The sequence below is a fragment of the Scomber japonicus genome, chromosome 3 (assembly GCF_027409825.1).
Source record: "Scomber japonicus isolate fScoJap1 chromosome 3, fScoJap1.pri, whole genome shotgun sequence".
NCBI lineage: Eukaryota > Metazoa > Chordata > Actinopteri > Scombriformes > Scombridae > Scomber > Scomber japonicus.
In genome coordinates, this window is record NC_070580.1 from 13,378,538 (window position 1) to 13,511,087 (window position 132,550).

General features: G+C 40.2%; 6 protein-coding genes and 1 pseudogene across 7 annotated transcripts; 4 read left to right on the top strand and 3 right to left on the bottom strand.

The window, feature by feature from the left end:
* Positions 1-10,730: 10,730 nt before the first annotated feature.
* On the bottom strand, positions 10,731-12,790 carry LOC128355814 (transmembrane protein 233). The gene is made up of 3 exons (XM_053316176.1): positions 12,605-12,790; positions 11,395-11,529; positions 10,731-10,750 (listed from the first exon to the last, which is right to left on the bottom strand). The coding sequence occupies exons 1-3, from the start codon at positions 12,788-12,790 to the stop codon at positions 10,745-10,747; spliced, it is 327 nt and encodes a 108-aa protein (XP_053172151.1). The 3' UTR covers positions 10,731-10,744.
* A 2,162-nt stretch (positions 12,791-14,952) lies between these two features.
* Positions 14,953-38,636, bottom strand: LOC128355052 (RNA-binding protein Musashi homolog 1-like). Its single transcript, XM_053315212.1, has 14 exons — positions 38,552-38,636; positions 37,932-37,972; positions 37,101-37,182; positions 36,864-36,948; positions 28,084-28,125; positions 27,419-27,511; positions 22,368-22,416; positions 21,463-21,545; positions 21,216-21,333; positions 19,791-19,871; positions 19,084-19,140; positions 17,241-17,300; positions 16,838-16,992; positions 14,953-16,706 (listed from the first exon to the last, which is right to left on the bottom strand). The coding sequence occupies exons 1-14, from the start codon at positions 38,614-38,616 to the stop codon at positions 16,665-16,667; spliced, it is 1,053 nt and encodes a 350-aa protein (XP_053171187.1). The 5' UTR covers positions 38,617-38,636; the 3' UTR covers positions 14,953-16,664.
* An 8,582-nt stretch (positions 38,637-47,218) lies between these two features.
* Positions 47,219-50,483, bottom strand: LOC128354992 (protein unc-119 homolog B-like). The gene is made up of 5 exons (XM_053315127.1): positions 50,125-50,483; positions 49,045-49,158; positions 48,736-48,835; positions 48,328-48,500; positions 47,219-47,378 (listed from the first exon to the last, which is right to left on the bottom strand). The coding sequence occupies exons 1-5, from the start codon at positions 50,363-50,365 to the stop codon at positions 47,266-47,268; spliced, it is 741 nt and encodes a 246-aa protein (XP_053171102.1). The 5' UTR covers positions 50,366-50,483; the 3' UTR covers positions 47,219-47,265.
* Positions 50,484-52,441: 1,958 nt separating this feature from the next.
* LOC128354991 (trichohyalin-like) lies at positions 52,442-73,555 on the top strand. Of its 2 annotated transcripts, none has more exons than XM_053315125.1 (10): positions 52,442-52,597; positions 54,299-55,324; positions 56,363-58,448; positions 66,005-66,111; positions 66,807-66,903; positions 67,101-67,245; positions 67,384-67,520; positions 67,637-67,833; positions 67,939-68,019; positions 69,824-73,555. In XM_053315125.1, exons 2-9 carry the CDS (start codon positions 54,309-54,311, stop codon positions 68,012-68,014), a joined length of 3,861 nt encoding a protein of 1,286 aa, XP_053171100.1. In that variant the 5' UTR covers positions 52,442-52,597; positions 54,299-54,308; the 3' UTR covers positions 68,015-68,019; positions 69,824-73,555. The 2 variants fall into 2 exon arrangements, with proteins under 2 accessions (XP_053171100.1, XP_053171101.1); XM_053315126.1 differs by having other exon boundaries at positions 52,450-52,597; positions 54,302-55,324.
* A 277-nt stretch (positions 73,556-73,832) lies between these two features.
* On the top strand, positions 73,833-75,932 carry LOC128355237 (beta-crystallin B3-like; annotated as a pseudogene).
* A 2,553-nt stretch (positions 75,933-78,485) lies between these two features.
* On the top strand, positions 78,486-114,992 carry cita (citron rho-interacting serine/threonine kinase a). Its single transcript, XM_053315467.1, has 49 exons — positions 78,486-78,551; positions 78,797-78,916; positions 79,028-79,169; positions 79,996-80,171; positions 81,093-81,194; positions 83,681-83,823; positions 84,163-84,260; positions 84,347-84,546; positions 84,690-84,843; positions 86,175-86,364; positions 92,735-92,840; positions 93,402-93,545; positions 93,717-93,836; positions 95,367-95,537; positions 96,607-96,660; positions 96,759-96,812; positions 97,085-97,225; positions 97,396-97,521; positions 98,002-98,097; positions 98,416-98,532; positions 99,261-99,370; positions 99,871-100,045; positions 101,159-101,356; positions 101,619-101,672; positions 102,308-102,505; positions 102,673-102,866; positions 102,977-103,112; positions 103,263-103,367; positions 103,625-103,765; positions 103,975-104,082; positions 104,218-104,410; positions 104,876-105,031; positions 106,233-106,370; positions 106,968-107,148; positions 107,239-107,330; positions 107,494-107,598; positions 107,802-107,971; positions 110,040-110,120; positions 110,244-110,379; positions 110,749-110,888; positions 111,052-111,144; positions 111,267-111,375; positions 111,558-111,686; positions 111,921-112,001; positions 112,091-112,169; positions 112,282-112,464; positions 113,889-114,086; positions 114,195-114,276; positions 114,969-114,992. Exons 2-49 carry the CDS (start codon positions 78,818-78,820, stop codon positions 114,990-114,992), a joined length of 6,222 nt encoding a protein of 2,073 aa, XP_053171442.1. The 5' UTR covers positions 78,486-78,551; positions 78,797-78,817.
* A 4,655-nt stretch (positions 114,993-119,647) lies between these two features.
* myl2a (myosin, light chain 2a, regulatory, cardiac, slow) lies at positions 119,648-121,444 on the top strand. The gene is made up of 6 exons (XM_053315220.1): positions 119,648-119,718; positions 120,291-120,366; positions 120,589-120,693; positions 120,792-120,870; positions 121,056-121,104; positions 121,340-121,444. Exons 1-6 carry the CDS (start codon positions 119,683-119,685, stop codon positions 121,442-121,444), a joined length of 450 nt encoding a protein of 149 aa, XP_053171195.1. The 5' UTR covers positions 119,648-119,682.
* Positions 121,445-132,550: the final 11,106 nt, after the last annotated feature.

The window sequence follows — 132,550 nt, forward strand, 5'->3', positions numbered from 1 at the left end:
CAGAGAATTCAGATCTGCAAAAGAAAGTTCTTTTTCATCTAATCTGCCACACTTCTCATATGATGCTTTTTGACCAGTGAGTTTGACAGTTGTGTCGAGATGTCAGTTGCAGCTCTCAGCAGCTTGTCTGAGACTGCAAATGGACTTCAAATGAAAACCTGGAGAAACTCAATGTTGCAATGCATACAAATGGAGCTTTAGTGAAAGTTCAGTCAGGAAGACTATCTGTAACAGGCGGCTGGATCCAATTTCAGCACAACACCAGGGAGCAGTTTGAAATGATCTTTATTATACAGTCAAGCAAGGTAACTGAACAGGTATTTGGCAGAATGTGCAGGGGGGGCAGGCTGGACTCAGGGTCACAGAAGACACAGAACTGATACTGGTTATGCCAGTAGCACTCATGGAGATGAGGTTGACCAGGCAGGAGTTTCTGGGCTCTCCTGACAAGACTAAAGCCGGAGGATGCCATACAGCCACAGGAAGTAAACGGGCGATACTCGTGGTCAGGGACAGAAGACTGTTGCGTTTACCGGGGCAGAGACGAGGAGAGGTGGTCAGAGGTAAGCCAAGTTGAAACCAGTCTGTGAATAGGTGCTGGAAAGTCTGGCATGAAGTCGAAGAACAATCTGGCAATGTGTGAGTGAGCAGGACAGGCTTATAAGGTGGCTTGATTACAGATGAGTTGCAGGTGCCCAGGTGAACAGAGTTGGCTGATGAGGTGGGTGTGGCTGACTGGCAGAGAGAAGCAGAGGTGGAGTGAATGGAAATTACCTGCAGGTAATGAGAACTGACACTATCTTTGACATTCATGTAATTATATTTCTCATTTTATGCCATTCAAAACTCTCACACAAGTTCACTCATAATTTGCCTTGTCATTGTCTGAGGCTGTCAGCTGAGCTGTCAGCTGTTCACATCTATCCAATAGCAGTAGTGCAGAAACACACTGTTAGACTATCATCTTGCTGCTGTCTTTTTTTTTAATTTTCTCTCTGTGCCTTTAGTGCGTTCATGTTTTTATGTGCCCATCTTTCATAGTGCAAGTTGAGTATGGTGAGTTCATGTTATGGTTTGCTGTTTATTCTTAGACTATCATCTTATTTTATAACATCAGATACAGAAACAGAGCTGATGGATGCTGACTTAATTGAATCAGCTTCTACCTCATCATCGTTAACTTGGCACAGTGCATGGATCTATTCGTCAAGGAGAATTGCGTTCAGAAATTCTGGAGATGTCAAAAGCTCAGGGTATTTCTCGGCTTGGGGTCTGGAGCTACTGCAGCTTGAGTGGTTTTGGGATGTAATTTGGGATGAGCCACATGCATCTCTGGCCCTACAGCAGCGCCTGGTCACAAACACACATTGTCTAGCTCCTCAAGCCAAACATAAGAATGTCTGAGCTCTGCTCATCCTGATCAACCAAATGCTGCACTTCATCTATAAAATAATGCCCTCATATCAACTCTCCAGTCTCTGGTAAATGGCATTCATGCAGTTGATGCTCAACTCCAGTGTCTAGAGATTGCCCAAGTCTTATCATCTTCCTCTGCAACACTTATTACCTTTCAAATCTCATTGATTCATATATCGGAACCTGCATCTGTGTGCCCTAGACGTGCCACAGCATTCCCTGGCCTCTGCTATCTCTGCTCCTATGCTAAGTCAGCTTTACATTCCTTTCAGAGCCAGCATCTCTCCTTGCTTATGGTAAAACATTTGGCGGGGAGAAGACATTAACTTTGTCGATCTCTCTGACACTCTCATCACAGTAATGTGAAAACAAGGTTTCCACTGGGGAAAACTTCACAGCTGTCATTAAATCTGCTGATCCCAGATTGCCTAGAAACATTCACAGCATGTTAAAGAGACATTCACTTGGTGTATTTGTAGTTACTTTTGGTATTTATTGTGATGTGAAATGCTCTGTCTACCCAGAGTGTAGACAAGAACTAGACACATATTTGGCTCTGATAAGCAACTTAAACTTTTTTTAAACCAATACCACAAAGGTTTCTCCAGCAAAACAACACTCTACATCACTCAATCAAGAATCTGCTTGAACTGGTCATTCTTGGAAACGGTATTGTTCATACTAGTGGGTGGCTCAGAAGCAGTGTCATGCATGACTTGTGACAGTATAGGTTATTCAGAGTCTCTCTGCTCTCTGGTAAACAATTTGCAGTCCAGTGTGACAATGAAGCAGTCGTAGGCATCATTCATGAAGGAGTTTTATGATACAGTAACAGCTGCAACATTGCCATGACTATCACGTGCCAGGTCATGCTATAGTGTCATTGCTGATTCCTCATCCCATTTTAATTTCCTGGTATTGAAGAGTCTTTGCCTAGAAGCCAGCCCAACACCCATAGCAGACCCCCCTCTAGAAATGTTAGCCCTCTAGTAAACCAGTTCTCCCTGCAGTCATATTGAGAATCTGCCAGGTTTTATGTGAGAAAAGGTTTAAAAAACGTTCTCTGAATTTGCCACTAACAGACATGAAAATCACTCACCTTTCGGCGAAATTCGCCGTTTTGAAACCAAAATAGATGTCCTACGTGAATCATGTAGATCCGATGAGATTTTTTTTTTTTTGGGGGGGGGGGGGGGGGGGTGTCAAGTGGCCTCCCAGTCACTGTAGACCTCATAATACCATAGATAGACGAATAATACACGCACCTATTGTCACCCACTTTGTCGTCGGTCACATGTCCTCATTGGCTTTGGAGACATGTGCTGCGGTGCTGCCTCATCCTAAGCACTGATTGGCTGGTGTGTGTGGTGTCGTATGAAACAGTCACGTGTCCCACAGATGCACGCAGGAGTCAGGAAATGACGTAAACGGACCGTATATGGTTTGTTATTTGTGTTATTACGTTAAGTGTTGGACTAAATACATGGACATATTGAAGAAAGTATTCCGGTTTTATGGAAACGGATTTCATATTTCACAAGAATGGATACTTGGCGAGCTGTACAGAAAGTCCTGAGTCATAAGATGATCGTTGTGGATAAAGGGAAGACTTTGAAGGTATGTAGCATTATAGCTATTCTTACTTTAGCTGAGTGGCTAGCCGAGCTAACCGCTAATACTATTACGGCTGTGAGCAACCATATAAGTTGTGAGTGGTCTTGAATGAATCAGGGCAACCTATGCGTTCCAACAATGTACGGCATGAATATATATGTTTAAGGGTTTAAAAACATTCAGAAGAACTTGTGGCTACCTCCCAACTTCCGGTCCGTCCCGTAGGCGGAACAGCGTGTTTTAAGTGTCTGCAGTTCCGATCCTTCATGTTGGCTGAAACAGACAAGTCACCCTCAAACATGCTGAAAACCAGAATGAAGTTTGGCCAGTGCAGTTAGTCTTCCCTAATGTTTATGTGGCTTTGAGGATGTTCCTCACGTTGCCGCTGACAAACTGTGAGGGGGAGAGCTCATTTTCTCATTTGGGGAGAATCAAAAATGAGCCTGAAGTCCTTTTATCATTACTGGTAATGGAGTCTGAACCTGTCAGAGACCTGGACTTTAGAGATGTTGTGGAGGAGTTTGCTAGGAGAAAGGAAGGTCATTGCATAAGGGAACTACTCCAATGTGTGTGTGTGTGTGTGTGTGTTGTTAATGTGCATGACTCTGAAAACATTTGTTGTTGGGATGTTTGATATTGTGGAGATTCTAAAAACAGGTTGTTTGCTATTCTTTGAAGTGTTTCTGCATATCTGAGTGTAGACTGTTTTGATAATACACACACACACACACACACACACACACACACACACACACACACACTGCATGTGCTGAGAGTCTGGTGTTGAATTTATCAGTCAGTGTGAATCCTGTGCAAGTACAGGAGTTTCCAACAACTACTACATCCACACTTGTGCATTGGTAAACTAGTTGTCTGTTGTATTGTTGTGTGTGTGTGTATTTAACCATTTCCATATAAATGGGATAAAGATGTGGTTTTCAAGCAGAAATTTACATTGAACATGTTTCTTTTAATCTTTGCACTTTCATCAAACTGTACTGTCCTCCGTCCGTCCGTCTTCTGCCGCTTATCCGGGGTCGGGTTGTAGTTCTGCTTGAATTTCCTCTCAAAATGCAGATTGATGCTTTCAAGCCCTAACCTCCCTAGAAGGGTCGTATCCTTCTCACCTTTTTCACCCATGACCCGTTTACATGTCTGCACTAAAAATGTTACAGTTAGTGCCGCTTATGCATTTTTTTGTCATTACATGGATGTTTGTCACCTTAAGCCAAGGTATGTAAGAGGTATGGTTGCTGGTATCCAGTTTACTGTTAATGTTCCAATCTATCTTTTTTTCCCTGCCTGTTCCCAATTCTGTCATTAAATAAGCATTTCAAAAGTTTACAGACTCGCTATCACTCTTGAGACACAGTAATTTTTCACCCTATGTCAACTCTCTTTTGAATTGTTCTTTTTTTATTAACTTTTTTTGGGTTGTGGAGTGCTGAATTTATCACTTTTCTTAATTAATTTGATCCAGCTAAAGACATTACCTTTGCCGTTTTGACCCACCCAGACTTCTTTTTTTACACTGTAAAGCCGAAGGGGGCTGCACTGTACTCAGTTCTGTTCTTTAAAATGTGTAAAACTAAAAAACTAAAAACAGGTCTCTTTCTCCGACTCGTGTGCCCCCCCCTCTTTCTGAAACTAAAAACAATCCTCATGTCCAAATCTTGGTTGAGCTCATTTAGAACAGATTCTTCTGAGATGTAACATACCCCCAAAGCAAAGCATTATTCAGGGCATTAGTTTAGAATAGGTACAGCAAACCTCTGCAACAATGCTAGGTTTATCAACAGGTCAAAAACTCAACTCAGCTCATCAAATTGGCAAATCGTCACATTCTGCCCATGCTTCCTGATCCCTGATGCCACTGCTTCTGGTGAGCAGATGTATATAATTGGTGGTTTTGTCTCACCTAATTACTCATTTTCAGATCACTACTGACCCCTTTAGGCCAGGTCCAATCATTGCTGAATTTCAGGTCATCGATGTATTATTGCTGCTAAGCCTAATCATTAGTAATTAAGTCCATCCTAAACACTAGTCATTATTGGCTAAGGCTCGTACATGACAAGCAGGTCATTTCTGACCTCTAGCCATCGCTGGCTAAGCTTAAAATGATTAGCTATTCAGGTCATTGTTGGCTGTATTTTGGTTCTGTCTATTCATTTATGGTACACTTTGGATTTTATATATACAGTACCAGTCAAAAGTTTGGACACACTTTCCCATTCACATCAATGAGAAAGTGTGTCCAAACTTTTGACTGGTACTGTAAATATAATCATCCATGCTTTTTCTTTTACTCTTATCCTCTAGAGGGCCGTGGGGGAGCTGGAGCCAATCTCAGTTGACATTGGGCAAGAGATGAGATACACCCTTGACAGGTTGCTAATCACAGGGCTAACATATAGTATATAGACAGACAACCAGTCACACTATATTTACAACTGGGCAATTTAGAGTCACCAGTTCAACCAACCTGCATGTTTTTTGTCTGTGTGAGCAACCCGGAGTACCTGTTGAGATCCCACATGGGGGGAACATGCAGACAACACAAAGAAAGGCCCCCAACCAGCTGGTGAATTCAAACCCGGAAATCTCTTGCTGTGAAGTGAGAGAGCTACAGTGCACATACAATCACTTAAGCTCTAAATTTTCCATTATTACATTTCATCTCTTAGCAGATTATGCCAGATAATGTCCCTCGATTAAAAATCTCCCTGCAGAGTCTAAGCACCAGAGACTTTCCTGACTTAATTACTAACTACATCATTTGTTACAATAAACAATTATCTCTACTTCATTCACTGACTCCTGATTTAAATAAATATATTCTAGGCCCCATCAAGATTCATTGATTTTTAACTGTGACCTTCTTCTAATTGAAACATTGCAACATGGCAAATAGCTTCATAATGAAAAGATGACATAGCTTAAATGGCTGAAACACATTTTGCAACCAGATCAGTGACGCCCTCCATGAGCTTCACATTACAATGGGTTGTATCAGAGAGCTCTCAAGTAGTCAAATAAAATAGTTAAAAATCCAATATTCATTTTCCATTCATGAACTTGAGACGCGCATCAAAACACTGTCTTGGATTAATTAGTTTCTTTATTAAATATACTTAGAATAGAATAGATTAAACGTGATGAGACTATGATTAACCATCAACTACTTTGCTACTTTTTTAAATGGTGAGATTAGGTGGATTTGTGATTTGTGTCATTTTTCCAACTATTTCTCCTGTAGTGGAATACTCAGCCAACAACTTTTATTAGTGCATTATGATGCATCTTCATAACTCTCTTAACAATTAAATGTTTGTATTTGTTTCAAAAGCTACTTGTTATATCAAACAGCTGTGATTCATTTGCTTTCAACCGTAGCTTGATATGGAATTTCATTATGGCAAAATTCCTCATGCAAATCTCTGGGATTTATTCAGGGATTTTAGAATACATAAACCATGTGCCATATCATATCCAAACTTGAATGAATCAGCATCAATGTCTGTCGGAGATGTAATCCACAGCCTGACTAGATATATGCAGTGGACCTGTAATTAAACCTCCTCCCTATAGCACAGTTGTTGATTAATGTACCTGTAACAGGCATGAGTGGCTGCTGTAAAGAGAACTTGAATGAAACACAACCACACAAGTTAATAGCATAACTTGTCAAAATGGAACTAAAATACCCCAGAAATGTTTTAGAAAGGAAGACGTTTTGAATTGATAAAGTCTTAGTAGATCATGTGTGAAACAGTGTGCTTGGCTTCAGCTTGTATTGTCTTCAGTGTAAAGTGTAAATCAGTCAGTGAGCTAGATGACAGGAGTGTATTGTTGACTTGGCAGCAGGAATACATGCTTAGTCTATCTCACACACTCTCACAGCGTGTTACAGATATAGCGATGTCATTACTACATAGATTATTAACAATGACTACATACTGTACATGATTACCAGTCATCACATTATCATTAATGAGTATCTTTTGTTTACTGATGTAATTTCTGTGATGACAAAGATTGAACATCCATTCTTTTCTAATGCGCATGACCCAGATTATTGCAATGAGGTTTCTGCCACACGTGTGTTTTCAAAGGTCATTCATGTTCAGAGGACAAATTGCAGCAGACAGCCAGAAAAAGGCATTTCTTTATAGGTTACTCTCTATCATACACTGATTTCTAGAAGACTGTGACTACAATATGCTGAACAGATATAATGCATTATTTAAGGTTATAAAAATGTAAAGATAAAGAAAAAGCTATACTATGCCAGTGAAGTAGGAGACATTTTGTCTAGCAGTTAAACTAAACTAAATTGAATATATTTACATATTCATAGATTTTTTTTTTATTTATTGTTTTTAATGAGTATAGATAGTTAGATTTTTTGTGGAAAAACCATGTTAGACACACATTATTGTTCCAAGCATAGTATTTGTATATGTCTCTGTATATGATGATTGAAAAGTCAAATACAATGCTATATATATACCACAGCATTATAGCAGAAGCTAGTTAGCAATACCTGTCCCTAGATGTACTTTTAAAAACTCAACAAGTAAAAGCATTACAACACCACAAGATACAAATAATGATACAAAAACATTCCCACACAAAACTGATAGTTTCAAAATGGTTTCAGCTTGAGTTTAAAATGCTATTTGTGGGTAAAGAGGTTCAAACGAAACACAGCAGTTTATCACTGATGATCACGGTGAATACATGTCCATTTTTAATCACTATTTAGTCTTTTATTCCTCCTGATTTGAGACATAGACTTAAGAGCGAGGATCAGTTAGAGTTGCCACACAAGTGTTCAAACAGCTGACACTGGAAGACATCTACACAGGTTTTTCTTTAATTCTGCAATGTATTGGAAATACTGACAAATCAGAAAACAGTTGAAATCTAGGTTTTGACTTGAATTTCTTTATTCATTTAAACCTAGCTGACTTCTCCAACTGTTTGACTTTCATACCCCTGAGACAGAGTCTTATCCTATTTTTAAAATCCTCAAACTTATAGCAACAGCATAATGAGGCTCTGATAGTATCATATTACTGTTAGAAATAGCCTAAATGTATACAATTAAGAATATTTTATGATATAATTATTATTTTTATTATCAGTAATAATCATTAGCAGACCACTTCAACAGAACAAAAATATGGGTCGACATAAGTCAAAAAATAAGTTTGACACCAACAAGAAACTGAAAAGCATGTGACGGGCAGACAGCTACAAATAAATTATGACAGTTTTTCAAATGACTGCATCAATAAAACAACATCTAGTATCAGTACTGAATCACCTGTTGGCACCCATACATCACAATACATCCTACCGTAATGGCTGTGGTAAAGCATCTGATGGAAACCTTAATGTTAAGGTCATTCTAGCAAAATCTGTATTATAGACATTATTTCATTGTAGAAGTAAAATACATCCTTAGAGTAAAAAGTAACTTTAGGGACCTTTACTATCCTGTGTATGAGGCACCTGAATACATGTTTCCCACAGTTATCCTCTTTCATTTATTCAAACCACTGCTCCCTGGTAGGAATGTGTCATGGGATATGTTCACATGGAGGCTCTATCTGGCTCTAATGGAGGCAGCTGGTTAGAGTGGCCTATTTGCGAGCACTTCATGTGAGTCATGGAGTACTCTCCAAGCACATTAGCTGTTGTCCAACCGGCAACACAACAGAACAGCTTCAGGTGAGCCGACGCTGTGAACACGAGCTGGAGAAGAATACAATTCAATATCCTGGCTCAGAGAAATAAAAAAGCTGGAAAACTAGAATCTCTCTGTAATGTATCTTGAAAAAAAAAAAATTAAAAACTTTATTAATTTGTTTGATTTGTGTGAAATTTCCAGTACAAAGAAGCCTCATTATTCGGTACGGAAATCAGCTTCCTGTCAGAAAGTCTACCTTGATCCCTTGATAATTTTACTAAGTGCTTTCAAGTCGCCTAATCCCTGCACTCATTTCATATTTCATCTCTTGTTCTCTCGAGTTTTGCTTTGGTGTGACATCAAAGAGGTGGCACTACAAACACGCTGTATTTCTCTTTCAAGTGGGAGATAATGGTTCAAGATTACTGCCAAAACTGATTTGTCCAAGTGCATTAGAATAACAGCTGAAACCTGGCAGCAGGCCTATTACATCCAGTACTTTCAATCATACCTGCATACAGAATATATTGCTTTACTGTGAATCCAATGTGAGGATGTAAACAGTAGATTTCCTTGTGGTTTTTGTGTGTAGTGTGTGTAGCATGTATCATTTGTGTGGTTGCCATGGCTCCATGAAACACATTGTGAACCCCACAGAGAGCTACAGAAGCTTCAAAAGTGTTGTTCAATAGCAACAATGAAAAAAACTGAGATGTACTCTTATATTAAATTGAAAGTGACAAATAGGATCAAGACCCTCCTGCTTGAACTGAATCTGAATCATCACTTGATCCCCTCCCACTTTTTTTATATTTCACCTCACGACTGAGTCACTTCTGCTTGACCGTGTGACAGACGGGGGCAAACTTGCAACACAGAGGGGGGAAACCTGCTATATTTAGTTGCTGATATACTATGACATATCAAACTACAAGAAACTTCACGGCGGTGCAGATTGTGGTTCAAGGTTCAAAATAAGGTTTCTGAATATTTTAAATATTCTTATGCCGAGCCAGTTTCTGCAAATCATTCTAGCAACCGTAATGAAATGATTCAAAAAGAGCAGTGGGGGGTTTGATGAGCTATCTCACAGACACACAATATGATATTTATGTATGTGTGGAGCTGTGTCACGGCACGACAGTCACCATGGCATGAGGTAGATAACATGACAGTAGGAATCATTCTGTCATTAACAAGAAAGACATTGACTAACAAGTGTAATATTTCCTGTAGTTACCAAGATAGGTCTGAGTCAGTGTTCAGTATGTGGCTGCAAATACAATTAGAGGACAACATGAATAATAGACAAGTTTGTTTATACAGTAATTCTTCATATACAGCAGGAACATTTCAGTTGTCATTTAAGAACATTGGTGTGATGAGATGAGTCTTTTTTTAATATACAAACATTTATATTTAATGAAATACGTTGTTGTTGGGGGTTTTTTGTTGTTTTTACTAGACACAATATCATAATCACAAATAAAATCTCACAAAATATCTCAATATATCTAACAAAGCTTAAGAAAATGAAGCAATAACAGTAAATAAAAGGGATTGTTTTGTTTGTTTCTTGTGTTTTAAATCACTCCTGCAGAATTAGTTATTGTTATGGATAAAATATGTATTCTCATAAAGTTATTTTAAGTCTAGTCATATTTAATTGAGCTAAAAAACATCACTGAACATACATTTTCTGCACATCTGGGTTACATCAAAGACATAAAATAGCTTAGAACCGTGGATTTCCCTATACTTTTATAGAAGCTGCCAGTTTAACTCTGAATCACTGAAATAAATGAGTGAAGTGTATATGGATTCAACAGATCATACAGTCCACTTGACAAACAAATTGAATCATACAACTGTAAACATGAGTAAAGTCAGAGTCCTTTCAGATGGTTTAACCCAGTCGTCTTAGCCCATCCAGAGATCAGCTGTTCATCTTCTAAGAGTTTCCTGTCTCATTTGGCTTCAGTCGCTCTCTCTCTCTCTCTCTCCACTTCTACAGCACTAAAACTTCATCTAGAACACAAACAGAAACACATTAAATCAAATATAATTTGCAATTTACTGTCAATAGAAACAGAATGTTTGCGGCCATTTGTTTAACATCATTATATGTGAATTATAATCATCTCTCATAAGAATGAAATTGTGTTAACCCTCTCTTTTGCTCTCTCTTCCACCTCTGCACTGAATTTTATTTCACTGGGTTAATCCAATCAATATCAATACTGCTTTCCATACAGTGTATTGCATAAAGATTAACAATAATATGTGTAACACTGGTAAATGTATCACAAAATTGCTGCCACACTTTGTAGCATAAGGAAGAGTTGTTTAATGGTATTATACAAGAGGAACTATCCACTCTATTCTAAATAATGATTGTCAGAAAATACATAATTAAAATACCAAAGAGGCACAACCCTGTTCACAACAGCAAGAAATCAGCATTGTAGCAAATGGTCCTATATCTGAGAGACACTACCACTGGGGTGAGAGAGGAGGTCACAGAAAAGGTTGCTGGTTTGATCCCCATCTGTGAGGCATAAGTGAAACTTGCTCTCCCAGCTTGCTGCTTCAGGCCTGTACATTATACTGTGATGGTGTGAGAGAGTGTACAGCCGAGTGACAATGCAAAAGAAAGAAAGCCTTACGGTGGTAAAATGCACAATGCAGGTGGTGGCGATGATGACAAGGCCGATGATGATGGAGGCAACAGCAACATACAGGGCATTCCTGCCCAGCCTCCGAGAGTCATCGTAGTCACCACGATCATAGCTGATCCTAGACTGGAATAAGAAAAAAACTATATTTCTTTGACCAATGACTGAAATGAAAAGACCCAATTAATCTAAAATAACCACGTTTTGGAAACTTTAAAGTGTCACCTGAATCTTTCCAACAGTTGTGGCAGCAAACGCTCACCTGTTTTGTCTCATGGTTTAATGGTTAAATTGTGTGTTCTTTTGAATAATGGTTAAACAACACACAGTTTATCCACCTGGTAACAGAACACACTGTCCCTTAGGGCTGGGCCAATATGCTTTTGTGCCAATTCGATTCTCTAACAATTTTTGGGTCCTGATTCAATTTAAATTGAGATTCTGATTAAATAAGTATTGCGATTCGATTTTACCAAGTATTGCGATTTTATATTTCAATGATTGTGATTTTCTTTCCTTAAACAAGAACAGGTTGAACCAAACACTTGATAATACATCATAAGTCATATTTACAAAAAGCAATACACACATCACATCAGTTTGTGAGATTTATTCTTAAAACTGTGCACCTGCCCTCACAAAAAACATTCTCATCCGCCAACATCTTACAATAAACTCAACTGCTACATTTAGCTGGTCTTTAGGGAAAAAAAATAAATAAATTAAATTAATAAAAATAAATAAAAATCAACAGAAAAAAATTGCGATTAATATAAAATCAGCCCTATTAAATTGTGTGTTCTTTTGAATAATGGTTAAACAACACACAGTGTATCCACCTGGTAACAGAACACACTGTCCCTACACACAAATGTGCTTGTTAACGCTCTAGTTTGTGGTTTGGCCACTAACTTAATGTTGATATCATCAGTGTGAGCCATGGGAATTCTGTTTCATTTTCTAAAAAGGAAGCTCAAGTAGATGTGTTTGATGGGCAGAGCAGGTGTGTGTGACTGGGTTACATCGTTGTGTCCAGCATGTGAACTCACAGCACAACCTGTCAGAAACCCTATAACACTGACACAAGAAAGCTTTATTCTCACTGACATTTTCTACCTAATGATACATACTGTTACATCATGACATAGTGTGTATGCATGATATGCCATCACCTCGGCCGTAATACACAGTCCATGCTTACCATGATAGAGAAGACCAGGGCCAAAATGTTGACAGGCTGTGCGGGACAAAAGCAGGTGAATATGGTCAAACAAAGGTAGCTGCGGAGTGGAGGTGGAGCTTCCTGTTCTTCCACAGAACTGTGGTCTAAAAATGCACTCCCACTCAGGGAACTTTTCACTTGTGGATTTAGCACTCCCAGAGCCATTTTGAAAGACAGTCGCAGAAGAAAAAAAGATGCCCAAATTAGAGAAGATGAAAAGTCAACAAAAATGAAGAAAGAGCTAAATGTGAAGGGACAAAAAAATCCAATGGAGGAGTTAAAATCCAACTTTTAACCAGAAGAGATTTAAAGACGGTAGTTTTAAAGTCTGATGGGTGTTTGTTAGTCCTTTATAAGCTGTGAAAAAAAATGACTTTGTAGGGAGAGGGTGGGTGGAGAGGATCACTAACCCTTGCTGGCCTTCATCCAGTACTCTGCCTTGAGATGAAGTGTGAGAGATCAGACTCTGTTTACCACTGCTGGCACCTCAGAGAGGCACATAACATGCTGATACACGAAAATCATCATACTCGACAGTTCAGTGCCATGTGATGTGATGTGATATGTATGAGTGTTGTTAACACAGTACACTACAAACAGTACACAGGAACCAGAGATTCTGCTGAACCTTGCACCTCTCTTTCTTTGTTGTACATCATCCTTTAATTATCACAGTACCACACAGATGAAAACACAACTTCAACTATGAGGCTACATGTGGCAAACAGGTTCTCCCTGAACATTTACTACATAGCTTTTTGTTTGTTGCTTTTTAATTATCACCATCTCTCTTTAGACAGTATTTCATTTAATACTTTCTTTGTGTTTTTGGACCTCAGGGTCACAGACAATATCAGGGCAGAGATGAAAAACAAAGAGTCTTGAGAAGTGGACAGAGAGTCAGAGAAGCTGTGAGCAGACAGGGTTGAGTAGAGTAGAGAAGAATTAGAAGAATCATGTAGCATCTTTTAAATTCAGATATTTATGGAAAAATTTCTGCTATTTTCATGATTCATGAAGAGATGAAGAATTTAAAGGCCCTGAAAATATTCATTGCTAAATGTGCAACAATCAAAGTTGAAGTTAGGTATTATTTGAAAATAGTTTAACCCTCAGAAACTGAGCTAATCATCATCATCAGTACTACAGTGTGTAGTTTTATGAGAGCTGGTTAACAACGCTGGCAACACAAGCCAACAACCCAACAATGGCCAACATAGTTTGTTTCAGATGTTACAAATTCCTGATTGGTGCACCGAAATGTGACCTTGTGTTTTTCCAGCTGCCCACTTCCAACCAGTGAAAGGACACAAATAATAACCTAAATAGTTTGAACTTTGACAGAAAAGTTAGTCAAGTTGTACTCTTTTGACTGTAGTAAGAAGCTGATTGAGAAAGAATGTTTTCAGGGTCTTGAGGACCACGAGTCGAAACACAATGAAGTTGTTCCATATACTTTTAATGAGGCTTTGATTGTAGAAAAAGAACTAGTGCTATGTATGTAAATCAGAAATGTTCAGATCCTGTAACAGGGGGGTTTAAGTTGGTTTGAATTGGATAAAGGCTGCTTGTGTTTGCATGTTCAAAAAGGCACCTAATACAAACTCTTCCAGCCACTGCTCAGTATAATCTCTATTAAAATAAATAAAACACCACAATCAAATGCTTTAGAATAATTTATTAGGATTTTAAAATTGAAATTATCAGAAAAAAAAACAAGGAAAAAAAGAAAAGCATTTCTGTAAAGCTTGGCGGGGACATCCCAAATCTTTAACTTTAACCGAGCTCATGTAGAGCTACAAGCTCCATTCAAAGCATTGGCCCTTTTCCTTACATCAACACAAAAAAAAAGACATTATTAAAATCAATATACAAGGGGAGCAAGATCTCAAAACAGAAAAATATAGTTTCTTTTTTTTTCTGAAAATAAGCCGCAGAATTATCCACACGTCGTCTGCTATTACCAATAATAGTACTATTTTCATTTGTAAGGTAAAAAATAACTTATTGCTTTATTGTAAGTTAAAAAGTTACAGTGTTGGTGTCCAGCAGTAGTTTATGTCATGTCCCAGATGGTCTGACAGAGGAACTACTGGCTGGATCAGGAAGTCCTCTGCTTCAAGTGTCTCGCTGTGCTGAACGTCAAACAGGCTGCAGCAACAAGGCTGAACAAACAGACTCCTTGTTTTTGCACATGTTGATTTTTTTTGTTCAAGCTTTTTTTGACTTTTTTTTCTGCCAGCCAGTGTTGTCTGCACTGAGGTCCTATATCAGAACCGACTGGGAGCAGACCCTGTTCCATTTCTGGTTCCCTGCCCAAACCCCCCCCCCCCCCCTCCTCTGTTCACCACTACAGAGCAGCAACTGTATTTAAACAATAACATGTCGGATCCAGAGAAGCACAAATTCAATCAAACTAAAGAATGAAATGGGAGGGAGGCAGGGGAAGAAGAGCAGATGAGCCAAAATGGAACAGGGTGATCTTTTTCAGTACCAAAAAACAAAAAAGGCAATCGAAATGCTCCTTCGTTGCCAGAAAGTAGTTCCATTTTACACCTTGATGTATGCGCACAAACACTCACTCACACACACTCAGACGCAATCACATGCACCTTCAATAGTGATCAGAGGACAGAACATGGTCGTGATGTTTTCTACAATTGCTTCTCTGAGAATGTCCTTCATTTGTTTTTCACGGCGGAGAACACCGCATAAAAAGATTTTTTTTTTAAAGAAAACAATAAACAAACAAAAAAAAACACACATTAAGAAGTGAATTGCGCAAAAAAAAAAAATAGAATATTTTCAAAAAAGAGGAAGTCAAGTCAACCCCGGAAACCCCGTGAACCCCTGATCTCTCCTGTTTAAGGTTGTATGTCTTCCTTAGTCCACCATCTTAATCTTAAGTAATTTTCCATGTGAAGATACAAGAAATGTGGTTCATGGTGGTGTTAAAATAAAATAAAAAAGTCATAGTTGCTTTTTCAAGAAGCAAAGCGAACAAAGTGATGACTTCGCAAACAAAAAAACAAACAAACTGTTATTTAACCCAACGATTATGTCAGACAAACTCCTGGAAGTTTATTTCTCAACAGCTATCGTCGACAGCGCCGGATTGAACCGGTGCTCGAGCGGACTGGCCGACAACGTACACATGAACCGTATGCGTACTAGTGAAAAGTAGTGAGATGACCACACATAGCAGTAGATGACATCCAGTCAAATTGTTGTTAACCCTTTCCAAACCAACCAATGACATGCCAGCCGGTTCAGGAATCCCATCCCCACCCCGACGTCTATGTACAATATCTTACAGGAAGACATAAAAACATTGCTTTAAAACCAATTACAGAATAAAATACCTCACAGATTATCATTATTATGTCAATATTAATAACAATATTACAAAGGTTTGTTTTTAAAGACTACCAAAATATACATTTTTGTTGTTGTTTGTTGTTGTTTCATGTTTTCCGTGACGCTTAAAAAAAGGGACTTGCTGCTGGATTTGTTCTTCCTTTGTTAAAAATGCCTTTCAGACAAAGACGCATCTCGTTCTCTCTGTTCACATCAGTAACAGCTTTCAAGGATTTCATGATGAAACAACATATCACATTAAAATAAAATAATAATAAAAAAAAACTAAAAATAGTCCTCTGTGCCTTTGTCAAAGATGACAAATTTTTTCCTCAGAGATTTTTTTGTTTTTTTGTTTTTTGTTTTTTTGCAGTTTTCTTTTCTCAGCTTCAAAAGAAAATAACGGATATCGGAAGGAGAAGGGCAGGGGATCTAATTATTAGGCTATATGAGGACAAAAGAGGAGAGACGGGGAAGTTATGTTGAAGTGAGATTAGTACAGCAAAACAGAGTTCAGGTTTTAAAAAGATATTCAGTCGGTGGGTGAAGCCACAGGGAGCCAGGAGAGCCTGGAAGAGCCTGTGGCTCTGCCAATCAGATTGTGCCATCAGTGGGCAGTCAGCATTTTGATTGGCTCATCAGCAGAGGAGAAGCCCTCCCATCTTCTGTGACCTGAGTTTTCTCAGTGGTAGCCATTAGTGAACGCAGTAGCAATCAGAGGACCCTGAGGACACAAAGCCCAGAATGAACACTATTAGCTTTGTTAATCAATACGTGCACTCATGCATGCATTCAAGTGTGTGTGTATGTGTGAGTGTGTGTGTGGGAATATATGAAGGGATGAGAGAGACCTACCCCTAGACCGTGGCCGAACCCTGTGCTGGGGGCGGGGCTAGCGGCGCTGATGTAGCTGCTGACTCCTGAGTCCTGATTGGCTGCAGCATACAAGTCAGCCATTGGTCCGGGGCTGCTGGTGCCCAGGAAACCAGCTGTGCGTGAAGGGGTGGAGCCTATGAGACAGAGGAGACAGAGGAGACGAGTCAGGCTTCAACACTAGAGGGCTTTTTACACACATATACACACACATACACACACATCTAAAAATACTCTTTTGTTTGTCAAACCAGGCCATTGTATACACACTTTACCTCAGGCAAGCAAATAAGTACATGCATATGCACAAGTAGGCTACACACATTCTCTGTCTCAGCATGTCTTACACACACACACACTCGCACATAAACACACATCCACCTACCTCTAACTACTGCTGCTGCTGCGGCTGCTGCCATTGGTCCATACGCAGTCAGGGGAATGGCTGTGGGTAACAAACAGACTGAATTATTGCACTCGTCATTGTGGATGGCTCCTGTATCATGAGTAACAATCCACAGCTCCACATCTGTTGAACTGACATCTGCTCAAACATCTGTCCTCTGATTTACATACATATGATGGAAACCCAACTGCCCCAATTAGAAATTAGATAACATCTGATTTTTGTCTCTTTAAATGTGAAGCAAAAATAATGCTGTTCAAAAAAACAGGATGACGTCTCCATTTAAAGATGCAAGTACAACTCATAGACACTAGATGGCAGTGTGGAAACAGAGCTGCAGTCAGCTGCTTGTTGACCAGGACCCACAGCCAGAAAGCTTATTGTTAGTTAAAGGAACAGCTAATGATAAAAAACTGACTGATTGCAGAAAAAAAACGAAGATAGTAATTTTTGCCCATCTGACAGACAAGACAGAGCAGCACAGTGTAACAGCAGCACTGTGCAGCAGCCAGTTATTCAGACCATCAGGGGGGGAAGCCAGAAATATACACACATCTATTATATTGTAATGTATTCCCGTGCATGCTGCTTAAGAGTAATCTCAGTCATTGGCAATTCTGGCAGCAGCACAGCATCTCTTCCTCTCGTCAGGCACAGGAGTGCGAGTGAGTTACTATGGTTACGGGGACGCTCTGTGTCTCTGTCACACTGAAACTTTATCACAATTCCTAATAATAGATTTACAGGTTAGTTGTGAGGCCATTTCATTCATCCTCAATCGTTTGTACTTTGATGCAACTGTTCTCAGTACTGACAATATCAATCCTCAGGTTTAATGTTCAATCAAGTTTAATTATACAAATCATATTGTGATTGTGTTGTAAGGCTATTTCATTTCTGTAAAGTGATTGTCCTTGTTTGACCTTGAAGATGGCCTAATAGCCTGCAACCCACTAGTATTTTATAGAATGTGATGTTTTTTTAAAGATCATTTCAAATACGAAATAGTCATTGCTCTCCTGATCCATGCACTTATAAACAGTTCTTGATACCTGCTTGGCCCTAGACTAGTGCAGGTGGTCGTTAGGTGCAGAAAATGTTATTGTATTAGATCTTTTTATTCTGTGTTCTGAAGAAAAATATGTGTAATATCGTAATATCAGGGATGTATATCACAAATGTTGTTGGTTCATGAGGTCAGAGAGAGGTCGAGTGGGTCAGTTCAGCACAAATAACGCTCATTTTAGTATGAACAAAAAATAGAATCTGCTTTTTCTCTTTTAGTTAGGTGAGAAGTGCCAGTTATGTCCTGTAAAACCTAAATGTGCTGTTTTAGTTTAAAAAAAACTAATTAGTAAGCTAATAGAGGTGATGGTAAACCTGTTTTATTACCTTTGGACAGAGCCAGGCTAGCTGTTTAACCCTGTTTCCAGTCTTTATTCTAAGCTAAGCTAACAGGCTGCTGACAGTAGCTTCATATTAGGAGTACAGACGTGAGAGTGGTAGGAAAACAAATATTAGTATTTACCAAAATATCAAACTATTCCTTTAAAACCTAAAATTAAACTAAATATAACATTAAATGTAAAAGAGGAAGAAAGAAAACAAACATGAAAATGCAGCATTAGACCTGTGAAGCCAAACTGATCCTTTTTCAATGCAACTATTGTTCTCCAGTACATCTAAGAAGGTTCTCAGTCACCAGGTTTCCTGTTTTAAATCAAACCCTCAGCAGTTGAGCAGTTTCATTTGACTTTCTGCTGTAAAATAGCTTTTTTTCTGTTTCTCTCAGTGGCCCTTAGAGGAGTGAGGAACTACTGACCTGCCAGCTCAGGGGGGTGGGATGATGTCAGGAGGGGGGTCCTCTCTAAATGGAATTCTAGAAACAGAGAAGGTCAAGAGAGAGCGCTTTGTAAATACAGTCACCATCCACCGGGCCAGACTACAAAGCCACACAGACAGACATTTAGCCACAGCGGGGCACTGACATGGACGCAGGAGCACAGAAAGTAAAGTTTAAGGAGTAAATATCTATTGTAGGGACAGGCAGGAAGGTGGGAGCAGAGGAAAAGGAGGGGCGATACAGCTGAGTGAAAGACGGTTACATAAGAAGATCAAATAAACAGAGAAGAATATAAGAGGAAAACAAGCAAATAAGACAAACCAAAGGAAAAAACATCAATCGTTAAGATTTGAGATATGGGAAGATATTTTAAAGGAGAAAGGGGGTTTTAAAACACAGAAAGTAACAGTTTAAAAATCACATTATTACACTCTTAAATCTACAAGCAGACAGAGACTCTGCTGGAGGTACGTTGTATTAAGCATGTGGGTGTATACGTGTGTGTGTGTGTGTGTGTGTGTAGAGAGAGAGAATCCACATGGCCTTTGTAGTTGCAACACATTTCATGACCTCAGTGCTCACAGCTGAATCAACTACATGTCTCAACCTGTGTCCTTTTAGCCTTTCTTCTCCCCCCCTTGCTGCCAAAGCTGTACAAAGTTAAAATTAGGTGTTTACAGACATACCTGGGAACTGGTAGGTGTAACCAGGGGCAATACCAGAGTAACTGCGGCTGGTGTAGGTAGTAGTCTGGAAACCTGGGTAGCCTGTCAGAAAAAAAAACATAAAGAATCAATGCCATTAACTTGACTGAAAACAAAGCTAGAAGGGTAATCTATGTAACCAACTGTCAGTTACTCAACATATGAATCATGAATGAATACACAAGAAGTGTTTTGTACAGTTTTTATCCGAAGAAAATTAAACTAGCAATGAGATTTCATTGTTTTTCCTCATTAAGCTTTTATAGCCATTTATTGTGAAAATGTCTCTGATTCAGTGCAGCTGATCTAGCCAGGATTAGTTTTGGAGCTGCCTCAAAGTGCTCAGCGGTCTGATTATTGCCGAAAGCCAGCACAAAGTGGTCAGATAATAATGTATACAGTGTGGGATACTAGTAATTTAGCTGTGACGGTTTTTAAATTTTATTTAGTCGCAGAAAAGTTTGCAATCAAGCGTAGCTCTGGGGCAAATGATCATCTGGAGACATATGGACCATTTCAGTCTGATTACTTCATGCATGTGCTGACCAGTGATGTAATAGTCCAGCAATGTTTGCCTCTGGTGAGAGTCAGGGTCATCAAAAGTTGAATTATGGACTAATCAACCCTGATTAGTGTGATTCACACCCACACAGCCAGCCATCACTAAGGCTACTAGGTGAACTACAAGGCCAAGATTGTGATTGTAAATGTCCAGTAGGTGGCACCAGACTACCACAGATGACACATGCAGCTCTCAGTTTGTTTTCTCAATGACAAATTTACTCTAGTGTGCATGCCCCTCAGTCTGTGACCTCTAAATTTTAAATCCATCACACACAGCAGATGAATGTGTGAATAATATAAAACAATTTAGCATTAACATTTTAGTTTGAGATCTTCAACGTTTAATGGGTGAAGACAAGCAAATATTATTGGAGCCAGCTAAGACAATAAACATATTATGAGCTTCCTTCTACATTGCAGCATATGTTTACACACTATCAGTTTGGTGTAAATATGTTATTGTAATTATTATTTAGCTACGTTAAAAATGAACATAAAACCTTTCTAATATTGTTACATGTAAAATGTTAGGTAAGCAGGACTATATATGAATTACAATTCATATTTGGAAAACGCAAAAAAAATGCTTGTGTTTCTAGTGTAACTATATAATACATGTAATTATACTATGTATTTAACATTTTACTGGTTAATGAGACTTCAAAATTCAAAAATAACTTTAATGCTGGTGAAGCAGTCCTTTAACTGTCAGTGTCTCCACCACAACTCCTAATAACCTTCAAGAAGATTGTCAATGACAGATGTATTTGCTTTTGTTATGTATGACTGTACAACGTGGATATTGTACTGGATGGTACAGTATATGTGTTTTCTGAATCTTACCTAGCATACCAATGCCCAGCATGAAGGCGTCCATCCCGTAGGGCATCACTCTGGAACGGCCTCTAGCTGAGCCTGTTGGCATCATCACTTCCTTGGGTTGTGCTTTCTTACACTCAACCTGAAATGTAGGAAATAAGAAGTATACAACGTAATGCATAAACTGTGAATAGTATATGACATAAACTGAAGATTTAAATCTCTTCTCGCCTAAAATTAGTATGTTCTTAAATCAATATCTCCAATGTACCATTTTGTTGTTGATCTCATGGAAGTGGATCTCACACACTTTTTCCACCACGTCTTCATTCTCAAATGTAACAAAGCCAAAACCTGGAAGACACACAAACGTTATTCCAACACCTGAATGAATGGAATAGACAACAAAATACAAAACCTAGAATTTTCTTTTGTGAACGTTTTCTACGATGTGTAATACAAGCAGTATATTTTACAGACACATTACCACATTCAACATAACAGAAACTTTACAGGTCTAAATACGAGCAGAATGAATAAAACCGATCAGATCAGATTGATTCATTAGACAGGAGGGATGGGTAAGAGACTGCAGTTTCAACCTCTTCCTCAGTCTACATCACCATGAGATGAACCTTACATGACTTGTCTGTCAGTCATCTGTTGGCAATATGGAGGAGTCCAGGATGGGGTGTGGCTCATCAAAAATGAAACCCTAGATTAACCATCTTCTACCACACCCCATTTTTTCAACCCTACTCAACCACCTCCACTTCCTTTCCTTCCCTGCCACCTTCTCCCTTCTTTCCTCCCTTGTCTTGTTAAGTTACATCCTCCCCCTGTAACCAATCTGACCCGGTATCGTGATCCTCAGCGGGCGCTTCGTTTCTAACTCGCAGAGAGAGGACGGAGATAAATGAAAACGGAGGGAGGCGAGAGAGCGGAGAAAAAGACAAAAGAATGTGATTGGAGAAGAAAAATCATCCATTTTTGTCATGGAGGTTCACCTCTCTGCACGCAAATGACTCTATCACGCTGTTTCTCCTCTCTGTTATGAGGACGTGTTTCTAGATGTCCCACTTAGTGTGTCAATACAAATTAACATAATGTGTGTGTGTATGCGTGTGTGTGTGTGTGTGTGTGTATGTGTGTGTGATTGTAACTTGGTATACTTACCTCTGTGTCTGTTGGTTGTTTTGTCAAACATAAGCATGGCATCATCAACCTGTGAGAACAAAGCAAATAGATGAGCTTCAACATATTAACACACACACACACACACACACACACACAGAGACACACACACACCCACACACACATCATTACACAGCATGGGGTGCAATTGTCCCTCTTTAGCATTGGAGTAAGAGGGAAAAACAGATGGAGAGGGTGGAGGGGAGAGAGGGAGGGGTGACAGGTGACAAAGGAGAAAAGAAAAAGAATGAGGGGCAGAGAAAGGAAGAGAGAGCGATGGGGAAGTGAGGGGGCGGGAGGGTGCGGGGGATAGCTGTACAAAAATAAAATGAAATACAATCTATCAATGTGAAAAAGAGTGAATGTTCCCTGTTCGCTGGGCGCTGGAGGAAATTCTTTCCCATTCTCTGCTGTATCTCTCTCTCTGTCTTTCTCTCAGAGTTCTCACAAACTCCTGTCCTGCTCTCTCTCTCTCTCTCCCTCTCTTTTTTCTCCTCCCTTTCATTCGTTCACCCTTGCTGTCTTTCTTTCCCCTCGCCACAAAGTTTACTATTCCCATGGAGACCTTGTAAAGAATTTCAATTAGAAGAACTTACCCCCCCCCCCACAACCCCCCCCACCCCCCCACCACCACCCCTTCATCACCACATCCACCCCCGACCCAACTCATTTCAATGAATAGAATGGAGAGAAAAGGAGAAAAAGAGAGGGAGAGAAAAGTATGTGACCGAAAAAAAGAGAAACAGTGACCACTAATGGGATGATAATTTTAAAGTTGTGATGAAAAATAGAAAATGTGTCAATGAACATTTTGGAATCAGAGAGAAGAGAACAAAGTGAACTAGAGGCCTTTGTCAACACGCTCACCTTTTATTCTCCTTCTCTCTCCACTTTCCCTTTTTGCACTCACTCCACTGCCCTATTCATATTCCTCCTCCTCCTCCTCCTCCTCCCCCCTTTTCACCCTCCTTCCTCCCTCCCTCCCTCCCTCCCTCCCTCCCTCTCTCACTTGTCCTTCACTGGCAGGAAAAGTTAGCAGCTTCTGCTCAAGCTCTGGCGGCATGAAGAGACAGACAGGGAAGCCAAGGCTGGGATCGCTTGTGGAAATAACTTTGGTTGTTAAGTGACAACCGAGAAAGAAAGAAAAAAAAAAAGCATTGCGACAACATTCCCAAAAAAAAAAATCTGCAACACAGTTCCCTCTACATCACAGTCAAGTGGAGACACATGTGGAGTATGACTACATGGCTATTTTCATTAGGCAGCAGCACTGAAACTCAAACCAGTGTAACATGAGTGGCACAGGCCTCTGGATGACCAGGCCAATTTCTAACCTTTACCTCAAATGAAAAACACACCCGCCACTTCAAGTCTGATTGAGACATCTGTGTGTGTATGTGTGTGTGTGTGTGCCTACAAAAGTGCATTTTCCTTGCTAAATGTGGCTATGATGGAAATGCAGAGGATCAAGGTTGCTTCTCTCTGACCCTTTTAGCTCTCATCCCTCTCAACTTATAGCACCTACACACAGTGAGAGAGAGTGAGGGAGAGAGAGAGAGAGAGAGAGAGAGCACACCCCCTCCTCTCTCTGTCCTTCATTCAGTTTTTATTCCACCACCCCCCCCTCCCCCTCCCCCTCGTCCTCCTCTCCCCTCATGCTTTCCACCCTTCCGGTCTTCCAAACTCAATGACACAGCAGAGAGCCAGGGAACAGGACAGTAAGTAGACAGCTGCAAGCCAACATGTTATCATAAGAGTAGAGTTACATGCTTGGCTAGCCCCGCTGTTAGCATTAGCATCTATTCTGGAAGGATGACCGGATGGTAATCGCTGCCAGTCTGAGGAGATGTTGTATGCATGTAGCCTCGTGCTAATGTGATCAGTGTAATTGTCTTCCATGAGAACACAATGGTTGTGCCGACTCGCGAGGGGGATTCTGTCACGTGTGCGGGCTTATGCTGTGGTCGGACACCAGCCCCTTGCCCTTACCAAAACCAATAAGAAGACGATCTCCGATGTCCACTGCCCAGGGTGCTGTAAGACAATCTGATTGGATAGCTGTGGGGGTCTGAGATTGGCTTAGCGGTGGCTCAGTCGCTAACTACTCAACACTCATGCAGGGAGTGAAAAAAAAAAGTTAAGGTCATATTCTCATGAAGTTCTGACATTCTCAGATGTACCGACATGAGGGTCAGCTGTGATCCTGAGCTTCAGGGTGCAGAATTAAAAATATCCTTTTTCCCTCTTTTTTTTTTTTTAAATAAAGTGTGCTATTTGTCTGAAGAACAAGTGTTTGCTGACAAGTCCATTAGTCTTTCTTTCTTTTTTTTTACAAGATTATGAAAGGTGGCATTCACATTTTTTCCCTGCTGTCTCCTCACATCTCCCTCTTTCATTCTCGCGCTCTCTCTCTCTCTCCGGCCATCTCTCTAAACAGGCCAGCAGACAAAGTGTTCAGTCAAGCCTCCTAATCGCCAGCTCATATGGGTGAGTGGAGTCCCAACTTTTCCCGTCTGCCCTGTCCATGCTGCATTTTTCATCTTATCCACTCCTTCCTCTGCTTACTGCTCTGGCCTATTCTGTCATTTTATTTTAGGAGTGTTTGAAAAAAAGGGGAAAAGGGGGAGGGGGGGGGGGGGGTTTAATGGTGATTTTTTCATATTATGGTATTTTCAGGAATGCAGAGAGGCAGGATAAAAGGCATAGAAACAGGGATTTCCTTTGGGATTAAACATAATTGACTGTACAGTATGACCAAAATGCCTGAAATGCTAATTATCAAATTACCCAACTGCATGCCTGATTTCCAGTTTAAAACACATTTCTCAGATCAAACAGGCTCCACATTCAGCCTTGGCCAAAAAGAAAGGAGGGTGTTCTTAACTCTGCACCAGGTTGAGTGGGATTACAAGACCTTCACCTCAGGATTCTGACTCATTTCTCAGACAAACATGGCAGCTGTAGTCTCACAAGCATGGGGACGTTAAGCAATAGAGGTGCAGATTTGTTCAGTAAGGAAACCACACACAAACACATGTCTCAGTTTGGTCCGAGACACCTGACGTGTCCGGTCTGATGAAGTTTGCGTAGGTGTACTTTCAGAAGTGTACTTTAAAAAAAAACAAACTCCAGCGCGTATCAAAGAGTTGCAGAAAATGCATAGTGCATTCAGTGTTTTTCTTTCTGAGGCGGTGCCACAGTATGAAAATAAACAGGACACTGAGTCCTACTCCATCCCAACCTGCACCTTGTAACCAGGCTCAGATAATAAACAAGAAATACCTCCCGCTCAGCAGGAATGCACTGTGGGATTGGCGCTATCCATGATACAGCTTTGGTCTCACGTGTCCAAACAGTCCAAATATTCCCTCATCCTGCGGAGGGAGTGCTGTCTTAGATATGAGTGTCTGTAATCACCAGGGAGAACTGATTCGGCACACAGCTGCAAACAGCCATTACAAAAAAAAAAAAAAACATGACACATGCCACATGTCACAACATCCACTTTACAACGTGTCAAAGTGTTGTGATGGCCACACATGTAATCCAGATCGACTAGCATCCATGGCACGGAATTAGAAGACTTCATTGTGATTTAAAGCGGCACCTGAAATATGGTAATGCCCTCAAACATGAGTCAAAGGCCAACTGAGAGAAAACAACGCCAGACACGAGGCAGAAGGAGGTTTGTGCTGTTAATTTCTTCCAAACCATTAGGCCTACATCGTGAGTCAATGGTTCATTTTTAGATTCTGTCCTGCTCACCGGCAGCAGAAACGCACATTTACTTATTGTTTGTGACAACTGGATCACCGGCTGTGAGTCTCACTGTCTGTATCTGTACAAATGTATGCAAGCTCTCCTCTGTTTGCCATGTCACACTTTCATGTACACGCACACCCTTTTTTCCATTCATGCAAATACACACTTCTCACAATTTTTTTTTTAAAAGGAAACACACACACACACACAGACACAGACACACACACACAACAAACACACACACACACACACACACACACATACATACAAAAACACTGGATTACAGCAGGACAATGGGCAAAAGCAGGTCACCACGGCAACAAGCTGCGAGGGACTGGAGCAGGGTGTTTGTGTGGGATGGGAGGGGAGTCTGAGGTACTGATTTTGGGTAAGGTGGGGTTGGAGAAGGGTGGTGGAGGGGGGGGGGGGCTGTTACAGGAGCAGCTGTTGCATTTGATTAGTTAATACTGAAGAGCCTGAACTATCCTCATACAACACTCCCCAAAGCCACTAAAGTGGAGTTAGCTAAAAAGTAACCCGGCATTTCACACATGATGGAGATTTTGGTGCTTTTATGGCCCATCAGATTGGTGTTTTTTCCCCTTTCTATAGTCACTTTTCTTCCTCACTGTCTCAACATTCCTCCTTTTCTCTGCCCTTCAACCCTTTTCGAGTTCCCCTCCCTCTCGCTCTATGGGGGGTTGCTTCTTCTCTTTCAGTCCCCCGCCATCTCCCTCTTCTCGTCCCCTCCTCTGGCTGCTTTTTTTTTTTTTTTTCTCCCTCCCTCTCCCCGGCCACTCATCTGTCTCCACAGCATGTGTTTGCCTTTCACCAAATTTCATTCAAAGAGGAGCTGAGCAGTTCGAATGTACGAGCCCAAAAAACAAATCAGGGGAGAAAAAAAAGGGTAAAACTGCTAACAAGAGATAAACTAACAGACAACTTCATGCTGTAACTGGCAGAGCTAAACCACCACTGACCACACAGCTTTTGTCTTTCCTTTCCGTCAGTCCTCACTTTCACTTTCAACACCTGCCTTTTTTCTCACAATTGTCTCTGAAACAAGGCTCTCTTTACACTTTTTATCTTGCTATACTCAAATGAAAAGGGAGAAAGGGAAACACTCATATATACGTTTACACAGAGAAGGTTAAAGATGAATAGGGCCAACAGCATGAATATAATCTATCACAGGTGAACAGCATCTGACAGACAGGGGCTTCTCACGGCTACAAATAGATACCAGATTTGTCTCTCTGTGTGTTGTTTACCTTTCCAAACTGGTCAAAGTATTGCTTCACATCTTCGATGGTGGTATTGACTGACAGTCCGCCGACAAAGATCTTCTTTGTCCTGGTCACCAGCTAGCAACAGAGAAGAGGAAGAAAGCATCGTTTACCACTAATCACATCAGGCAGGGGGTAGATGGTGGTTATAAAGAGACTTTGTGTTTGTTTCACTTTATCTAATCGCACAGATTTCTGAAAGCTCTTCTGAGCATTCAACCTAATTCAGTTGAGTTTAAAGCCTGCAATATTTAGAGCTCGGAGGTGTGTGTGTTTGTGTGTGTGTGTGTGTGTGTGTGTGTGCGTGTGTGTGTGTGTGTGTGTGTGTGTGTGTGTAGGTAAGAACTGTCTGTGAGCATTCATTCATGTGTGTTCCAGGATACAAATGAGTGTGTATGTGTGTGTGTGTGTGTGTGTGTGTGTGTGTGTGTGTGTGTGTGTGTGTGTGTGTCTAAGAAGTTGGCTGCTAATGGTCAGGGGGTTGGTGGGGTCAGGGTACAGGGTCAGGGTGTCAGGATGGACAAGTGGATTGCCGCTCTTCTTTGGTCACGTGCCCGACTCTAATCCCAGCCAACCAGGGCTGAGTGATTAGGGGTGACACATGACATCATCACTACTCCTCAGTGTTAACCCATTCAGGGTACACTCACCTTGGGCTGGGCTCGGCGTGGAAAAGCCACCTTTGGGTCGATCTGTGGGGGAGACATGAGTAAAGACATAAGTTAGGATAAGCTTTAAATATGGTCAAACTAGAGGAAAAAACTGGCATCTCAAGAGTTTCTAATGTGGAAGTGATTGTAGTAGGTCAGTATAACAGATATATTAAAATCATTATTTTAGGAGAGTGAAACAATGTCTTTACTTCCTCCCAAAGACCCCAATTCTGTGAGTGTAAAAATAATAGTAAATGGCAAAAAACTAAAGAACTAAAAAATGTTTTAAACCAATTGTAATTCAATACATAGAAAGGTCATATTGGTAGGTAGTGCTGCATAAAGTACTAAATTGACTAGAGCTGGAACAATTAGTCAGTTAATCATAAAAAAGATATTGACGTGAAATGAATGAGAAACTATTTTGATAATCCACTAAACAATTAAGAAAAAAAAAATCAGGGTGCAAAATGAACTATTTTGTCCACCAGCCAAATGGCAAGTGAGTGTTTTACCACATTCTACCAGCCACTCAGAACCATATATTATCATTGGGTTTTTTTGTTGGCTGTTGAGTAAAGCATATCTACCAACCACTTGCATATTTTACCAGTACATGGCTGGTGCTAGTTTTGTGCCCTTGGTAAAAAAAATGCCAAACATTTGCTTCTTTTCACAGTTTTATAAAATTATAAACTGAATATCTTTGGGTTATAGATTGTTGGTCAGATAAAACAAAGCATCTGAAGACGTCGAAATGGAAAAGTGGAATATTACAACAGGCGTTTTTCACTATTATCCTACATTTTATATAGACTGAATGATTCATTGAGAAAATACTCATCAGAAATAAATATTGTTAGTTATATAGCCCTACTGTCAACCAATCACAGGTGTAGAGTATGAGAAAACCCATTGTAATTAACCATGTTTTACAGTTGGAGTCTTGGAGATCTTAACCTGTGATGAATCATTTTCTATTACAAACTTCTGAAACATGTCATCAATTCACATTTATAAGAAATTAGTAAACGTATAAAGTAAATTAGTATAAAGGCAATAAAACAACCTAAGTATGTTTTTAAGCTGCTACTATGAAGAGGGTTTAGGATATTCCAGGAACCCCAAATAAATATTGAGTTTAAAAAGAAAAGATAAAAAGTATAATGTCTCTTCTGAGGCTGTCAAATAGACATCACCAGAGCACCCACTATCCCAAAGCATCCACCCTTGCTTAAGTTCCTTTGGGGGGGGGGGAACACCAAATCTTCACCTGCTCGAGCTACGTTGTACAGTAGCTGACCCTCTGCTTGAGTTGCTCCACAGATCGATGAATTATCACACTGTTAACTAACCAGAATAAGTTCAAACACTGAGCCTCTAAGTCTGAACCCATCTGAAGGCCAAAACGTCTAGAAATAGAACATATGCTAATCAGCTAGTATGTATAGTAGACCCTTGTTTATTGCAAGCCCCCCAAAATCCAAACACACCACCCAAACAGGCACAAGTAACAAAACACACAGAAAGACATGAATACGTACATTCTCTGAATTGCGTGAATTATTTTGGACTTGTGTGTCGGGGCACTAACTAGACGCGTCATCTACCACAAACTAATACAAGGCAGTCTGGAATCTGTGTAATATTCTGAATACATTTCCGATGGATTTTTTTTATTATTATTTTTTTTAAATCTCACAAATCCAGGCAGCCTCCATTTTGGATTAGCCAGATTTGACTGTATCCATATTTCTCCCCAGTGGAATGTCTCAGCAGTGGTCAAGGTTACAGATAAAATTAGAAGCAAATGAGTTTTGAATGAGCTGGCCTTTAATAATGCTAAATATGCAAAGCCTGGCCTGGCATTTTAAATTTGTGTGGAATCTCGTGTTACTCTCACTCAAGCCAACAAGAGAGATGATTTTAGGTCACAGGACCTTGTAGTGTATTATGGTCTTAGAGTTCCATCTTTGTTCTAATAATTGGATGTGTGAAGAAAAACCCCTTGTGCCTCAAGCAGCCGCCATCAGAGGTATTGAATTGATATTGGCAACTAAAAGCAGCCTATCAAACCGCCAGAAATAAGTACTTATACTGTGAACAATACACACAATACAAGGGAGGGCTTTCATTCAATATTCAAACAATCCTTTCATCTCTTCCCTGCGATAATTCCCTGTTTCTGATGACAAATCTACAGACAAAAATATCCTTCGAGGACCTTTAAGTGCCTAAGATTTACCACTGCCTCGAGAGCACAGCGCTGTGTAACTAAGATGCAGCTGCAGCGTCCTTGGAAGGGGATTGCAGAAGGCCTTTGCACCTTGAAGAGGGACAAAAAAAATGAGAAGAGTCATGTCACCTCCAGCTGGTCTGAGCACAAAGACTAAGGTGACAAGGACACGCAAAGCCACCATCGGCTCACTGCAACGGCAGAGTAACAACAGAGCGTACTCGCAAACAATGACAACACAGCATTCCTCACAGGATCTGTGCTTAGTGGGCTAAATTTGACATTATAGATGTCATGCTGTATGATGACCAACACAGAGGCTGTATGTACTGTATGATTTAACAGAAAGGAGAAGAAAAAGACACAAATAAACAACAAATGGATATCTAATTTAATACACTACACGCCTCTGTTGTTACAGTACACCTAAAATAAAATGATTGATACCATAAATTCATTTTATGGCCAAATATACAATATTTGAACACACTATGCAACGGTTAAGCTGCAGTGACCTCTAACGCACAACGCTGAGACAGAATCACACTGGAAGGTTGGAAAACAGGCAGTAATGTACTTAGTCATCATTAAATCCTGCATTGTGCTATGCATGTTTTTTTTTCCGAATAAAACTTCCTGGTTCCCGGTCTTCTGACCTTAAAGTGCTGATAGGTAAGAGTCTCTCATGTTCAGGTCAGCCCACCTCCCTTCAAGTGTTTTGACAAGATTCAAGGGCAGGATCTGCCCCGACGCAATTATGTGGCAGAGACAGATATTAAAGACAAGAATACCACAGTGTAAACAGAAAAACCTGAGCAAATTGATATTGTTTCATTGGGTGTTTAATCATTTACTTCACGTGCTAACAAAGCACCAATATTTCATAGCTTTTGAATGATCAGGAGTTCTTAGAAACAGCCTAAGATACAGAAAGGTTACCAGCTAGACTAGGTTAGGCCTAATGCAATATATGTAGTAGTGCTACTACGGCTACAGTCATGCCATGCTGTTAAAAAATCATTCCACTTCAGCGAAATAACAGAATATATCTAACATGTAATTTCTACATCTGGCTGTACTCAAGAGGAAGGCTATAATAAATGAAAACTAAAGCATCTATCAGACTGGTGGATTAGCCTCGAGGAAGACAGATAGGCCACAAAGCAAAAGTAAAATGACTTAGCCAGGTCACTGTTTGCAACACTCAGAAATAGCTCTTGGAGAGGCTTGACATTGGAGAAGTGGCTCTACAATGTAGCGGTCTAAATCAGACTGGTGAAAATGAAGCTACTCGTGAATAATGGTTCCAAACCTTTCAAGGAAGAAAAAAAAATATAAGGTTTTCTTCCTAAACTGACAAAGAGTTATGACTGAGTGTTCACGAAACGGTCTGACTAACATCCTGCTTCATGACATCCAACCTCCGTTCAGTCTAAAGTAGCAAAGTGACGGCAGAGCGTACAATATGATTTTAGTGGTTGAGCTTTTTAAGACTAGACTAATCTACGACCAATAGTCACCTCACGTGGCCCAGCGCGTCCACCAGTGTAACAAACTGGAAAACAAAAATAAAAAATTGAACGTCAAATCAATACACAAAATGTTGTGTGCAGCAACAACAGAGAAAAAGAAAATACAGCTTCCACTCTGTACCCTAAAAGATAGGAAGATAGGGAGAGAGAGGGAGAGAGAGAGAGAGAGAGAGGGGGAGGAAGAGAGAGAGAGAGAGAGAGAGAGGGAGAGAGAGAGAGAGAGAGAGAGGGAAGGAGTGAAAAAGAAAAAGCACAGGGAGAAAGAGAAGGCATTCATTTGGAAAACAGGAGTCAGCCCATGAGAAAGTGGGCCTGTCCAGTGTAGCGGGGCCGTCCCAGCAGGCAGCCCCTCTGATTTCATTAATTAACAGGACAAAGAGTACAAAACAGATGGGCCCGTAGAGGAACTGGGGCTCCCGTGCTACCCCCACGGGCACACATACATACACACATGCACTCACAGACACCCACATAATGTAGCACAAACATTAACACCAACACATGTATACAAAGTGACACATACATGTAATTAAATAGGCAAGAATACACACACACACACATATATATATATATTTATACACCTCTTCAAAACTACTGACAACTATATTTCTATACACATACTTTACAACCATGCTCATTGTATCATAGTCACATATTAAAACATTCGAGCTCTGACACAGTGGCCAACCTGCCAAGACATTCTTGTAACAAAATAGCAAACACACACACACACACACACACACTGATAGAGGGCATCGCAGGCTGCCCCATTATAGCAATATAATCAATATAGGCTAAACAAAAAGCTATAAACACAAGAGGAGATAAAAGGAGTTGGCATGTCAATGCATGCACAGTGAGAGAGAGAGACTTGGTTTGGGCTCAGGCCAGCAGGGTCATTCTGCACAGCTGAACAATGGCACAGTAATTAGTTAACGAAGCTCACTAATGAGGACCCCCCCCCCCCCAATTCACCCAACCCTACCCCTACCCCTACCCCTGTAACCCTGCTAGAGAACCTCGCCACGCCAGGCCGGGGGTGTGTGGTAGTGGGTTAGGGGTTTTTGGTGAGGCCCAGAGAGCGTCCTGGATCCACCTTCAGAGCAGGTCCAGGCTTTATCCCTGGATCTGAGGCCGAGCATGGACTTCGGAAGCCCAATCCAGTTTGTTTCCTTCAATCCGATTAGTTGCTTTTTCAGATCTATACTAATTACAGCACAGAAGCTGGGCCTCCCATTCTCTTCACTCTCTCTCTCTCTCTCTTTCTCTCTCTCTCTCTCTCTTTTCTCCTCCACCTTCTCCATCCCCCTCTCCAGTCTTGTCCACGTCAGCATTAAAAGCTAATCTCCAGTCAGGAGCTAGCACTAGCACCTAAACTCTCCCACTAACCAGGTGTTAGACCAGTAGCAGACTGCGGTGCCAGTGGTCCACAGAGGCTGGCACTAACATATGTTGTTACAGTGGATGGCTATAGATGAAAGCAGCTATATTAGCACCATGCAGACTAGTACCTTCACAAACAGACAGTCGTGCCAAGAGCAGCAATTACCACCTACTGTACCACACTCTGAAAAGGGCATTCCTGTTTACTTGGTGTAAAAAAAAGTCTACAAAGCAAACAAAGAATCATTTGATTACTAACATCCTTATTTTATATCATTTTGTAATATTTCAGCATAGTCTTAATTTTGTGTCTTTACCAAATATTAGGGGTATTTTGGGACATTTCAAATATTAAAAAAATGCTAAATGATCACACATTAAGTGGGTAAGACAAGTGCGGTCTACTGCACTATGAAGATGGCTAAAGTGTTTATTTATCTGAACTAAAAAGCGCATAATAATCCCGTCATATATTTGGCTGAATTAGCGAAGCAAAGAAATCAGTAAATCCACATAACAAATCACACAAACGACCTTTTTCCTCTTCTGAAAACTCTCGCACACTCTACAATTAATAATAACATGCCAAAAAATCCAAAAATGATTCGGACCTAATCCAAGCGTATCAGAAGTGGCAGCGTTTCACAGAGTGTCTGATCTCGCCCCCTTTTTCTCCCTTCTTTTTTTTTTTTTTTTTTCCATAACTGGTTCCAGTGAAGTATTTCTCTGAGAAAACAAATACCAGTTGTGCCCTTCTTCTGTGTCCAGAGAAATACAACAGCACACCACTGCCCTCGGGCCATACCCTGCCCCGACAGGAAATCTAACCTCCAACCAAAACAACAACTTCCAACAGACCTCACTCTAAAAACAATACATAACCTCTCATTTGTTCTATTTTCATTGTCTAGGTACACACAGGTATTGATAATAGTTCAAAATCAGTACTTGGCCTGTGGTTTTTTTTTTTCATTTTCTTACGGGTGGATAACAGCACTACTGGATGTACCGGGACTGTAAATGTTTAATACCACATGTAACCATTTTTAACCACAGTGCTATGGACCTTGCACCAAGTTAATGTGGTTCACTTCTCACCCTGCGTGACCCTAAACAGCACCCTGTTGCTCTGTTACAGCCCTTTCATTCAAATTCCTTGTCTTTCTCCTTCCTGCTTTGTGCTTTGTAGCGTCTCACATACACACACACACACACACACACACACCAAAGGCCCGGCTTATGAATGAAAAAAAAAAAAAAAAAAAAAATCAGAGCATCGAATATTCTTCCTCATTCCAAGGAGGAAGGTCTTTCTCACATCTCATACTGATCAAACAATAGTTATGCTTCTCTTACTGTGGGGAGGAGGAGGAGACAGGGGAGATGTCCAGGAATCAGACAGACACACTATGTGCACAGAAATTATAGAAATTAATATAAAAAGGAAAATATTATATTCATAGAGCGGGTATGAGAAATGTTGGGAACATAAGGCTATGCAAGTTTTTTTTTTAAACTCAATCTTTTCTGATCCACAATTAACTTAAAGCTGCTTTGAACAACAAAATGAACTCTTTTAAGTGATAATCATAAATACTCAGAAGTAAACTATAACGTAGTACAATGGTAGAAAGCGAGAAATGAGCTGTGTTGTTGCAGCATAGTGTTATTTTGGATCAGTTATATTTTATATAGTGTTTGTCTATATACATTTAAAAACCCCAGCCTAAAGCCATTATTGCCTTTAACTATATACAGCCTTTACATATCTGAGATTTGCGAAGACATGAAAACAAAAATCTGGCCTTGCATTTCTAAAACCGAACGACAAAATGGCAACCATACCCTTGTACGAAACGCGTGGTTGGATAGACCCTACTACATACAAGCGTGCTTCCCCTGCAGACTGCTGCCACAACAACCGGAGCTCCTGAAGCTGCATTTGGGGCCGTTAACATTATTATTGTTTAGCCTTACGCCGTATTTCGGTTTATAAGAGGGCAACGCCTAACCCCACCAGTGGCCTGCCAAACAGAGCTCTTCCAAAAGCCTCTCCCTCCACAACCAAGTGTTCAAATCACACACACACACATACACACATACACACACACACTTGGTCTGGTTCTCAAGGACTCAAACAGCACCTAGTTTTAAGAGGTAATATGACTCATGAAGTAACACTTTGCAGTTTCTTAGAAGTTATTTCCAAGCTAACTGAAAAATTTGACACAGGTTAACAGCAGCAACACCTTTTCATAATAAACATTCACAACAGAGTAAAAGCTCCAAAGATCCAACTTTCCAATTCAAATTCAAACTTTCTAAATATTTCACTATCAAACCAAAAACAAACAGATAATATCTGGATTTTCACATACACAAGCTAAGTGTAAAGGTCTGACCTGACAAACATTACTGTGTGTGTTTGTCAGAGCTCTGCTACCCAACCGAGCAGAGTGTCTTAAGTTAATGCAAAATAGCCGGGGAAGTTGTTATGGAGACATAATTCCCATCAGGCTGTGCTGTTAAAGCACTGTCTCCTGTGGCTGGCGTCACCCCCAGCAACAGGCTTGCTCCAACAACTAACCAACTCTACCTTTCTCCACCCCTGGGCTCTGCTGCCTTTCTGTGCCACCGATTTTCACTCTCAAATGATCCTATTGTGTGCGTATGTATGTGTGTGTGTGTGTATGTGTGTGTGTGTGTGTGTGTGTGTGTGGTTAGGGAAGGCCACAAGCTGACGAAAGAAAGACACACCCAGTCCCCATTCCTACAACAAATCTACATGACCAAGACAGCAACATTCACACCTTCATAGATATTTAAATCTGAGTCAACAGCTCTGTCACACCACATCTACAAACCACAGGGATTTAGGCACTTTTCATGACAAGGCCTCTTGTATAGACATCCAACATTTAGCTAAACACAAGTATGTTATGTGTTCTTATCTCTATTTGGTAAACGATTTGTCCCATTCACCCACATTTGAATTTTCCTGTGTCAGTAGTGTAGGAGGGGAAATTACAGAGTAACCCCTGATCAGAGCAGACGTTCAAACACAATCTCAACAAACGTTCAGTGTCTACATCAATATTTAAATTTAGACTTATGTGGACCTCACAGAGCTTCCCCCTGACATCAGTTTGGGAACCACTGCCACAACTGAGTCCTTTCCCCCAAACTTTTTTTTTTTTTTTTTTTTTTACCTCTCTCTCTCTCTCTGAGTCCCCACTAGAAAACTGTGCTGTTATATATGAAAAAAACTTGTGAGCTCTCTGCATAAACCCTGTGAGGGTTTTGCAGGGGCTCCTACCCCATTCAGGTCCCCAGGTAACCATGGCAATGAAGACCAAGAAAGAACGCTTTCATGTTGGCGCCCTGAACCGGGATTTGGAGGGGGAAATGAGCAGAGAGAGAGAGAAAGAGAGAGAGAGAGAGAGAGAGAGAGAGAAGGAGGAGGAGGCTGCTCCAAAACGCACTCCTCAACTTTACAAGCCATACGGTGGGAGGCAAAATGCACCGAGGGGGGAAAAACATGCTACACAGAATCCTAATTGGAAAAGTTACCCAAGAAAACTTTATTGGCACCATCCGACTCTTCAAAAAAAAAAGGCAAAACTCACCGTTTTGGAATCCAACTCGTGTCTGTTTTGCGCCAAAACCTTTTCCACACCATCTTGCTCTGCGTATGTTACAAACCCGAACCCCCTGAAAAAAGATTGAAAAAAATATAGAGGCAATTCAAGTCACACAATCAGAATGCAAACTCACGGCGGCTTAACAGTGTCATGGAAAAGCTGGAAGCGCGTGGGGGGGCAATCCAGTGATAGGACGGAGGAGCGCACACGCCTCCTTCTTACCTCGACCTCTTGGTAACGGGATCCCGCATCACCATACACTCCTTCACCTCGCCAAATTTGCAGAAGTACTCCTTCAATCCCTCTGCAAAGACAGCGGAAATATTAGTAACCGGCTACATCGAAAGGATGCTATATTGACTCGCTCTACAGGCCCTGATGAGGTGATGGCTGGCAGTGGCTGGAGAGAGACAATGGGGTCGGACGGACCACGTTGTGTTTGTGTCCCTCCAGTCCTCAGAGATAGTAGCCTATGGCTATCTGGCCATTCAGCATAATAGCCCATTAGGGCCTGCAGACCACTAACAAAGCTACACTTGGTGACGATTGCTGTTTTGACACAGCAGCAGCAGCAGGATAATAACACAGGCCATCGCAACAGGAATAAACTGTATTCATGCACCAGCCTGCGCTCATGGGTCTTAAAATAAATGAATGGATTCAGCGGAGTGTAGCTGGAAGCAACAATAAGGAAAACAACCCACGAGCGTGGGCATCAATATGGTCTGAACTTCTAGTTTTGGCGATGAATAATCGACCGCTTTTACTAGAGATTCCCTTCCACTGTCATTAGTGTAATAAGTGCACAAGAAAAGACAGACAAGTCGTTGTATGTGCACGCATTTCCACTGTTAATCTCCCTACGTCTCGGCAAATCTAAATCCTAAAAGCTGATCCTTATTGAATAGGAGGCTTTGATTTAACTATTTACAGTGTTTCTCATTAACTTCGGGAAGCATCGCATGCAATATGGGTGCTATACTGTAGCCACGTAAAGAGGAAAACAGGAGGCTTTCATTCAGACTTATTAAAGTAGCGTGCGGGACAGCTCACCTTGTGTTGTCTGCCAACTCAGACCCCCGATGAACATTTTGCTGAATGAGAGAAATACAAGCTGTAAGTCACACACAATAACACGCGTCTTTTCGAGCACAACACATGCAATATGAAGGGGGAGAAACCGGAGCTATTATGTATAATATAGCATCAATAAAGTAAGAAGAAAGCATCGGCCATGTTGCGAAGTCACCAATCGGCCAGTCGGGCCGTTATAATCCCCTAGAGGAGGAGGAAAAAAGGAGAGGATTTTCCAGATGATGGAGGAGAAGTTGCAATGTGGCCTTTTGAGGAAAACCGAGATAAATAAACAAACAAGAGAGGAAAAACTAGCGGGGAGCAGCGGTGCGTCTGTGTCTCCTCCACTGAGTGGATCCATCCCACACACATACACACACACGCGCACGCACATACACACACACACACACACATACACACACACGCAAACATGCAGAGCGAGAGACACACACACACACACATACACACACACATACAGCGTGCTTGTCTTTTGTCTCGGCGCGGCTCTGCTCCCGCACTGAACTCAACTAAAGTCCAAGGTGAACTCAAAATGGGCCGAGAGGCGAGCAAAAGGCAGGCGGGCAGGCTGAGGCTGTTACCAGGGGTCGTGGGGGGAGTTGTCCGTGCTGGAGGACAGGCTGCTCTGGCTCCCTTCCGTATCCATTCTGCTCTCCGCTGGTATATTCCCGCACTGTGAGGCGAGGAGAGGCAGTGAAGCTCCACTGCTGCTGCTGCTCCAGACTCAGGGGCGGGCAGCCGAGGGGAGGAGGAGGGGGGAGCGGTGGAGGTGGGGGTGGGGTGGTTAGAGGGAGGAGGGGTGAGCGAGGAAACACACGCATACACACACACGGGCATGCATGCACGCTCAGAGAGAGAGAGACTCCGCCTCTACCTCGTTTTCCCGTAGCCTACCCGGGCCTCGGACCTCCCTCCCTCCCTCCTGCACGTTGCCTGCCTTTATTCATGCTGCCAGTGGCGCTCTCTCTGTAGTGTTTCCCCGCCGTTCATGTCATTGGTTGATCTCAACAGCATGGCCCATTAAAGCGTTTTTGAATGTTGAGATCTACAGCAGCTTTTTCCTCAATATAACTCTGTAGCATTATAATGAAAAGGGGAGCATGAAACATATTAGAAAACACAAGTAGATCTGTAGGAGATCACACATGGCCAGCGTTCACAGGCATCTCTGCAACATAGGTTTTTAATTAGGCTATCGACAAATACCTTGAAATGATGTCTTCCAGCACTGCAAGGTCAAGCTTTAGGGGAAATGAGGCTTCTGTAATGTGGACGTTTTCCTTCGACCTATTTAGCCAATACAGAAGATCTCTGTAAATAAAAATGATCTAGTTGGATATGAGGTCATTCTTATCATTTTAGATTGCATGGAGGTAAGGTCCCGTTTTCTGAAATGTAGCCTATGTTATGTTATGTCATCTTATGTCATGTCATGTTATATCATGTCATGTTATGTTATGTCATGTTATGCTATGTCATGTCATGCTATGTCATGTCATGCTATTCCATGTTATGCCATGTCATGTCATGTTATGTTATGTTACAGTCTATGATGTCCAATATGATATTGTGATACTGGTTATATTCTGGTATGATGCAATATGGTGAGTATGTGATGTCATTTGTTGTGATGTGGTCTTATGTGACATAATATTATTATGTGATCTTGCATGATTTATTACGATGTGATATGTGACGCATTGAAATGTGATATTATGATGTCATGTGATGTGATTTGACCTTCTGTGATGTAAAGTGATGTGATGTGAATTTACATGTATTCTCCATCTATTCAAATTTTATTGTAAACTATTCTTTCATCATTTCCTGCTCTCATTCTCTTCACACCCCAACAAAAACCTCAACAGGCAACCGGCCTTTTTGAGAATATCCCTATCCATCAGTCATCCCTGTCTGGTCCAACCCTCATACAACCCACCTGTCCCTACTGCCCAGCTCTTATCCTGATCTATCACATCCATAACAACTCTGATCAGCACTCTACATCCAGTTATACTTCAACTCCATCTCACCTTACTCCAGTCTTTACCGGCCTTCATTTAAACCTGGTCTTACTCATTCTAACCCCCTCTCTCGCCATCATGTGACAGGCAGTCCTAACCAGCTAAGTGGTAGATTAGCAGCATTACCTCTAAATTCTAAATCAGCCACTCTCTCAGCCAGGGCAAGCCCGGTCAGCTGAGCAGTTTCGTCACGTACCTCAGCTGCTCTGATAAAAGTGAAACAAGTGAAGTGCTCTTATGTGAAATGCACTTGCTTCACTCATCAGATTGTGACCTTGACTGAATGAAAAGGAAAACTAAAAGTTCACAGTGTTCACATAATTCAAGCTAAACTATTTCTTAAACCAGTGAGATCATGTAGGTTTTTGGGGCCAGGTGAAATGTAATCTGTGTTTCTGTTAATGATATTACAGTAGCAGAAAATGTCCCTGCACATCAAACAATCGCTTGTCTGTGCATGTGTAGCAAGTTCAAACTGAGACCGGATCAAAGACAGAAATGAGCCCAAAAACAATCACATTTACTGTGCACCTGCCTAAAACTTTTCTTCTGCTAATGATGAGTTAACATTCCTGGCACCACATGATGATCTGTGCATGTGCTGGTGTGCGCTCGGAGACGGGCCGCAGGGTGTTTGTGTGTATGGCAGTGGGGGGAAGTCAGTGAGGAGAGGCAGATCAGGGGGAGGGTGTGACTGTGGCCTGGTGGACCATAGCGAGAGAACAGTATGTAGGACAGGGCCTTGCACTAGCTAACCTATCCTGGCTGGAGCCCTGGTTGGGCGTGCTGAATTTCTGCATGCATGATCAATGGCACTGAATAAAAAAGAGTGAGAAAGACAGCGGTGTGGGGGAGGGAAAGGAACAAGTTAGAGCGATGTTAAAAGATATAATAAAGCAGGAACACTCGGCTTTACTTCTGTTTGTGATATTAAAGTGAGTAACTTTTTGTAAGTGGTTATTAATTCAAACCCCAACTAATAGAAGAGGTTATAAGAGATTTCTGGTTATTGAAACTTTGGATAACTTGTTTCCGGGGCTCGGTTTTTTCCAGCCTGTTGAAGAAAAACACAAAAGCAAAATTTACATTGTTTTGTGTGCGTGTGGGTGAGTGTAAAAGGTTTTCATTACACTCGCATTTCACTTTTTATTTCTGTCTTTTCTCTATCCCATCTCCCTCCCTCTGTTGTCACTCTGCCACCTTGAAACACTGCAGTAGTTTGTCCAATCCAGGTCTTCAACCCTTTTGTTTCCTTGACCACAGCTGACCCAGAGTGGGAACTCATTGTCTGTGAGCGACCTCTGACCTGCCAGGGCCTGGGACCTGCTCTCCACCACCCTCGAGGCAGTTTGAAAGAGAGATGAGGAGGAGACTTGAGAGAAAAGAGTTAGAAAGCCAACTTCTAATCATTTGTGAAGGCTGTGACTCTGCCAGCTGTATGCTTCAGCAGCAGCAGCTTCAGAAGCTATTATTTGCATGTAATGCAAAATGTAAACAGGCAACAAGTAGTTCCAGTAAGACCTTGTTGAATTTAATGCTGCCAATGGATAATGAAAAAGGGTACAAATGGAATGTTTGTTGACGGATGAAAGACAAAACCGAACAAGCAAAAGAGTCTTTTAAAGCGGAAGCCAGGAGGCCATTTTAAAGTGCTCCATTTGCTGTGGGTGTCTCTTCCACCTGGCAGGTGGCAAGCCAAAGAAATCATTACATGAGAGCGGAGAGGGGAGGAAACAAGCACACCTGTGGTTTGAGCCAGGAGCCCCACCTCCGTTCTCCGATCACAATCCCTCCATCCCCCAGGGGAAGGTGTGGCAAAGGGAGAGAGACAAAGAGAGGAGAGAAAGGGAGAGGAAGGAAGAGATTGTGGGGGAGATTTACAAGCCTCTTCAACAGTTGACTGAGGGCTAAGTTAACCTTTTATTAATCATGCACACACAAAACAAGCTGGACTGATGCTGCTTGAAGGCTCCAAGAGGCTTCCAAAGTTGTCTGCGAGCACCAGCAGACCACAACGTATTTACCCTGATCATACAGGACTATTTCTGTCTGTCTGCTGTAAGAGTCTAAGCAGTAGTGGAGATCTTCGTTGTAATACTACACAGTCAACACACACCCACACATACACAACATAAAAGCCACACAAAGGCTTCTGGTTACAAATCAGCAGAGACCTAACACTTAAAGACAGATTGTCAATACGCATGGCACCATGGAAATTTGTATGGGAATCACAGTTTATTAAAGGACTGTCTATCCATCACTGATGTACTGAGGGCATTATAAACTCCCAGATAACTAATTATCATATCTATAAAACTATTATTGGCACCCAACAGATTCAAAGGTGACATTAATTAAAAAAATATGTTTTTGACACTTTCCAGAGCATACTTTATTGGTCGATACCAAAAATGTTTTAAGAAATAAGAGTAAAGATGAATAAACTTTTATGAGCTGTAATGGATATTCATAATTTTATTTTTATGCACCATCCTTCATGTTTGCAACTTAAAGTCTGCCCCGATCTGCTCCAGGATTGAGATGATATCACTAAACGTCTACTGGAAATGACATCATGACACATGCAGATGGAGTCACGACCATCCTGGAGACCGTCTTCATATGCCGACCTAAAAGAAAGGATTGCACAGTGACTCATCGCCTCTTTATCGGAAGATGTGCTGTGGGTAATGTGGTGTTAACACACAGTAGATTTCACACCAGAGCCTCGGAGCAGGACAAGAGTGAGAGAAAAAAAAAGAAGAGGATGAGGTGTATATGTAAAAGAGACAGCGGCAGAGAGAGTGGGTAAATGGTGATCTTTTTTTTTAGGGGAGGGGGGGTGGTCTAAGAGAGAGAGAGATTTTTGTTGGTGGCAAGAAATCCATACCACCTCCCTCCAAAGTACCTTGCAGACACACACGAACAAGTGGAGTTGCGTCCCTGTATCTCTTTTAATCCTTTTTCCACTCCCCCCTCCATTTCTTTTCACAGGACCTATCAACGCCATTCCTAGCTGCTATTTATAGGAGACCACTGTCCCCCCTGTCCCCATGGCTCAGTGTGTGTGTGTGTGTGTGTGTGTGTGTGTGTGTGGTGAGTGTTTCAGGGGAACCTTAATAAACATGTGCTTCTCACTTCTAATCTCAATGTTGTGTGATTCACTGAACAGGATATATGGGAGAGCAAGTTACAAAGAAAGTGTGTGTGTGTGTGTGTGTGTATATAAATATATATAGTGGGAGGGGTGAATGTGGTTGATTTATCCCACCTGTCCAATTGTTTCCGGTGCGTGTGTGTCGATCCACAACCAACTGCTGAAAATGTATTCCACGAAGGCTTGGGAAACACAAATCATCCCTGGAAAGTTGGAAAGAACGTGTGTGTGTGTGTGTGTGTGTGTGTGTGTTGTGTATATGTATGTGTATGTGTGTGTGTGTGTGTATTTATTAATGTGGACAGTGGACACTGATTGAAAACTGTATATTGTGAGATTCACATCATACCAACACACGTGGTTCAGAACAGTACAGCTGCTTTACGTGTGTGCTGCAGTGTGCAGGCCCTACAGCCTGATGAAAGGCTGCGATTATTGATTTATGAGCTAACAGTAAAATTGCATCCTGCTTTGTGGTCTAATCAACAGCTGACACATTAGGTCTTCACTTCATACTTGTTCATTTGTTGTTTGAAGGTTTTGATGTTGGATTGTGCAAATTATCATACCACAGCTCTATTGCTATGTAGGGAATACACAATAGATGTCTTCATAGACAAATGGCTAGTGTACCTAAAATACCCCTTGTGATTAATATGTTTATAAAAAATTTTAAAAAGCTTCTCTAATCAATATTTCAATATTTACAATGGATCAAATAACCGCATAGTGTCATAGTGACAAACTCAATTGAGAATTGTTGCCAGACTTTGTAGTTCTCCTCAGCTCTACAGAGGAGCATTTTAGCTTCTTTCAGCTTATAGTTTTGGTTTTAAGGAACACAATTTTCATGTTTTAATTCAGTCTCACCACTCTCATCAGCATCACTGTATGCGACCTGTGCAGGGCCAAATGATAGACAAAGTTGGTGGATAGCTGGTGAACATGGTGCAGCCTATGAGAGCTAGGGAGTCAGATATTTATCTCTGGAGACGGTGGAGAACCAAACAGAGCTAAAAAGAAACTGAATACTGGACTCATATTTGCCAGTTGGCTAGACAGATAGCTCAAAATGAATGCTAATGTTACTCTGTATGTGCTGGATGTGTAAATAGGCATCAGTGTTGTGTTTGAATTGTGCTGTCCCCTAGTGAACCAAAATGGATTATTACTCCAGAGAAGTTTAATTATACCACACTTAAGACTGCTTTCTTTTTTATGGCCTCCCTGCCACTGCTACAAAAACAAAGATTCCAGATAATAATTTTAGGATTTATACTAATTTGATTTGATATGGACTCAGAAAGGTCACTGACAGTCTTATTATTGGCTGTTAGTCTCACAGCCCCTCTGATGTAACCATGCAAAGTTTTACTAAGGTTGTACTCAAAGAACAGAGGAAGGTGATGATGATGTGTGTGTGTGTGTGTGTGTGTGTCAGTGGGAACACCAAATTGTTTGTGGAGACAGAACCACCACAGGAGTTAAATAGAAGGGATTTAGTTGGAGAAAAGATGAAAAGGGGAAAAAAGTCCATGAAGACGAAAGAGCGAAATAATAAACTGAATAGGAAAAGAGAGATTGACAAGCACAAGGTGTGTGTATTCTTATGTACTTATGTGTATATTTGTGTGTGTATAGTATGTGTGTGCAGCTGTGCAGTGACAGAGTGTGGGGAGGAGAGAGCAGAGGGGGTCCATTGTGGATCTTTGTGTAGCTCAGATTGTCCTCTTCTCTGGGAAAGTGGAAACTCAACACTCCTCTCCAGAGGTCTGGTTACCAGGTGAGAGAGGAGGAAAGAAAAGGGGAAAAACAGAGCAAGGGAGGGAGAGCTGCAAAGGTGTGGAGAGAGAGAGAGAAATAGAAAAGAGACGTGAAAGAAAAGAGCATGAGGTTTTGGGCATGAGAGCCGGAAAGAGAGATGGAAACTGAAAGAGGCTGAGAGAGAGAAAGATCAAGAGATGAGCGCAGTGATAGGAAGAAACAGCCTGAGAAAGAATAAACAGAGAGAGGCTCAGATTTGCTTTAAATCCCACAAGACTCCAAAAATGGATGATCAAAGTATAACAATCCCTAACAAATTTCAAAATGTATTGCATGCTATGTTAGCTCATCACATGTGGCCTGTAGATAAAGCAATGATGTGGAATTAAAATGATTTTATCAGTGTTGTGTCACTGTAGTGATACCATAGAATATAAAGGAACCAGACCATGACCTCATATGACGTAATTCCACTAGCAGATAAACATGTCAAATGTCTCATAATAATTCTAAAGACTGCTGCTTCTTTTTTGAACAGTTAAACATGAAACTAAACTGTAACCAGTGGCACACATTTAAAACTATAATATAACCCCTCCTAGTGGCCACTTCTGGAACTTCTTCTTCCTCACACCCAGGTCAAATCAACTCTTCCAATGTTCAGAAATAAAATAAATGTCACACTTAAACTCTTATATCTCAAAATGTACATTTATTTGATTGATTCACTTTTTACAAACTATATATATATATATATAATTTATTTTACAAACACCACCTTTAACCTTGAACACCAAAGTTTACAAAGTACAAAGAGAGATGAAGGATGTACACTATCTAGTTATATGAAAGACCACTCAATGTCCAGACGAAGTCCAACTTGATTCTTTGAAGACGTGCTTGATAAGGGAATGATTTTAAAAGAACAGATCATACAGCAAAGATCAGGAAGGAGAATGTTTAACTTTAGCTTTCTCCTTGAGCCAAGACTTCACACTTGTTTTGTTTTTTTATTTCATCATCATTTTCTGTTCATATCATTACATGCATCATGATATCAGGTCATATCAGCCCCTCTTGGAACTACGAGCAATTTAGTAGTGATTTCCTTTTTGACTGTTCATTATATGAGGTTATCATCTTTTGTTTGATTGCAGGTTACAAATCTCTATTACCTGATGGATACTCACTGGCCACTTATTAGGTGCACCTGTGCAATCTAAAATTCTACTTTTATGAAGATTATACGTTTTCAGTTTTTGCTGACACTGTCAGAAAGGTGATAATTCTACTGTATGTTTATTTTGAGGTAGTAGTGGGTGATGGTGGTCCACTATTGAAAATTCTTCCTAATATTTGGCCCTCTCATGTATGTTAATGGAGTGGACAAAATATTCAGAACACCACAACCCACTACAACCTCAGTTATAAACATGAAGTAGAATTTTCACCTTTTGGACAACATTTTAAAACGTCATACTTCATAAATGTTGAATTTACTGCAGAGCTGTTGTATTGGATTGCATTAGATTGTACAGGTGTACCTAATGAAGTAGCCATTGAGTGTATTTCCATGTTCCTTTCAACCAGAGTAAACAATGGTGCTAATCTCAGAGACGTTTGATTAAACTCTTATATAGCACTCTTGTTGGTGTGTGTGTGTATGAAAGCGAGAGAGGAGAGGGAGGTGGGGAGGGGGATCGCAAGAGTGACCATGTGTGTTTGACAGGAGTGTTTTTGTGGATGGTTTCTCTCTTTCTCCCCCGATATTGTCTGGAGTGGATTGTGGAGGCGTTAGCTCTGAGAACAGCTGCTTCTGACAAACACTGCGTAAACACTATGTGTGTCACTTGGGGATTGAGTGTGTGGGTATATGTTTGTCCATGTGTGTAGAGGGGGTGGTAGGACACTTTGAATATTGCTAAGAGGAGACTAACTGTCTATCTGACATGCATTTGGTCTGTTTGAGACACACATCACATGGCCACTACATTGATGTGTTGCCTCTTAGTTTTAAATAAATGTGTCCCAATTAACAAAAATGAACCAATTTTAATCTGTTAATTTGTATGTCAGAGCAGAGAGTGATACTGAACCTCCTGCAATATCAAATACATCCCTGAAAATGACCAACTAATTCTAATTCATCTTTATAAACATATGAGGCAACATTGAGGCAACTCAACTCTGCCTTTAACTATTTGTGCATGTATCTGTGTGTGAGCTGTATGTATGTTCAGCCATGTGCATGCATGTGGATATATGTGTATCTATAAATGTGAGTATTTGTGTGCATGCACATGTTAATGTGTGTGTGTGTGTGTGTTTGCATGCCGGCAGGCCGATATCATTGTCCTCCGTTATAAGCATAGTCTGCCTTGTTGTGCATGACCAGTCTGTTCTCCACGAAATAGAAGCTGTCTGACCGGGTCTCATAAGGACACTCCACCATCTGACGGACTGAAAGACAGACAATGCATACATGTCAGCAATCAAAAAACATATCCTTGCAATTAGGTCCAACAGTATAAAACCTAAAATGACTGTGTCAGTGTTATTGATAAATCAAATACTTAAGTGGCTCTGTAGCTCAGAGTGAAAGCCTGTGACCACAAGTGCTTACATGTGATATAAATGTCCCTCCGTAATCACAATGATGATATAATTAATCTATTATGACAAAACCAGTTCTGCTACTGTAGGCACACACTTAATAAGACGCATAAAGCATTTTCATGTCGTTATGAGAACATACTTGCAATCACATAACATGAATGGTTTCATATGAACTTTTTATGTGACAGAGCAAACAGACAGTTTCAGAAGTCTGTCTTAATACGATTCTCACATGCACATTATGTACATTGAAGGAAGTATTGGGCGCAGTAATCATTCCTCTTTGTGTTTAGTGTGCTGCAGTGGAAGTATACTTTTCAGGTAGTGACATGTAGGTTTGTTGTTGGGACAAAACACCAGCAATCATCCTACATGGACTGCCAGGGTGAAGATAGCATAACACAGGTACAACTTGATTTGGCTAACACAGACTGACAGAAACTCATATTATCTTTGGCTGAACTTTAGAGTGCATTTTTGCACAGAAGGGAGGAGATGAGGAACAACTGCAGCAACTAATAACTCCTTCAACATAAGTGTGGGTGTTGTTACGATAGACTTGAAAAAGTCTGAGCCTATACTTTAACAAGTGGCAGGAACCATCTCTCATTAATAGCACATTTATTGCAGGAAGGTGCTCCAAAATCTAATACGATCGTCAACATCATTTGTTTGGTATTCAGGCTTTGATATTTCTTCTCTCTCTCTTTAACATTTTGAAAGGGTGACATCATATTCAAGAAGGCATTTTTAGGACTAACCTTTAACGGTTACGGGGTAAAAGCAGACTCACCTAGGCTCTCAGACAGCTGAGGGAACTCATAGATGTGCTCACAAGTATTGCGGCTGTTCGGGATACAGAAGCCGAAGTCAAAGTCGAAGCTCTTCAGCAGGTGATCACGGAAGTAATGCCTCTCGATCATGCGGAAGTTGTTTAGCGGCCGATTTCCAACTGTGAATTCCACCCTGATTGAATAACATGGAGAAAAGGGAGATGTTGCAACCATTGACTGTTTAGTCAATGGTTGCAACAGTAGGTCTGCTTTTGGGTAGTTATAAATTAATGCAGTCTTACTGCACAGGTGCACACCGTCAGTGAGTGTGTGTTAGCTGGCAGAGGACAATGCTGTGATTGTTTTCATTGTTTGACAGGTGACAGTGTTTGTCTTAGGTGTGTGTTGGTGATGTGTGAGTCACTCACGTAGCTCCCACAGTCCTCAGTCGCAGGAAGGCTGGGGTGAACTGGTAGCGTACAAATCGGCCTGCGCTGGCATCCCCTTCTCTGTTTTCCTCGTCTTCCTCTGAGACCCACAACATAGGACCAATAACATTTGACATCAGCCATACTGAGGACTACTTCTAATCACAACCAATACTGAATGTTTCTAAACCCAGAATGCTTCATTTTTTAGCCCTCAAGAGCCAGATCCTTCATAGTCAAAAGATACACATTAATAATGGGGCATACAACACATGCAGAGAAAGCATAGAGTGGGCTTCGACACAGTACCTGTGTGTGGTGGCTTGGCGATCTCAAACAAGACAGTGCCAGTCTCCAAGTCTCTGATCTTAAAGCGTACAAAGTCAATATTATAAATATTGTCCTCAGGTTTACAGAGGTACCCTGCAACAATGACAGACAGATGACAGAAGAGTTATAAACATTTAAATGATTTGTGGGTCAGGCTGGTTAAAGTTCACATTGCAAAAGCACAAACTATTCTGTTGCGACATACTGTACATAAAAATAACATGGAAAACACTGCAGTGACAGTTTTGCTTGTATGTGAACACAATTTTGCATACGTACAAGACACGGTGAAGCACATTTGAATGATCACTGGCTTTTGTGTATTATGGAGTTATACAGCAATAAGAAACACATGAGGCCAATATACTAGGATGTTCTTGCTATACTTTGAAATGAAAGTGTTAAATTGATTCTCTACAGCTTATCATTTCCTGTCAAATATCTATATGCCCTCCACAGCTGTAACTGCAGTCTTCACCACTAATGAATTTCCATTTATTTTGTATGACTTAAAGAAAACAGTGTGTCCCCTTGATCGGTGCAGGTTGTGATGTCAGAGCAGTGATCATTAAGATCATTTACATCAGACATTTTCCAAGACTTTCCCAGTGATTTAATATGATGTCATTAGGATCATAGTAAAATATAAAGGGACACCACGGAGAGGCTTCATTGTTACAAACGCCTCCTATTGTTAAATTCCGGGTTAAGCTGCTTAAAATAGAAACAATGGTTTTTCCAAGAGTGATAGGTGACGTCCAACATTTTGTGACGTCAGATAGTAGTCTCTCACATAGCTAGCTAATTATACTAATGCACCATTTATCTTGTTTTGTTTTCCAATGACATGTCATAAGCCTGAATAACTGGACGTAATTTCCCTCTAATTGCACGTTGTGTAATATGTTTTGTTCATGTATCGTGTAGGCTGACTCGGTTGCATTTTGTTCATATTCTCAGTTCACCACTGGCAGTAAAATGAGCGTCAGTGAGTCTCTTCAGGCTGTAAAAAGCGACTGTGTCAACCAACAACAACAGGCACTAGAGAGGGAGCCAAACCTCGCGTAGCCACCCGCAGTCCTAGCACATCCTCCGGCGTGATGTGTCCGCTCTGTGTACGAAGGTCCTCCTCCGTGACGGGCCTGCTCTCCACCTGGCTCCTCCGGGATTTGAGCCTCTTCAGAACCCCTCCGCCGGGCTTACGGTCCCGCGGAGGAGCCGGAGCCGCAGTGCCGTGCCCGCCGCCGGAGACATTTTCAGCAACAGGCGCTGCGTCGCTGCGGGCTTTAGCTCCGTTCATCTTTTGACTCTCCTCGGCTCCCCTCTGTTCAGGAAAACTAACTTCTGTTTCCCTCTCTGGCAGTAAATGCTAGAAGAAGAAGAAGAAGAAGATGGCGCCGTAGATGTCGAGTGTCGAAAGAAGTGTCGGTTAACGGTCAAGCGCTTGTTTTTGTAAGCACATGCTGTACAGTTGCCATGACAACTCGTCCGGTGAGCCAGATGAGGGTGTGAAAGGGTTCCCCGAAACCTCCACCAGGGGGCGATGGACGTGGTCCAGCTGCTGAAATAGGCTGTGTCCTATTTAATAATGATGATGATAATAACAACATTAAACACAACAAGAATAATAATACTAATAAAAAGAAGAAGAGTCCTGTTGTAATGACAGGATATTCAGTTTGGTAGTTCACCATCTGCTTCCCAACCAAGGGGTTGGCCCCCCTCCAAAGGGTCACAAGATAATTAGAGGGTAGACATGATTTTCTAATCTGTCATCTCATCTCATCAATTTAATTTTTTATTCATTTATTTATTTATTTTGTGAAATATTTTACCTCTTCTGTCCTTCACCAAGTCTTCACTAAGAAATTGAGTGTAAGTGTTGACCTACAGTAGGTCTAAAGGCCCATGTGTTTTAATGTAAATCATAGCTGAGAAGCAACAAACAGCTGTGAGATAAAAAGAGGAAGAAAAGTAGTGGTCTAAACATAATAGTAATTCACTCTTAAGTGTAGTAAAGTAGCCTGTAGCTTAAAATAAAATAAATAGGCCTATACTAGTGATAAAAATCTTAATCTATTTGTCCGAGTTGCTAGAAGGTCATTTCACTTTGTTTCTTGATTAAATACACAGGCAAGGCAAATGAAAAGACCCCAGGTGTTATGCAAATGAGGGTTTACTGTGTGAGAGGTGATGGGCACTTCCTGTTGTTAAGATGCCGCAGGTAGTCTCAGCACTGAGAAGCAGTGAGAGCTGCATGAATCCAATTCCTTTTCACTGTGGAGGAGTGACTGTCGCCTTCAGCAGAACCCGTTTATCCAGTTCTCACCAGCTGCTGTCAATGCACGGCATTTAAACAGGACATCCGGTGAGACTTTTCAAAGGAAACTTTGGCCTAATTTTATATTTTGATGATTTCAATTCATATCACAGTGAGCTCATTTAAATATCAGGTATTGGGATATGGTTTTTTGGCCAAACCTAAGCAGTATGGGTTTACCCATTGTTGTCAAATGAATCACTTATGTTTAAGTGCCATGTCCTGTAGTTTTCAGTCCTGGTCCTCAGGCACTATAGCCCTGATTGTTTATTTCAGCTCCCAGTTGTTGTGATAGTTCAGTAACAGAAGGGTCCTTAGGAGTGTGTTAAACTGAAAAGTAGGCCACAGCAATTCAAGAAACCAGCATGCAAGGCACTTAAACTATTTTACATGCACACTTTAGCTGTGAGATGTACAAACACACAACAATAATATATTATAACAAAGAAAACATAATTATGTTAAATTAGACTATATTAGACTATATAATTGCTCATCATACTTTCTTGGTCAATAAACACATTTATCTATTACCTGGTTGGTGAAAGACATTTTCACTGCAACATCAAAATGACAGCTTCACAATAAACAGTGATCATTTTCAGTGTGGTTTGAAAGATTAAAAAATGTACACATAGCCTTAATTGCAGTTTAAGTATCTCTGGCTCAAACTCAGCTTTTTTTTCTTTTTTCTTTATGAGACCTGCAATGGCCAAGATACAAACCCCTGACCTAAAACCCAATTAAACCACTTTGTGCCCCAAAAGCCACATTTGTGCCAGTAATGACGCACAGGCTATCTGACTAGATATGTGGCACACAACAGAGACAACGTATTTTCAGTGAAGTTGTTGCTTAAGGGCAGTTTAAAAGACATCAAACATAATGGGACACTTTTTGCACAAATACACGTGCGTTTTTACCTTTAAGTAAACTGTCACCACTTTGTGTCTCTGTGTGTCAGTGTGTGTGTGTCAGGCTTGACCCCGGCACAGCGTGGCTCCACCTGCTGCGGGCAGAGGGAGTGTCTGCTGGGTGGAGGAGCGCTCTGACGTTTTGTTGGTGTGAATGAAGTGTAAAAGAAAAAAGAAAAAACACTCTCACAACAGCTCAGCAGGCGAGACGATCGCGGAAACCTGAGGAACACTTTCTTTTGTAACCTCTTCCCTCTTCCTTCTTTCCTCAACCTGTATGACTGCGTGAAAACGAAAGGTAAAAAAAAGAAACTATATATAACTACTAAAGAAACGTTCACGCGATGGGAATAAAGTTCGTATAGCTGATGTTTAGAGCAGGTGCACAGTCTGTGACCAGCTCCAGTCTACTGTTTTCCAAGCTTTGCAAATAACCTTAATATGACTTTCTTCGTCTTACAAAAGAAGCAGACGGGTTTATTCTAAGGATTAATTAAAGTTACATTCATTTATCCAAGTTTCCTTTGTCCAGTCTGAGCGGACACTTCTGGTTCAACGACTGGGAGTTCATTGTGGACGTGTGTTTATTAGTAACTTATTAACGACCCATAATCAAACATTGGCGCTAAAATAACGTTAATGTCACCGATTAATGCCGATGAATGCGTTGTACAAGTTATTATACAGCGATGTTTGGCTCATGAACAGCTTCTGAGTTCATTATAGCTTCTCACAGCATCACTTACAGAATTAATGATACGGTAAACATCCAAGTGAAAGGCACTGAGTGTAGCCTTGGCAGGGTAACACGCACTAAAGGCAAACAAAGATAAAGAAGCTTAAAGGCCAGCAAGCCAAACGCAGAATGGTTTTTCAGTGCAATCCACGAAGGTGGCCTAAAAAAACACAACAGGAATCACCATCTATCAGCTGCAGCTTTACCTGCGAGACAGTGTTTGTTTTCTCAGGGGTTCATCTGTAAGGAAAAGAAGGGAGGCTAGAGGTGAATTTAACTGGGTGGTGTACACAGCTTCAGGATCCCATTACACAATATCATGCACACCCAGAGGTGTGTGTTTGAGCAATGCACCAAATAGTCAATCACGAAACCAATCTCTCTCTGTATTGGAATCGACATTGTTTATGCAAACTGGTTGAAGACTGATATTTTGAGAGTGACAATAAACATTTTGCTGACACATTATTGAAAACTTCACAGTATTAAACTGTGGGGTGTGGAGTTACCGGTTTGTGCAAAACTACTTACAGGTCAAACCAGATGACATGCCACATACAGTCTCTGTGGTATTTAGTGTTACAAATTCGGTAACATTACTTTTATTTTGTTTCACATGGTGTGTAAATTTGGACTGATGTTTCTCACTGTTGTTAGCACAGAACAAAATGCTTATGTGACAGTTTGAGAAGGTCGCAAGCTGTTTGCCTTTTAAGTGGTCTCAGTTCAGTTGAGAAAGATCTGATGTGGTTGTGTCATTTCTGTACAGATTACATTGAGTATGTGTGTGATGACTCATCAAAACTGCTCCACTCTCTGCTTGTCTGCTGCTTGACTGGTCTGCACTGTTAGTTTTTCCATCTTCAGTGTGGTTATAAATGACGAAACTGAAATTTGCATTTTATAGCAGTGTAATCTCATTTTTCCAATCTGTAAATGATTACATCTACTAATCATCAGCTGTGAAAGTAGTTTTTAAAATTTTTATAAAAGTGTACACTCATAGTTAGAAATGTGAGGACATGAAAATGATCCCAGCATGACAACTTCATAGCGTCATTCTTTTGTTTGTTCAGTATGATTGATTAGCAGCTCCTGCAGTAGTAATGTGCTTTCAAAAATCTAGACCGATCAGGATTTTCAAGCCTTCTCTGTAGCAACATGACAAGCTGGTTTTGTCTCAACTGAGAGTGAGAAATTATTTCATTGTAAATGTGTATTTTCCTGTATGTAAACACCGCCTCTTCTTCTCTCCTCTTGTAGCAGCTCAGTTATGGAGAGCTCCATTGAGGCTTCCCAGACTCAACGCGCCCCCAAACCTAAGCCTCCCGCCAAACCTCGGCTCGCTCCCAGGCCCTTCTCTCTGCAGAAGAACACCACCATTCACTCCATCCACGCTCCAAAGACGGTCACTGGACCCTCTCAAGCAACAACACACCAGACTGGTACATCTGAGGCTCCAGATGTCCCCAAAGCCACTCTGACCACCCCTGATCAGAAACCACCTCAACAGCCCGCCACCTCTGACTCCAAACTCAGCTCTGTAACTGTGAACACCAAAGATCAACAGAAAACAGCTACAGAGAATAAATCAAGTCTCCGTGGAGAAGATACTCTTGATTCTATTGTAGCGCAAGGGAAATCAGATCCAGCTTCACAAAGTGCTCCACCCAAGGAGACATCCAAATCTGAGCCAATCCAGAAAGAAGATGTCATCCAAACAAACCACAGCACATCCACTGATGTTGTAACTAACTCAGAACAGAGAGACGAAAAAAAGAAGGATGACCAAACTGAGACAACTGTCGTCCAAAACCTTGAGGTATCAGGGGGTGATGATTCCTCCACAGCCAAACCAATATATCGAAGGAGTAGCGGCAGGAATCGTCTGTCCGCGGTGCTCACGTCAAAGTTTGAGTCAGGTGGTCTACCTCTGCCTCCCCAGCCCACTATAACCATCTCTACAACCACCAGCAAGGATGCCGCTAACAAGCCGGTGCCCCCTGATCTAGAGCAGAGCCTGACAACATCAGAGCCAACCAACAAAGAGAGTGACGAAGGCAAACTGACGGAGGAATACAGTGGAGGAGGCAGCATAAAGCGCAGAATCAGTCTTCTTTTTGACTCGTCGTCCAAGCCAGAGCCCATTGCAAAGAGAGATGAGCCAGAAATCATAAATGGTGGAGGAGGTGTGAAGGAGCGAATTAAAAACTGGAAGGTGGAAACAGGTTCTGAGGGTCCGAAGATTGAGAAAAAGCCGCAGGTTGCACCCCGAATTCGCATTAAAAGGTTAGTGAGCTTTTTTTCCACTGTACTGTTTGGTGACTTGACTAGACATGAGTAAAATGAAGAGAATATTCTCTTGCAAGTGCAATCAAGCGAGAAGTTTATTTTAAGGTTAATGGCACATATCATTACTTGCTATTATTGGCCAGGGTTACAGTCTTCTCTCCGTCTTTTGTGCCAGATCCTGCAGCAGACATATTGTATTTAGACTAAACCGCCTTTTGTTGCTTTTGTCGCTTCCTTCTGTCTTGAGTGTGGAAGGTTTCTGCAGTGTTTTCCACCGTGAGTCCCAGTTTCTGTGAAAAAATCATGGCAAGAGAAGTGCAAGTCTGGAACTGCTGAGACAGGAAAGTTTGAGTGTCAGCTACAGTGACTTTTTTGTCATGTAATTTTAGTGTGCACTGTGTGTGGACATTAATAGAGGTGTGGTAAATGAATCATATTGCTTGCAGTATAAAGGTCGTGGCCAGATTTATGCCAAAAGATAACTACATTTGGATAAGAGTGTAAACCAGGCCAAGTAAAAGGGGTCTTTCTGAGACTAGATGTCAGTACTCCAAAATCTAGTGAAAATCTCACAGTTAGAGGGTTGGTTCACCCCTAGTATCTAGCCCCTAGATGTTTTGGAGGGTTTTTGTCTAGGTTTTGAGATATTCATCTCCCACTATTCCAATACAATTAAGGCGAGTAGAAACGTGTTTATGTCATTGGAAAATGGGATAGTTCCATGTGGCATCAGTTGATAGTGTGTTGTTTGGATTATCGTGTGTTTCTGGAGAAGGAAGTTGATGTTAATTTTTTTTTAAATGTAAATATTCAATGCTCTGAGTATTACAAACAAAACCCAGCCTGTTGGAAGCAGAAATGTAAGATGGATATCTAAAGAACTGGCAAATAAAACCAAACTATATAATTAAACTAATAATTACTAGAGGTACATGACCCTTTCATATGACCTCGTTTGAACAGATACATGTGGATCAGGATCATAAACTCTCAGTTTGAACCTCTTTTTAACTGTGACTTTTATCTCTTTCACAGCTCTGATTCAGCAACTGCTCCTACAGCAGAGAAAACACCCAAAAGTCCTCCTGTCGAACTCCCTGGAACAGGGACATCATCCACAGAGACTGTGGATCCAACCTCAAAGATCTCCCCGGAGGAGCAACCTGCAAAGAGCCCACTAGTCACATCCAAAGATGCTCCTCCTGAAGTGAAGTCATCTGAAACATCACAGGAGACACCAGGAGAACGTGAGCAGAGCAAATCAACAGAGGGTGGTGTTCAACAACGTGCTTGCAGCCCACCTGCAACCCTCACTGCCACTGACGAGGGATCCGCAGCTGCAAGTGAAAGTGCTGTAAAGAGTGACAATGTCAGACGTCGCTCTGTTCACTTTGGTGTGGTGGAGAGAGATGACGGTGGACCTCCAATACAGTTGTGCTCAGAGCCTGAATTCAGTACAGAGGAAGATGAGGCTCCTCAGGATAAATCTGAGGAGGACCCCCTTGTTGTCAAGGACAGTGAGGCCCAAGAAGAGAAACGACTGAAACAATTGGAGTTTGAAAAAAAAAGGAAAGAAGAGGAAAGCTTAAAGGAGAAGGAAAGACTTGAGTTAGAAGAGAAGAACAAACGAAAAGAAGAAGAGGAGAAAGAAAAGGCCAAGCAGATGAGGAAAGAGGAGAGAAGGAGAGAAGAGGAAAGGAAAAGAGAGAAGCTGAAGGAGGAAGAAAAGGAGAGACAGAAAAAAGAGGAAGCGGAGAGAGAAAGGTTGAGAGAAGAGGAGAGGGAAAGGGAAAGGTTGAAAGAGGAGGAGATGGAACGGGAAAGACAGATGGAGTTGATGTTGCAGAGACAGAAAGAAGAGGAAAGAGATAGGGCAAAGCAAATGGAAGAGGTGCTTAAACATGAGCAGGAGGAGAGAGATAAGGAGAAACTGAAGGATGAAGAGAGGAAAAAGGAGCTATTGAGGGAGGAAAGAGAAAGACAAAGGCTGAACAAAACTGAAGAATTGAGAGGAAGAGAGGATGAAGAGGAGAGACAGAAGGAGTTGGAGTTGGTGTGGCAGAGAAAGAATGAGGAGGATGGAGTGAGGGCAAGGCAGAAAGAGGAGATACTAAGACAAGAGCAGAAGGAGAAAGAAAGATTGAGAGAAGAGGAGAGACAGAAAGAGGAAGAGAGGATGAGGGAAAGACAGAGAGAGTTGGAGGAGGAGGAGAGGGAGCTTGAGAGGAAAAGGCAGCAAGAAACAGAAGAGATGGCGAAAATGAAGCAAATGGAAATGGAGAGACAGAGAGAAGAGGAAATAAAAATTCAGATGGAGAAAGAAGTTGCTGAAGAGCTGGAGAAGAAACATCAAAGAGAACTTGAAAGAAAGAGAGCAGAAGAACTGGAAGAAAAACTAAGACTGAGAGAAAAGGAAGAAATCACATTGACCAATTTGCAAAAGGAAGAAGAGGGGGAACAAGAGATGTCGGTGGATGAGCCAGAGCCAAATTTAATCAGCTTTGACTCTGAAGATTTGCCTCAGAAATCCGAGATGTCGGTGGATGAGCCAGAGCCAGATTTAATCAGCTTTGACTCTGAAGATGTGCCTCAGAAATCCAAATCTCCTCACACCCCTTCAGATCAAACTCACGAGCCCACAGAGAGTCAAACTGAAGTAGTCTATGACGACTTCTCCGTCAGAAACCCCTGTGTCGAGGTGGATTTTGACGATTTTTCAGTCAAACCAAAGAGATGGGGGTCACAGGCTAAAGTAGAGACTAGTCCTGTCCAGAGCTCCTCTTTGTACTCCCCGGATCAAGAGGTGGCAACTCTTGTGCCCCTGGAAGTCAGAACTGACGAAAAAAAAGTACCAGAGCAGCTGGAAAAACCAGGCAGACCAGAGCCTGTACCAGCCCAGCAGAGTCCGGAGAAGGAGGAAGAGGAGAAGGAGGAAGAGGAGGAGGAGGAGGGGAAAGAGACGGAGAAGGAGATAGAGAAGGAGAAAGAGGAAGGGAAGGAGAAAGAGGGGGAGATGGGGATAGAGAAGGAGAAGGAGAAACAAGAGGAAAAGGAGATGAAGGTGGACGAAGAGGTGGAGAAAAAGGAAGATGGAGGGGAAGAAGACGACAAGCAGCAGGAGGTACAGTAAATACAATTTGTATTGCATCTTGATTTTCATCCATGTTGATTGATTTTAACACACACTGTGGTTACACACATAATTATATACTCGTATACCAATATGTGAAAAACTGAATATTAAAGTGTCCAATTACGCAGAAAGGGTGAAGTTAAGAACAGAGTCAGGCTCGGTCATGGAAATGTGGTTATTTTACCACTTAATCACATCAGCCTGGCAGCCACAGACTTTACCTGTAACAACACATTGCCATTCCTATTGCAAGTACAACAATGACTTGTTATACTCACTCCAGCCAGTTTATCTTCAGAACACGTGCTGGCATGTGTCTGTACGTGTCATATGCTGTGTGTCAGTCATATTATCTGCCCTTGGAAAGAGCTTATTACTTTAATTAATGTCAGAGTACAAAGTGTTAGAGAAAGATAAGTGTGGACTTTAGAGGTGTCACAAAACCTGTGATGAGGGCTGGATCTGAATTTACTAACTGAAATGACTTCCCCTAAAGTTGATACAAGTAAGATTGAACCCCTTTTCTGTGTTTTACATACAGTTACAGATTTGTGCAAGGGCAGGACTCATTCCAGTACATTCAGTCTCCTAATGTATTTGCTGATTCCTCTCAGCAACTGTAACATTACATCAAACTGTATAAACTCAATAGCTGTTGGTGGCTGATGTGTGAAAAATGACTAACAGGAAGTGAGGTTTACCCTTCCTTTTGCAGCTGTTGCAGAATTTGTTACTTTCATTTTGTTCTTATTTGCATGTATGAAGAAAACTTCATTAAAAAGCAGTTCAAAAGAAAAAGATAAGATATAAAGTGTGAAAGAACAATGGATTATTTCACATGGGCATCTTGGATGGGTTATTTCCAGCAGCTGTGGGTGAGTATTTGCAGATAGAAGCGTTCCCTCAGTAGTGTTTTTGTGTGGTTTTGCAAAGAGGAAAGAGCCAGCTAAGCTATTTCTCCCTCTTTGAAGCCTCCATCTTATACGTGCTGTCAACAGCCTTTTTTTGACCACCGTTAACTGAACTGATCAATGCAGAATTCTGATATACCAGATGATGAGTACATAATAAATATCATAATATAGTATAGTATAAACTCATACTAAAATATTCCCTCTCAATCATCACTAATGACCCATGAGAAGTGTGTGGCGGTGTATGTATCTGCAGAGACTCTGCTTTCTGTCTGTATTTATATTTTTCTGTGTTTGGGAAGCTTCGAAGCGTGGGTAGTGGGCGTGTAATCCCCCAGCAAATAACAACATGTGGGGTCTGAGATCAGGATTCGTAGTGTAGGTTTCCGTTTCTCTTTTCTGTTCCGTTCTGCTCTCTATGTGTCATGTCTAAAGAGCTGCAGGTTTCTGTGACTGCTTGACTGAGGGCGGGCCTGAGCTACACACACACAGAGTAGAGAGGCCATAGCAGACAGGATGAAGCTCTACATTCTCACAAAATCCAGTTTTGAAGTCTGTTGTTTATCCTGCAGCTGGAAAACCTTTGATTGTTGGCGACCGAAGACTTTGATCACTCCTGCATGTGGCTTATCTTTCAAATTAGACAAATATTAACTTCTTGTAAGTGTTCGTATGCATGTGATAAGATACATCAATTTTATAAGGCGACTTCCAACATGGAGCTTATTTGCGGTCAGTTCACACTGGACCCATTGAAGTTATATTAGTACAGCAGTCATCAAGCAATGTCACAGCCAACTTCCAGATGGACCAACAAATAGACATGATTGGTGTACTCCTTTAAAAATGAGTGGTAGTCTAGTCAGATGGGAGGGTGATAGTCAGTAAATGTTTCTAATCCTGGAAAATGTTAGTCATGTTAGAAATATTAGAGAGCAAAGTGAGGATTGCAGCTTAGTAATACACCTACATCTTCCACACAATTTAAAGTACAATGTCAAGTACAATATTTAAGACCTGACTGTGAGAAGAGAGAAGGCAACAAAAATGAACTGTTCAAGGGGAACGGAGCAAAGAGTTGTTGATGACCCTAATGAGATCATATCAGATTGAATGAGCAGCTGAGAGGCCCGTGCCAGTCAAGACAGATCAATTCACCGCCTGTTTGAACATGCAACATTTTTTACAGAGTTAATTTAAACCCTCTGGAGCACTGAACTGTGTGTGTATGTGTGTTTATGTGTGCATCATTGTGATATTATGTTTCTGTGAACATGCTTGAGGAAACAGACCATGAACCACATACTGTTAGTAATGAGCTGCTTTAAGGCGGCATTGTACATAACCACTCAGATACCCCAAAGCCAGTGATACTGTATAGTTGCTTTGTTGGTCATGATTGTGTGTGTATGGTGGCAGTTTCACCACTGAGTGGCACTGCTGGTCTTAAAAGTTGCACTTCCTTATTTTGGACCACAGAATCCAAGGACTTTATGTACTGAACCATACAATGTTATAATACAGCCACCGTTTGTCGTTTAATGAATAACATATGATTATAGCTATTTGCTAACCATTTTATGGCTGCAAGGGAAAATCCCACAGCAAAGACACTAGTGTGTGTAAAATGAATCAGGCAGAGAAAAGCTTTTCATTTGGACCGAGCAGAATGAGTAAAATGTTTACTTGGCAAACACAAGCTGAGCAGCCGACCGTGCACACCCTCGCTGAGACTACTGAGTAAAAGACAGACAGACGGGTGGATGGACTGATGTCATAGTGAGTAGGGCCTAGGTGGTATGTGGTCAGTCCTCATTTGGATCTGGCAAACAGGGCATCGTGTCAGAATGACCATACATGGTGCCCCTATCTGCTCTCTTTCTGTCTCTCTACTCAATCTCTCCACCCTGTTTTGAGAGAGCCCGTCACCCCCCTACACACACACACACACACACACACTTTCTGGCATGTATACACACAAAAGAGGCTGGGCTAATCCATGGACAAGAAAGTTCACTATCCACTGTCCATTCTTTCAGTCATCTAGTGCTCCCTGTTGCTCCAACTTTCTCTAAACTTTCCAGTAGTCTTCCTGTTTTCTACTATTCTCTCTGCCTTCTGGTCTCACAAAGACCTGGTTCATTCAGTAACCTGCATTTACCTAGAGGAAGAGAGCAGCAGAGGGAGGTACAGAAAGCACCTTGGCCCAGCCTGCCGCACCTTCCTTCCCTCGGGATTTTCCATTTCCGAGCACAGACCTCAGCTTTGTTTTGACTCTCTCTGAAATCCCTCAGGTCTAGAGGAGATAAAGGGGTGATCTACCTCTCTGTACCTGGCTTTGGATGTTTGGAGTGACAGATATTTCCCACGCGGCTTTTTTTCTTTGTGAATGGAAAATGGAGTTGCAATATGAACTGGGACGCAGGTACACATGCAAACAGGCTTGACTGTGGCTGAATCAAGTCTCAGCAAAAGAGAAAAAGAGGGTGCTCATGAAAAGAGGTAACTGTTAAAGTTCTTGTGTGCAGGACTCAAAGCTTATTTGCTGTTTTTTTTTTACCTCAAAGGTAGAGACATAAGGACATTTCTTGATTGAGACTTCTGTCAGTGTGTTTTAAATGGATGATAAACTCACAATGGATAATGGTAATGATGAGAAAGTCTTTCTTTGGGATGTTGCTGTTTAAGGTGTCACATCCATCACAGTGAATGCTGCAGTGGAATAGTGTTGTCAGCGTGCAAACACATGGCAGGTCAGACTATTTACTTCTTTACTGAGAGCAAATAATCAACTGTTCCAGGAGGTTTGTGTGACTTGAACCATAAAGATATGGAGAGCGGGGACGGAAGTGAAAGGTGGACTATATTTCATTTTGTATGACATCAGAAGCCTGTTTTCTACAAAGGACAATTTGTGCTCTCTTTACCTTTTGCCTGCTGAAAATGACAACTAAAAGCCAGCTCACAGACCCAGCTTTCTGACTCACCCACACAATCCCTTCATCTCTAACAAAGCTGAACTTCAGTTTCTCCGGTGACCCAGTTCCCATGGTGACCTTACTACCAGGACGACCAGCTGTGTGAGCTTTTCAGCCATGCAGTACTTGGGAGGGAAACTGTCAGCCGCCCAGCTGCAGGTGGCAGGCTGGGTGGGCAGTGTACGACGCTCCTTGCAAGGGGCTCTGGAGCTGGTCTGGGGAAATGCGGAAGAAAAGCAAGAAGAGGAAAATGACGATAAAGAGGAAGAAGAAAGTGGAGATGGAGAGGGAAGGTTTCAGAGAGCCATGTTGCCACTTCGTAGCTTTGCCAGACGGAGCAGGAGGTCCATGCGCCACTTCTCCCTCAGAAGCCGACAGACTCTGAACAGGAGAGCCTCTCAAACCTGCTCTGTAAGAGCTGATTTAGCAACACAGGAAATGTCAATGATTGCTCTACAATATTCTGCTCTTATCATATCCAGGTCAATTTTAATGAATAGAATGTTTTAATGAAAATCAGATATTACATTTATAGCCTTGGCTAGCTAGTTTTCATTGACATTAGGTCAATGGAAATAACCCCTTCAATGCATCAACAGGGAGGTTAATGAAAATTACATACAATAATGATTGTATCAGAAGAATTTTAACAACATAAGAGAAGGATCCAGGTCCTTAGTTAGGTCATAGTTTACACCAAAGCTCCATGCAACTCATTGCCTAACCAAATGTGTACATCCCCATTTGTTAAGAGATAAACATGCAAATGTGAAAAGGGGGTGCAGTAGGCAGTGGCAGTCTGTTTCAGGAAGGACATGGTTATCTGATAAAGTCGTCCAAATGTGGTGTTTTATCAGCACACATGCATGCCCTTTCCCTCTCTGTCTGTGGTGTGTGTCAGAGATAAAGCAGAGGTCTAAAACAAAGTGTGACATAGTGAGATGAGGCTCATCCAACTGCAGATGTCTATGTCCAGTTTAGCTACATCTGCCTGATGTTTGAGCTGCCCACATTTGCTCTTGCTTTAGTCATGGCAATATCTTATCACATTTCATGTCGATATCCATGCGTATAGCCATCAATTTTTATCTACTTATCCTAGTATTGTCAATACTGGATTTCAACTTTCAACTTCTCCTGTAATGCTATAGTGTGAACACTACCCTACCACTACTAATTATATACATATATGAATATGATATCTATAATTTATGTATTACATAGTATAGCATTTCTTAAAACTTTGGAATCGACGTAGATTTTAATGATTAAATTGGCCTCAATGTAGAATTTTATTTTAAAAATTTGGCATGCTACCGAAAAGGAGATAAGAGTAGATACACATCGTATATCTGATGTTTATTTCAACGCCACATTTATCACCATCTGGTTTAGATATGAACTACAATAACTTGTGGACTTGTGAACAGTGGACGCAGCATACTTGTGTAGGTGTGTGTGTCTGTGTCTGTCTGTGTTTTCATCTTACTGGGTGTACATGCATTCGAGACACAAAGACTAAAAGGAGAAAGGAACGTGCAGGCTATTTCCACTCTTAATTTGATTATGCATCACTTTCCCTTGTTAGAGGTGATGTTTTGTTGACAGTCTTAATTTGTTATCCTGGATTAGAGTTGTGGTTAGTTGTACTCATAGCATCTTTAGGATGATATCCTCCCCACTACGTCGTAAACAAGCTCTCCTACACATTCCATTGACTGTGACAAAAATGTGATGGTGGTAAACTATAATGAAGCTAACTCTGTCTTGACTTGCACATCCTCCACGCTCCAGTGCACTTACTGTACTGGTACATTCACACAGACACACAGCGATTACTACAGCTTAGAGGTGAAGTTTTTAACGTATGTTACTTTACAGTGGTCCTAAACTGTTCAGTTATTATTAGTAAAATAAGGAGTCTACCAGCATACTCTGTGCACATGCAGAGTAAAGCTGCACTAACATATACTTTCAAGTTGAATGGCTCAAATGACTGAATGTTAGATGTGACAGGTGTCGCTTGTTGACAAAAACACACAGATATTTATAACTCTGTTCTTCCCCTTAACTTTATGAAACATGTTTCAGAACATGTAAGCATCTTTCAGTGCAATGTCTGTTTTCAACCACAACAGACATGTCTTTCACTGATAAACCCACTGTACTATAAGTTACCTTCCTAGCATCAAACAGCAGACAGACAAAGTAAGCTACTTACTAGTGAACATACAAGAGCATTTAGCAACTAAGGGGTCGCTAAACTGTCTCTGGAACTGATAGAAACCGACATAGAGATAAAAGGAGAGTGAATATTATTTGTCAGGTGACACAAACACAGATCCATATGAAAGCTAGTTGTTGCTTCTTGTCTGCTAGATGTGCAATTAGGCAGCTGTTTGTTACCACCATTGCCTTATCAACTATATAAGGTGATAATATATACTGTATGCTTCATATATGCTGCATATGACAAGTGGAATTTGCATTTTGTTTGTGGCAGAGTCATTTCTGAATCATAGATTTAAGGAAAGCAGACTGTTTCAGACTGAGATAAACCCATTTTCTCTTTCATTATTGCATAATTGTTTCACTGCCAAACATAAAATGAATTAAGTTCCTCTTTTTTGTTCTTTAGGAGATTTTGGAAATGATCATAGAGGCAGGTGTCAGAGTCACACGATTTACTGAAAAATGCGGTTTCAGTCTTCTTTTCAACTACACTGGAAGGATATGGAGACAATCTTTCACTGTGGAGTAGTTGTCTCGTGTTTCTGTTAGAGCAGACTTGGTTTTTCTCTGCAACGAAACACAGTCTTTGATTATAGGAAGCTGCTATATGAATGCTGAGTAATAAAGTGGCTTGTGAAGTGTTTGAGACGTGTATGAAATCATACTAAGGCCTTACCTTCACAAGTGTTGTTCTGCAGGTGACAATATCAGACAACACAAGAGAGGGATGTGTACCTTGTGTAAATGTGAAGTGAGCTTAAAGGAATGTTTGTGAGGAAGTGCTCAATAGTTGCTCTTGTGAGTGAGTTCTTTTTGTGTGCACCCATGCATTCCAGCATGTAGGCGTGACAGCATGAGTGTGTTTGGGTTATCTGTGTGTACATGTATATTATAGGTGTGTATGCCAGTGTGTGTGTGTGTGTGTGTGTGTGTGTGTGTGTGTGTGTGTGTGTGTGTGTGTGTGTGTGTGTGTGTGTGTGTGTGTGTGTGTGTGTGTGTGTGTGTGTGTGTGTGTGTGTGTGTGTGTGTGTGTGTGTGTGTGTGCGCGCGCGTGCGTGTGTACATGCAAACACATGCTCATGGTGTTTATTGAGGACAGCCCAGCCTCTGTGACCAGCTCATTAAAAGATGCATGCTTGGCTGGTCCTTAGTCCTCGCTCCCTCTGTAGTTAGTGATCGTGGCTCAACACACAGTTCATTTTCTGCCCCCCACAGTCCCACAATGTGAAATTCTAATATGCAGATTTACAGAAAGACCAAAGTTCATATTAGAAAGCAGCATGGCCAACAGAAAAAAAGGAAATTGGAGGTTAAACACTTCTAATTTCTTCCTTTATTGTTTCCTGTTTTTTTCTTTTTTAATATGGCCGGCTTTCTTGTTCATTTTTACCAATTTAAAGTCTCTCTTTGTGTCTCTTAGACTCAACTTAACAGTTATTGTACAGATGGTCAAGACACTGATGCTTTGATAGACCTTGAGCCAGACCAGCAGAATGGTGCCTGTGAACCGACGTCTGAATCTCACAGGTAGGAAAGCTTTGGTGTAATACAATACAAACCCTTCTTACTGCCCTTGGACTGCAGATTGATGTCAGTAACTCCATTTCAATTATTGGACACAGACAGGACTGAACAGGTTAATTTGATCAGTCTTTGTGTCATGTGCTGAAGGTGGGGCTCCACGTAGACATGGTTTGATTTAAACTGGGTACACCTGCGAATACACACCCTATACTAACCCCAACCCATCTCACTTTGAAGTAAGTAGCCTGGAGGTGCAGTTTAGGAGGGCCAAGTTTAGCTCTGGTTTCTTAATATAATCAGTGAAGCTTGAAGTGTAACCAGTAATAACATAGTTTGGCTGGGAGACCATATTGGCTTCTCTGCATTTGAGAGTGACATATTAATTTAAAAGAACTTCAACTTCATGAGTTACTGGGAATATTTAACTGAATGAAACATGCAATAGTGAGATTTCTGTTTCTGAAACATAATTCCTTTAACAGTATAACCAAGTGCAGCTGCATAGTGAAGTACTGTCAAGAGTTGAGCTCCCTGTGCCCCCTTGTGGTTAATAGAGCACAACACAGAAACTCTGAAGAGCTGAGGTTGTTAAATTGGATGGAAAAAGCTCTCAAGACTAAGCTAAAAGCATCTCAACAGTAATATAAGCCCTCTCAGCTTAATATGTGTTATTCTGAATAGTTTTCTTTGTTCCTCAGTGTAAAGCCTGCCGCTGACCAGCTGCCTGAGGTCTCCTCTGAAGATGTTGAGACTACTGATTTTCAACCAGAACCAGACCTGCCTCCATTCCCTGAGGTTGGTGACTCTCTGTTTTGACACTTTCCCCTGTCATGATTCATGACTGCTGATGTCTGTATCATCTGCTACAAACATTAACATATGATTTGGTTGTTACTTTGCATATCTGTCTCAGAAAATGTGTGTGTCATTGTAGTGTGGTGGCGCATTAATATACGCCAATAAATACAGTGTCTATTCATTACTCTGCACAGAGCTCCACTCCTCTCCTTGACACCAGTGCGCAGAGATCCAAGGCAGATCTGGGTAAGAGGCGAATTCGAACACGTCCACCAAGCCGGCTCTGTACAGGACTGACTCAGACGGACGGCCCTGACTGGAGGTCCAGTGACTCCACAGGTTATTACAGCATCCATCACTGATTTTTTTGTTTCAAAGTAAACAAGCAATATTTCCACCAAATACATCCGATGTAGTCGCAGAGCAGTCTGGAAATCTTGACTAAGTGCATGTTTTGATGCGTTAACTTTATTTCAGTTGAAAAGGAGGAGTCTTCCAAGCAAAGGGAGTCAGATTCTGAGGAGGAACAGCCTAAACCGAAAATAGTCTGCTCTCCTCCTCCCACTTCTCAGAGAGTCCCCATATTTCCTGGCTTGAACCCTGCAGCCCTAATTGTAAGTTCTCAGAGTCTGAGCAGAGTTTAAGTTAACTGTTTTATGATAGATACTGTAACGTGATGTAAAAGGGTGGAATTGACATGGAGTAATGTGTACTTAACTTGTTCCCCAAGGCTCAGTTAAAAAAGAAAACAGGTGGAGGAGGTGCTGGAGGAGGAGATGAAACAGACGATAAGAGCAAACAAGCAAAGGAAAGTCCAAATGAGGAGATAGCACCATCTCCCTCACAACTGTCACGTTCTTCTCGCTCTGCTTCACATCTTGCGGGAGCTGCACGAGTGCTGCCACCCATCGGCAAGGCAGACGGAGGGTAAGAACAGAGCATGACGGCACACTCATATCCTGAGAAAAGATGAGACCCATGCAAAAATGTTTAGCAAAAGTGATTGAAATATTGATTCTATGTGTTGTTCAGTGCCGTATCCTCTCCTGCTTGGCTGAAAGAACTGAAGTCTAAGAAGCGTCTCAGTCAACATGAAGGTGAAGCGTAGCCCAAGTGAGTATTAGGGGGAAATTAAAATACTAGAGACACAAAAGCTTTTCTGTATAATACAGTTAAAATATTGCTATAGAAATGGAGAGTTCTGTTGTTGCCCTGTGATACACTGACGGTATGTCGGAGGTATTTCCCTGCCGTGTGTGCAATATGTTATGTGCAATGTGCTTTTTTACCATGGGGTGGGTGCAGTATTTTGTTATGTGTAATTTATTGTTGTGATTGAAACAGCTGGAGCTGTTTTGTTCATATGTTTTCTGCTGTAACCATGGAGGCATTTATGCACGCAGCGTTGAGTCCAAGACAAATTTCCCTATGGGGACAATAAAGTATATCATATCGCATCGCATAGTATTGCATCGTATCGTATCGTATCGTATCGTATCGTATCGTATCGTATCGTATCGTATCGTATCTTTCACTCTAGACCATGTTCCTCTTTAGGGCCTGTTCAGAGCTTTTTTTGTGTTTCATGTGGGATTTGAAGCAATATTGTTAATATCATGTCGACAACAATTATTGTCAGGACTGTCCCAAATGTCCACTTAGACATAAAGATGAATTGATTAGAATTTGGTGGTCAGAGGCCTCACAAAACATGGTTTTGGCCATAAATCAAGAATTAATTTAATGCTAATTATGACCATATTTAATATTATCTAATAGGATTACATGATGAAGTGATGATATTTTATGATCTTGGGTGCCCAGTTTGAGACTGTTGTGATGGATCTTCTGTGCTGCCAGGTTGAAGATGTGTTTAAAGCTTCCATGTTTTAGAATGTGTAGCTTCTTTGCAGCAACATTTATATCTGAAGCATCATCTACTATCATGGCCATAACTTTGTTGTTCTATCAGAATCAGCTTTATTGGCAAAATGTGAACACTGAAGGAAAATACAGTGAATGCCTTTTATTTCATTCCTTCATCACTACAAATACTATATGAGTCTGGCCAGACATTGATGTAAACTGTAACTTGACTGGTTGGCGGAGGCATACAATCACAAGAATGTATTTCTAGTTTCTTTCTTTTTTCCAATTTCAACAACATTATTGGTTGTCAGAGACACATTTTAGCTGTTCTTAGGCAATGATGATCCAGTGTTCACTTGGGGAAAAAACATGTTTTGTATGACATTCCTATGGCTTCACAACAGAATTTTTAGACACATTATATATGTGAGAGCATTCACAGACCACGAAGTGCATGTGAACTGTAGATAATAGGTCTTCATTCCAGGAACATAAACTTAAATGAGCATGGGATTTTTGACATAACTTACAAGAATGGATTTGTGTGTGAGTCATTATGCAAGTCAGCTGAATAGTTGTTCGTATAATAGAGAGTGAATGGTTCAAACTTCTCTGCAATGCTGTCAAGAGCAATCATGTTATTAAGTGCTGAATGACTAAACTGACAGCACAGAGAAAAACAGGAAGTTGGCAATATTTCTACAGCCTTTTCTCCTATCATGGTTACAATGGCACAGTGGTTAAGAAGGCGTCGGTGTTAAGTTTAAGCTGCTTGATGCACTTTTACTTGCCCTTAGGGCTGTTGCTTGTAGCTATATTTTGATTTCACATTTACTGTTCTTATGTTTGGCTTAGTGAAAAGGGCATAACAGGGTTTTGGATTTAAGTGCCACTTGTGCTAAAAATGAATGTACTCATGGTAGAGTACTTTCACAAAAACCCATCCAGTACATACATGATAAATGCTGACTGTATTAACTAAAGTAAATGTCATCTGTGGTTTTGAAACTTCTCTATGAACTAACTGTGTATATTTTGTTCCCTTTAGGAGACGCTGTGCTGTTGCTCTTGAGCAAGAATCAATCCATCTCAGATATTGCTGCTGACAGACACCTTGCCACGATTGCTCCACTTTGCACTTTGAGTGCCTTATTTTGGACCTTTACTGAGATATGCAGTAAGGGAATTCAGGCTTTTGCTGAACATAGAGGCCATCAAGTACTTTTCATCTTGTAAATGGAATATGGTGCCAAGACTATGTGCCAAGACTGTGATGTGTTTATGCCAAGTAAATGTTTTATCAACTGTTGTATAGAGGCTCAATGGAGGCTGAACATCCTAATGTAGTGTAGAACAAAGCCACACATTGTCTTACTGGTTCATTGCTTTGTTTGGCTGTGTAAGTCCATCATTTACTGACAGGGACTGATAACATTAGGCCTTCAGCAAAGTATCTTCTTTTAAACACACACAAACACACACATATGTACAGAAATTCTGAATGTGGATTGCACCTTGTGTGTGTTTAGTTTAAATTGTACAAAATGCCTTTTACATTATTTCACCAATCATAGATTGTCTCAAGTAAACCTACCTAGCACTTTAAGAAAAATGATAAGTTACTCCAAAAAAGTAATGATTATAATTAAGGAAAAAAAATGCTTGGAGAATTTAAGGACAAATAAGGGAGGATAATTTGTGTAGATGCCCTTATTAACAGGCTTAAAGGGTATTAGTTTGGAATAAATATGCACCTGGAAGACCCTGACTTAATCAATGAACTGAACAAAAATTAGGGCACCAAACAAGGTGAAATGAGAAGATTTCAATGATAAATCAAGTAATGGGCCCTATTACTGGTAAAAAGCAAATTATGGAGGTTACTGGTACTGAGGGATAAGGCTGATTTACATATGCTCATAGATGATTTAGATTTGGTGGATATATGGCTGTTAATGAACCCAAGTGACAAAGAATATACTGCCTTAAATCTTACTCTAATCACACACCAGTTGAAACTCAAATTGATTTAAATCCTGAAACAGGAATGAACTCAGTGCTGTTAAACAAAGAGGTGCTCAGTGAAAAGTTGGCTGAGGACCTGACTCTGTTTTTTGAATTAAATGTAGAGGCCATAGCGAAGTTGTCTTCAATATAAGAGGCATCCCGAGGCATACACGGCAGGAAAATGGATAGCACAAACATCTAAAAGGAAAAAAGAAAACATGAGCCAAATAACTTGAAATAACCACATTGGAAAAGACTCTATCAAGACAATATACAGATGATTTAGATTTATATATTTTTATACTTGTGCAATCAGAAGTTTGAATGAGATAATATATGTAAAACTAAAAAGCAGAACATGCATTAAATGTCTCCAGGTATGAATTGCTGTCCCATTGAATATTTCAATACATTTGTGGACATGTTGGCTCCTATCTTATTAAAAGTGTATCCAGAAATATTTAATTTGGAGTCTTTGCCTAATACATTTAATTAAGCACTAAAATGATTGATTCTAGAAAAAGATAGCGACGCAGTGGATCCCTCAAATCTTAATTAATGAGGACTGTAAAATACTGACTAAAGTATTAGCTTCACGATTAGAGAAAGTGTTGCCATTTATAATCAATATAATTGGCTTCATCAAAGGAAGGTCCGCAGCTGACAGTTTAAGAAGATTACTACATTTAATTTGGTTGAACTCCTCAAACTAGTGTCCCAGTCACTGCCATCTCCCTGGATGCTGAAAAAGACTTTTGACAGGGTGGAATGGTGATTCCTAAGTACAGCTCTGTCATTCTTTGGGTTTGGCTCTGTCTTAAATTGTGGATCAGGACTTACTGTGTGTAAAAAAAAATTACAAATAATTTCCCAAACAAATTGCATAATTTCCCAATTACCCTCTTTCTCTGCTGTTATTCACAATTTTCTTGGAACCTTTGGAAATCATGATTTGAGCAGATCCAAATATTAGAGGAGTGAAGGGAGCTGGAAGGGAGAATAAGCTGATGCTCTATGCTGATGATATTGTATTACTTATTAGCAATTCCTTCAACTCCCTACTCCCATTTAAGAACACTATCCAATTATATTCTGAGTTCACATGTAGTAATTAAATCTCTGGTTGAAGCTCCTCAGTTAAATTATCTCTCTATGATGCTTCCTTTAAAGATCCCTGATTTCATGTATAAGCAGTACATCAAAATATTAATACAAAATCTCATAAGAAGAATAAGATGTGCATGGGCAGGTACAAAGGAGGACTCTAAACTACCTAAACATTGTGTTAAAGCTGATCTGGGTGTAGATTGGCTAACTATAGAACTATGGAATGGAACCTTGCTGCACCATATTGTCCGATTACCACTCCTAGTATCTTACTCAAAGAGTTTTTTAAACCAGTCATATACCTCACTCTTGAATTACTCTAAAATACACATGAGAAAAGATGTGATGTACTGGAAAGAATGTCAGTCTGCAGGAGTAAATATAATTGGTATGAGAAGGGTATATTTATGTCATGTCTGGATGTGCTGAGGAAATATAGAGTTGTAAGTGGAGGGAATTTCTGGAAATATATAAAAAAGTGAGACACTGTGTTTGGTAATATATCCAAGAATGGTGAACCACCAAGTAACTCTTTAACTGAGTACCTGCATTACCTCAGGATGTTCATAAAGTGTCAGTGTTTTACAGTGTTCAAACACTCCACAGGTGATTCCCATAATTACCTCTAAGTAATACGGCAGAAGGACCCTACAAATGATGTTGAAGATAATGAGTGGTCAGATATTATATCAAATGTGTGGAGAGACAAGTATTCAATATAAAATAGTTCACAGATATTACTGGATACCGACTAGACTTCACAAAATAGAAATTGCTGACAACAATCATTGATTGAAGTTTAAGTGTGAATTGGGCACACATTTGCACATGATCTGGTTAACTTTTACCAGAAACTTCCTTAGTGGAAACGGGGCTATGGTATCAACCATCCTGAGCATTCTTGACAATAAAACAAATAAAATATGGTCTTGTCACAGCTACAACTACAAAATTGGATGAACCCTATATGTCCAACTGTGAAGGAAGGGATTGATGAAATGATTTCATCATATGAGCACATGTTGGGAAAAATTAATTGTTGGGGTGGGGGGCCGAGACATGGGTTCAATTTTGGTTGCATGTTAATGGAATGTAAATGTGTTAATTAATGACCATTTTTTGTATCCATGGTTTTTATTTTACGTTAAGGGCTGGCCGTCTTCTGTTCTGTATAAATGTCCTGTACTGTCTGCTCTATGATATGCTGCATTATAAAAAATTTAATCATAAAAAAAATTCTAAATAACTACCGTCCACACAGTGCATCTAATAGCATGGCCATGTACCTACCTGTAGTAACAGGGTCAAAGGAAATGTTTCCTTTTGCTACACAATGGATGTCTTACTTCTCTTTTAAATAAGATGTAAATACAACTCAAAGATGTGTTCCCTGATTTTATTAAAATGCCCAATAGCTGGTATGTTTACGATATCAGTACGTTATCTGGGAGAAAATGCAATGATGCTTGAATGCAACAACAGAATCTGGGAGTGTTTTGTAAAATGTCTAACTCCAAAAGTGTGTTAATCTGATGAAATTATTTTAAGTGCCTTTGTTTTTAATGGTAAAAAATAACCATTGTCAACTCTGTAATCACTGATGATCAACATGTATAATGTATGATAAAAGGAAATTTGGGGAATTTTATTAAAACTTTTTCTATGAAATACAATTGTTTGTATTTGTATGTTTTTGATGGAAAGCTTGTAGTGTTTATTGCACATAGTAGGTGCCTACAAGTCCATTTTAAGACACAACATAACATATAGTCTCATTCATGTTTTACAAACAAGCTTTCTGCTCCTGTTATAGTTTTTGTTATGTCAAAGGTACTTTATGTACCCAAGGAAAAACAAGAAGAATCCAAATAAAGAGATACAATAAGTCTGGTGAATGGCACAATAACAAAGCTGAAAGTTGGACGCAGCAATTTGAACACTGGATGAAGAGAAAGGTAAAGAAACAGGTAGAAGACAGGAGAGTGAAGAGCAAGATAGCTGGGTGGGGCCAATTGTGCTGAGTGAGACTGATCTCTGCTCATTCTCTTGGCTGGCAGTCAGTGTGTGTGCCCACTATAGGATCATGGTCAGGATGGCAGCATGGGCCGAACTGGGCAGCGTTTGCCAGTGTGCCAGGGACAGAGGGCAAGCCTATTGAGAAGCAGTGTGATGGACACAATGGGTGCGACAGACTTGCTGCATCAACAGGCTTTTTGCTGCTGTGGCCAGAAATAAACCATAAATACCCCCCTGGCCTCCATCAACCGCTCGCCAGGCCTCCACACCCACACACCCTCACACTGAGACAGAAAGGAAAGAAAGAGAAAAGAAAAAGGAAAGACGGAGAGCGTGGCTTGTACGTGGTGCAGTGAAGCACAAGCCATCCAGGTAAAAAAGAAATCATCCCTTTCCCCGACGGGCCTTACGCTTTTATTCTCTCCCTATTCCTTCTTCTATCTGCATCCAAATGCTTGCTTCTTAAGTATTCTGTTTGTGTACTATTGATGTGTGATTCTTACAGACAGCTAACAAAACTAGGATTTGAGTTAGATAAACAAGTAAATGTCTGTGAATGTTGTGCCGATAGATTTGTGAACGTTAGAGACAGGCAGAGACACTTTGTCTTTGCTGCTGTTGTGCCTTACCATGTTAAAGTTTAATGTTCTTAGTGTTACACAAAACTACTTTCTTGTGTTAATATGTTTGATACAGCCACTTATGGTGGTATTGTTGTGCTTTTTAGAGGGAAAATGACAGAACAGCAGGGAACCCCAGACCAGCTACCTGTCGAGAAGGGCCAAGGAGGGGCTGGAGCCACATATAAGGTACCTAATTGGTGACTTCACACATTACATGCACAAATAAATGTAGATGGAGAAATTAAAATGAGTCAGAAAATAATGTGGAATCTGGACTTTGCTGATGGCAGAAGTTACACATCACTGACTTCTTCCCTGTTCCTGTCTTGTAGCTGGCAGTTTTTGAGTTTGAGAACTTCCGTGGAAAGAAGGTGGAGTTGTCTGCTGAATGTAAAGATGTGTTGGAGAAGACACAGAGAGTTGGCTCAATCATTGTTGAGTCAGGACCGTGAGTGTTTCCCTTTTTTTTTTTTTTTTTACAGCATCCACATCATGTTTACTAGCTGTTTCCCCTGCTTTGTATGAATGTGTTTTCCATGTTTCAGATGGGTGGGGTTCGAGCGTCCAGCTTTTGCAGGAGAGCAGTTTATTCTGGAGAAAGGAGAGTATCCTCGCTGGAGCACCTGGACCAACTGCCTGAGTAGTTACAACCTAAGCTCCTTCAGGCCCCTGAAAGTGGTCAGTATTCATGATGACACCTATCAGTCTTTCACTAACTGACTGTATGGCTATTTCATCTGTCATTGCAATACTAGCACATGCAACTTTATGCAAAACAAATGCGAACATGCTGTCTCTCTCCCCAGGACAGTGCAGATCACAAGCTGCACCTGTTTGAGAATGCAGGCTTTGAAGGCAGAAAGATGGAGATTGTTGATGATGATGTTCCCAGTCTGTGGGCTCATGGTTTCCAGGACCGTGTGGCCAGCGCTAAGGCCATCAATGGAACGTAAGCAGTCACTCCTCAGCTTCTCAGTCATAAATATCATAGTAATTGTCAGCATGGGTCACCCCCACTATGCTATAATACCAAATGAAAGTCAAAATCCCAATTTGGCATTGTAAAACTCATTTAATCTTGTTTTATGCCCTGGAAATGTTATTCAGTGCTCTGTATCTTTCCTCTAAAGGTGGGTGGGATACATGTATCCAGGCTACAGAGGGCGCCAGTATGTGTTTGAGCATGGAGACTTCAAGCACTGGAACGATTGGGGAGCCACTGCACCTCAGATCCAGTCCGTCCGACGTGTGCGGGACATGCAGTGGCACAAGAAGGGGTGCTACATTGCCCCTGCCCCTGCTCCTGATCCTACACCTACTCCAGATCCCAACCCCATTCCCAACCCTACCCCTGACCCTCACCCTGCTCCCAATCCCAAATCCCAAACCCAGCCCCAACCTTAAAGCCACACCTCCAGCACCTCCTACAGCAACTGGGACAAGCTGGACAGTCCCCAGTCTCTCCTCCATGCCCACTGTTAGTCTAGGCTATCTGACTATGAAATTTTGAACTGGAACTGACCATAATGAAACATGTATCTCTGTTGAAAATAAAGGTTTTGGCCCTGATTTTGGTTATCTGCAAATTATTGCATGGTATTTATTTATGGAATAAAAATTACTAAAAAGTTGTAATAAAAGTAGACTTAAGTTGACTCAAGTCTACAAAAAAAAAAGAAGCTGTATAATGTCCTCTGTCGCTCTGGAGGAGCTTTATCAAGTCTCAGACAATGGCTTGGACATCATGTTTATAAAATAAAAGCTGCATTACAGACTGGCATATGAGCCTAAAAAACCTAAAGAAATTTACCAGGCAGGGGCCAAATGAAAAGATGATATTGGTTGTGAATTATGTGACGAGTTGGATCTAGTGTTTTTGGAGTTGTACCTATAATAAGATTTATAAGTCAAGACATCTCAGCCTCTGCTGCTTCAATTTTGTTTTGTATTCTCTCTTTATTTTAATCTCTTTATTTTAGCAATATTTAGTCTACTCAATTCTAATATCCATCATGAACCCTACTACCATAGCAGTATCCACCTGACCATTCAGTTCTTTCTGTTCTATTTGTTTTTATATTTTAATTTGTTAATTTAGCTATTGTAAAAAAAAAAAAAAAAAAAAGAAGAAGTAGCCTTTAAAATAAGCTCTTACACTATTGTTATTGTCCCTCTTTATGATCTCTTCTCTTATTTCTTCTGTACATTTTTTGGTTGTTAACTACTTCCTCATACTTTCAGCTACAGAAACCATTCAAATATCAAAATGCTGAGCTCTTTAAGGACAATACTGCTATCATTTAGAACTTTATAATCTTTTTCCTTTTTTAATATTCACATATTAAGTATAAGTTTTAAAATATATAATTGAAAGTCTATTTTAAAGTTGATTCTCAAAAACTAAAAGTGCTAAAGTGTTCATTCTTAATAGACAGCTGACCCATGTGGAAATGCTTAAACTATTAAAACATGGTGCCTATAGCGCCACCAAATGGTCAATTATCACATATTTTATGCTTTGGTTAATAAATCATGAACTGTGAGTTGTAGGTTGTAGGAAAACAATTTTTGCACAGTGTTATTTAGGTGAAGCTGATTCGACTAACGTGCATCATATCTTTTTGCGCTTAGAACATTTTCAACCATTTTAGATTTTTGGTAAACACATTTTTTGCTTCCTTTGGCACATATTTAATCTAATCTTTACCTAACTTGGTATATATCATATTTAAATGACCAGAAACATCATTTATAAGTTTGTTTTGGGGTATCACTTACCGTTTGTCTTTAATTGGTTACCAAACTTTTGAAGGCGTGACCTGATGCGCTTAAAGGGCCACAATTCTTTAATATTATATTGGATTGTAATCAAATTTGGAAATGTTCTATACAGCCACATTGCACAAGTGTTGTGTGCAGGCAGCATTTCATACGATTCTATCAATCAGAAAAGGCTGCATTACACCCCAGACCAGTCAGGAGGGATTGGACGCCCTTAGAAGCTTTGAAATTTGGTGAAATTGATTGATTAAATAAATGAATGTTTGTTTTGGATTGTGTGGATTTGTCATTTGCTATTAGATAAAAAACAACAATCGTGTTTAGGCCTATGTCTATAACACCCTGACTGTAGATAAAGCAGGATTTGTATTATTAGCCTATTTTTATATAGGCATATTTAGTAATTGTTGTGGTTTAATATTATTATATTTAATATCTATCTATCTATCTATCTATCTATCTATCTATCTATCTATCTATCTATCTATCAAAGAGATGGTGCAACAACCCTTTTAAAATGTATTTCACAATAAACAGCGTTGTCTAATTCATTATCTGCTTCACCATTATTATTTCTTTTTTTAATGAGCTTAATCATAGCTATAATGAGGTCAATATTCAAACATGTTCCGTCAACGTTATCCTCTTTTTTCCCCAAAAAACTTTATTGAAATTTGCAATGTACAAAAAAGATCCATCCATCATTCCAGTTCACAGTTTGTGCAATAGCAGCAACAAGGTTTACAGTCATGTGAAGCCATAGTAAGGGTTATTAACAGTAATAATAAATGAAAGACAAAGACATCCCTGAATGGATATCCATCATTGATATATATTTCTTATTTGTAGTTAATTTAAGAGACTTAAGATAATAGTCAACTTCAATTAAAAATAACTTAAATAATGGAGATGAGTTTTGAAATGTACATTTATGGATGTGAAATTTGCCAACGTTATCCTCAAAGAACCATATCACTTTCCTCTGACGTTATCCTCGGTGTAGTGACGACATATCAGCCATTGGTTAAATACAGCATGTGGACCCGCCCATACAGCTCTATCTATCCAATCACACGCCTTTTCCATTCAGCAGGCTCCAGAGGTGGGCAGGGAACGCGCAAAAATTTGAAAGTTTACCGGAAATAACGTTATATCGATAGTCAAGCACTTGTGCTGCTTAGCCCATCAATGTTCCTCTGTAAATTATAATAAGGGAATTGTAACTACCTGCATGGCAGTCTGGTGAGTAAACTCACACTGTACTATTTTGTCTCTATAGATGTAACTGAATGTGTTGTCAGCGCTCTTGTTAACGTACTTTGCAAACAAACGTTAGCCAACGTCAGTTTAGCCTGCTAAAGGGACGTATTGTTGACATTTTGATGCCACCTTTTTTCTTGCCTTGTTCATAAGCTCATAATACCTTCGCAGTGCATTTAACTACAAAGTCTCTGTCACTTAGACCGAATGTGTGTCTTTTTACTCAGGTTATTTGTTGTTAAGGAGCCATGTTGAAGTTCAAATACGTGAGTCAGGGAAACCTGAAAACGCTGAGCTCCGCGGACCCCATCACCAGCCGCAGCTCACGACTCCATCAGGTGTTTCAGGTAAAGTACACAAAATATGTAACCGTACACAAAGTATGTATAATGTAAAAACAGCCACAGTAGCTTTCAGTAGCTGACTTCCTCTTTCCGGTGTTTATGCGTTGTCTCCAGGGACGAGTTAACCTGTGTGGGCAGCAGGGAGGATGTAATCTGGGCCGGGAAGACTTCCTGGAGGCTCTGGTGTTACTGTATAAAGAGTGCAGCTCCCCAGAGCTCATGAAGATACATCATGTGGCCAATTTTGTCAATAAGTGTAAGCATACTGTATATTGTATCTAATATGTGGGATTTCTAGTGGTTTATTTTTAGTGGCTAGTGTAATATTTGTTCTATTCTGTACCGTCTACTATTGCATGTCTGTGTTTGTGTCTGAGTGTCCTTGGAGAGGAATGCCTCCTCTGCTGCTCTTCCATTCAATTTTCCTTCCTTTACCTTATTTGAATTGAGGGTCTAAGGACAGAGGATGTTGTATTGTTGTCCCTGAGGCAAATTTTCAATAATGGGCAAAACAAATAAAATAGACTATAAAATAAATTAGTATTTTTCTAGTCACAACATCAACTGATACAGTCTGTATCCAGTATCAGTTCATGTTATTGTTTTAGCTTTTTGAGACATGGCTATTCAGTGTAATTGAGTGGCTTTGATATTGTTGTTTTCAAGAAACATGATACTTTTATTCCATGTTTTTAATATAATATCAGACATGTGTTCTGTCCCTGACAACATCTTACATGTAATATTGTCATTAAATCCCCCCAAATGTGTAGCTAATTAGTGTAAATAAGATAATATTCCACAATTAACAAATGTCAACCATAAAAGTAATTCTGGACTGAGTCCATATTATTCTCAATTCCAGCCAGCTAGGCTCTTGCATATATATGCAAGAGCCTCATATATATATATATTCATATATATTGCATATATATATATGCAATATATATGAATATTTTTTCCCCTCAGTATGTCTCTGTATTTCTAGTAGTGATGTATTTGTGGTATGCCTAGGATTTTACATCCTAAAAGTAATTTCTCTGAATCAAATGTCTATGTGCTTGTGTGTGTCTGTGAAATAGTTTCTGAAGTGGTCTCAGAGCTGCAGGCTTTGCAGCCCGGGTTTCATGACTTTGAAGTCCGTGCCGTGGTGGGTCGTGGTAAATTTGCTGAAGTCCAAGTTGTCCGGGAGAAGGCCAGTGGTGATGTTTGTGCACTGAAGGTCATGGACAAGACAGTTTTACGCACTCAAGAAAATGTAAGATTCATGTGGTTTTTTTTAAAGTTAAAACACTGTAACAGGATTGTAAGATGTAGAAAATACATTTGAGTTCATTTTCCCCTTTTAGCTGTGCCACATTATTTTGCCTGAGGCTGTTTTCACACAGTAACATGATATTAAACCATGACTTTAGTATACTTTGCTGTTGCTGGACTTATTGTTTAGAGATCTCAAATGTAAATGTTCATGAATTACTTTATAAACATTTCATACATACGTGATAAAGGCATTCAAATTAACTAAATATATATATATTTTTAAATAACATGGACACTGACCAAAAATGGTGCTGTTTGTCAGTAAATAATCATGAATAAGAAGAATGAGATGAACAAGAGGAAAGGCCCGCTTTACATTTATTCCCTATCATATATTAATTGGACTGAGAAAAGGGATGTTTTTCATTGTTCCAATGTCTGCCATGTAAGCCCACTGGAGAAATGTCCACTGGAGGGTGCTGTAGGGCTGAACTCAACAAAACAAAATCTGGATACATTATTTCACAGCTGTGCTCCCTGGCATGTGACTAATGGAACAGATCTCAGACAGAATAGTACATGAGCTGCGACAGGAAGCAGTATGAAGTGAGCAATACAATGAACAACTTGTATGTAAAAAGAAGTGCTTTGCTCATGCCACCTGTGACCATTATTACATATATAAAACAAGCAGCCACAAAAGGAGGGAATAATATCTTGTAACAAAGTTTGATATGTGCATAGATTGAAAATTTAGATTGCATTTAATACCCATTAAAGCCCTAAAGGTAGCACCCTCTCAGTGTTTTAGATGAGTTTATGTGGCTGATTATACTCAGTAACAATTGCAGCCCTGCTGTTGAATGTATATATGTATATGTATACCTGCTGATTACTTCTATTTATACATCCTTCTCAGGTGGTTTTTCATGAAGAGGAGCGGAGGATTTTGGCTCTGAACAGCAGTCCCTGGATCCCACAGCTACTCTACGCTTTCCAGGATAAAGATCATGTCTACCTGGTAAGACTGCAGTTCGCCTTCAACCTCAATGGTAGATTGAAATTACTGTTGAGCATTCAATGTCTCCTTGTTAGAAGAATATTAATCCTTTAAGATGTTTTCTGTAGTACTTGCTGGGTGTAATATACGTATAATTGCCTACAGTTGCAGGCCCCTGTGCTGTCGAAGTGTCCATTTAATTGATGTATACTAACCAAGAGAGACTTTTGATACCACTATGGTCCCTGGCTCAGCCATTGCTTACAAGGGAGGCTGCAGATTTGTGTTTTGTTTCTTACGTTAAACTGAAGCGGTGGTTCCCAGTCCAAAGAAAACATGTAGTCATTAGTAGCATCAACCATGTTACGGTTTAGAATTTTTTAATAGTAGACAATATGGGAAGTACGCTCAAAATCTTTAATTGTGTATATTTTACTGAGTTAAAAATGTGTAGGAGCCGTCGCAAGAAGTGGTTGCTTATTCTGAGCACTGTGCTAATAGAAACTGTATTTTTTGTAATGTTTGATTGTTAGTTTAGTTAAGATATGCCCCTTAATATAATCTCTGTATTGATAATATACGTATGTTTTCCCATTTTGGGGAAAGGCTTGATCACCATCAAAAACAATCAGATGAGAGAATACCTTTTATCTATAATTCAAGTACAGATAAGGGTTAACACTTTGATCCAGCTTAACTCCAAAGTGAAAACAAAAAACGTCTAAACAACAAACTGCAGTCACTGGGCCCAGCTATTGTTGCTGAAACATTGCTCCAGTTGCATAAGCTGCTCTTAAAGCGACAATGTCTTTTTTTCTGTCCCTTTGTGTGTTTTATACACCATAGCATTTTATTTTTATGTAAACCTGTGTACAAGAAAGCCGTGGACTCGTCTGAAGGTGCACAATTTTTTTGATTTTCTTTCAGAGCCGAGGTCTCTAGAATGTGACTAATAGAACAGTGGGATCAGTCAGAATAGTACATGAGCTGCTACAGGAAGTGATCTGAAGTGAGCAATGAAAGGAACAACTACTATGTAGAGGAAATGCTTTGAAGCAGGAGAAAATAGTTAGCCTTCAAAGGTGAAAAAAAATCTTTCAAAAACTTTTCTCATGGCATCAGACTAGCCACCAATACATACTGTATAAGACTCAGGTTACTTAGTTCCAACCTAAGTTGTGTTCAATCCTGTACAAAGGACTGATGTTGCTAGAGAAACTGCTCCATTTCATTAGCTAAAACCACAATGTTTCTTGGCTGTGAAAAGCTAAGGAGACATATATCACGGACAGATAGTTAGTAGTTAGTATTCTAATCATTTTACTTAGAGGTAAAACACAACCTGGATCTCAGTACTTAATATAGATATATAGAGTTAATATATTACAGATATTCTCATTTGACTCTGGTTTAGAAGTTAATTAATCAGGAATATTTCTTTAAATGTTAGTGTCCATCTAATAGTGTAATCTTTAACTATGAAACACAGTATCAGTCTGCTCCTCATAGAGAGTATCCTCTGTCCTGTGTAGTCATCATGAGGGCCGTTAACCTCACAAAGAATCTGATTACCTGTAAGACTGGCTTAGCTTGTCGGAAACCGCTTTTCCTGCCAAACCAAGCCTTATGTTTATTTAACTATTTACTGCCCTTTGTTTTTATTTCATCCATTTGCCCCTTAAATCTATAAATCTTACTTCATGCCCTCCTCATGTCTGTCTCTATTCATCCTCCTCATCTCTTTTCACTCCCCCTCTGTCTCACTCTGCTCCCTAACTGAGCATGGAGGAAAATACAAAGCATCCATCTTTATCCGTGTGTCAGAAAGGCACCCAGTCTCCCTGTTGCTAGGTAACACTGGAGAATGCTCCCGTTCATTCAGACCTGCCGACCATTCATGCACTAGGGGCTCTCGTCTGTTATGGCTGTGTGGTTGGCACCGTATAGCTCAAATCAGCCTGACCAATGCCTTTCATCTCAGGATGCAGACAGCAGAAAAGAGAAAGTCAAACATGACCAATTTTGATTTGTCTTACCAAACTTTAAGGAGGCTGATTCTTTTTTTCTTCTTTTTTTTTTTTGCCATCATATGTTGATTTGACTGAATCAACATATGTATGCTTGTTGTTTATGAGAGACGGACTGGCTACACAAGGATTTTGCAGTTATTGGTTGTTTATTTTTAGATGTTGAAGACCAATCCTTTGACTGCAGTATCACAGATAAATCTGAAATAGTATCCGTTGTTACATAACTGAATCTATAATGAGAACCAGCCTATATGCTTAAACTGAATAGAGCTTTGATGTAAGCTCCGACACGTGCCCCTACACTTGTTGCTTTTTTAAATCTAAATATAGCCCCAATTATAGGCATTCATAAATGTTTCAACAGCTTGCGATACCTGTTAATTTTAATCATATTCAAAACACACATTCATTCAAGTTCCAAGTGCTGGACACAGTTTCAGCCTGCCAGTTCGTGACTGCATACAAATGTGTCTTCAGGCGATGGAGTACTTGCCAGGTGGAGATCTGATGTCTCTGCTAAACCGATACGAGGATCAGTTTGATGAGTCCATGGCTCAGTTCTATGTGTCTGAACTGGTGGAGGCCATTCATACTGTCCACCAGCTGGGCTATGTCCACAGGTGAGAAACCAGCTGCTGAATCCATTGTCAAAATAACATAATTTGGGCTAAAGATCCAAAGTTGTTCTATTCTTAGATCCTCACTAAATGATTGCTTGTTTGCCCTGTTTTCCCTGAGCGCCACATACACATGATTCAGGAAAATCCTGACTAGACATGAAAAATGTAAAACAAACTGTAATTTAACTGAGAGCACTATGCTGTTATGTAATACAAAACATTGCTGAAGTTTACAAATGTATTCCATTATTATCAGAACAGGAGACATATTACAGTACTCAGGCAACAAACAGCTCTGTAAAAGCAGTGTCAAATCTCTTCTAAACTATCCACTTGCAGGGATGTCAAACCAGAAAATGTTCTCATCGATCGGACCGGTCATATTAAGCTGGCAGATTTTGGATCAGCTGCCAGACTAACTGCTAACAAAACAGTAAGTGGATTATAGTTTGCTCTACGACTCAACTACAGTGTGCTTGACAGTGACATCATCATATCTGATTGATGTGTTTTCAGGTGGCAGCTCCCACTGTACCCGTTGGGACCCAGGACTTCCTCTCTCCTGAGGTCCTGGCAGCCATGAATGGGGGCTCTCACAACACATATGGGGTTGAGTGTGACTGGTGGTCCCTAGGGGTCATAGCCTATGAGATGATCTATGCCAGGTCGCCTTTTTCTGATGGCACTTCTACCAGGACCATTCACAACATCCTCAATTTCCAGGTACATAGACTATGATTATATATTTAAAGGGATTTTAGATAAATAAACAAATAAAAATCTGTTTAGCATTCCCAGTCTGTTTAGTAAAATATCTCATCAGTCTATGCATTATGTAATAAGTCTTTGTCCACGTTTGCCTGCAGCATTTTTTAAAGTTTCCGGAGGAGCCACGAGCCAGTAAACAGTTTATAGACCTGGTGCAGAGCTTGTTATGTGGAGCCAAAGAGCGATTGGGGTACCAGGGACTCCGCTGTCACTCTTTTTTCTCTTGCGTCGACTGGAACAACTTAAGACAAGGTGAGGAGATCTCTCTCCCTTGAGACTCTGCTATCCTGTCTTTCTGGTAAAAAAAAAATGCTCAATTTGGCTTGAAATGACACAGTGTCACTGTAATCACGTTACTGGACAGATGATATATGACTAGCTGTCAAATATAAATGTTGTTTATAATATACTTAAGTGTGCTGTGTGCGTGTGGTTGCACATGGACAACAAACAGCAATTGCGTTGCCAGGGGTGCTGTGGGTAGTAAAATAATGAGATTCTGTGTGCCATTGGCAGTAAGCCAGCACTTTCCTGAGGAGGAGAATGGGAGGGAGGCAGAGACTTGGAGCGAGGCAGGCTGAGTAAAGATCTGCAACTCATCTGCTTCTCAGTAGTCGCAGCACAAATCTTTTATGCTAGCGACACCAGACACGCTCTGTGGTGGAAATACATGTGCATTTGTTGCACGTCATTGTTGCCATCAGATGTGAGGCTACGTTGAATGACAAAGAGTTTGACATTTTCATCTAACCAGCTGTGTGAAAATAACACTTTTCTGTGAAGCATGGTCACATTTAAACACCACAGCTCTACGGAGGTTCTGTAATTCACATGTGTAGCCGCAGAGTTTATTTTTCTGTGCGGAATGGCTCATGTCTTCAGATGAATTAACACCTCTTTTTGTAATTCTGAGTCATTTCCTCTGAGCTATTTTGCTGCTATAATATTCCTGTCAGCGCAGGAATATTAATGAATGTAGCTGTCTAGCTCAAAATCCACATGACTATCAGTGGACTATGATACAGTGTTTGGACTATAGGAGCTTTTTGTGTCTGTGAAAAGGAGATTTATTGATTTTTATCCCCTCAATGATAAATGATTTATTGATTGTTTCCTTTGAGTAAATAATATATATATATTAAAAAAACCCAAACAGAATCACATACATGAATGTTTGTTTTGAAAACACAGTCTTGTTTTATTAATAATTGGATCTATCTGCATCCAATTCATGGTTTATGTTTCAGCTTTGGCTCCAGCTGATTAGCTTGCTCTGCTGCAGTGTGAGAGAGAGCGAGTGAGCATGTGTGTATGAGAGAGAATGGGAGAAGGAGGGAGGGAGGGAGAGAGGGACAGAGGCAGCATGTGCATCAACGCGCGACTTACCGCACTCTAGGCTTCCACCGCTCTGTTCTGTTCCTCTTCCCTTCCTTTCTCTCCCCTTTCTCCTCGTTGTTTGTGTGTTGTGTTTTTTTTTCCAAATTTTTTTCCTTTTTTTTTTTTTTTTTTTAACTACCTTGTTCGTCACTGCTTCCGTTCTCCTTGCCCTCTCTTACTCCCTCCGCTCATCCTTTCTCCTGCAGTTCTCCCGCCTTTCGTTCCTGCGTTGCACGCTGAAGATGACACCTCTAATTTTGAGGAGCCGGAGAAGGCAGCCCCCCGGCCAGCCTCAGCAGCCCAGCGAGGAGCTCTGCCAGCGGGCTTCCAGGGCCAGGATCTGCCCTTTCTAGGCTGGTTCTTCAGCAGAGCGTTGACAACATTGGCCAAAACGGAGTAAGTGCTACTTGTTCACTATGTATTGTTTGGCTTTTTTTTTTTTTCAGTGACCCACTCTTTTTCCTGTAGTCAATGCAGAGACCCTCTCACATACACCACTCTAACACACCTTTGTTGGTTAGAGACCCCATGCTACCATTGGCTGCTGCTCTGCCATTAGACTTCTCATTACCATGGCAACAAATTCCGGGTAGCCTTGTTTCAGGTGACCTAGTGTGCAGCTCTGGGCAGTTGGTGTAGTGTCCCCATCATTAGTGTGGTGCCTGTTGGGGCTAAAATGGGTTTGGCCATATGCTGTGTCAGACAAGGAATGAGAGAGGGGAGGGAGGGATCCCCCTGTTTTCTCTTCTTCTGTTTCTTGTTTTTGTGCTTTGGGATCAGATATAGTTGATCTGATGCATAGATAGATCAAATGAATGGACCAGAGGCTGTGAGCTGGCGTTATCTTGCCATCTGTGCTGATTGGTATGCGGCTGAGTGTGTCAATGAGGTTTGCTGAGAGGTGGAACCCCACACATAGACACACTCCCACCCTCACTGCTGTTACTGTATTGTGCTTTGTGCAGCATAATGGGCTCCTGACTTTTATAGCCAAGGTTTTGGGACTGTAATTATCTCTAATGGTGTTTGGCTTCTTAACCTTTGATAATAATGCAAGAGGATGGGTTTCATTTTTGTAGCACCATGGCAGTGCTCTAGCAGGTTAATGGTGTTGGAGACTGCGGATCATGACAGCAGCAGCAACAGAAAGGGAAGGAAAAAGTGTTAGCAGATTAGACAGGGAAACGGATGAGAGCTCAGACTGGGGGAGAGAATCTATTTCTATGGTTACTATCGTGATGTTTTTTTTTTTTCTTTCCTCCCAGTCCCCACCCCCATCTTTACCCTTCTCATCTCCTCCTCTTATTTTCTCTGTCTTCTAATGTCCCTGTCCCTTGCTGTTACACCATCACTCATCTGTTCATGGTTTTTAACTGAAGCCAGTCATTTTCTTTGCTGCATTTGACTAAAAGGGCATCAACACTACTAGGATGTGTCAAATATGTGTGTGCGTGCATACATACGCGTCTACTTAATGTTCATTACAATACAAAAAAGGAAAGAGAAATGAGCCGAGAGTCAGGCATAATGAAATGCTAATAATGTGTTTTGGGGGTTCTTGGTATTCATATCTTTTCATTCTTTGTGAACTTGTCTGTCTGACTCCTCATTAGTAAAACTCAACAATAAAATCCCTCTAACAGCTTTTTATTATTATCTTATTTATAAGATATCAGAAATATACATTTCCAAGGCAACAACAAGCCTTGGAAAACTAAATCTGTCAAATCTGCTTTGAATCAAAAATATCTCCTTTTATAAGGGGGATGCCACCCAAAGAGTAGAGGTAGCTTAAAATGTGAAAAAGGAAATAAAGAAAGCTAAGCTGAAATATAAAGACAATGTGGAGTTGGCCAGGGTTACTCCTGTTTTGCATGGGAAGGGATTAAGTGACTGATGGGAATGGAGAGGAAAAGGAAGGAAGCTGTTTTATCTGACAAACCTGATGGAGTGCAGGTGGATGAACTGAGTCATTGTTACTTACATTTTAATGAGGATGGTTTTAAAAATGAAAATCTAGCTTTCAGGGATGATACTAGAGCCCCTGAGAGCAATATTATCATCAATGACGAGACAAGCTAAAATCTCTCATGCACACTCAAGAGTGGAAAAGTCCTGGACTCAATGGCACTGGGGGGCGAGCTACTCAAAAACTATGCAGGGGAATTATGTGTCATTCTTTCTTTTAGATTCCAGTGTTCATTTCTTCAGAGAGAGGTCCTGGAAATATGGTGCTAGTGGCCAAGTTAGGACTCCCAAATCACTAAGTGATTATCTTCTTGTGTCCCCCATGTCTCTGACTATGAAGGCTTTTGAGAGGATTGTTAGAAATGAGATCCTTACTATGACCAAAGATAAACACGGCCCCTTACAGTCTGCATACAGAGCATGGAGGGAGGAAGAAAATCCCACTATCAACCTCACACCTAGAAGGTAGTTGAAACCATATTTGGTTGCTTTTTATGGACTTTTCTTCTGTTTATGAATGCATACAGTCACACATTCTTGCGCACAGGCTTATGAGTAACTTTGTTGTTTGCCAGCTTGAGTTCAGACATATCATCAAATTTGCAGATGACTCTGTAACAGTGAGTTTTCTCAAAGACTTGCCCCCATCACCTCACCCCATAATCAGGGAGCAGGTAGACGTGGTTAGCCAGTATACACTTATTTGAGATAAATAAGACAATTGTGGATGACGAACTGGGCTTAGAGCCTTATGTGAAGACAATTTTAAACAAAGGTCACCAGCTCTTATTATTGTTAAGGAAACTTAGCAGTTTTAATGTAGACGAGTCACTTTTGAAAATATTGCTTATCTTGTCTTGAGTCTGTCTTTGCTTTTATTTGCTGGTTTGTGAACCTAAACCTGACAGATAAGAATATGTCACAGAAAACCTCTGTCTTGTCTATCAGAGGAGGGTCATTAGGAAAGCTCACTGTCCGTGGTCAGTCTGTGTGGTCAGTCATCCAACCCTTCAAGAGCAGAATATCTTGACAGCTACTGGCCAGATTACCATGAATGGATACTGCCAGACAGCCATGGTAAGGGTATTCAGAGGAGTCCTAATGATTTAGGTGACCGACTTTTGTATTGTCAGGATTTCTTCTTCACAAGGTCTCTCAGAAACTAACGACCTGATTTGTAGAAATCTTCTGTGTGACGTTCATGTTTTTGGGGGATGATTTCATATGTTTTAACAGCACCCTGACCTTTCCTTACAAATTACTGTCCACTGAGTGGTGAATGGATGAATCAGTGAATGAAGTGGTTTTACTCACGTCTTGTCAGTGACATGAACCATTATTCAAAATCATTAATCATCAACAACAACAGATGACTATATGTTTAACTGCTGGTATCTAGCAGTACAATATTTTGATCTCATCCACAGTATGAATAGTATATGAAATATGACTTGAGTGGTAATTTTTCAGTTTCTCCAAATACAATTGAAGGTTCCCCAGAAAATTTCCTTTCTTTGCAACCCTGTTTGTGTAGTTGATAAGTACTGCTAAGCCTTTGACTTTCATCCTTTCCCTGAATCCCTGAGTTTCTTTGATTCTCTTCAATAATGCAGTCTGCCCTGGCTACTCATCTATTTTCCCTCCACAGTAAGAGACATGACAACTGTTATATTCCTCAGCTATGAAAAGATCAGCCTGGCATTTTCTCTTTGGTCAGAATATTTATTTTCTATTCTGCTTACATGATGATTACAACAATTAAAATATGACTCATTCTTTTTCTCAAAACATGATTGAGATCCCCTCCAATTCACAGTTTAAAACATGCTTAACAAGAAAATGGAGGGAAGTCAGTAAAAGATCATAAAGAGCCATCCATCCTCTATATTCACTTATCCTGCACAGGATTACGGGGGGCAGGGTTATGCCCTGGATAGATTTTCCGGTCTTGCAGGCCTTTGATGGGTATAAACAGATGAACACATTCATACAGATGGACAACTTAGAGTTGAAAATCTCTGTGTGTCTAAAATATTTTAAGAAAGTTGGTAAAAGTGAAAAATATGCAACTCAATGCAGAAACTCCCTGCTGAAGACTTTTAAACTGCCATATTATCTGTACAGTAGCTCCCTAAACTGTTCAACTAGGCACTGGAGAACATAATGAATTTTGATGCCCAACATCAATTTTTAATCGGCAATAGATTCAGCTAACTGGACCACTTATTTATTCAATCTAGATCCTTTTGAAAAGAAAGAAAGAAATGGTTTTGGTATTGCTGTTTTTGTTTTGTTATTTATGTGAGTCAAATGTGTATGCATGTCTATTCTCTTTCTATATATACAGCATGTGTCTAAATATACAGTACGTGGGTGCTTCAGGGGGATGATTCTTGATGCAGAGAGGCAAAGGAAGCAGTATGGGCATAAATATGTGTCACTAAAAACAGAATTGAATTGCATGATTTGAATTTGTATTGTTTACAGTAACTGGAATAGTTGCATTTAATAGCTGAATATGAAGAGCATAATTTGAAATTGAATTTATTAGTTTGGAATAGGGCTAGGCAATATATTGAAATATATCGATATTGTGATATGAGACAAGATATCGTCTTAGATATTACGATATCCAAAATCTAATATCTTTTCCTGGTTTTAAATGCTGCATTACAGTAAAATATGTAACTTACCAGACTGTTCTAGCTGTTCTGTTATTTACTTTTTACCCACTTTTTCATTATATGCACATTACTGATAATTATTTATCAAAGATTTCATTGTAAATATTTTGTGAAAGCATTCACAGTCATCTCTACAAGATTGTTGTAATATCGATATCGAGGTATTTGGTTTAAAATATCGTGATATTTGATTTTGTGTATTGCCCAGCCCTAGTTTGGAACAGGATTCCAATAACCTTGAAACTGAATCTAAGGCTACGTTCACACTGCAGGCCTTAATGCTCAATTCCGATTTATTGCTCAAATCCAACTTTTTGTTTGGCTGTTCTTATTACACTTTTAAATGTGGCCTCCTGAAGTGACCCGCATGCTCAGTTGATCATTAATGACGTCACATACAGAGTACTTATGGAAGCGAACATGGCAACAGCAACAGCTGGTGAAGTTACTGGTAGTCTCATTTATGGTCTAATGTTAAAAACAGTGTGTGGCAGCAGCCGGCAAATTTGTGAGCGGGTGATGTTAAAAAGGAGGAAGAGGAGAAAGAAAATTAATACTCTAATGATGTCTTTATGCGGAGCATTAGCTGTGTGTTGGTGTGTGTTGCTCCAGAATAACGTCAAAGCCGCATTAAATGTGACCTGACTGTTCAAATCCGATATGTATCCGATTCATTACCACATTTGAAAGTGGCCTGAATCGGTTTTGGAAATGTCAGATTGAATGTGACTTGTGCTGTTCACATTGTCAGAAACAAATCAGATATGGGTCACATTTGAGCGAACAAATCGGATTCAGGTCACTTTTAACTGCAGTGTGAATGTAGCCTAATATAAAATTGAATTCAGTTGCTCTGAAAACTGGTTTGGATCTTCACTAAAAATTCAACTCTCTATATACTTCCACATTCAGTCCTCACGATTCAAATTCAGTTTTTTTAAAGGCAATTATTCAAGTTGAGCAGCTCAAATTCAAATATAAATGATTGAAATTCAGTTTTCTAATGACACATTTCTGTCCATAGAGCAGTGCTCACTTTCATTACTATTTTTAACACTGTGACTCAACTTTATTAAATATCTCTCTGCTGTATTTGCGAACTCATTCATATAGACCCATTCATTCTTTTTAGAAGACTTCTATTCAGAGCTGCTTTTCTCTGGTGAAGAGAGTGGAGAAAATTTACTTTGTTCTCTAAATCATTCCCAAAGAACTGGAACACAATGGGACATCATACATACATACATACATACATACATACATACATACATACATACACACACACACACACACACACACACACACACACACACACACACACACACACACACACACACACACACACACACACACACACACACATTATTACACAAGAAATTATTGAATTTTTCTCAGCACAGAGGTCTGTGAAGACCAACCCCAAACATAACACAGCTCAAATTCTCCTGTCAGGCAATGGCAAATACTCCCAGGTCTACAAGGCTGTTTCAGGCAGCCTGTTTCAACCCTGAAAAAAACACAATGAATAAAATATACTTGGCTCCTCCTCAGCTTAGAAGTACTCTGTTGAATGTTTACCTTATTGTTGGTAGGATCCTTATTGTTATAACTAGGTATTCTTTTTTTAGTACTGTTCTTTCTTTAAAAAGAAAATGCAGTCAGTGCATATTGTTATGCTTTCAGTGTCTGTTGTTCATTTATGTTGTGTTGGTGTTATGTCTGCATTGTAAGCAGCCTTGTTATACTTAAGATACTGTTAAAGCTGCTGATGCAGGCTTCTGCCATGATATGAGACTGTCATCCTCTTACTGGTCAGCTTATGATGAATTATGATGCATTTAATACTCCAAACATTTAAAAAAAACAACATTCATATTTGATGTGGCTCATCATCATTTGAATATGGTACTTGGCCTTCATGGACAGTCTAATTATGGAGAACTATAGGGAATATAGGGAATTATGGGGAAATAAATGACACCGGTAATTGCAATGAACACAACATGAGCATGTATACTTTGATGCTTGTCACTCTGTTCTATGAGTAAGGCATGTAGTACTTGTGTAAGGCTTAATAAGAACTAAAGAACTAATACTTGTGTTGTTGCCTTCAGGTCAGTGTCTGCAGGTCTCAACTCTCCTGCGAAGACCAACTCCATGGAAAAGAAGTTGCACATTAAAAGCAAAGAACTACAAGAAACTCAAGACAAATGTCACAAGGTAAGGGTTGTGCTTTTAGCCTATGTTTGCTTAAATTCATTTTTTGAGACAATTAGCCTTTATGACAAACAATTCATTCTTATTTTCAAATACAAGAGCACTTGTGTAAAGCAAGCCAAGAGAGGACTAGAGTAAGACCACTGTTGGCTGACTGGAAACTGTGAAATTGTGTCTTTATATTTCCATATTGTCGTCATTTGTATTGAGCAAAAATGGTTCCATCATGGGTTTTATTACCAGATGTCCTGTGTTTATTCTGGCTTAACATAGATCAAGCAAGCTTCTGGTGCTGCTGTAATTAGCCAAATTAACCTTGCACAACATTACAACTACATCTTAGTTTGATTACAAATACAACAGCTATCAACAGACTCTATGGCTGATGGAAACTTCTTGTCGATTTAAATCATGTATCTTTCCCCCTCATCAATGTCAAACGTACCACAATTTATGCATCGTCAGTAAAGTTGCATTGAAAATGGCTATGTTGGATTTCCTTCAATGAGAGCCTGAATAAATAATCTGCATAACAGATGGTGCTGTTTTCTCTGGTGTATTAAGATGGAGCAGGAGATCTCCAGGTTCCAGCGTAAAATGACTGACCTGGAGTCAGTGCTCCACCAGAAGGATGTGGAGCTGAAGGCCTCCGAGACTCAAAGGAGCATCCTGGAGCAAGACCTCGCCACCTACATTACTGAGTGCAGTGTGAGTCATTCAACCGACTGTATCCATGTTTGTAGAATGTGTTGAAAGAAAATCTCCCACACAAGTTGGTTTTTTTTCACATAAGTTGTTATTTTTTGTTGTGTTAAAAGTCAGTATCGATTTGGGCCAGCAGCAGCCTTGATTTTGTGTGTGTGTGCGCTGGGTTTACAGAGCCTGAAGCGGAGCTTGGAGGAGGCACGTGTGGAGGTCTCCAGAGAGGATGACAAGGCCATGCAGCTGCTGCACGACATCCGTGAGCAGAGCAACAAACTGCAGGAAATTAAAGAGCAAGTATGTAAATCTTCTCATTCATATGATCCTGTCTTCTTTTCATCATGATAACAATGTTGTGTATTTGTGTATTTTATAAACACTCAAAGAAAATCGTAACATGAGATGCTTCTACTTTCCAGTTTCTTGTTTATCCGGTCACATCTAATAACGGAGTTGCTGAAGCAGCCGTGAAATTATACTCCTTCTCAGCATGTCTCTGTTACACTGGCAGGGCTTCCCCTCTGAGGACTCCCTTGTCCTCGGTGCTCATAAAGGTCATCCCTGCAGATGGTATTCCTGCATGGTACAAAAGTGGAGGAGACTTTGATCATTAGTCTAGATACTCCCCCACCTTCCTCCCAAGGGAATGATACACAGTATTTATAATTGTCCACATGTTCACATTTATGATTGGAAGTACAACTTAAAATTGAACCAGGAGATATTTTACATAGATTTAATGACATCTGTGTTGACAACATATGTCATGCCCTTTAAATAAGACTCAATTGATTTTTCCAATGTAACGTGCAGTCCTGTTTCTCTTTGGTCACTGATAGAAAATCTTGTTGCACAGGAAGTGACAAATCAAACAGTGAGCTGTTAACCAACACCAGAGTAACATGGTTGTCTTGGCAAAGATTTTCAGACTCAAGCAGTTATTTTTCCTTGTACTTGGAGCCTCTGTAGTGCAAAGTTGGCAACTACAGCTATAAAGTGTTGATTCTCGAGTTCTGTGTTATCTTTGATTTTGACACATTTGGCGATAAATGGTTATTGCTGCAGTGCACTGCAGTTTCTATAGATCACTGCACAATGAAACAGTGTCAGCAGATCTGTGAACTGTATATCTTTGTCTGTTTGCTGCCCATGCTAACGGCTTAGTTTCTCTGTTAAGGCCATTCCAGACAAACTGCTGTTGAATTGATTTTTTTCCCCCAGGAAGTCCAACAGTACTTTTTAGAGAGAAAAATGCGCAAAGCAACTAACACCAGTTTATCAAAAGTCTGTTTGTTGAAACATTGTTTTCATAATTTCATAATTTTGCAACACAATGGTAACATGAACATTGCTGTTTTGCTTTAACTTTTCTTAAAATATTTTGAAACTAAGCAGTTTTACTTAATTGAGCAGGAAAGTATTCTGAAAATGAATAAATATAAATAGATAAATGATTAGAATATGTAAGATGACAGCAGTGACTCATCTCCAGCTTGTACAGAGTATGATCGCAGGCTTCCCTGAAGTCAGGTTTCAATGTTTAATTCAGGTGTCACAATGTATTTGGTTCAGTACACAATGCCGGAGTCAGTGATGATGAGTAGGCTATTATGATGTTGTATTTTTTTTGATTATTAAATAGTTGAATAGTAAAAATAAGATCTATCAAGTATGAACTAAAATGGTGTCTGTCCAGTGTCAACAGTTACATGTTTTTTAACATTTGATTAGAAACATGATGTCTCTCGTTAATGAACAGAATATACGGTCAGTTTTGGGGGCAGTGTATTTTCCATGGTGACCACTATGTGCTGTCTGCGTCTTTAGGAGTACCATGCCCAACTGGAGGAAATGCAGGTAACCATCAGGCAGCTGGAGGAGGACCTATCAGCCGCCCGACGCCGCAGCGACCTCTATGAATCTGAACTTAGAGACTCCAGACAGACAAGTGAGGACCTCAAGAGGAAAGCTGTGGAGTACCAGCAGAGAATCCAGAAGGTGCGTTAACCCCACTAATGCTCCAAGGTTGGGTAATGTAGATCCACGTAAGGTCTCAGGCTGATGATTCACTTCTTGTCATTGAAACAGAATACTGCCAATGCAATTACCTGAATACAGGACTAATGAAATGTGGCAGGGTTTTCTAAATGTTAGTTGAATCTTTGTGCAACAAAATCATCAGACTGTGCTATATACACTAGACAATAGTGACACTGTGCAAAACAAGAACCATATGTAGATAAAATGATGTTTCCTATATGAAACTATACATTTATTCTACATGAAAATATAAAAAGTCATAAGTGCAGATGGGAAAACTATATATGATATATGTGTCTAAAGAACCATTGGACCTAGTATTATTGAATATGATACTATCTGTGTCTCAAATAGTAATATCTTCACATGTAGCCTGACAGAATAATCGACTTTAATGCCAAATATTATTGTAAGACATGACATCTGAGGCAACACAACTATTTACAACTTGTCATTGTTTGTACCTCAAAGCAATAATTATGTCAAATTAATTTTCATCCTCAAAATGACACACCTGTCTGTATGTGTAACTCATCAAAAGCCTTCATTTAGAGATTCTCAGCATTCAGAAGTAATAGTCTAAGTAAAAGCTGAAGGCTTTTGAGAACAATACAGTTTGATGTAATTTTGTACATGAATGAAGTGTGACTCAAATGTGAATGGCATCTACAATAGAGCAAGCTGTCAGTTACATTTGAAGAGTTGAATGATTGCGTGGGTACGGGCCCTTAAGACCTCAGTTGAGATGGTTGTGTCACATGGTTCGGAAGCTCACTGAATGCCTCCCCCTGGAGGGGGTTCTCGAAAATCACCTGAATGCGAGGAAGACCCCAGAGCAAACCCAGGGCACGCTGAGTGATCACCTGTGTGTGGCCTGGAAGCTCTTTGGGATCCTCCAGGAAGAACTAAAAGAAGATGGAAATTTTTTCCTGAGTTGCTGTTCTTGCTCTTTTGCCAGTACACTCGCTAGAAAGTAAATTAATATACTTCATTATTCAGTATCTACTATACGTTGTTAATTTTTCAGGCCAAAGAGCAGGGCAAAGCAGAAGTGGAGGAGCTTCTCTCCAAACTTGAGAAGGTAAAAAATGATCAGACTGTACTTACCTTTTCAGATCGCTCTACATTGAGCTATAAATATACTAAAGTTATGTAACTGTGCTTTCTTTCTTTGCTAAGACTAATTCTGAGCAGCAGGTGAAAATCCAGGAGCTCCAGGACAAACTGTCTAAGGTACTGTCATGTCATCATGTGATAAAATATATATTTTTTTTGTAAGAATTACATTTTTGACAAAATAATTTGTACCTCAACATTATTGATTTGTCATCTAAAAAAAATCAGAGCAAGATGGCATATGTAAAAATTTTGCAGTTTGCTGTGAGTCACTCTTTATTCCTTGAAGTAGCTTTTTTCAACGTCTCAGTGGGTAGCAATTGCTCGAGCATGTCAGCAAGTGTGTCCTGGGATCCACTTAGAGCCTTTGACTTCCTGACCTCCCCCAGGCAGTGAAAGCGAGCACAGAAGCAACTGAGCTTCTGCAGAATGTTCGGCAGGCGAAAGAGCGGCTGGAGCGAGACCTGGAGCGCCTGCGAGGCAAAACCGACTCTAGTGACACACTCAAACGCCGTCTTAGAGAGACAGAGGTACCAGACTAAACACACAGTGCCTAATATGCAAATTTGTTGAATACTACAAGTTAGTTTGTTACATAATGTTTCTACAATTACACCTCCCCAGTACAAGTCCCTGTTGATTTAAAAAGAATAATGTTTATGTGGTTAGCTTTATGTTATCTTTTTTGTTGTGTAAGCAGGAGGGCAGGAAGACACTGGAGAACCAGGTAAAGAGGCTGGAGATGGTTGAGCGGCGGGAGAATAAGCTGAAAGATGACATTCAGACCAAATCCCAGCAGATCCAGCAGATGGCTGAAAAGATCCTGGTGAGAGAGCTACAGATAAGGCTTGCTAATACTCTGCACAACCCCCTCCCCATTTCATCCCCTGCCCACCCCTCCTATTCACCTACTCCACTCCAAGTTACCTTCATCCCTTGTAACATGCCCACTACACACACTTCTCTTTAAAGGGCTCCTTACTATCTCAGCTCTCACAAGTGGCAGCTAGTCAATGAGTGTCAGTGCATATATAAACTTTAACATGCACATGATTTAACCAGTGCCAGCATGAACAGGCACCGCTACAGCCGTCTTGTGGATTTTCAGCTTTTCAATGCAAGTGTATTGATCTTTTTTTGTGTGTGTGTGTGTGTGTATTTGGTATTACAGTAGATGTATTAGAAACACTCTACTTTTTGTAAGTGGTACACAAATTAGATTATATTTATTTATATCCATGTGAAAAAGGTATTTTGTATTTATGTTAAATGTCTCCAGTTTAATTCAACTTTTTTTCCCCCCCAGGAACTGGAGGACAACCTGAGAGATGCCCAGTCGACAGCTCAGAGGATGGAAACCCAACTGGTTCAAAAGGAGATACTTTATGAGGACAAGATCAAGGTGAGTCAGCTAATATTATCCAGGCTGCTGGCATTTTTAATATAATGTATGAATTGTATATTTTACTGTAATAATTTCTTGTCAGTCTTGCCATTATAATCAGTGTTGTGGTGGATGTACAGTAAGTCAGAGCTGTTTTTAAGGTTTGACAACACACCAATTATTGCTTCACACCAGGTTGTACATTTCTAGTGGTGTCATGATATGATTTTTTTAATGACTGCCTTATCACATAGCAGATTATAGACTTGTAGCTAATTTTGGATTTGTCAAATCAACAGTGGCCTGTCTAATAATCACTGATTCTGACTGATCAAGGTTCTGGAGGCCCAGATGAAGGTAGACCTGGCTGACAAGGAGAGCCTTGAGGCTAGAAGAGCTCAGCAGGAGGAGGAGTCGAGAGAGAACAGCAAACTCATCAGTGAACAGAAAGCTGTAAGAAAACACAACCAACCTTTTAAAATTACATCTACTGTGGCATTTGCAAGTAAATTAATTCAAGTTCCCATAAAGCCTGATTTAAACCAGCTTAAATGTAAAGTTAATTTCTTCTTTCATTAAATTATATAGCAACATCAGAAACATCAGCAGTGTATGTAAGCACCTAATTTTTAGTTTAGATTAATTTCCTGTATGATATGTGAGTCCAGTGCACTCTATAAGTTGAAGTGGGTGAAAGTTGTTTGTGAATATATGATACCATTTCATTCTCCTCTCTTTGTTCAGAGACTTTGATAAGGCTAGATTTCATCTATGTTGTTCATTTGTTTCTTTACACACAAATTTGTTACGTTGGTTTGAATGTATTGGAATGTACAGTTGGAGGAGAGATTAAATTGTAGTATACATCATGTTGCACTACAAAGCCTGGGCTCAACTCCTAATCTGGTTAATGTGGTAGAATTGAGGCAGCTAAGAAGCTTTTAGAGCCAGTCATCTGACATTGACAGTAGAAGATTCAGGCAACACCTTAATAGACTCTAATAGGATTTTACTTGAGTGAAACATTATGTTTCCTATAAAAATAGTGACGCTGACATATGTGTGTGCTATGATTCTTAGTAGGATTTGACCATCAACCAAAACACAATATGTATTTGTATTTGAACCTCTTTTTTGGGATGTGATTTCCACCATGTTTTTGCATCTCCCTCTTCCTGTAGACCATTAATGCCATGGATTCAAAGATGAAGAACCTGGAGCAGCGTATCTCTGAGCTGTCAGAGGCTAACAAGCTGGCCACTAATAGCAGCATCTACACCCAGAAGAATATGTGAGTTAACTAGACCTTCTGCCCACATTGTGCTTTCATGAGTGCCCCACCCACACTGCCTGTCTCTTCGAGCCTCCAATTGCTTCATTAGTGTGCACTTACATCACTGTGCACAATGACTGATCTGTCTCCCCTGTGTATAAACTATGTATCATCTCTCTTAGGTTAAATACAGAAAATGCAGCTTCAATTAAAATTAATCTTTGCTTAGAAATCTACTTGTTTAAGCGATTTTATTGTATCTTTTTTTAATTATAATATGAATGTCACCAACTGAATGACATTTGTTTATTTAGATCAAATTAGCTACAGTATAGCACACTACAATAGCAGAAAGGTGACTTTCTATCACATCATGCTGGTTTCATTGCTTATTTGCTAATATTAAACTGGATTTTCACAATCTAAATGTGTACATGCAACTTGACAGAACCTTTTATGCAAGTTTTCTGCTCTTGAACACACAGTATAATAAGCATCTGTGTGTTTATTTTTATCAGGAAAGCCCAGGAGGAGATGATCTCAGAACTTCGGCAGCAAAAGTTCTATTTAGAGTCGCAGGCTGGCAAGCTAGAGGCCCAAAATGCCAAACTAGAGGAGCACCTGGAGAAGATGAGTCAGCAGGAGCAGATCAAGAGGACTCGTCTACTTGAGCTAGAGAGCAGGCTACGGGAGGTGAGGCTTCAGGAAGCAGAGGCACAGTACAAAATCTTTTAGCAGAAGATTAAGTAATTCACTTTAACAAGCACCCAGCATAGCCTTATATCATTACTATCCACAAAAGAGATTAAGGCAGCTGATCAGCTAGCGAGCGCAGATCCTCTTCAGATAAACGGCTAATTACATCCTGTAGGTCTGTAATGGCACCTCTACAAATTTGTAGTTATACACATTTTGCTGAATCTATGGATCCAGTGGAGCTTACAATGTCTGAGAATATATTTAACAAAGTAAAAATGAAGCAGGACATTGTTGGGTTGTTAATAGTTGTTGGCAAACATTTACCCTGCTAAAATGTCACTGGGCAAGATACTAATTGTCTCTCAATGCTGGGTTGCTGTTCTGTGGTGGAACCATCACTCTAACCTCCCTGTGGAAGTTGAATTATTGTAAAGATGATTCAATATTAAAGTTAATTAAGGAAAAGGAAGAATCAGTTATTTCAGACATTTGACACTTTTCATAGTTTCATAATACATTTCTTTCAAGTTAAGAGAGCATGATTTTTCTTCCCAAAAAGGCATGATCTCTCCGCTGTATGTGCATCCAAAGCAAACCTTCTCTACAGAAAGGAGTTTTAACATAATTGAGGACCACTGATTGAGAGCTCACACCTCCTGGTGTGCTGTCTACTGGTGTTACTGGGGGACAACCTGCTGATTGGATGTCATATCTGTACCTCCACACACTCTTTCCTGCTCAGACGTGATGTACAAACTGGCACTAATTGCTGGCCTCTCTGCGCCCTCAAATATAAACAGACACACTGTCCTCTCACACACACAAATATGTACTTTCAGATGACAGATCTGCTGTTCCATCTCTGTAATACTCAGAAACTTATTGGGAAGCAAAATGCACACTTCTTAAAAAAAGACAATTATCAGTCTTGCCAAACCTATCTGTCTTGTTTTTACTTTACAGTTTTAGGTTTCTATGTGCTGTGCAAGTTTGTATTTTAAAAATGTTTTTGCATCTGCATTACTACATCTACAGGTTTGACTCATTACTCATATGAAAAGTGACTTTCAGGTCTTAATTACACCCCAGTCCTATCTCCTTTTGTAGATGGGCCTAGAACATGAGGAAGAGAAGCTGGAGATCAAGAGACAGGTGTCGGAATTGACCCTCTCCCTTCAGGAGCGCGAATCCCAGATTAGCAGCCTGCAGGCTGCGCGTCTTGCCCTGGAGAGCCAGCTACAGCAGGCCAAGACAGAGCTGGAGGAGACTACTGCTGAGGCTGAGGAGGAGATCACTGCCCTCAGGGTAGGACAACAGAGTACAAGTACACGTGTATGCAATTATAGTCACACAGAGAAATACAGGTGCACTTATATTCAGCGTGTTAAACAGTAAGTTAAAAATACGGTTAATTTTCATTTTACAATAGCAAGTGATGCAAAACATGAGTAACATAAACCATGCCACTTAAATAACACCAGTCACCAGTAATCTTTGTTCACCTTGAAATGTGAGAGTATTGGTTGGTTGTATTTTAAGACATTTCTTCCTCATTTCTTCCTCACAGAATCACAGAGATGAAATTCAACGCAAGTTTGATGCCCTAAGAGACAGCTGCTCAGTAAGTGCCTTTGGACAGTTTTTATCAGTTTTCGTAAGGCCTTTGACCTTTGTCAAAGAACCACTTTCTTTCATAGCGCATGTTCAGTTTTTGCTTAAATACTTGAGGACCTTTCACAGAAGCACCTAAGGACAGATGATCTTAGCCAATAGACTTATAATGGGATTAAGATTGTAGTAGCTATAAGATGTTTTTGGAAAATGGGGCCCTGGTTTGTTGCTTTTTCATTTGGTAAGGGGTGTCATTACCATTATCAAATCCTTTCTATATATTGATAATGCAGCTGTGCTGTGTCCACGACAACGCCGGACCACAACTGTGTCAATTTGCTGTTTCTTTGGTTTTGCTGTCTTTCAGAACAACGATGAAAACCAGTCATACCAGATGCCATGTCTTGTTTCAAGGCCTCTGTTAATGACACATGTTTTGTCCACACCTGCTTTTGCAGTGTGTTTTTATAATGGAAAAAACTACAGTTACTATCTATTTCTATTTCTAACAGTTTTTCACATATACATTTATTACACATAAATGGATAAATGGAATGGACTGCCTCCCCTAAATCCTCACTGCTGGGATTGTAAACCTAAAATTTATTGGCAAGCTAACACCTCTTCTTGTTTGTGTTGCCTCAGGTGATCACTGACCTGGAGGAGCAACTTACACAGTTGAGTCAAGAGAATGCTGAGTTGAATCGCCAGAACTTCTACCTGTCCAAACAACTTGATGAAGCATCAGATGAGAGGGAGGACCAGCTGCAGCTCAGCCAGGAGGTGGACCGGCTGAGGAGGGAGGTAGCAGACCGCGAGATGCACCTTAACAACCAGAAACAGGTAATGCTGATATATTTATATTTATTTAACCTCTGTTCAGAAAGGATACACACTATTCGTAATACTGAGACAGTGTGCTGTCTCTGAAAATGTAATAGACACAACAATCATGTTTTTGCCAAAAACTGGGAGAGATCTTCAGTCTGTTCTTTCATTTGTCCTCCCAGAACATTGAGACACTGAAGACCACATGCAGCATGCTGGAGGAGCAGGTGGTGGAACTGGAGTCCCTAAACGACGAGTTGCTGGAAAAAGAGAGACAATGGGAGGCTTGGAGAGGTGCCCTGGAGGACGAAAAAAGCCAGGCTGAGAGACGCACCAGGGACCTGCAGAGACTGCTGGACAATGAGAAGCAAAACAGGTATTGTTCAAATGTACATATACTGTGATTGTTTATGACAACAACAGCTCATAAACAGATATATATACATATATATGCAGTTGTAAGACTTGTTACTGTGCTGTTCACAGGCTGCGTGCAGACCAGCGCAGCTCTGAGTCTCGCCAGGCAGTAGAACTGGCAGTCAAAGAGCACAAGGCTGAGATACTGGCGTTGCAGCAGGCCTTGAAGGAGCAGAGACTGAAAGCTGAAAGTCTGTCTGATACCGTGAGTCACCTTTTTAAGTGAAACATCTGGCCTTGCCACAGTCGACACATATTTGTTCTGGTTCTGAAAGAGAAAATCCATCCTGTGTTTGTGGCTGTGGAATTCACCTTTTGTGGTGACAATTTAACATGCACTCATATTTTCTCACAGCTCAATGATCTGGAGAAAAAGCATGCCATGCTGGAGATGAATGCCCGCAGCTTACAGCAGAAACTGGAGACTGAGAGAGAGCTGAAACAGAGGCTGATGGAGGAGGTAAAAAGTGAAATATGATCACATATAGTTATCCTGAGTTAATTAAATATAAATTGCATTTATTTTATGTGTTGTGGTCTGTGATAACTCCCTAATTAAAAAAATATAAAACAAATTAGACCTAGATTTTTAGGAAACTGTTAAAATAATACTTCAATTAAAAAGACAAGCCACTGTTTGGGACAAATATTTCCTAAAATTAGAAATTTGGCTTATTTTAAAGCATGTTGCCTCATTCATGTATATATATTTTATAGCAAGGGAAACTGCAGCAGCAGATGGACCTCCAGAAGAGCCACATTTTCCGTCTGACCCAGGGTCTACAGGATGCCCTGGACCAAACTGACATGCTCAAGACTGAGAGGACCGATCTGGAGTACCAGCTGGAGAATATACAGGTGCTCAGTGCAATACCTTAATAATTTGTTGAAATGCTGTGGTCTCTTGGGAGAGACCAAGTCATAGTTAGATAATAGAATATTGCAACTGATGTTGGTACACTTGGGTATCTTGGGGAGAACTACAGGATAAAAGAACCCTGTCATGTTCTTTTTCATGTTGTCTCTGAGGTATTTCCTTCTCTGAGGTTCTGTTTTTCTTTCTGCAGGCTGTATACTCCCATGAGAAGGTGAAGATGGAGGGGACTATCTCCCAACAGACCAAACTCATTGACTTCCTCCAGGCCAAAATGGACCAGCCCACTAAGAAAAAGAAGGTCTGTAAGCCAACTGTAAGCCATATTCATTTGCTTATCAGATTTACATATACTGTGTTGTTCTTGTGTAATAATATTAACATTAATTATCTTTCTTTGTAAATGAAATCACTGCAATTCCCTCCTTCTGAACAGGGTATATTTGGGCGGCGTCGAGAGGATGTAGGCACTACAACTAATGGGGCACTGGTTCCCCAGGCCCAGCCGGCAGTTCCCATGCAGTACAGTGACATGAAACTTGCTTTGGAGAAGGAGCGTTCAAGATGTGGTGAGCTGGAAGAGGCTCTCCAGAAGATGAGGATAGAGCTGCGATCCCTCAGAGAGGAGGGTAGGTCCTAGTGTTAGGCAGCACAGTTAATGAGCCAGATTTTGGACAGTCTCGTATCATATGGCATATGTTTACAGCAGGATTTCTGGTCTGTCCTGGAGCAAGATGGTAAATCCATATCAGATCCAGGCTTGTTCCTCTAAAGCAACACTGCAATCCTTTGATGCTTTTAAAGAAGGGGCAAAATGTTCAGTCCAATATTAAGTACTACAAATCTATGAAACTGAGCTTCTAATTGTTGACACAGACTAAGTCTGATCAGGAAAAACCTGCAATGTACCTCCACCCCTAGCTGTTCGGAGACAGTTACCATGGCAGCATCTTACTCTATTACCTACAGTTGCCAGGTCCTATGAGATTCATTTCAAACTCTATTCGTTTTATGGTAATGGAGACAATTATTTCCAGCATTATAACCACTACTGATCTAATATTAGGTTGTTTTATTTGTTTCTGGCAATACAGCGGCTCATTTCAAAGCCCAGGACCATGTGGCTCCTTCCACGCCGGCTCAGGCTCGCCATCAAATCCTTATGTCGGCCATCGTGAAATCCCCAGAGCATCAACCCAACCCCAGTGGTCTGCTTAACCCCTCAACTCGCTGCAAGGAGACGCCTGAAGGTGAGTCACACATACAGACACACGTGCACACACACAGTGGCTAATAGTAAACACACAGGTAACCTCAATACTGACTCCAGCTCATCAGCCTGAATTTGAACCTTGGACTTCCTGTTTTGAAGTTGCACAGCTGCCTCCACAGGAGCATTCCCTTTTATGCTATCAGTGGCAACACAAATAGACTCCCTGTTCGCTTATTTTGTTTGTGGTGTTTTTATGTGTTTTGTTCTTTCTATGACCTGTCACACAAAGCAGGATTATGAAATTAAATAAAGTTGGATAACTATGTTCAGTACTTGTTAAACCTGGAACTCGCTTCAAACCAACCATGGAATATGGACTGAAGTAAAAAGCGCTCTTTCAGGTTTTAGTCACTGCATTTATCCAGCCAACATCATAATCCTGCCTGGGCCTGTCTCACAAAGTAAGAGTAGTGGATTAGCCAGGTTGCATTGGTTTTAATCCTGGCTTTCCAGTGTCACAAGGCTAAATTACATTTTTCACCATGGAAATTGAACCTCAGTTCATAGCTGTGGAGCAAGTTCAAAGGATCATATCAAAATAAGATACTTGCCTTGTGATTTAGAGCCCTGACTGTCCGTGGTTTTTGCTCTCACCTAGCTATTGTCAGACTGCTTTCTCCTTTCTGTCCCTTTTCCTCTTGCTCCTTGCAGAAAAGAGGAGGGTCACCTTTGAAAGTAAGTTAGCAGTCATCCACGTGTTTGTCACACGTTGTGTCTTCTCACATGCATGCGCTCTTCTGCATGCATGTCGTACTGTGTGCACATATCATACTGTGCATCTGTCATGTTGTCAAGCTAACAGTAACTTGACCAAAGAGTCAAGTTGAACATGATGTTCTCTCCTGTTTTTTTCAGCATCATTCCTGGAGTCATGGTTTATAATATATGGAAGAACAGACAGTTTTTTAAAATGCATCCTGTGCTCATTGGCATGCATAATCTGATTGTGATATGATACTATTTTAGGATACTTGAACATTAATATGCATTACACTTGCAATTAAAAAATAGTTCTTTCATTATTTGAATTGCTCCATGTTGTTTGAGAAAACTAAATCTCATGGAACTGCTGCTGATTCTGAAACAATTAAGCCTGTAACAAAACATGGTGGTGTTATATTTCCCTTCTTTCAGCAACTCTTATCCCTGCCAACTTCATTTCCTTGTTTGAATTGCAGAGTTTGGTCGTCGTGTGAAGGAGAGAATGCACCACAACATCCCACATCGTTTCACTGTAGGCCTCAACATGAGGGCTGCCAAATGTGCAGTCTGCCTGGACACTGTGCATTTTGGACGACAGGCTGCCACTTGTCTAGGTGTGTATGTGAAGATATTTCGGAGGACAAATTATTGGCCAGTATTAACAGAAATACTTACAAAAATAGTTCTTGAATCAGGGCCATTAGTCTCCCTCACATAGTGGAAATTGGTCCATCTTGTTTTGGCTATCACTGGAACTCCTACTGTTATGACTCTTGAAAAAATAAAATTTACAATAAATTTGGATATATTCCCAAACCAACAGTGTGGAGGCAGAGTAAAAACAATCATGGTAATGTCAATATGAAAACATTATCATACAATAAACCCTGACCAAAATGAATTTGGCACAGTTCATATTTTGAAGTCTATAAATACCATTAACATGTCTGTGATGCCACAGAGATGTTGGGCTACCACTCTTACAACATGCTTAGAAGTCCCTTTGTCTCTCTTTCTCTCTGTCAACACAACTTTGCTTTTCATGACACGCCGCTGTATTCAGTTTGAAGTGTGGTTTAGGAGGTTTGTTCTCTCGACACTTGTGGTTATTTTGAATACAGTGGCAATAAAGACAATTACAGCTATTTGCATAAGAAAGCTTTATTTAAAACAAATCTACATTTTTGGTACCACCCTTTGTCTTGTTGTAGAGTGCCACACCCTGTGTCATCCCAAATGCTCACCGTGTCTTCCGGCCACCTGTGGCCTGCCAGCTGAGTATGCCACTCACTTTTCAGAAGCTCTATGCCGAGAGAAGGCAAACTCTCCTGCACTGCAGGTCAAAGAGGCCAGTGGGCATGTTCGCTTGGAGGGATGGATGAAGCAGCCCAGGTAACTCATTCAGTGCTTGACTGTCATCTACAATATTTTGTATACATAGCATTTGAACTTCTGTTTGTATTGGTGTGTTTGCTCGAACAGAAATGGCAAACGTGGCCAGCAGGGCTGGGAGAGAAAATATGTGGTGCTAGATGGAACCAAAGTATCTGTCTATGATACTGAGCCCAGAGAAGGTCAGTACTTTATTTTGTGAATTACTGTATTTTTTATTGGTATAAGTAACAGAAAGCTGAACCATTCCTAAATGACACAATTTTTCATAATTTAATTGTTTTTGTTACCGTGAATATCAAAATTCCAGCTTCCAGTAAAAACATGGGATGTTTTTCTTTTTAGACTGTATTAGGGTTGAGGATGAGTTTGAGCTCTGTCTGCCTGATGGAGAGGTGACTGTTCATGGAGCTGTTGGAGCCTCTGAGCTCATCAACACTGCAAAGTCAGGTACTGGATCAATACCAGCTAATCCTGCTATACTTAGCCTATTGTAGGATTTTAAATGTATCTTCCTCTCCCCAAATTTCAAATTAAATCCATCAATCCCATCTATGTGTGTTTTTAATCCCATAATACAAGAAAATGTTGACAATTCTGTTAACAAGATGGCCAACCCATCCCTATTTATGTGTGTGTGCGTGTGTACGCAGACATCCCATATGTGCTGAAGCTGGAGTCACATCCTCACACCACCTGCTGGCCAGGCCAGTCCCTCTACTTCATGGCTCCCAGCTTTCCTGATAAGCAGCGCTGGGTTGCTGTACTGGAGTCTGTGGTGGCCGGTAGCCGTGGATCTAAAGACAAAGTGGATGCTGATGCTGTAAGTATTGGGTATATATTGTATATTTCTGCCTGACTGGTTTCAAAATATGAGGTTTCTATAGCGTATCTAATGTGAAACAAGTCTAACATCTCCTTTATACAGGGCAAACTTGATTTTAGGCCCATTTCAAAGAGTAACTTAAATCAAGGGTGCTGTGTATTGTTTGGTATTGTGTGAAAATTAGGTCAAATATACTGAATGCCTCCATAAAACATCAGCCTGTGCCTTCACTTCTTTTTCTCCCCCTCCCTCTTCTTTCTCTCTCTGCATGTTCTCAACATCCACGTCTTCTTTTTGTGTTGCCATCGTCTTTGTTGATGTGGTTTTACTGTGCGTGTGTATCTCCATTCAACTCGGTTGTGTGGATCATATTATAGGCAGGTGGTTCTAAAAGACAGAAGAACCTATCCCCTCTGGTTCAGGTACAGTAAGTAGCTGCACGAATGCTTGGGCTTCAGTCAACTGACCGTCTGAGCATGCAGTAGCTGTACACATCTGCGCATACAACACTGATGCTGCTCAGTGTAGGTCCACACAGATCCAGGCTGATTACTGAATGTGATCAATGGAAGTAGCTGCACTTTGAAAAAAACAGCTTTAAATGGTCAAACACACAAATCAAGTACATTCATAAGATTAGGTAGTGCATGGATGTGAAAAGGCACTGCTATGCACCTTTGGCCTGGTGTCATATGCTATGTCATGCATGCCTCTGCAAAAGTCATGCGCTGCTTTAGCCCCTTTCACTGAAACACAGACACACACACGTACACACTCCGAGCAACTTGATTTTTATCAGTATGTAGGCTTCTGCTCTTGGTGTTCTGTGTGTTTATTGCTGTTTTAGAGGTAGTGTGATATACTTTATGACCCTTGGTAGTAGCATTACATTTTTTTTAAACTGTGCTAGCCTTTTTAAGTGTACCCATAACTTTTTAAATTTTTACTATTCAAATGTGTTAAAAATTCATAATGCAGCTTTTCACCTTAAATCAGAAAACACAACATGGCCAAAATAATGTTAATATTTATATCTCTTTCCAAATCCACTGCTCTAACAGCCTCTTCTTTTCTGGGATTCACAAGATTTTGGAAACTGAATGCAGGGATTTCCTGCCATTCAGCCACAAAATCATTTAGGTGTTTTTGGCCACCAATGTTTTACAGTAAATCTTGGCTTACAGTCTCCATCTCAGTTCTTTAGAACTTTCATTAGATGGGGTTGAGATCAGAGCTCTGTGCAGCCTAGTCAACAGCGAACTCAGAAAACCTTTCTTAATAGTTCTGGTTTAATGTACAGGATCATTTTCAATTTCAAACAGGAACAGGCCTTCACCTCGCTGCTGCCATAAAGTTGGAAGAACAATATTGTCTAAAATATCAATCTCTATTATTATAAAACTAAGGTTTGTCTTCATTGGAAGTAAGAGGACAAATCATGAAAAACAGACCCAGACCAAAAGTACATAAATGGATTTGGACTGGACAGCATCCAATAAGCTTTGAACACTGAGTGTAAGGGAAGAAAAACTACTTTCTACTATTGCTGTTGTTGCTAAAAAACAAAAAGTTTATTGCTGTGGTCACCCAGTGAACAGTTTTACAGCTATAAACAAATAGCCGAATTGTTGGCATTGGATGCTTTGTCAAATTCTTAGTCTTGTTTATTTAACCTATGATTATATATTGCTTCATCCCACATTAAATAAGTTTCTCTTATTTTGTTAATGTTTTTATAGACAACTCTATTACTGTTTAGCAAAGAAAGGTCAGAAAATAAAAGCAGAATGTTGTTGTTGGTACTAAAATTTGAGTATTGTTTGTGGCACTGTTGTCAAAAATATAAAATAATCCCTTGCCTAAAGATTGTAGTTAACTGCATCAGTGATCTTCAGCTCACATTTAAAGTCTACTTTATGGATGGATTTACTGATCTGGAGTTTGAGGGCTCTCTGGCTGGCATTCTTGCTGGCTCAGCTTGTCTTGCCTCTAATCTGCTGATGATCTACCTAACCTGCATCCTTCCCCTGCTCCGTGTGTCTGTTCCTGCTTCTTGCCCCAACAGAAACTTCTGGGAAACTCTCTTCTGAAGTTGGAGGGTGATGACCGTTTGGACATCAATTGCACTCTGCCTCTCACCGACCAGGTACTACAATAAGAACATGTCAGGTTAATACAGAGAGAGGAACCACATTAACTGGACGGTTCCTCTAACTGCCGCATGTTCCACATTTAAAGCACTTTATTTTTTCCTTGTTCTTTCTCTTAGATCGTGTTGGTTGGTTCTGAGGAGGGTCTGTATGCTCTAAATGTCATAAAGAACTCTTTGACCCACATCCCTGGCCTGGCCTCGGTCTTCCAGATCCAGATCCTGAAGGAGCTTGATAAGCTGCTGATGATCACTGGTCAGTTCATGACAGTAAATGGAGGCCATTTTACTCAATTATAAGTCTGTAATTTTAGTCCTCATCCTTTAATGGCTGCTAGAAATGTTTCAATACACTGATGCATTATTTAGCAGATCCTTTAACTTTGTTTCTGCATTGTGGAATATTCTATGTATACATTTATTTTTTTTTATGTATTAGTTGCTTTGTAAAATGAAACAAAGGTAAATTAAGCTTTGTCCTTAAAAATCTGACCATCTTTAGATGTAAACGCAACATGTTGGATCATGTTATGACATTATCTGGTGATGAGGTGTATAAATAAATGCACTGTGGTCTAGATTGATTGTGTTTTTTGTGTTGCATGTGTGTGTTTGCGTCTTCCAGGAGAGGATAGGGCCCTGTGTTTGGTGGAGATCAAGAAGGTGAAACAGTCCTTGTCGCAGTCCCATCTCCCAGCTCAACCTGACCTCAACCCCTTCATCTTTGAGACAGTCAAAGGATGCCACCTCTTCTCCTCTGGAAAGGTTGGTTGGATCGTTGTTACTTACACAGAGCGAAATCATTCTAGTTATACTGTTATTTAGTGAGAGTTAATGAGCTGAACATCACAGTAATGACATAGCAATGTGCTGTCTGATTGCAGATATTTACTGCTGTCCTGATTGCAGAGTTGTTTCTTCTTTACAGATTGATAATGGGACCTGTATCTGTGCTGCTATGCCCAACAAGATTACAATTCTGCGACTTAATGAAAGCCTCAACAAGTTCTGCATCAGAAAGGTGAGTGGGCCTTAAAGATGGATGGAGAATAGATGACATCATGAAGGACAGTCTGTGTTTAATAGCTGGTTAGTAGATGGTGCAGGAAGGAATGGCATTGAAAAAAATGTTTGTGTTTGTAGGAGATTGAGACATCAGAGCCATGTAGCTGTATCCACTTCACTGGCTACAGTATCATTATTGGCACCAACAAGTTCTATGAGATTGAGATGAAGCAGTACGTGCTGGAAGGTAGGTTGTGATTTATCAGGTGGTGGCATCATGCACACATTTTGGATTGATATTTCAAAAACTGTTATTACTACTTGTCAACCACATGGTGTTGTAGGCAAGTTGCCACAGGTTCTGTCACTGTGAGGCTTTAACGTTCACACCTGAACGGGCTGACTAACCGATACGAGTTCCTTCTGCAGAATTCCTGGATAAAAACGATGTGACGCTCGCTTCAGCTGTGTTTGCCGCGTCCTCCCATAGCTTCCCCATATCCATCATCCAGGTCACCACGGCGCCACAGAAAGATGAATACCTGCTCTGTTTCCATGGTTAGATGATTTTCTGTGTGTGTGTGTGTGTGTGTGTGTGTGTGTGTGTGTGTGTGGGCAGCATTTAACAGTTTTTGAGAGAAAATCTGTAATCTGTTTTGATATTCAAATTCTAAATTCACCATTGTTCACATCTAGTTCCCGTTTACTTCTAATAATAGACTGCGTTTTTGCTTCATAGTGTCAATATTTAGAAATATGCAGGATTGTATAACTCAAATGTTTTTCTTACAGAGTTTGGTGTGTTTGTGGACGCGTATGGCCGCAGGAGTAGAAGTGATGATATCAAATGGAGCCGTCTGCCTCTTTCGTTTGGTTAGTGTAAATCTTTGATTACATTTTCCAAAAGAAATCTTTAATGGTCTGTGTATGAAATCATGTTAAATGGGTTTTTGACTTTTCAGCCTACAGAGAGCCCTACCTGTTTGTGACCTACTTCAACTCTCTGGATGTTATTGAGATTCAGGGACATGCTGCTCTCGGGTGAGATTGCACTCCTTTTGTCCGCACCAGTGCATCAGTTTGTACTAAAAATCTTCAAACATCATGACCATGATAAACACACTGTTTGAAAGCTGTTCCTCTCTCTTTCTAGACCTCACTCATACGCACACCTGGATATCCCAAATCCGCGCTACCTTGGCCCAGCCATCTCTTCTGGGGCCATCTACTTGGCCTCGTCGTACCAGAACAAACTGCGGGTCATTTGCTGCAAGGGCAACCTGATCCAGAGCCAGGAGGGTAGCGGAGACCTGCAGCGTAATGGTTCAGGACGCAGGTGAGGACACACATTCAGGCTGTTTGTTAACCCTGCTTGAGCTAACACTACCCAGCTCAAATTCTTTCATGTGTGTTTTTGCTAAAATAATCTCTTTCTGTCATTATTTGGTAGTATTTCTAATCCACCACACTTTACCTTTCTTCTTGCTGTTTTTAAACTCTAAACACACTTCTTTCTTTTTTTATAAATCTAACTCCATAAATATCATACCATTGACTTCTATTCACTATTCTTGGTAATGGCACTATACTATGCACTATGTAAGGGACCAACTGATACACAAAGAAAAGAATAAATGAGATGCTCATATAAAAATGCATAAGTAAGAAACTGTAATCTAAATATGTCAATTCCAAATTGTTTTTTTTTTGTAACCTCTTTAGGAAGACTTTTCAGAGGTGTGGCCCAAATCATTTACTTTAAATGTGGAAATTAAAGTGGTGACTCATCTGCAGAATATCACAGCGTCTAGTTTAATTCTTAATTCTCTATTAAAGGAAGGTAAAACCTTCTCATCTGATAAATAGGCACAAATAACAAACAGACCTGTCATTGTATTGATCCAACATCCAACGAGAAAAATAGAGAATTGAGTTAATTTATAATAGGAGTTAAACTAGCTTTGTGCCTTTATTTATCTGTTGAAGGGAAATAAATCAGAGGGAAATTAATAGAAATTGACTCTGCTGATGGAACATAAATCCTGTGATGAAAGTAAAAGCTAAGACATGTAATTATTTGTTTCTCAATTTACTTGAGCATTTTTTATTTACTATCTTTGGTGAGGTTTGGTCCTCCCTACTGTGCAGAGGCTATAGAGTGGGAGATTTCCTAGCACGCTTCTTTATCCCATGTACACTGGTGTTGTTCACCGGTCAGTGGGACTAGCTGGCACTGTGGGGTACAGGTTGGCATCCACAGGTGGTGATGGTAAAATTGGTGGTGATGGTAAAAGAAGAGTAACACATACATTTTGTCCTTTGCAGGAGGAAGAGTTCATTTTTTATCTGTAACAAATCCTAAAATCATATGTTTTTAATTCAAATAACTTTTTAAAATACCTCCTTTCAAATGTAGAAGGGAATTGTTGAATAAAGATTAACTTCCTCCTTGTACATCGTGAGACTGGTCTATCACTGTTTGATGCTCACTAACAACAGAGCTTCTCTTGCTCACTGAGCTGACTTTGAAAGTTTCTCAGTTAGAAAACCAAAAGGAGTAGTAGAAGTGGTCTCTTCTAATTATGAATTGCAATTTGCTTCAGCTTGTTAAATGAGCTTGATTTCGAGTCCATCATCCATACCAAAGCAGTTGACCAACCTGAGTCCCACAGTGCAAAGCAAAGCCCATGACTGGACAAAACCTGCTCCCTTTGACCAATGCTCAATCCTGGTCTTCACGCTCGGTCTCCTCCCTCACAGTCCTAACAAGCGCGGGCCTCCTTCCTACAATGAGCACATCTCTAAAAGGTTGGCAGCCACCCCTCACGGCCACGGAGACCCCGGCACACCTCACCGCTACCGAGAGGCACGCACAGAGTTTCGGCGTGACAAGTCCCCCAGCCGTCCACTGGAGAGAGAGAAATCTCCAGGCAGGATGCTGGAGAGCCGGATCGTGGGGTCTCCTGGCAGGGCCATGGCTGACCCCCGGTTAGAGCGTTCCCCGGGCAGGGCAATGGCAGACCCTCGAATGGACCGTTCCCCTGGCCGGATGATGGACGTACGTAGGGAGAGGTCCCCTGGACGTTTTGAAGAGCGCCAAAGGCTTCATACTGGCTCTGGTCGCACACCCATAACTCCTGTTAACAAGGTTTGCCACCCACTTTTGTTGGTTCATAGAATTTGTTAAAGGAATAGTTTGACATATTGGTTAGTGCCCTTATTCGTCCTCTTTCTAAGAGTTCGATGAGAAGTCTGTCTTAGATCTGTCTGTTAAATAAACTCGAGTCAAGAGCTGGTTAGCTTAGCTTAGCAGAAAGTCCAAAAACGGGGAGCAACCAAAAGGTAAAACCAGCAAGTTGTGGTTTTACACAAGGGGTTATTTGCCAGAGTATTTCTTGGCTGGTAGTGACTTATGGTTATCTGTCAATCTCCACAGAGACAACAAGACTCCAGGAAATCAGAAATAAGACCTGTAAAACTACAAATTGTAGTTTTATGCCTAAGTTTTGTTATCAATCAAAGAATGAGATTAAACGTGTTAAGTAGTGAATTTGTTGCTGGTAGGTGGATTCTTTTACCTTTTGGACTGAGCCAGGTTAGCTGTTACCTCTTGTTTCAATTCTTTATGCAAAGCTAAAGCTTTGTATTAATTGTGCAGATATGCAAGTCGTATCAAACTTCTTATCAGACACTTCACAAGAAAGCAAATAAATGTATTTCCCAACCTGTCAAACTTTTCTATTTTTCTATTTTCCTATATATTTCTAATTATAACAATAACTGTTTGTCCTTACCTTGTGTGTATTTGACTGTCTGTATTTTCTTGACTTTATTTTACAGGTATGGGACCAATCGTCTGTTTGAGAGACAGCAGGAGCCACTTACCTAGCATGGACAGAAAAGCACGTCTTTTGAAAGGGAAACGAGGGAGCAGAGAACCAGTGAGAAAGTCGCCAACTCATGATGAAACACTGCCACACATCTGTTTTGCCTGACATCTAAGCAGACGAACCCACCGAGGAAAAAAACTGTAGCCGTCAGAAGAGAGAATGAGAAAGAGAGAAATAAATAGATGTCATTAGAATCAGGTTGTTTTTCTCCATGAACTGACCCAAGTCAATAAAGGTCAACAAAATGCCATATTAACAACTTTTTGAGCAGGGTTTTTTGCGACATATTTGAGTAGTTGTTCTGTATTTGATTAGATTCCCAAAAAAAAGGATATGAGTTCTAAACTTCATGACTGACCTCAGTGGGTTCCGCTAGCTTCAGGCTTCAGTTCACTCCAGACAGTAGTGACTACGATAGGTAAGCACAGCTGTAGCAACTTTATTTCACAATCAATGCCTAAATATTTACAAAATCAGTCACTTGCTGAAAATGGCCGAAGTTGACTCAAAGTATTTACCGTATAAACCTAGCTCCTTCCCACGCTCCGCTCTGTCCACAGTAGCTCCAGAACAGGGCCGGAGTACTGTACATGTCTAAGTACTTGTGGCTCCAGCCCTGCGCTGACATGTCAACACACAATCATTATCAGCTAATTACAATCATTCTGCTAATCTCAGCCCTCTGTTGAGACTTGGGTTTGTTACAGTGACAGGACTTGGCTGGAGCACAAACGAATTCAAATGAAATTGAAATAAATAATGCCTCCCTGCCCTGTAGAACCACAAACCAGATGATTGTCCGCCCTCAGATAGGTTGACACTAAAAACTGCACTACCCATAATCCCCAGCAGCAATGGAGCAGGACCTTTCTAATCCTTTAGAACGCTATCTGACTGTAAATAGACGAGACATAATTTTATATATATTGAGAAGGAATTTCAAGGCTGGATAAGCCATGTCTATTTTTGTTAAAGAAAAAAAAAAGTGATTAGCTACTTGTCCTCTTGAATGTCCAATAAGTATTCTTTTAATATGTCCAAATGTCCTTTATCAAGTGAGTGATTGTATCTGGATCCAACTCGTGTATGCACTTCCATCTGTCAAAGGCAAACCTCAATCCTGAATTATATGAGAGGAGGAGAAAAAAAAGATCATGTTTGAAGCTTAAAACATAGTACTTGAGCATTTCTTTTTGTACAATGTCCCTAATATTGTATATAACCCAAATTGTTCAAGGTGAAGATGAAAATAATCTTTGTTTCTTGTTTATTTTTTCCTGATTCGTAAATGGCATGGATATGTATATCTGAAATGAAACGGAGTGTTGTATTCTGCTTCTGCCTCATTTGAGTTCTATTTTTATTCTACGATTTAACAACGAAGCACGTAAATAACATCTCCCTTGTTTTAATTATTCATATTTGCACAGTAAATTCATACAATTATGATGACTAAATCTCTACTTTTTGTTCTTTTATTAAGACACTCTTGGCATAATAATCGTCCAGTCCAACACTGAAATCCATCCAGATTAAATTTTTGGCTTTTTACTGTCAAGGTGCTTATACTTTGACTGATTGATCTGATTTTATTTCTATATATTGTAATTTAATCTCTAGAAAGGGAATATTTTGTGCTTTTTAGTTATGTTTAGAATATACACAGATTAGATGCTGTACCTTAACCTGCCCAGTGTATCAGTTAACTGTAGGGCGCTCAATAGGAAGATATTTCTTTCTGAACAACTTTCAGAAGCCATGATGGTTCGTTTTTCAATGTAAAAATCTTCCTGAATGTATTTAAGCCAAGATGATAGAAACTGATTCATTGGTCACAAATGTTCAACAAAAGCACCCAATGCTACAGATTGCACAAGTTTTCTACTGCTCTCTATAGAACTCAATACAAAAAAGGGTTAGCCATTCTGTTTTATTTTAATTTTATATTCTTTTTTTAATTTTTTTTTTATTTCTTATCACATGAACTTGAATCATAATGCTGTAACGCTGGATATGATATTGATGTCTGCTAACAAATGTTTTATTAGCGTTCCCTGTAGAGATTTTGTCACAGAATATTAAATATTATAACCATTGTCTTTCACTTCCAACTTGCCTCCCTTATGTTGCGCCCTCGTATGCCTGTGAGCAGACCATTTCCCTGCTGTTGCGTGCTTTCTAATCACCGCTCACATTGGAGACAGCTAGTGAAATGACCATTTGTTCATGTCCATTGTGTTGGAAGAGGTTAGTCTATTTATAACTGTCTATCCCAGTGCTCAGTCTGTGCAGCAGAGGCCTGTCATACCAGTGACAGTAGCTGCAACGGCTGCTCGGATCACAAACGGAGGGAGCTGAAGGAGACAAGTTTTCAACAATAGCCCCTTAGGCTAACAATAACTTAGCTAATTCTGACCTCCTCATCCACACTATGCTGTGAGATGACAACAGTGACATATGCTGTTGGGTCATCAGCGGTATTTTATTTGACTGTAAGCGGAGCAAGAGCAGGGAGGCTTTCAGCGTGTCCCTTTATATAGATCGCACACATGGGGGTTCACCTCCTCACCCTGAGCTCATTCTCACAGACTGTCACTTTCTTGACCTGTGAGCCACAAGTGATACTTAAGGAGCTGTTAATGGTGCAGTACATTGTAAGTTGTGTGTCAAACTTGAGTATGTCGCACCTACTGCTGTCGACATCAGTGAGCTTAGTTTCACAAGCTCTTTAGTGCTAACACCCCAGTACAAAGTAGATCATAGACCTCCTTTGTACTCCCAAGGTGCTACTCCTCCCTTGGCCTGTTTCCTCTTTGCAATCTCCTTTCTTTTTGTGATATTAAAGGATCTAATTTCTCCATATTTCATGGACAGAGGGACTGTCATGCAAACAGTTTTAGGTCACAGTTGAGTTGTAGATCATCCTGCTGCTTGCTCCAGGTCCTTGGTTGCTTTTGGCTCCAGTTAGAGAAGATGACAGTGGTGGTGGGAAAGTTTCCAGTCAAACATTTCATTGGCGTGTCAATGAGTGCATTTACTTGCTATAGCAAGGCCATTGTCAGGGAAAGATTTGCCAGCGCCAAACATGTGAAGAAGCATGTGAGAAATGTGACAAAGGTTGGTGGTAACGCAGTCCTGACAGGTCTATAAATCACACATAATAAGCTGGTGACTTCCACACATCTCATCACACCTTGTATCAAATAAATACAAGACACAATTGCGCGCATAAGTTGAAACGTTTCCGGTTTTTGTTGGTGAAGTGTAAATGGTGCAAGTTGGTAAGTAAAACAACGTACAGTGTTCAGTCTTCATTTTCAGGATCCACCTAGCCTTAACATTATCTTAGACATTAAATTGTACATTGTTTAAAGATGAGACTGGATCTCTCAATTTAAAACCCACTTTGAATGATTGTGATGATCTGTTTTAAAGATTTCAGATGGTGTTCCTTGCGTGGTGTTCACAATGTGGTGACCAACTCTCAGTGGTATTTCAGAGGTCAAATCAACTGGTCACAAAGAAGAAAACTGCCTTATTGTACCGTTGTGAGGCTTTATCCCAGCTGTGGTGGTAGTCTGGCCTCTATTTTTCTTATCATTTACACTAAGAGAAATCATACAGCACACCAACCAATCCAGGAGATCTCATACCCTTCCTTTTGTCTGTATTTTAAGACTGTATCACTTTCATTTACTTCATAACATTACTCTCTATTGTTTAGACAGTCAAGACAACAGTTTGTGAACACAGGGGTTCTTAAAGTGATTAAATGCTTTAACCTTCAGTCTGCTCTTGATATTCTAAACCAGTTATTCTCTGTGTCCAATGTCAGTCATGACAACACAGGGTGATTGGCTACTACAGGGGGGGGGGGGGGGGGTGTTTGTGCGTGTGCACACTTTTTGCCAGTACGCAATACTGTATGTGCTGTATGAAGTGTGTGTCAAAGCATCATTTACCTGTCACTTCCTAAAGAGGACATAGTTTATAAATATCATCCAGTGGAGCTGAGCTTTGGGGCTACAAAAGGCCACCCACTATCTCCCCATTGTTCACTGACATTATTGTTGGTCTGACCTCCCAGCTGCTCAACCATGGTGAGTCTGATATATTTATTTATTTTGACTTCAAGGATGCTGCAGCTTACTGAAATCATTATTTTCTCCTATCTGTATATCACTTCACACTTTTTTTAATATTTTATACATTTTCAGAGATAATTCTCAGGTTCACAGGCTTATTACAACAATACCATCCTTGTATGGAAAGTAACTATCCATCGCAAGTTTCTTTTTTACTGTCTTCTCACCTGACATTAAACACAGCTGTTTGCAGGATACCTTGAGTGCAACTATAAATGACAAAAAAAAAACATTTTTAAAGGAGTTTTCAAGGAAAGGTAGATGGTAATGTTGCTAAATCTAGTGTTCTATACATATTATGATTTAGTGTAATGTTTATGTTATTGCACAAAAGCATTTTAAACCTTTTTACCAACATTTTCTATCATGAAGTCATTTTATTAAAATCTTGACATGTCTTGTAACTTTCATTAAGTAGCTTTAAAGTGTTTAGAAATTTCCCCCCTTTTCTTTGTGTCAAAGTCCCCCAAGAAAGCCAAGAAGAGGGCAGCAGAAGGAGCCAACTCCAACGTGTTCTCCATGTTTGAGCAGGCCCAGATCCAGGAATTCAAAGAGGTGAGTGCTGACGAACCAATTTTTATGTCACTAGTTAAGATATTGCAGCTGAGGGAGACATGAGGTTTGTGGATATGTATGAATATTAGCTCACCATATTATGATACGATTAAGTGTTACTGTCTTAAAAACATAGAGTGACATACACTGAGGTCTTTATTTCTTCTTCCCGCTTTGTTCTCCTCGGTCTTTCCATTGTTCATGGTCATAATATGCCCACCTGTCTGTTTTCCTGTGCCCCGCTCGGCAGCAGTGATGCGTGTGGTATGTTGGTATGAGGGTCAGTGGTGCCCAGACATCCAGACTGTGTCATCAGTGATTAGGCTGCAGATAAACTGCTGGGCATGCCCTGGATGCCGGTCTAAACCCCGGGGAACTCGCAGGTTATAAATACTTAACAGTGCTCATCTATAAAGATGGAACGCAGAAACATTAATGAAAAGCTGTGACAGGGACTTGGTTTTTTCCTGTTGGCTGAAAGCATGTAGAAGAAATCTATTCACAACTGTGGCTTCTTAAGGCAGAGACACTCATTTGGATGTGTTTCACCTTCTCTTTTGTTCTGACCTCAGGCCTTCACTATCATGGACCAGAACAGAGATGGCTTCATCGATAAGAACGACCTTAGAGACACTTTTGCTGCTCTAGGTGTGTTGTCATCACCTTGTGTATATATATATATAAAAGTCTTAAAACCATGTCAAATTAGTATTTTTTCCTTCAGTGTGATAGCAGATAGAACATTGCAGTATTTTCATGATCAAATCATGACCCAAAATGCAAAACAGATCCTAGATCAACAGTGTTTTTCTTGACTGAATCTGCTGACTACTGATGTTGTATGTTAATGGTAAATGTTTGGTGTGACAGGACGCCTGAATGTGAAACAGGAAGAGATTGATGAGATGCTCAAAGAGGCTCCCGGTCCAATCAACTTTACCGTCTTCCTCACCATGTTTGGTGAGAAGCTGAAAGGTAAGATCACACATGCTATATATATATATATAAAAATCTTAAGTTTAGTTTTAAATATGTTGCAGGAAGTGTAATGGCTTTATTTTTTATGTATCCAGGCGCTGATCCAGAAGAGACCATCCTCAATGCATTTAAAGTCTTTGACCCTGAGGGGAAAGGTTCGCTGAGGAAGGACTAGTAAGTGGCCTGACAGACTCTACTTCACACACCACGCCGGAGCTATGCAACATTCATCAGAGAAAGTGTTATGTCGGCTTTCAGTCAAATCTACAATGAGTGGAGTGCATTATGACCTTTACATTTCCTCCTCGTGTGAATGTAGGCCTCGCTATCTCATCAAATGTTTTCTCTTCCCTTTTCAGTGTGACACAGATGCTGACAACACAAGCAGACCGATTCTCCCCAGAAGAGGTACACTGCAGTCCTTTTTTTACACTAATTGTCATTATTGCCTGTGTGTGGGTGAGTCAGAAAAGAACGTCATCATGACGATCATCTACATCCACATCATACCACATTTTCACACAAAAAAATCCCTCAGTGAATCATCATCACACCTATTCATCAACACTGAGATGTTTTTTTGTGTTTTTTTGTGAGGGGCACTAGATCTGACAAATGTGATATCTGCTTTTTTGTTGTTTAGATGGAGCAGATGTTCACCGCTTTCCCCCCAGATGTGGCAGGAAACCTGGACTACAAGAACCTGGTTCACGTCATTACCCATGGAGAGGAAAAGGACCAGGAGTGAACCATTTTGTTAGTGTGTCTGTGTAGTAGAAAGTCTGTCTCTCGCCCGTACATGACTCCGAATGCCCCCCTGCCTCTGGAGGAGATATATGGACTGTGGTTTATTCATGCAGCTTTAATGCTGGCAGGATTGTGTCTGTACCGTGCTCACTTAAGAGCACAAGAGGATCAAGACATAGTTTTTTCTTCCAGATCCGGAAAAATGGACAGATGGCAGCAGCAACATAGCAAACTGTCTTGCTTTCAGTATGTTTCCACATCCACCTGAAACTAATTATTCTCCTTAGTAGTTTTGTACAGACTTAAAAATCACTTTGCCTATTTTTTTTCTCATAGAAAATATCCATTTGATAGGTCTGTGCATGTTCGGCGAATAAAAGATTTCAAATATAGTTATCAGCCTGATTTCTCATTCTGATATTTAAAGCAATTTATCAAAAGACTCCCCAACAAGACAATGAGGGCAACAAAACCCTAACAGCCCTGGTATACACACTAGGTAAAAAGAGCTTATACTCCTGTGAGTGGTCCTGACGTTTATAGGATCAGAGGATTACTGCTTGAACGCATGGCTATATCAGCCACTCTTTTAATTCCATGTTAGGTAGTGAATGTGTGTACTTGCAAATAGCGGATGCACGGTTGGTGGTCCTCTGAAATCCCAAAGAGATTAATCTGAAACATGTGTGCGGCATTGTCTGTGTATGTGCTCAAATAAACAAAGGCGCACACATGCACAGAATAGGACATGCGTATATTGCGTGCACACAGAGAAATGTTTGGCTACCGAAACAGGGCTTTAGTGAGACAAAGCCCTGTTGTTATTTTAGTGTTGTGAGAAGGGTAATGTTATACTGTGGAGCTGGGCAGCAGGCACCAAGTTGATCCTCATCACTCTTACACAGTACCCGACCCACTTGTCAGACCTTGGCAGTCAGGGATGAAAATCCCTGGTTGTTCTAGCTGGGGTGCAAAGGGTAGGGGGGACTGGCTTAACAACCCCGGACTAAAGTCTTCTGGAGAGGGGAGGAGAAATGTAGGGAGTGGTGAAAGAAAATGTGCTGGGATCAACTCGGACATTTGAGATCACATCATGTGTCCTCTCTGAGAACAGACTGTGGCCACTGAGGGAAAAAATAGTTCATTGTCCCTTTAAGCACAGTTGTACTTGATGGCACAGATGATTTACCGTTCTCTTGAAGCACCACTGATCAATACTTGTTTTTAATCTTAACATCAGATCAACTAATTGTGTAATGTGAAAGCAGTAATTTGAGGATAAATAATTTTAGAATTATCACCCAGTTTCCTTCAGCTCTACAAAAGTACTTTAACTCATAGTTTTCGTTTCATAAACTGTATAAGACTGGAGCCAGTTTGAAGCCCAGAGTTGCTGCTCATGCTTGGGTCCATGTTTTCCATTTGGAGCCAGGACCTTCCAAATAAGGAGAGCTGGGTGCTGCCTTTTATGCTCTGGAAACACGCCCTCGGACTTGCTCACTGGAAACACTGGGCAGTGCACAGCTGGGCTAATGTGAGCTACTCAGCTAAACTGTGCTGACAGCTGTCATAATCAAGTAACACTAAACTGTATGACATACTGCAACAACAGGTGAGTGAACTGTCAATTACAACTGTCAACACCCACAAGTCAGACATCAAAGCTATTATTTCTTGATATCTTATTAACTGAGCTATAATTTCTAAAATGCCATCTAGCACACTTATGAGTGTTCACATTTAGTGATTAAGCCCATAATGGCTTACTGAAGAAAATGAGTGTATGTCTAGAGAGAAGTAGATGCTTTTTGAATGGAAGTCAGTTGGAGACAAGATTTTTTTACAGCCAGCATCTGCCATCATGCCATTGGTGGGATTGCACGTTAAGGCACTTCTGCACTGAACTTGCACTTAAGGACACTTCTGCTTTGACTTCAGTCTCAAGCCTTGTTAGTCGCCACTTGCTCCACATACAGCAGGCAGCTGGTGACACAGCTCTTCCCCACCCAGCAGCAAACTGCACACAAAGTTAGCAAATGGCTGATAAACACAGTGGATCAATTGCCAGCTTAAGAGCCAAATACAAACAAACAAAGCTGAAGGGAGTAAATAGGAGTGAATATTAGATTTATATTTGTCAGGAGGCCAGAAGCACTAATGTAGCTTGATATCTGTTTGATGTGTTGGTAACCGTTGCTAACATATGAACCATAAAGACCTATTAAGGAGATCAAATTGATTGTTGTTTCAAAAGTTTAAAAATACTTTTCAATAAAACATGTTCTACATAGAGTAAAGAACCAGCAATCGATGCTCGAATGTGTTTATTGGCATCACAAGTGTGGAAGAGGCTATTTGATGGCACCATTCTTAGTCTGATCGGGTAGACTTGAGCGAGAGCGCAGGAGACCTGCCATGCTCGGAGCCCACAGCTGCCTCACCTTCTGTAACAAATGTAGCACACAATTTATACTTTTAAAATATTCCATATATTATTAGTTTTGGTCAAGAGGAATATTACAGTTCTTCAGTCTTCTTGAAATCTTATCTCGCTGTTTCCCTGCAGGAGTTAAAGAATAAGTGTTTCTTACCTGGTAACAAGTCAGAATTGGCTAGCAGCAGGTTTTGAGGAAGCAACCCCATCTTCTCATCTTCCAAATTGTTGGTCTGGATCAGGCGGTCAGTAATACTGTCCTCAAGGATACCTGAATTTGAGAGAAAGTGACAACAGGATTGAGAAGTTATACAAACCTGAGTAAGAAACAGGGTTTGTACTAGACTTTTTCACTTAAAATCAGATTTGTTTTACTTAGCTGAAAACACTAATATACAGTAATAGCATCTATTTCAATGTAATTAAAAATTCATCTATGCCTCCCAAATGTGAAAATATATTTTCAGTGAATCAATTCCACCTACTCGTGAAGTGTGCGATGTTGTCAAAAGTGACAACAACATCTGCTTGCATTATCTCACTGACAAGGCCAGTGATGGCAGTCTTTAGCTGGTCCAGAGCCCCCTGAACCAGAGCCCACTGCTTCTCCAGAGAGTCGGCCAGGCAGCTGTGCTTCTCTGACTCAGACTACAGCCCAGAAAGATACAGAAAGAAAAAGATAATGCAGCGTTATCAGCTTTTTTAAGATCCCAGGTCATTTTACCTGTACATGAAGTATAAAAGTATATCTAGAGCACACATTGAGGAACAGTGAATGTATTTATTTATTTATTTATTTATTTATTTGATTATCCAAAACTCACAGATTTAAGTCACAATCAGTCACAATTACCAGCTAGTACAACAGGAACTTTAAGGGAAAATGAACAAACTTAACATTTCAAATGTATACAGTAACTTTGTAATGTCATGTTGCTCCATTCATTGGGGTTACCTCTTTTAAACAGGAGTTATATGAATCAGAGGATTGACTACACTGCAAGTATTTAGTTGTAAGAGCTCAGAAATACAGGTTGGGAGTAAATCATGCTCATGTAACACAAATTAAATTAAATTAACAATAAAATTGAATTCCTTAAGAATGAAAAGAGACGTCATATATCCAGATATGTGGCAGCAATACACTAATTGAACTCTGGGGCCAAACCAATAGATCACATATAATACCAACACCAATAGACGTTGCATCCAAACATGTGGAGAGTAGAAACCTCTCCACATTGGATACATTTTAAGTTTTTCGATGAGTCAGTGAGAAAATTGTCTAATCTCTCTAATCAAACAAGAGTGGATAATGTTAGATTTTAATCAAGAAGAAGCAGAGCTTTCAGTTTAGACCATTTTACTGGACTTGTGTTGCTAGGAAACACCTTAAGTCCAACTTCTCATCAGCTACCTGACATTACAAAATAACTGCATGTGTGTGTGTGTGTGTGTGTGTGTGTGTGTGTGTGTGTGTGTGTGTGTGTGTGTGTGTGTGTGTGTGTGTGTACAGATCAGACAGCAAGGCTCACCTCTAAATCCTTCAAATGATCCTCACTCTGCTTATCATGTCTGTTGTTTTCCTCCTCAAGACACAGAATGTCGCTCTGATGGACACAAACACATGCTCATGAATAAAACATACATCTGTGTATTTCTGTGCCACCAGACAATTCACAGGATTATCTAACATGCCTTCAGCGTGTCTGTGCCACCCTTCAGCACGTTCATTCTGTTGTGAAGCTCGTTGATATAGTTGATCAGAGCAAAATTCTTCTGCTCATTCTGAATAAATGAGTGGCCTATCTGACACAGCTCCTTTTCACCAGTGACCTCCACCAGTGTACTGTGTCCCTGCATGTACATCTCCAGCCTCCTCACTCCACTCTCACATTGCTGCAGCTTCTCTGTGCCAATGGAATACAAACTTTTAGGTAATGACTTTAAATCTCTTAAAAAATAACTACATTAAATTACATATGTTTGCTCAATGTAATGATGAATACTAAGATGCTATTCTTGTATGTGACATGATTATACTGGATCCCAGCATATCATACTTCTTATCTTGGAGTCTTCGTCCTCTTTCAAAGGAATAATTTCCTGGAACTTCTTCTCCATGAAGCTGTTCAGTTTGGTGTCATGGACGATGACAATCTTCAGCTGTTGCATCTTTCTTTTGATTTCCATCTCAATGCTCTCCCTCACCTCTAACTCCATCATTCGAGTCTCTGCCTCTGACCTGTAGTATGCGCACAGCACACACACAAACACACAAAATATTATGGCTCTATCCTACCTATACACCAGTGAAAGTTTTCCACATGCATCCAAACTTGCCAGTTTACCTCTGCAGGGAGGCGAGGGTGGAGTTCTCTGTGAGTTTCTCCATTATGCCTTGCTGTGTGGCCAGCTGACTGTTAAATTTCTCTTCAATATTGTATACTGTGCCCTTCTGCTGCAGCAGGTGAGCAATTTCCTTATAGTAATCCATGTTTCTGCATAGCATCTCATCAAACTTAACAGTTTCCTATAGAAGATAGGTGAAGAATTCAAGTTCATAGTTTTCAGGTAACATATACAACATAATTTAGCATCACTTCAAATCTGTTTTAGGTATTAAGACTTAATGTCTGAGCATTTAAAGGAGTTGCTGAAATGGGTTGATATTTTGAGAAATGATTTAATGTTACATGTATGATGTTTGGTTACACATAAAAGCATATTCTCCTGGTAAACACTAACACTGGATTTTAGCTGATAATTTAAGTGTTCATCAGATTACACTGAGATTTAAAAAAAAAAAAAAACTCAACTCAACCTTAATAATAGGCAACACATTATGATCTGTTTATGGCAGTGTTTTAAGTTAGATCACTTTTTTCACTAGTTAAGTATAAGAAATGTGTTCATTGTGTGAACAAACCTTTCATTACAGAATATCTGTGTATAGGACATACTGCAGTGTATTCTACAAATGCTACAGGAGAGGTTTCAGTGGGCTATCTGAATTTATATTAGTTTTGAAGATAAACCGAAGAGATTTGAAGTGAGTATATAGGCTATGTAAACATTTGCAAAATGAGCTGCAGATGTACAAAGAGTTGTTGGATGTTTGTGTTTGAGTGAAAAAAGTAATGAGAAAAGTAATATAAAGCTATAGCCAGGAGCTACGGAGTGGGGGGAAGGGACAGCCAGTCTGGTTCTGTTCAAAGGTTTTAATGACTCAAAATGTCATACCACATTGTTTAACTAAAGTATAAAAACAGAAGTTGTGGTTTTAGAGGGTGCTGCTGGGCTATGTGTTGGCTGTGTGCAGTGACATCCTGCTGTCTTGTGCTTCCAGTCTTCTACTAAGCTTTACATGAAATAGACAAAAGCAAGAGTGGTATCAATCTTTTCATCTAACTCTTGCCAAGAAAACAAATAAGTGTAAATGTGTCACTATTCCTTTAAGACACTGACATGTTGGAATAAAGTTGCAATTGTAGCATTAAGGTGTGTGATAAAATCATAGTTTTAGGCAAGTCAGGATTATGTGGTTTCATAATAATAATAATACCTGGTTGAGTTTGTTTTCTAAGATGCGGATTTGTTTCCTGTGGCGGCGGTGTTTCCCTTCATGTTTAAGGATGCCACCTGGGATTGTCAACTTTTCCTGAATCCTGGTCTCTGCTGCACTTATCTGGTGTGACACAGGAAGAAGACACGATATATAGTATACGACTATAGTGCAGTCTGTAACCCACCATGTAGACAGTGACACATTTGTATTTGTTTACTTCTCTGACACATTTAAGGTGTTCATTTTCATTTTACTTCACTACACAGTGCAACACGACAATGATGGAACCACTATTCCTACTCTGTTTACTCAATGGGCCGAGACAGTTCTAACACATTTCCTTCACCTTCTATCCTTAACGTCCTCAAATTAAAGCTGGAGGTCATTTCAGCTAATTCATTCAGTTTATATCAAGGTTTGAAAACGGTAGGTCTACTTTGACAAATAATTTTATTTCAAGGTCCACCCACTAGCAAGTTTCCAAAGTTCCATACTGAGGCTACATGAGGACAACTAGACGTTCAGTTTTTGCCATAGTGAAAAATCTTTCTGTTAAAGAACGCTCCAAAAAAACCTAATAGTTATTAGACCTTGAGCTAAGTTTGTTTTTTTTTGTCAGAAATTTCAATTCCAGTGGGTTTACATTTAGCCACAACAATACAAATTCCAACTACTTACAGACTGAACTGTACACTACCCTGTTAATGTTAAATGAATGAATAACATAAGATCATGTGGTTGAATGTCATAATATCTGATGAAATAGCATCACAATAAATCTTTATAAAACATACCACAACACTATATTACTACTTCTACTGCTTCTGCCATTACTGATAGCTCTAGTGCTAGAGTTTTTCTACTAACATAATGTATAATATCATTACATATCTCATTAATAAAAGTGTTACAAATAGCAACAAACACAACATAGATAATAATAATAAAAGACAGAAGCTTAATAGTGGCACACACTAAATACCCATTTGATTTTAGGCTAGACTTAGGACTTTACCTCCCTGTTCAGAGAGACCAAATTATCGTTCTCCTGAGTGATGAGCTGCGTATATTGATAATTTTCCTCCACGATGTTGTTGTATTGCTCATCAAGTAACCCTGCTGCCATTTTGATCTAAAGACAAGACAATACAATGAAGGTATTAGTTCAAACACGACTCCACATATTTTGGGATTTACATTTATGTGTGACCTACCTGCTAAATGTGAGATAAAATCCTCTTTGAAGCAGCAGTAGTTCAGACACTATTTTACTCAGAAGAAAGATATTTTCATTGATTGATCTTCATTTTTCTACAGTACTTTGTGGCTATCTTTCATAATGTAACGACTCTAGGCAACATAATGACTTTAATGAGTTTCATATAAAAACATTCTAAAAGAGTGTGTTTTCATATCGCTGTTTATTTGCTGGGTTATTACAAGATTAGCATTTATTTAACTGAGCAACATAACTGATCACAAGAGATAAGATCATGCTGGAATTATATTAAATGGGGAACCAAAATATGCATAAGTGGTGGGACAACTTGTCTCACTGAAACTACATGACTACCCTCTAGTGGCCATTCAGGGAAAAAAAATAATAAACCAAATTGAGGAAGGAGGGACTGCTGAATGCTCACCCAACAGTCACAATCAAATGTAACTGGCCCGATAAATCTGAATTATCGAGTAATTCTTAGACAGCAGCCTGATAAATATTATCATGCAGCAAGCTAGAAATGATAGCTTTAACAGAAATCTAATTGTGAGGTAATAGATTAAAAAAGCAGTTAGGCCATAATATGGTCATAATAATGTCACTGCAGTGCTCTTCACACTGTAAGTCCCTGCAGGAAGATTAAAGGAATATTACACCAATTATTTGTCAAAAGAGGCATTTTACAATGTGCTGAGTGTGCAATTAACACTCTCTCACAGATGTTTATATTGAGATTTAATACAGTGCTCAAGTGGCATTTAGTCTATATATACTGAGTAATGATCGAAGAATCTTCTGTGGAAACTGTCGATTTGTGCTGAGTGTGTCTGTGAGTGCCAACAGATAAAGTGTCAGTTTGTGTGTGTGTGTGTGAACGATTCAATTAGATTTTCAACTGCTTTATTTCACTCTTCTCTGGTCTATCTATTTTTTTTTCCAATGTAAGATTTTGTTATTTTATATATATTTTATACCCTAACTATTGAAGAGATCACTGTATTTTACAGTCAATTTCAGGTTAGTTGGAGTTCTGATATGTTCTGAGCAGACTTTCTAGAAACCCACAGAACATACAGTGACAGTCAAAAGTTTGGACACACCTAGTCATTCAACATTTTTCTTTCATTTTTACGATTTTCTACTTTGTAAAACAACACAGAAGACTTTTTACCCACACTATACAGTTGATCATGTCTTCAATCAGGTCAAACACAACAGACACAGAAAAATAATACTCTTGTATAGATTGAATAACTTCATTTGCAGACATCTCTCAGGTAGCATACAGGACTGTGAGTAATGTATGAAGTCAGTTTGTTCCATTTTCAGAGAATATGTTCCTAATATTTCTCTAATGTCTATATTTACACTTGGCCCAGTGTACAGATACTTTGGTCATACATTCTTGAAAAGTGTTCCCAATATTTTGTCCACCCAAGAAGGGCAAAATATTAGGAACACTTCAATATAGTGCAATGAATCAACATTTCACAAAACACGACAACAACAAAAAGAAAAGAAAAAAAACAACCCAATTGCTAAGTATTGCTGAAATGCAGAAATCGGCAATTAATTTTGTTTGAAAAAGCTGTGAGCTCAAATGCACTGGACTGCTAAAAAAAACCTGGAAGCTGAAATGTAATACTGGCAGAATTTGAAGATGCATTGCTTACAGAAGCTAAGAGTTGTCATACATTGTTAGAAATGCTGATGGCCAAACTTTAATACGGTCAAAGCAGGAAGTTGAAATAAATTGCCTGAAAAGCTGAAAGCAGAAATTCTTTGTTTTAATATCACACATATTAACTGAATTGCTTCACTGGAACAGGAAAGGCATTGAAGAACTGAGAGTTGCAAAGCATTGCTGAAAATGCTGAAATGTGAAATGAACTACTAGAATTTGAAACTGAACTGGATTATCTAAGGAAGCTATCAGCTGAAATACATTCCTAAAGAAGCTGGAAACTAAACCGTATTATTGTCAAAATGTTTCACTATTTGAATATATTGTTGGAAAAGAGTTTATTATTTCAAAATCTATAAAATCATATATATAAAAGTATGTTTATCTTTAAAAAAGCAAGTGGCAAGATATCTTAAAGTTGGATTCATCATGGAAAGTGCGGGTGCAGTATGTCAGATTTGCAGCCTTGTTGCCAAGAAGTAATCCAGAGAGTTCATACACCATTGTATTGAATTTATTTCCAAATAAATAAATATAATAAAAAATAAAATGCAGTTGTTTCTGTGTGTTTAATTTTTATTATAACATGGCAGATGCCATTTATCAACAAACAGACTCACAGGGCTGTTTCTGAGGTCAAAGATAGCATCTGCTGTAAACCACTTCCTTCACCGCCATGTGCCCCACAACTTAAAGGACTGCATCCACACCTGTAGAGGAAAAATCAGATACATAACATTTGAGTGGTTTCTGTGGCGTGAGGTGTGCAGCCAAAGTAGTCAACTGAAAAACATACAGAAGAATAATTTGCAAAGTACTGCTGAAAATGCAGAAATCTGAAATTGATTTATTGTGATATCCCAGCCTAGGGTATGAATGGGTATATGTATGTACGTATGTAACATACACATCCCACATCCCACATCCCCCTCCCACTCTCACCTTTTACATTTCTTCTCCTCCTTCTCTCCAACAGCTACAGAAAGGGACCAACCTCTCACATAACGATGGCCTCCACTGGGCCTGTTCCTCAGAATCTTCCTCAGTTGTCGTCTCTTCACTTGTATTGCACCTTCTCCGTCTTGGAATGAAGATCCTAACTATTCTCTGCCGTATAGACTGACTGTCTAGTCCACTCCTCAAGTCTTGCACCCCCTGCTCAGTACACAAGTTCCTCGCCCCCTGCAGCAGATCCTCAAGCCCCCTTACTTTTTCACGGAGGGTGTCCAGCTCCTGTTTTTGCTCCTCCAAAAGCACCTCATCAAAGCAGTGAACTGCTTCCATCTCCTCCAGCTGATCTCTAAGTGCATCCTCCCATATGTGAGCCCTGGCTGGTGCCTCATTCATGTAACTCTGCTGTTTTTCATTTTGGAGCAACATTTGAACCTCCTGGATTTCTCCTTGAAGACCTTCATTGACTTGTATGGCCTCTTGTTCATTCTCCTCAGCATTCTTCTGTTTTTTCAGGATCACATTCTCCTTGAACAGGAGCTCCATCTCTTCATATAAGGCCTTTAATTGCATCTTTGCCTCTTTGATGATCCTGTCCATCTCTTGCTGTAGTGCTGCCTTGTCCCTTGTGAGTCCACTGATCGCGTCAAACAAACTCTTCTCTTCTTCCCTCCAGGCCTGTTGTTCTTGCTGGAAGACATTCTTGACATCTTCTATGTCGCGCCACATGCCCAAAGTCTGGGTTTCCTTTTCGTGCTTTTTAGAGGACTTCAACTTCTCTTCATATCCTTTGTTCCCCCTTTCCTCACAAAGCTTGCAACCAACCTGAAGAACTTCACTGCTGGTGATTTGCTGGTGTGTTTCCATCTCATCAGTCAGCTCATAAACTGATGTATTCTCATGGAAGTTCACCTTGTGCTTAAAAGGCTGTTTCTCCAATTATTTTTAAAAGGCTATTCAGGCTGTGGGATTGCACCATCCGTGAATGTGTATTTTTGCAAGTCCCATCTAAAGTGACATTTCAAAACCAAATATTGTAGAGCCGGAATTGCGTCACTGAATTACAAATGATGGAGCCGCGCCAAAAAATGTATCCAGTTGTTATGAAAATGCCCTCGCGCATCACCTTGGCAACGGGCAGGAAAGACTGTGCGACTTTTTCTGTCCAAAATTGGTAATTTCTGTCGAGCAGCCTAACAGCCTGGAGACAGAGTTGGTTTTTGCAGTTGGCAAGCGTCAAATAGTGTA

Bases quoted from the DNA above. Each gene is read 5' to 3' on its own strand.
- myl2a (XM_053315220.1), top strand. From the start codon at position 119,683: ATGTTTGAGCAGGCCCAGATCCAGGAATTCAAAGAG. The intron at 120,367-120,588 runs GTGTGTTGTCAT...TTGGTGTGACAG, and splicing joins AGACACTTTTGCTGCTCTAG to GACGCCTGAATGTGAAACAG. The intron at 120,871-121,055 runs GTAAGTGGCCTG...TTCCCTTTTCAG, and splicing joins GGTTCGCTGAGGAAGGACTA to TGTGACACAGATGCTGACAA.
- LOC128354992 (XM_053315127.1), bottom strand. From the start codon at position 50,365: ATGAACGGAGCTAAAGCCCGCAGCGACGCAGCGCCTGTTGCTGAAAAT. The intron at 49,159-50,124 runs GTTTGGCTCCCT...TCATTGTTGCAG, and splicing joins ACTGCGGGTGGCTACGCGAG to GGTACCTCTGTAAACCTGAG. The intron at 48,501-48,735 runs GTGAGTGACTCA...TTATTCAATCAG, and splicing joins CTGAGGACTGTGGGAGCTAC to GGTGGAATTCACAGTTGGAA.
- LOC128355814 (XM_053316176.1), bottom strand. From the start codon at position 12,790: ATGGCTCTGGGAGTGCTAAATCCACAAGTGAAAAGTTCCCTGAGTGGG. The intron at 11,530-12,604 runs GTAAGCATGGAC...TTCTTATTCCAG, and splicing joins CCCTGGTCTTCTCTATCATG to TCTAGGATCAGCTATGATCG.
- cita (XM_053315467.1), top strand. From the start codon at position 78,818: ATGTTGAAGTTCAAATACGTGAGTCAGGGAAACCTGAAAACGCTGAGC. The intron at 93,837-95,366 runs GTATGTAAATCT...CTGCGTCTTTAG, and splicing joins TGCAGGAAATTAAAGAGCAA to GAGTACCATGCCCAACTGGA. The intron at 103,113-103,262 runs GTGAGTCACCTT...ATTTTCTCACAG, and splicing joins CTGAAAGTCTGTCTGATACC to CTCAATGATCTGGAGAAAAA.
- LOC128355052 (XM_053315212.1), bottom strand. From the start codon at position 38,616: ATGGATACGGAAGGGAGCCAGAGCAGCCTGTCCTCCAGCACGGACAAC. The intron at 28,126-36,863 runs GTGAGTTTTGCC...TCTCCCCCACAG, and splicing joins ACGAGTTGGATTCCAAAACG to ATCGACCCAAAGGTGGCTTT. The intron at 27,512-28,083 runs GTGAGTGTACCC...CTCTGTTGCTAG, and splicing joins CACGCCGAGCCCAGCCCAAG to CTGGTGACCAGGACAAAGAA.
- LOC128354991 (XM_053315125.1), top strand. From the start codon at position 54,309: ATGGAGAGCTCCATTGAGGCTTCCCAGACTCAACGCGCCCCCAAACCT. The intron at 67,521-67,636 runs GTAAGTTCTCAG...TTGTTCCCCAAG, and splicing joins TGAACCCTGCAGCCCTAATT to GCTCAGTTAAAAAAGAAAAC. The intron at 67,834-67,938 runs GTAAGAACAGAG...TGTGTTGTTCAG, and splicing joins ATCGGCAAGGCAGACGGAGG to TGCCGTATCCTCTCCTGCTT.